The sequence below is a fragment of the Bos grunniens genome, chromosome 10, assembly GCF_055505025.1.
Source record: "Bos grunniens cultivar Pamir isolate PY7600 chromosome 10, Bosgru_T2T1.0, whole genome shotgun sequence".
NCBI classification, from domain to species: domain Eukaryota; kingdom Metazoa; phylum Chordata; class Mammalia; order Artiodactyla; family Bovidae; genus Bos; species Bos grunniens.
This window is the reverse complement of record NC_141174.1, coordinates 60,703,592-60,847,770: the sequence shown is the minus strand read 5'-3', so window position 1 is coordinate 60,847,770 and position 144,179 is coordinate 60,703,592. Positions and strand designations below refer to the sequence as shown.

The 144,179-nt window shown below is 41.5% G+C and overlaps 6 protein-coding genes, 1 non-coding gene and 1 pseudogene across 10 annotated transcripts; 4 read left to right on the top strand and 4 right to left on the bottom strand.

The window, feature by feature from the left end:
- Positions 1-41,078: 41,078 nt before the first annotated feature.
- Positions 41,079-43,066, top strand: LOC147364662 (small ribosomal subunit protein uS19 pseudogene; annotated as a pseudogene).
- Positions 43,067-63,405: 20,339 nt separating this feature from the next.
- On the bottom strand, positions 63,406-65,263 carry RPS29 (ribosomal protein S29). Its single transcript, XM_086321633.1, has 3 exons — positions 65,171-65,263; positions 64,837-64,936; positions 63,406-63,509 (listed from the first exon to the last, which is right to left on the bottom strand). The coding sequence occupies exons 1-3, from the start codon at positions 65,230-65,232 to the stop codon at positions 63,501-63,503; spliced, it is 171 nt and encodes a 56-aa protein (XP_086177759.1). The 5' UTR covers positions 65,233-65,263; the 3' UTR covers positions 63,406-63,500.
- Positions 65,264-65,456: 193 nt separating this feature from the next.
- Positions 65,457-65,756, top strand: LOC147364660 (signal recognition particle RNA). The gene has a single exon (XR_015135615.1).
- A 14,498-nt stretch (positions 65,757-80,254) lies between these two features.
- LRR1 (leucine rich repeat protein 1) lies at positions 80,255-91,036 on the top strand. Of its 2 annotated transcripts, XM_086321627.1 has the most exons (4): positions 80,255-80,734; positions 83,921-84,019; positions 86,583-87,304; positions 90,598-91,036. In XM_086321627.1, exons 1-4 carry the CDS (start codon positions 80,522-80,524, stop codon positions 90,836-90,838), a joined length of 1,275 nt encoding a protein of 424 aa, XP_086177753.1. In that variant the 5' UTR covers positions 80,255-80,521; the 3' UTR covers positions 90,839-91,036. The 2 variants fall into 2 exon arrangements, with proteins under 2 accessions (XP_086177753.1, XP_086177754.1); XM_086321628.1 differs by lacking the exon at positions 86,583-87,304 and having other exon boundaries at positions 80,431-80,734.
- Positions 91,037-93,547: 2,511 nt separating this feature from the next.
- RPL36AL (ribosomal protein L36a like) lies at positions 93,548-95,218 on the bottom strand. The gene is made up of 2 exons (XM_086321632.1): positions 95,164-95,218; positions 93,548-93,998 (listed from the first exon to the last, which is right to left on the bottom strand). The coding sequence occupies exon 2, from the start codon at positions 93,965-93,967 to the stop codon at positions 93,647-93,649; it is 321 nt and encodes a 106-aa protein (XP_086177758.1). The 5' UTR covers positions 93,968-93,998; positions 95,164-95,218; the 3' UTR covers positions 93,548-93,646.
- A 71-nt stretch (positions 95,219-95,289) lies between these two features.
- On the top strand, positions 95,290-97,929 carry MGAT2 (alpha-1,6-mannosyl-glycoprotein 2-beta-N-acetylglucosaminyltransferase). The gene has a single exon (XM_086321626.1). It carries the CDS (start codon positions 95,867-95,869, stop codon positions 97,205-97,207), a length of 1,341 nt encoding a protein of 446 aa, XP_086177752.1. The 5' UTR covers positions 95,290-95,866; the 3' UTR covers positions 97,208-97,929.
- Positions 97,930-100,223: 2,294 nt separating this feature from the next.
- DNAAF2 (dynein axonemal assembly factor 2) lies at positions 100,224-109,714 on the bottom strand. 2 transcript variants are annotated; one of them, XR_015134796.1, is made up of 3 exons: positions 105,687-109,714; positions 102,265-102,408; positions 100,224-101,074 (listed from the first exon to the last, which is right to left on the bottom strand). XR_015134796.1 is itself a non-coding variant. In XM_086321622.1 (3 exons), exons 1-3 carry the CDS (start codon positions 107,324-107,326, stop codon positions 100,568-100,570), a joined length of 2,490 nt encoding a protein of 829 aa, XP_086177748.1. In that variant the 5' UTR covers positions 107,327-109,714; the 3' UTR covers positions 100,224-100,567. The 2 variants fall into 2 exon arrangements, 1 of the variants encoding a protein (XP_086177748.1); XM_086321622.1 differs by having other exon boundaries at positions 105,488-109,714.
- Positions 109,715-109,908: 194 nt separating this feature from the next.
- Positions 109,909-143,141, bottom strand: POLE2 (DNA polymerase epsilon 2, accessory subunit). Of its 2 annotated transcripts, none has more exons than XM_086321623.1 (19): positions 142,533-143,141; positions 139,643-139,743; positions 135,793-135,868; positions 133,473-133,550; positions 133,246-133,339; positions 129,621-129,695; positions 126,210-126,293; positions 125,568-125,624; positions 124,805-124,853; positions 123,123-123,191; positions 120,148-120,324; positions 119,499-119,588; positions 119,271-119,325; positions 118,511-118,570; positions 118,347-118,424; positions 116,819-116,927; positions 115,833-116,009; positions 113,409-113,476; positions 109,909-110,023 (listed from the first exon to the last, which is right to left on the bottom strand). In XM_086321623.1, the coding sequence occupies exons 1-19, from the start codon at positions 142,883-142,885 to the stop codon at positions 110,005-110,007; spliced, it is 1,869 nt and encodes a 622-aa protein (XP_086177749.1). In that variant the 5' UTR covers positions 142,886-143,141; the 3' UTR covers positions 109,909-110,004. The 2 variants fall into 2 exon arrangements, with proteins under 2 accessions (XP_086177749.1, XP_086177750.1); XM_086321624.1 differs by having other exon boundaries at positions 139,643-139,756; positions 142,533-142,630.
- Between the last annotated feature and the right edge of the window lie 1,038 nt (positions 143,142-144,179).

Sequence of the window (144,179 nt, the reverse complement as noted above, 5' to 3'; positions counted from 1 at the left end):
TCTCTCCACCATGACCCGCCTGTCTTGGGTTGCCCCATGGGCATGGCTTAGTTTCATTGAGTTAGACAAGGCTGTGGTCCTAGTGTGATTAGATGGACTAGATTTCTGTGAGTATGGTTTCAGTGTGTTTGCCCTCTGATGCCCTCTTGCAACACCTACCGTCTTAGTTGGGTTTCTCTTACTTGGGCGTGGGGTATCTCTTCACGGCTGCTCCAGCAAAGCGCAGCCATTGCTCCTTACCTTGGACGAGGGGTATCTCCTCACCGCCACCCTTCCTGACCTTCAATGTGGGATAGCTCCTCTAGGCCCTCCTGCGCCCGCACAGCCACAGCTCCTTGGACATGCGGTTGCTCCTCCCCGCCGCCGCCCTTGGCCTCGGGCTTAGGGCACATGGAATTCTGCTCAATGTTACAAGGCAGCCTGTATAGGAGAGGAGTCTGGGGAAAATGGATACATGTATATGTATGGCTTAGTCCCTTCACTATCCACCCGGAACTATCCCAACATTGTTAATCAGCTATACCCCAATACAAAATAAAGGTTTTTTTTTTTTAATAAATTAAAAAATACAAATCTATCTATAAGTGTGGAGCTTAAAATGTTCAAAATAGGATTGAGTGATTACCCACTTCCACCAAAGGGCTTGATGATTTCTTGTGTTCTAGGTCAACTCTACAAAATGTGGTGTCCCATTAAGTCCTATACACATAGCATTTGTAAGATTGCTCCTTGCAATGTCTCTTTTAGAGTATCAGGATAAATCAATTCTTCTCTATTTCTCATGCTTAGCAGGCTGAAAATCTTACTACAAAATGAGGGCATCAACTTAGAGTGACTACACTTTACCAGCAAAACCCAGACTTACTTTTAGTAGAGCCAGGGTTTGCCTTACAAGAGTGCCGCCTAGTGTCTATATGTGGAACTGCACACAATTTGTCTTTACACATTGAGGACCTAGATTATTTGTATTGTGGGACAGAAGAGCCTTGCTTTATGCAATCACAAAGAGTAGGACACAACTTAGTTATCAAACAACAAAGTTTCTGGGGGGCTTCCCTTGTGGCTCAGAGGTAAAGAATCCACCTGTCAATGCAGAAAAACTCAGGCTCAATCCCTCGTTGGGAAGATACCCTGGAGAAGGAAATGGCAAGCCGCTCCAGCATTCTTGCCTGGCAAATCCCAAGGACAGAGGAGCCTGGCATGCTACAGTCCATGGGGTCACAAAAGAGTCAGGCATGACTTAGAGATTAAACAACAACAGAATTTATAGGCAGACATGATTTTGCGACTCAAATTATATTCTAATTGATTTCTGCCTATTTCAACTATGCTTTCACATCGAAAGGGCCCCTGACACATAATAAAGATCACAATTTAAAATATAGCAGGGGACTTCCATGGTGGTTAAGAATTTACCTGCCAATGCATGGGACACCGGTTCAATCCCTAGTCTAGGAAGATTCCACATGCCACCGATCAACTAAGCCTGGATGCCACAACCAGAGAAACCCGTGCACTCTAGAGCTGATGCTCCACAAGAGAAGCCACCAGCATGAGAAGCCCAAGCACCACAACTGGAGAGTGGCCCCTGCTCTCCCCAACTAGAGAGAGCCTTTGCACAGCAATGAAGAGCCAGCGCAGCAAAAACTAAATATTTCACTTAGAAAAGCCACTGTTTAAAAATATATAAATAGAAAAACAATGACACTAATTAACTTGTTCACAAAACAGAAACGGACTGACAGGCAGAAAACAAACTTATGGTTCCAAAGAGGAAAGAAGGGGAGGGATAAATTAGGAGCTTGGGATTAAAAGATACACACTACTTTATATAAAATATATAAACAAGACCCTACTGTATAGCATAAGGAACTATATTCAACATCTTGCAATAACCTATAAAGAATCTAAAAAAGAAAATATATATATATATATATATATATAACTGAATCACTTTGCTGTACAATAGAAACTAACACAATGTAAATCAAATATAACTCAATTTAAAATAATTTAAAATTTTTAAAAGTATAAAAGAGTCAAGCATAGCTTTCAGGCCTCCCAGTCTCCAGGGACAGAGTCAAACTCTTCCAAGAACTTTCTCCCCATATTTTGCTCCAGTCCCTTCAGGCCCTGAGTCCTTGGTTCAACAAGCATCCAGTCACGCGTGAGACACTGGTCTTCAAGCTTAGCCTTTCTGCCCCCTCACTTGGCTCAGAAGGTATGGAAGGAGGTAAACAATCAAGGTATTCTCTACTCCTTATAAAGTAACTCTGACAAATCTTCTACTAAATTCTAGCTTTCTGTTATACAGCCAGTGGGTACAGTCACTGGATCAATTTGGCCATTTTTTTCACAGCTATCATCTTGTTCTTGTCTCATAACCCCATGTTGAGTAGCAGCGGCCACTGGGTGGTTTTCCATGTCCTCTGGTATATTAGTTCTCTACTGTTGCTGTTAACAAATTACCATGAACTTGACCGCTTAAAACAGCACACACTTATTATATTAATATTATGGTTCATAAGATCAGAAGTTCAAATTGGGTCTCCCTGGGCTTAAATCAAGCTGTTGGTTGCAGTGTTGTGTTATTCCAGAGGCTCTATGGCAAAATCTCTTTTTTTTGATTTTCTAGTTTCTAGAACTACATTTCTTGACCTTATGGCCTTCTTCCACCTTCAAAACTAGGAATGGCCGAGCAAGTTTTTCTCTAGTAATATCACCTTGATACTGTTGCCTCTGCTTTCCTCTTTCATCTTAAAGGACCTTGGTAATTGCCTTGGACCCACTTTGATAAATCAGCAGGTAAGAGATAAATTGGGAGTTTGGAATTAACATGTAGTACAAGGAAACATATTCAGTGTCTTAAAATAACCTAAAATGGAAAAGAGTCTAAAACAGATATATAGATATGTGCATAACTGAATCACTTTGCTATAACCCTGAAACTAGCACAATGTTATAAATTAACTACACTTTAGTTTTTTTTAAGTGGTTTTTAAAAAATGCCCTCCCTAGACACAGAGTTTAGAATTCTCAAATAGACGAGTGGCTAAAAATCCCCAAGCCAGAGCTTAAAGGGGTTTTCTTTCTAATTGTAATCATTCAGATTTCACATCTAAAGAATTAAAACAACAACAATAAAAAATACTGCAGTGATCAGTGGTGGCCTCAGGTTAGGACTAGAAGGGAGGGGACAAGCAGTGGGTGCACTTATAAAAAGGCAACCACGTGGGTTTCCATGTGGTCATTCCAACTGAGCAAGACTCAAGTGTTGAGTCCAATCCTGACTGCAGCAGTGATACACAAACCTATCTATGTGCTAAGATGGAACAAGACTAGGGTTAGACAGTGGTGATGGCTGCATGACATGGTGATACACTGAAGACCACTGAAGCATACACATTCAGTGATTACAGTGTTAAGAACTAAATATGTGTGTACACGCTAAGTCACTTAAGTTGTGTCTGACTCTTTGCGACCCCATGGACTGTAGCCCACCAGGCTCCTTTGTTCACAGGATTCTCCAGGAAAAAATACTGAGGTGGGTTACCATGCCCTCCTCTAGGGTATCTTCCTAACCCAGGGACTGAACCTCCATCTCTTGTGTCTTCTGCACTGGCAGGCAGGTTCTTTACCATTAGTGCCATCTGGGAAACACAAGAATTAAATATACACATAGATAAATAATGAACAAAAACAAAGCTAGAAAAAATCTAAATAAGACTGTGGATTCTGAGACTTCCACGATGGCCCAGTGGCTAAAACTCCACACTCTCAGTGCAGGGAACCTGGGTTCAATACCTGGTCAGGGAACTAGATCCCCACATGCCGCAACTAAGACCTGGCACACCCAAATAAATAAATAAATAAATTTTAAATAAAGACTGTGGGTCCCAGCAATGTCAATATCCTGATTATAATACTGTAGATAGTTTTGCAAAATGTTATCACTGGGAAGAACCGGACAAAAGGCCCCCTAGGAGTTCTCTGTATTATTTCTTACACCTGCATGTGAATCTACACTTCCCATAAAAATGTCCATTTTTTAAATGGCTATAGTTTTGCAAGACTGGTTTGTTGTATAATTTTCTAATAGTATCTGAAAATAGTGGAAAAAGAAATGCTTTTGGTTCATTAATCAGAAATTTTTCCCAAATGTGAAATCCATCCTCTAGGGTTCAGAGATTCCACACTACCCCCAAGTGGTCAGTATTCTTTACTAACTACATATTTATATAGTCAGGGGGCTTCCAAGAAGTGATGTATCCTGAGAAGGCCTGAACTACATTTATTTGTTTTCAATCCACATTTCATCCCTAAGATACATTTCTTTTAGAGATCTGGAGATAAAAACAGCATTTATAAAAATTATCCTTCCCATCAGTTTTGCTGTGGGGGCAAAATAAACCATTTCATTCAAGTTCTCCAGCCAATTTTACTAAATTCAAATAAGGACACTGCACACATATGCATATATGGAAGTCCACAGAGACACTGGCAAACCTCAATAACTAGATCTACATATTCTTAATCCTAAAAAGTAACTGTTTTTCTGTCCTGTCTCCCTCTGTGCCCCCCTCCCCCAAAGTCTTAGTTAACGATAACCCAAGATAGTAATTCCACCCAATGAATTTGCTTCCTGGCCTTGACACTTCGTGTTATGACCAAACACATCTTATTGATCTGACATCCATGCAGGGCTCCTCATTCACAATAGAGTTGTGCTTTCTTAGCAAACACAAAATTTTCAAAGTACCCCCCCACCTTAAGTGGCTATACAATTATTCCTACAGTAGTAGATGTTGGTTTATGAAACATTTTGGAAATTCTTTCTTACCGTTACCTTCAAGGCTTGTAGCATTTGTTTTTTTATCTATCCTAACTAGTGGGATTCTTTTTTCCCTTTAAGGAAAGGATTTGTTGACTGGGAACAGCTAACTAGAATTCACAGCTAAAGTTGGTCAATAATGTGGACAATGGAGCGTGTTAAAATTACTTTGTCATCTAAAATGCCCATAAAGCACTAAGAATGAATTTTTAAATATGTATGCTCCCAAGACTAGTTCTGAAGGCAGACTAAGAAGAATGTCTATTATGTTTCAGGCAACAATAGCAGTAGAATAAATGTACTATCAACCTCATGGAGATCTCTTAAGAAGACAACTGCTTGGATAAATAACTTCTAGCAAACACATAACATTAGGGGCATAAAAAGGGACCCAGGGCTCTCAACTTCTACCCCCAGCCCACATACAAGATAATACTCTGTGAGCCCAGAAGGGGTAAAACTTTTAGAACTGTGAGACCTGTGATAGAATTGTTAGAACTACATGAACACAATTCCATAGGTTGTGACATAATTTATAGACTACTATAAAATTTTATTCAACACAGAAAATTAAAACAAAGCCCATGAGCACCTTGAGCACCATCTTGAATAGAAAACTACCATTCACAACCAGTCCAAATTTCTGAGTCAATTTTTTTTTTTTAATCAGGCTTTTTACTATGTAGATGTAAGTCATTTTTAGGAAACATGTAAAGTGCCCGGGCTCAGGAAGGAGTTCAATAAATGGTAGCTATTATGATTATGCTTCCTATCACCCATGAGGGGCTGGGTGGAATTACTACCTCTGTTCTTAGAAGAGAGACTACAGCGGATCCTTGAACAATGTGGGTATCAGGGGTGCCAACCTTCTGCACAATAGAAAATCCTTGTACAACTTATAGTCAGCCCTCCATATACTTGTGTGTGTGGGTGTGTGCTCAGTTGTGTCCAGCTTTTTTCGACTCCATGGACTGCAGCCCACCAGGGTCCTCTGTCCTTGGAGTTTTCCAGGCAAGAATACTGGAGCAGGTTCCCATTTCCTTCTCCAGGGGATATTTCCAACCCAGGGATTGAACCCCAGTCTCCTGAGTCTCCTGCATTGGCAGGTAGATTCTTTACCACTGAACCACCTATCCATGGATTCAACCAACCATGGATCTATAAATATAGTGGCACTGTATCTACTACTGAAAAATATTGCATATAAGCAGACCCGCAGCAGAGCAATAACCTCAGATATGCAGATGACACCATCCTTACGGCAGAAAGCGAAGAGCAACGAAAGAGCCTCTTGATAAACCTAAGAGAGGAGAGTGAAAAAGCTGGCTTAAAACTCAGCATTCAAAAAATGAAGATCATGGCATCCAGTCCCAACACCTCACAGCAAATACAAGGGTAAACAATGGAAACAGTGACGGACTTTATTTTCTTGGCTCCAAAATCACTGCAGATGGTGGCTGCAGCCATGAAATTAAAAGATGCTTGCTCCTTGGAAGAAAAGCTGTGGCAAACCTAGACAGCGTATTAAAAAGCAGAGACATTACTTTGCCAACAAAGGTCCTTATAGTCAAAAGGTCCTTAGTCAAAGCTATGGTTTTTCCAGTAGTATAGTTTTTCATGTATGGATGTGAAAGTTGGGCCATAAAGAAGGCTGAGCACTGAAGAACTGATGCTTTTGAACTGTGGTGCTGGAGAAGACTATTGAGAATCCCTTGGACAGCAAGGAAACCAAACCAGTCCATCCTAAAGGAAGTCAGTACTGAATATTCACTGGAAGAACTGATACTGAAGCTAAAGCTCCAATACTTTGGCCACCTGATGTGAAGACCCAACTCATTGGAAAAGACCCTGATGCTAGGAAAGACTGAAGGCAGGAAGAGAAGGGGTGGACAGAGGATGAGATGGTTGGATGGCATCACTGCCTCAATGGACATGAGTCTGAGAAAGCTCCAGGAGTTGGTGAAAGATAGGGAAGCCTGGTGCGCTGTAGTCCATGGGGTTTTGCAAAGAGTCAGACACAATGGAGTGACTGAACAACAACAGCAGATCAAACCAGTGTTGTTCCAGAGTCAACGGTATTCATGTCTAAGATTACCAAATTACTAAATCCTAACGTTGTTAGCATGGCTGAGTTTCACAAATTGTATATATTCATATAGAACTTGGTCTAATGTGTATTTTGTCACATAACACTTATTTTATATAATATAATGTAATACATAGTACATATTTATATAATATGCATGTAATATACATGCTACAATTTATGTTTATATAATATGCTTATGTTGTATATGTTTATATTTTAAATATACATATTTATATGGTATTTATTTTTCTGTTATATTGTATATTTGTACTATATAATATTTTAAGTATATACTTATATAATTTATATGTACAGATTACTCACAATTTTCTACAAATGGAATTCACTTGAAGTCAATCATTTTTCCTAGTAATTTTTAAAACACTAAAAGAGGAAGAAACGAGAAGCCCAGGAACTCTTTGAAAACTTAACAAGACAAACACGATAAAGGGTGCTCGGCTTCTGCCATGTCTTCTACCTTCGTCTTTATTTCTTTTTTTGACAACCACCTTCCCTGCCCCCTATTTCAACTAGCCAATAAACCACAAGGCTTACAAAAAAGTCCTCAGAAAATACTGCTGGAATGGTCATCTGGACCCCAAACAACAGACATGGAAACAAGAACAAACCTCAGCTGCAGGTTCAATTAACACAGAAAACCACTGCCTAAGTTGGCACCACAGGGCTACCCCGGCGGTGCAGCAGTAAAGAATCTGCCTGTGAATGCAGGAGATGTAAGAGACTCGGGTTTGACCTCTGGGTCAGGAAGATCCCCTGGAAAAGGAAATGGCAACCCACTCCAGTATTCTTGCCTGGAGAATTCTGTGGACAGAGGAGCCTGACGGGCTACAGTCCATGGGGTCACAAGGAGTCATACATGACTGAGCACACACAAGCTCACACCACACGGCCAGAACTCAGCCCCCTACCCTGCCACTCCCTGCTTGATGGAGGGATCACCCAGTCGGCAGGTGCTCTCTGATGTACCTCAGCTAAAGAAAGCCTTTCAGCTCTATTTGAGTCACTAAATCGTTTTCTTCTGACACCATGAAAGTACTTATTCCATCATACAACTGAGAACATTTGTATTAGCAGGGGGAAAAAAATGATCATGTTGATAGCGGGTATTTATGATTTAGCAACATTACAACTATGAGTCCCTGAGTCCACAGGAAAAATAACTCCACCTAAGCCAGATCAGCAGTCTCAGACTCTCCCCATCAACACTCACCTGCTCCTCAGTCAGTCATTTTTGGTGTGCTCAAGTTTGCCCACAATAGTAGATGCCAATGATGTAAGAACTATACAGGAGAGAACTTGATTCTTCTCAATCATTTGGAAAGTGTACTTATGTACAAAGTACTTATGTACTTCAGGTTGCCTTTTGTTAGAGTACCACTAAAGCACCAGCATTCCACAGCCTGGGGGCAGCTCCTTTTCATACACAAAATTCCCATCATCTTCACGGGTTACACTTTGCAAATGGAAACAGCATCCAGAAAGCAGTAAGACAATGACCATAATTAACTCAAAAGGGGTACACTTGGGTAGATGTACCATCTGAGAAAACAATACATCTGTCCTCAGCATAATGAATCAAAGGGTATCAGCACACTGTAATCACAGCCTATGGCAAGGGATTAAGTGACTTTCCTGGAGTGAGACAAGATGGAGAACCTTGGCCCAGAATAGATAGATAGACAGATAGATTAAGAACTAACAAGAGACAAGAAGGTGAATATATTTTATTACTGGTTCTATTTTTGTTACTACACCAATAATCTTCCATGCCAGCGGTTCCTGCTTAGAAAAGGTAAATGAAGGGGAAACTCTTCTAAGAGCCAAGTTGACGGATTCCAATTTAAATGCTAACTGGGCACAGGAATGTTACCTCCTGGGTCCTTAGTGACTGAAAGTTGGGATCTAACTCAGCTCTAGTTCTCATTTTGAATGTCAAAACCCTTGCCTTGCTTGGTGTCAGCAGCTATTTAAAGAATCACCAAACTGTTCTTCATAATGGCTGTACTAGTTTGCATTCCCAAATGAAACAATGTATCCTATAATCAATAAAGATGCAAATACGTTATTTAAAAAATAAAGAATCATCAGGGGAATCAAATTAGTTTTGTTGTTGTTCAGTTGTTCAGTCATGTCTGACTCTGAAACCCCATGGACTGCAGCACATTAGGCTTCCCTGTCCTCTACTATCTTCTGGAGTTTGCTCAAACTCATGTCCATTGAGTCAGTGATGTCATCCAATCATCTCGTCCTCTGATATCCCCTTCTCCTCCTGCCTGCAATCTTTCCCAGCATCAGGGTCTTTTCCAATGAGTTGGACCTTCACATCAGGTGGCCAAAGTATTAGAGCTTCAGCTTCAGCATCAGTCCTTCCAATGAATATTCAGAGTTGATTTCCTTTAGGATTGACTGCTTTGATCTCCCTGCTGTCCAAAGGACTCTCAAGAGTCTTCTTACATCATTTTTCCAAAATCTTATCAATAGCGAACAGCATAGCCAAATCCCAGAGATAATGATGGGGGGAAATGTATCCTCTGAGGCTTTCAACAGGATATTACAACCTCAAGGAAGACTCCACAGCTCAGCCCTGAGTTACCAGTTACTCTACTGAGAGGAAGAATCCTGAGCTGTCTGTGGCTCCCTCTTACCTCCGGCGGCCTTTAGGTAGTAGAGCTCCGGCGATACCAGAACCTTGAGGAAGGATTCTCTTCGTCATTGAGAGGTAGGAAGAAACTCATGGTTAGGATGAGGTTTTGATAAACCTCTTCCCAAATAAATAGTCAAGGCCCCGTGATTCCCAAGTCCAAAGCAAAAGCCAAGTCCCAAAGTCAAAGCAAGAATACACTGCTCTGTAACAGCACAGTGAACACACATACATGTGTGTGCACATGTCAGTGCCCCTCTGTGTGCCAAGGCAATTAACTCAAGTTCCTTGGTCTGCCATTTATTGCTAAGGCTGTGGGCAGAGATCTCGGGTCATACAAAGACTAATGTCCACAGTTCTCTCTGCTAACACACCAGGGGCCAGGGAGCATGCTGAGGCCTTCACAATAACAAAGGGAGGAGTCACCAGCTGGGACAAAGGCCCATCTAAAAGGCAGGTTCCCAGTGTAGAGAAGTCCCTGGCAGACACATGGCTATCACACATAATACCTGTGGTGTGTTGAATAATGGCATCAGAAGGTATCGGATCCTAATCTCTGAAACCTATAAATGTGACCCCATATGGCAAAGACCTTGCTGATGTGACTGAGTTCTGGCTCTGAAAAGCAGAGATGATCCTGAATTATCCAGGTGGACCTAAATGCAATCACGTGCCATGCCATGCTCAGTTGCTTCAGTCATGTCTGACTCTTTTGACCCCATGGACTCTAGCCCTATCCCGCCAGGTGCCTCTATCCATGGGATTCTCCAGGCAAGAACACTGGAGTGGGTTGCCATGTCTTCCACCTAGGGATCTTTCCAACCCAGGAATTGAAACCATGTCTTTTGAGTCTCCTGCATGGCAGGTGGATTCTTTACTGCTGAGCCGCTGGGGAATCCCCAAATACAACCACAAGTACCCTTAAAAAGCAAAGCAGAGGAAGACTTGGCACAGACAGAAGAGGGGAAGGCAATGAGACATGGAGGCCAGAATGGAGTTATGCAGCCACAAGTTAAGGAAGACCGGCAACCCCAGATGCTGGAAGAGAGAGTTCTGAAGGGAGTGGGGCCCTGCCGACACCTAGACTTCTACCAACTGATGTCAACTTCAGACTTCCAGCCTCCAGAACTGACAGAATCAGTTTCTGATATTTGTGGTGATTTGTTATTGTGGCAGTTAAGTAACAATTAGCCAAGTTATCTAACAAGAATTTTCACAACTTAAAACTTCACTAAAGGTTATTTTAGGCTTGGAAATGTAATACTTCTTAATGAGTAATTACATGTGTCTGCATCAGAGACTACCTCCATGACCAAACCCGCTTGCCACTATCATGGCCCATGAAGTATATTGATAGGTCTGCTCAAACAAAACTGGCCCAGAGGATCTGCCTATCACAGGAGGCAAATATCCAACCTAGTTTTAACATGAAATCTCACTTCATCTTCCTCTTTGCTATATTTATATAGAAGTCATTCTGCCCATTCTAGGGGGTAAGGCAATCTTCCCAAGGATGGGCTGCAAGACCTGTGTTCCCTTTTTCTCTGGCTACAGCATTTCTAAGGCTAAGGCCATCTTCCAGAGAAAAGGGATGTGCTTTTTGTGGTCCCAGGGACCAGGCCTAACTGGAAGAAAACTCCAGAGCCCCCTGATGAACCAATAGCCACTCCAAAAGAAATCATTATCAGGAAAGGGATTTTGCTGAACTGGAAAAGAAGGCAGTGGACAAGGAAAGGGATCAATACCCTAGGAAGGGGAGAGGGAATCAGACATTGTGGATAGAAACCAACCACCTTGCTTATGAGGAACTTCCCAGAGATGGCAAGGTCTCATTATGAGAATGGACAGTAAACATCTCAGGGATAACTAGCAAGGACTTAGCCCCATGGAACTACTCCAAGCCAAGTGCAGGGAGGTGACCATGAAAATGACTCCTTGAAACCTAGCACTCTTGAGGGAGAGGGGTCTGGAAAGACCAAGATCTTAGGGGCATCACTAGAAAGAGAGGCCCACGTGGAGCTTGATTAGGACCAGGCAGAGGTTTTAATAGGAGGCAAAATGGAACATGATATCTAGGAGGGGAACTCTCAAGGAGATAAAGTGCTTACAACAAATGACATCAAATTTACGACTCTGCTTCCCTGCTCCAAAATTCAGGTTAATAGTGGATATGTGTGAGAAACTCTTTCCTGATTATTCCAAGTTAGACATGGAAAACTTTTTGTCGTGGGTTGAACTGTATCCCCCCAAAAGAGACACACTGAAGTCCTCACCCCAAGCACCTCATCACCAGACCATTTTAGAAATAGAGTCTTTACAGGGATAGTCAGATCAAACTGAGGTCATTGCAGTGGGCTCCAATCCAATAGGACTGGAGTTTTTTATAAAAGGGAGGATCTGGACACAGAGACTGACATGCCCAGAGGAAAGACAGCATGAAAAGACACAGGAGAACGCTACAAGAAGACGGGAGTGGCGTGACACATGTATAAGAAAGAAATCCCAGAGACTGCTGGCCACCACCACAAGCGAGAAGAGGCCCCTACAGGCTTTACAGGGACCGTGGCCCTACTGACACCTTGGTTTTGGTCTTTAGTTTTTAGAGTCATGAGACAATTCATGTCTATGGTTTTAAGCTGCCCAATCTGTTGGTTACAGCAGCCCTAGGAACCTGATATGCCTTGCTTTTCCAAATGTATAATATATGCCAAAATTTCTCAGACATGTTCAATTCCCACCCCATCCTCCAGCAATTCCCACACCACTCAGACACACTCACAGCCCTCTCTCAGGTGCTCGGGAAGGTCATGGTTCCAGAGGGTTAATCCCTTTAACGCACACTATCAACAGCTTTCAAGCTATTTTTTATTTTTTTAATGAAAACAAGCTCAACCCATCAACAAAGTGAAAAAGATGTTTCTCCCACATGCTTTTACTTTGATACAAAATTTATCTAAAACAATATTACATTATTACTGTTTGACAGCACCCCTTTCAAACCTGGCACCAGGAGAAAATAATCGACTCTATATGCTCTAAAGACAACAACAACAAAAAAGACACCAACCTGACAACAAATGACACTGTCTTCCTCCTGAGTCTCTCAGGAAAAGACACCTCATATATTAGAAGTTTTAATTTCAGTTTCTCATAAAACAGACAGCCAATGCCAAAGACAAAGGACACAAAAAAATATCAACTAAACATACACAAATATCTGTCATGATCCTTGGGATATTTTTAATTTTTTGCATAGTGGCTCAAAAAATAATTACATTAGATATATACAGCTAGAGATATAGTTATATGTAAAGCAATAAATAAGAATACTTCACTAGGAAAAAAAAAAAACCTTAGTCTCTGACACAGAACACACAATTTTGAAGGTCAGAGACAGGAATCTTCAGACAACTCACTCACTTAGGCTGAGTTATGTTTGTTCAGTAACTAAGATAAGGCTCTGTTCAGATTGTGTTAAGCTGTATGCAGCAGGAATCTGACTTGATTGCCTTCACAAATAGGGTTTATTTTTCTTATAGAGGCAGAAATCAGAAGCAGGCCAACCATGGCGGAACCAGATGCTCAAAGAAATCACCAGTGATTCAGGCTTCATCTAATCCCCTGCTCTTCCATCTTCAGCAAGTGGCCTTGTCCTCATGGTCACATGATGACTTCCTTCTAGGCAGCAGGAGAAAGGAGAAGCGTGTGTGTGCTCAGTCGTATCCAACTCTTTGCTACCCCATGGGCTGTAGCCTGCCAGGCTGTTCTGTCCAATGGATTCTCCAGGCAAGAATACTGGAGTGGGTTGCCATTTCCTCCTCTAGAGGATCTTCCCAACCCAGGTATGGAATCCGAGTCTCCTGTGTCTCCTGCATTGGCAGACAGGTTCTTTATGACCAAGCCACCTGGGAAGCCCCCATAGAAAGGAAAGAGGAAAGGCTAGAGGTAAATGATGTGTACCAACTGAATCTGTCCATTTGTCAGGAAAAGAATAGTTTTCCTGGACTTGTGTCTAACTGCCCAGAGGAGTCACTCTTATTTCTAAAAAAGCCTGGAAAATCTAGTTTTACACCGCTCCATTATTGCCCAAACCAGTGCTAGTAGGGAACATGAAGGAGAGTGATATTCAGTTCAGTTCAGTTCAGTTCAGTCACTCAGTCGTGTATGACTCTTTGTGACCCCACGAATTGCAGCACGCCAGGCCTCCCTGTCCATCACCAACTCCTGGAGATCACTCAGACTCACATCCATCGAGTCAGTGATGCCATCCAGCCATCTCATCCTCTGTCGTCCCCTTCTCCTTCTGCCCCCCATCCCTCCCAGCATCAGAGTCTTTTCCAATGAGTCAACTCTTTGCATGAGGTGGCCAAAGTACTGGAGTTTCAGCTTTAGCATCATTCCTTCCAAAGAAATCCCAGGGCTGATCTTCAGAATGGACTGGTTGGATCTCCTTGCAGTCCAAGGGACTCTCAAGAGTCTTCTCCAACACCACAGTTCAAAAGCATCAATTCTTCGGCGCTCAGCTTTCTTCACAGTCCAACTCTCACATCCATACGTGACCACAGGAAAAACCATAGCCTTGACTAGATGGACTTTTGTTGGCAAAGTAATGTCTCTGCTTTTCAATATGCTATCTAGGTTGGTCATAACTTTCCTTCCAAGGAGTAAGCGTCTTTTAATTTCATGGCTGCAGTCACCATCTGCAGTGATTTTGGAGTGCCCAAAAATAAAGTCTGACACTGTTTCCACTGTTTTCTCAGTGGCCACAGGACTGGAAAAGGTCAGTTTTCATTCCAATCCCAAAGAATGATATTAAGGAGAGGGAAATTTAGCAGAATCCGCCATGAAGTATGAGGAAGAAAAACCCAAAATGCTATCTCTCTCTTAAATCATAAAATCTCTCCTAGTTTTAAGATACAGTTAAATTAGTATATACCATCATCTAATCTTATGATGCAAGGTAAAACCACCTAACCTGCAATATAAATGGCTTTAAACAGTTTTTTTTTTTTTTAATTTAACAGTTCCAGGCTGGAAATAAGCAAGAATTTGACAAAATTAGGATGTATGTACAAGAATGTTAAATTCAGCATCACTGTTTATAAAAGTTCAAAGCTTCGAAGTTCAAGCAACTTTTTTTTTGGCTGTGCCATGAAGCATGCAGGATCTCAGTTCCATGACCAGGGATCAAACCTATGTCCCCTGCAGTGGAAGCACAGAATCTTAACCACTGGGGAGTCCCAAAAATTCAAACAACTTTATATAACCATCAATATAGAATTTTTTTAATTTATGGTACGACCATATGCTGAGAAATCTAAGCAGCTGTTTAAAAATGAGGTAGAATTAAATGTTGACATGGACAATGTTCCAATTTTGGACAATGTTCCAATACTGACTGTGAAGTGATAAAGCAAATCAGATTCCATTTACCTGAACACTTGTGTGTGCACATACCTATTGATGTCATTGCATAAAAGAATGAATATAATATACATACCCATTGTTGAGGCCAGGTGAACAAGGGGAAGAACTAGGAATGGTGTTTGCAGGACAAGAGAACTTACATTTTGCTCTTTATATACCTGTATTCTCTGATATTTAAAAAAATAAAAGTGCATTTATCTATTACTTGTGTAACTCTAAAATAATAAAATCAGAAAAGATTAATTTATACTGTTTTGTGCAACATAAAACTTCAGTGCTCTGGACAAGAAGATCTAGTCCCACTTTTGTTACAATATTTTTTTTTTGACCACTGGGCTTGTGGGGTCTTAGGTCCCAATGGCACCCCACTCCAGTACTCTTGCCTGGAAAATCCCATGAATGGAGGAGCCTGGTGGGCTGCAGTCCATGGGGTCGCTAAGAGTCGGACACAACTGAGCGACTTCACTTTCACTTTTCACTTTGATGCATTGGAGAAGGCAATGGCAACCCACTCCAGTGTTCTTGCCTGGAGAATCCCAGGGACAGGGGAGCCTGCTGGGCTGCCATCTATGGGATCACACAGAGTCGGACACGACTGAAGCGACTTAGCAGCAGCAGCAGCAGCAGTTCCCTGACCAAAGATTGAACCTGGGGGCTTAGCCGTGAAAGCACAGGCTCCTAACCACTGGGCCACCAGGGAATTCCCTGGCACAATGTTCTAAGTGCAATTCTTTCATTTGTAGAAATAGGAGAGATTGTGTATCGATTTATAGGACTTTTTTGAGAAACAAATGAGATGAAGAATATATAAGTTCTTTGAAAAAAATGGAACATCCCCTAGAAAGACAGATGTAAGATGTCATTATTACACCCTAAAACTTTCCAGAATTCATTTATTCATTCAATAAGTCTTTTTTCTTTAAGGGAATGCCACTGTTCTACACACTAGGGTAAGATATCAACACCAGTGGAGATGGATGGAAAAAAGATGGAAATTTTGATAAGAAAAGACATACCATCAAGTATGTGTGTCAAGACAAAATTAAGTTTGTCTCTGATTGCCATAAAATGATTACCCAAAGATAGCTTTGTGATGATTTATTAGTTCTCTCCCAAGTGACATTTATTACTCTTGAGCTACCATCAGATCCACACTCTCTGCGTGAGTAGTAGTGGATTAGACACCATCATTATCATAAAATTATTTTTTAAGTTATTGATATGGTAATAAAGCAAAACAACAGAACAAGATATCAAACTGTGGGGAGGCGATGTCTATTTTTTACTAGACATATATTTGCATACCCTAATTTTTATGAGCACTGAATTAAATGAAATGACAACAAAGTAACAATGAGCTAAAATCAAGAAAATATAGGTGACTTTTCCTAATTAACCTAAATCCCTAAACCTCAGCCCAAAGTCAAAACATTTTCTCTCTAGACTTACAGTCAACAACTTGCTCATAGCTAAGAAAAACAAATGACTAAGACAATATTGGTTAAAGTTTCCTTTTAAGACAGCTGTCCTTTTAAGTCAACCTGTCTTCCGAACATCACAGAGTCAGTCCCAGAAATGGAGTTAAAGATAAACAGGCCCCCAGAGTGAGGTACAGAGGAGTAAGTTTGACCTCTACCATCAGATGCCTGAACCTGATGCGGCCAACCAGATCAGAGGAGGGCTTAAGGTGCAGACCCTTGTCCACAACAATCATGGACTGTGGGAAGGAGCAGAGAAAAGCCAGGCAGGGGACAGGAGAGTAGGGGCAGGTCCCGCCCTCCATTCACTCCCGCCACCACCAGCATCACCAGAGGATGAAGGGGTGTATGATATTGTTTCGTCCTTGCAATGGTCCCACATTGTCCCCCTAGATGAGACGAATAATGGTTTAACAGCAAATTGGGAAGGAACAGGAAAAGTCTGATAGAATCCAGGTTCTCTCCCCACTCTGTTTCATCTCTAGCCCCAACTACTAGGTGAGTGCTGGGGAGTTATGGGCACCCCTGTCCACACCTATTCTCAGCTGCTACCCCAGTGGCATCTCCGGCTGGGGATAACCTAAATCACCTAGTTTCTTTCTTCTCACTCTTCGTCTATTCCACACTTTTCTGATTTGCTCCCCTCATTTTTCTCCCATAAATGTCCTTGCACTTTGAAGAAGTGTTGAAGAACTTATGGTTGCCAAAGGGGAGAGTGGGGGAAGGGAGGGTATAAATTAGGAGTACCATACGTACTACTATATATAAAATAAACAGCAAGACCTACTGTATAGCACAGGGAACTATATCCCTTATCTTGTAATAACCTGTAACAGAAAAAAAAAAAAGAAAAAAATTTGAATCACTTTTTTGTTCACCTAAAACTAACACAACATTGTAAAGTAACTACTTCAATTTTTAAATGGTTTAAGAAGAAGAAGGAGAAATGTTGAAGAGGAGAAAAGACGACTTTGAGGAAAGGATGGTGATGAGCAGGGTCATGAGATTTACAGGGTTGAGGTTAGCCTTTTCCTATTTTCTGGTTTATTTTCCTATTTCAACAGACTTTACCTTGAGTAAGTATACCGTTACACCCAATGTGAGGCTCATGGAATGCAATGGGAAGGCGAGGAGGGCTGGCGAGGACATCTAGAATCTGCCTTCGAAGCCACTTTCCTGGCAAGCGTGTGCCCGCTTGCCCCAGATGGGCTCACTCTCTATCTTCCCAACAAGTTCATTGCTTCAACAGTGGGACTCGGACAGAGCATTTTTTTACACTAGATGTGTGCACATGTTTTGGAAGAGAGGGTGTTGAGTGTAACCCTGGAAAACCTGGGCCCTCATCTGATTCAGAAACAGATAGTGCTCATTAAGACCACCACAACAAATTGGCACACCCAGAAAGAAAGGGAGCATCACAAGTCGCTCTCAGCCTTGGGACTGTGATCAGAATGATGGAACCATAGATGAGAGAGCCAAAGAGGGCCTTGAGGTCACCATCCAGTGCCCACCCTTCCCCGTCCCCCTCTGCACAGGCGAGGCTTCCCACTGAGGCCTCCAGACTCCTGAAGCGTTCATCTTCACCGAAGCCAAAGAAGCACATAATTGCGTCCATCCATCAAAGGGTCAATGATCCTTTACAGGTAACAATAAAGTTTCCAAATCTAGTCCCTGGGAACCTTCAGTACAGTGAATAAAACCATGAGGCACTGCATCACTTTGTTTATTGCTTTTTTCATAGCTCATACTGGCATCTGTTCAGCCCAGGATTATTTAAGGCCTAATGTTCATGGCGCTGGAGTGTACAGTGAAATAAATGGGGTTTCAGCTAATTAAATGCTGGCGCAGCTGAGGTGTTTGAAAAATCTCAAAATCCATCTATTACCAGTGGGTCCCAGAGCCAAGAGCTGCTGCTTCTACATGACACAATAAAAGAGATGCTGTGTAAATTTTAAATATTTTATTGAACATAAATAATTAGAATATTTAGTTATTTTCTAAGGCAGAACTATCTAGCAGCTAATGTGCAGAAAGCACTGCAGATGTTCACAAATGGCAGAAATGCCAATTTGCTTTTAAGTTCCTTTTAAGCAATTTTTTACTCTAAAGAAGTAAACATTTATAACTGTGAATAAATCGTTTGTGGTTTGGGCAAATGTTTAGGAATATTCAATAAAGCATCCATATAAATATTCAGTTATGGAGATAATTTGATTTAAATAGATGATACTTTCAATAAATAAACATTGTTCAACATGAATAAACATTTTAAACAACCAGCAAGCATCAAAACCCAGCTGATGTTTCATGCAAATCTTCAGAAAACATTTTATTTAGCAGTTCTCCTTATATACACCACACATTGTCAATGATTCTTTCAGATGCCTCATTATAAGGAACATTTGCATGAAAGCTGCACCTTCTTTCAAGAGAATTCATCTTTTACAGCACCATCCTTTTCTTACACTCTTCTCTTTGCAAAATCACCGTGTCACACAGTTCAGTTCAGTTCAGTCGCTCAGTCGTGTCCGACTCTTTGTGACCGCATGAACCGCAGCACGCCAGGCCTCCCTGTCCATCACCAACTCCCAGAGTCCACCCAAACCCATGTCCACTGTGTCGGTGATGCCATCCAACCATCTCATCCTCTGTCGTCCCCTTCTCCTCCTGCCCCCAATCTTTCCCAGCATCAGCCGTGTCACACAGCTGGAGTGTTATGTGGCACAACCACAGGAACCAGACTGCTTGGACTACAGACTTTCTCTGCCATTTATGACTCTGTGACCCTGGGCAATTTAATCTTGCTTATCCTCTGTATCATCATATTTTAAATGGAAACCATAATACCCTCCTCAGAGGAATGAGGGTTAAATAAGATCATATTAAGTAAAATGCCCAACAAACACTCTATAAACTTATGTGCTATCACTTTATACGATATTGTAGAAATCGAACGTTCTCTCTGAATCATTTAAAACAGACTGTGTGCCCAGCGTTTGAACCTGCAACTACGTTCCTATGCTGCTGTTGAGAATGCAGATCGGTACAACATTCTTGGAGAGCAATTTGGCAATAGCTATCAAAATTTGAAATGCACATTTTCTTTGAGCCGTTAACTCTGCTCCTAGAAATTTACTTATCACTAGTTAGCAAATGTATCACCAGAGGTCCCAGGATGTTCACTGCTGCATTTTTGTAAGAACGAAACAAAGGAGCAACTGTAATGTCCACCAATAGATAATTAAGTTATCAGGAATGTCCACTTATGAGGTTTGCCACAATGCAAATTTTACCTTTGTACATTTGATTAGTATTGTATTTCTTCCAGTGAGGAGAGAAGAAGTTTCCTTCCAGGGACTTCCCTGGCACTCCAGTCGTTAAAGACTCTGCACTTTCACTGCAGGGGTCACAGGTTTGATCCCCAGTCAGGGAACGAAGATCCCATATGTATGACACTGTATGATGCAGGCAAACAAAGTTTCCTTCCATAGGAGAGAGTCCCGTGTGTGATACACTGCTGACCTCTCTCTGTCCAAAGATGCATTCAACCCAAGGAGGTAGAGTAACTCATGCGACTGGGAAGTCTGAGAAGAGTAACTGGGCATGCTGTGCTCAGCATCCCCTTTTTATCACAGCGGACAAACAAGAGCTCTCTCCTGATCCCCCACCCCACCAGTGTCCTACCAGGGACGCCTACTCCAGCATAGCCCTTCCTGTCACTGGCTGGGTACAGCTGGGTTTAAACATGGATTCTGCCAACCTCTATAATTTCTATGACAGTGTAAGTGCTATGAGGGCAGGAACCTGGCCTGTCTGGTTCATGGCTGCATCTGAGATTAGAATTGGACCTGGTAGAGGGATGTCCCTCAACATGTCTGCAATGTGATCGGCCTGGCTCTTCTTCACAGACTTCATGCACACTGTACTTTCTAATCAGGATGCCTTTCTGCTTCACCTGTCACCAACTTTGCCATGTGACTCTGGATGGATCACATAACTACCTGGAGCTTCAGTCTTCATACGTAGAAAATGACCATTAGATGATCTTTCAGGTCCCTTTCAGGTACAAAAATCATATCTCTCTGCCTTATCCCACTCATTTGATGACTTCCAACAATGAAGCCAAAATGCACCAGCTCAGAGGAAGGCACTGACACAGTGCCCTCGGGTTCTTACCTTACAACGGAGCCGCTTAAGGCACAGCCTCTGGAAACACATTGAATACAAAAGTAAAGCCTCCCACACTCAATAAATCCTTGTTGAATTTCAGCATGAGACCAGAGAGAGAGGTATTGATGCTGGAGCTGTAAAGTACTTCAAAAAAAGACAGTCCTAGCCCATTCTTTGCCCTCTTGGGTGTTCACATCCTTTCTTAGCTGTCACCCAGCCCAGTCAGATAAATATATCTCTTTTTATCTTTCCACATACATCAACCCCTTTCTTTCCTGAATCATTTTTGTTGCTTTTCTCAGAATCTTCCCCACTCTGTCTCTGACTTTCCAATATTTAATGTCAGGGCCATTCACAGGGTAGGAGTAGGGGGACCACAGAACCAGTAGAAGGGGTGGAGCCACACAGACAAGTAACAGTGAGGCAGCCACACTCCCTGAGCATCTGCTGTGCCCTGAAGGCTGCAGGACACTCAGGACACCCATCTGAAGGCTGCCAGATGTGCACAGCCGGCCACTGCCAATGACGTGGATTTGAGGGCCTGAAGTACAGTCTCCTACTCACAAACGGCTAGCCGTGGCTCAAACCCCAGCTTCATCACTAAGTGTGTGTGACCTTGCATGACTGTTCCACTCCTCAGTTTCCTTGTTTAGAAATAAGGATGACCTAAGTGAAGTAGGTCAGAGAAAAATGTCACATGACATTGCTTATATGCAGAACTTCAAAAGATGATGAACTTATTCACAAAACAGAATTTATTTACAATGAACTTATTTACAAAACAAACAAACTCACAGACTGAGAGAATGAATTGATGGTTGGAGGGGAATGGTGGGGAGGGGTAGATTGGGAGTTTGGGATGGACATGTATACAGAGATATATTTAAAATAGATATCCAACAAGGACCTACTGTATAGCACAGGGAACTCTGCTCAATATTCTGTAATAACCTAAATGGGAAAAGAATCTTTAAAAGAATTGTCAGAGGAGTGTGTAATTTCCTCAGTTCTGTGTCATTGAGACAAAAATTTGAAGGGTAGGATGGACCAGTGTTACAGCTCAGTTTTATTTAGAAAGTAAAGGAAAACACATTCTGGAGGCGTGCGGGCATGCCGACCCAAAAGACGCAAAGAGGAGAGAGGTCCACGGCCCAATTTTGGCTCCTCTTTTTATATGTTTTTTCTCCTCCCCCTGGGCCTGCCCTGTGTAAACTGGGCTAGCCAGGAGTGCTGTCTGTTTTACCTGAGGTCCTCACTCTGGTCCTAGAACCTTCGTTTGTTCTATTTTCACGGGTTGTTCCCTTCCTTGTCTTTTAGCCACAGCCATTCTGGACTTCTTTTTTGTATTCTAACTACCTAACATTCCCCTCTCAAGAGATAGCAGGCCCAATTCTTTGGGAATAGGGACATCAAGGTACTCTTTGGCTACTTCCTGCTGAACTGGGTTGGCGAGGGGCACTGGGCCTTCCCTCTTGCTAGTCTCAAGCCTCAGAATTCTTATAGTGGTGTCCATCCAAGGGTGAGTGATATTTTCTGTGGTCAGCTGTAGTTTTATATATCCTTGTTGAACCTGCACTGCATTTTGTAGCTTGTTGACCTGAGCAGAGACAAAACAGGTCAGACAATTGATAATACATGGGACAATCATAAACAGCATCAATATGGTGATGACAGGGTCTAGTAGGGGCATTAGCCAACTCCAAATTTCCCATCACCAGGAGGATCCCCCAAAGAGAGGCTGTGGCCACCTCGAGAACTCTCCAGCTTGTTTTTTGAGATCCCATAGGGTCTGAATGTTTTTCTAGAGGACTGTGAGGCTTTCTTTAACTTCAGTTCAGTTCAGTCGTTCAGTCGTGTCCGACTCTTTGCGACCCCGTGAATCACAGCACGCCAGGCCTCCCTGTCCATCACCAATTCCCGGAGTCCACTCAGACTCACGTCCATCAAGTCAGTGATGCCATCCAGCCATCTCATCCACTGTCATCCCCTTTTCCTCCTGCCCCCAATCCCTCCCAGCATCAGGGTCTTTTCCAATGAGTCAACTCTTCGCATGAGGTGGCCAAAGTACTGGAGTTTCAGCTTTAGCATCATTCCTTCCAAAGAAATCCCAGGGCTGATCTCCTTTAGAATGGACTGGCTGGATCTCCTTGCAGTCCAAGGGACTCTCAAGAGTCTTCTCCAATACCACAGTTCAAAAGCATCAATTCTTCAGCACTCAGCTTTCTTCACAGTCCAACTCTCACATCCATACGTGACCACTGGAAAAACCATAGCCTTGACTAGCCAGACCTTTGTTGGCAAAGTAATGTCTCTGCTTTTCAATATGCTATCTAGGTTGGTCATAACTTTTCTTCCAAGGAGTAAGCGTCTTTTAATTTCATGGCTGCAGTCACCATCTGCAGTGAATTTGGAGCCCAAAAAAATAAAGTCAGCACTGTTTCCACTGTTTCCCCATCTATTTGCCATGAAGTGATGGGACCAGATGCCATGATCTTCGTTTTCTGAATGTTGAGCTTTAAGCCAACTTTTTCACTCTCCTCTTTCACTTTCATCAAGAGGCTTTTTAGTTCCTCTTCACTTTCTGCCACAAGGGTGGTGTCATCTGCATATCTGAGGTTATTGATATTTCTCCTGGAAATCTTGATTCCAGCTTGTGCTTCTTCCAGCCCAGCGTTTCTCATGATGTACTCTGCATATAAGTTAAATAAGCAGGGTGACAATATACAGCCTTGACGTACTCCTTTTCCTATTTGGAACCGGTCTGTTGTTCCATGTCCAGTTCTAACTGCTGCTTCCTAACCTGCATATAGGTTTCTCAAGAGGCAGGTCAGGTGGTCTGGTATTCCCATCTCTTTCAGAATTTTCCACAGTTTATTGTGATCCACACAGTCAAAGGCTTTGGCATAGTCAATAAAGCAGAAATAGATGTTTTTCTGGAACTCTCTTGCTTTTTTGATGATCCAGTGGATCTTGGCAATTTGGTCTCTGGTTCCTCTGCCTTTTCTAAAACCAGCTTGACTATCTGGAAGTTCACGGTTCACATATTGCTGAAGCCTGGCTTGGAGAATTGTGAGCATTGCTTTACTAGCGTGTGAGATGAGTACAATTGTGCAGTAGTTTGAGCATTCTTTGGCATTGCCTTTCTTTGGGGTTGGAATGAAAACTGACCTTTTCCAGTCCTGTGGCCACTGTTGAGTTTTCCAAATTTGCTGGCATATTGAGTGCAGCACTTTCACAGCATCATCTTTCAGGATTTGAAATAGCTCCACTGGAATTCCATCACCTCCACTAGCTTTGTTCATAGTGATGCTTCCTAAGGCCCACTTGACTTCACATTCCAGGATGTCTGGCTCTAGGTGAGTGATCATACCATCGTGATTATCTTGGTCATGAAGATCTTTTTTGTACTTAACTGGATGTATTTACCCAGAAACAACATGTCTCACTCAAGATGGCTCAAGTCCCTCCTTGTTCAGGGATCAGGAGATCTATCTCCTATCTGTTTTGGAGTACAACCCCTACCAAGGCTCTTTAGAGCTCTCCTGAGAAATTTTATCCCCAGAAACTTAATTTTGGGGATGTCCATTAGAACAGCACTCATTTGTAGTCCTGAATGGGTATCTGAGATCTCCCAGGGGCTCACAGGTGTATTGAGTGTCCTCTTCTGTTTTCTTTCATGGCTTGACTCATGAGTAGTGAATCCAGGAGTCATGTCCTGATACCTTGACTGTGGTGGGGATAGAAAGTATTACAGGGTAGGGGCCCTTCCATGTAGGCCAGAGTTGAGCCTTTGGGGACCCATCTTTCCAGACTTTAATTAGAACTTGAGTCCCTGGAGCATATAGTGGTGACTCTTCAGAATCTTTTGGGTCCTGGTTGACTCCCCACAAGCATATATCCTATTGGAATTGCCCAATGGCCACAGTATAAGACTGGAGGGTCTGAGCCTCTGGATCTAGGAAGAGGTCATTGACATAAACAAAAGGTCTCCCATATAGCATCTCATAAGGACTAAGACCAACCTGTTCCTTGGGGACAATACAGGTGCAGAGGAGAGCTATTGGTAAAGCCTCCTTCATCCCAGGAGGTCTCCTGGGTTATCTTTTTATTGCTGATTTTAAGAATTGGTTGGTTCTTTCCACTTTTCCTGAAGACTGAGGCTTCCAGGCACAATGGAGATAATAAGCAATGACCAATGCTTTAGAGACCCCTTGGGTGACCTTAGAAGGAAATGATGTCCCATTGTCACTTTGTAATGACCTGCGCAGACCAAATCTCAGAATGATTTCATGGAGCAGTTTTTTTATCACCTTCTCAGGTTTCTCAGTCCAAGTGGAAAAGCCTTCAATCCATCCTGTAAATGTATCTATCATGACTAATAGGTATTTATACCCTTGAGAAACTGGCTTCTGGGTGAAGTCCATCTGCCAGTCCTCTTCTGGGTAGGTCCCACATCGTTGCACAGGCTAGGCCAGCTGGGATCTTCGAGCTCCTTGGGGGTTGTTTAATTGGCAAGTGGGACATGAGGAAACCACTTGCCTTATAGTCGTTTGGAGGCCTTTTCCTCTGAAGGATCTTTCTAGTAACCTTTGGAGGGCCTTTTCCCCTAAATGAGTCGTGGCATGTAAGGAATTAACCAACTTCCATTGGAGGTTCCCAGGCAAAAAAAGGAGTCCCTCCTTTTGGAACCACCCCATATGATTTTCTTGAAAGCCCCTCACTCTTAGCTTTAAGAGTCTCACCTTCAGTATAGAAGGAGTTTCTGGCAAATTAGTCTGTGGAACTAAGGTGACAACCCCTATATTAGATCATTGCTCTGTAATGCTGCTCCCTTAGCTGCCTGATTGTCTGCTTGGTTCCCTCATGCAACTTCCGTGCTCCCTTTTTGGTGTCCTTTACAGTGGGAGACTGAAACCTCAGCAGGCAGATGGACTGCTTCCAAGAGCCTAAGGATTTGATCACCATATTTGATTAGGGACCCTCGGGTGGATAAGTGGCCTCTTTCTTTCCAAATAGCAGCATGTGCATGTAGCACCAGAAAAGCATACTTGGAGTCAGTGTAAATGGCTACTCTTTTTCCTTTTCCCAGCTCTAAATCTCAAGTCAGGGCTATGAGCTCAGCAAATTGGGCTGAAGTACCTGGTAGCAAAGGTTTAGCCTCTATGGTCTCAAAATTGGAGACTCCTGCATATCTGGCTCTTCTTTTTCCATCCAAAACAAAGCTGCTTCCATCAGTGTACCAGATTTCCTCAGGACTGGTCAGAGGATCTTCTGACAATCCCTCTCGGGGTTTTGTCCAGTGGTCCAAGGTTTCTAGGCAAGAGTGAAAGGGGAGAGAGCCCTCCGGGGTAGGCAGGAGGGTGGTTGGGTTAAGAACCTCACAAGGGGATATACTGAAGCCTGGATTTTCCATCAGCACTACTTGATATCTGAGGATTCTTTGATCAGACATCCAAAAATGACCCTCCCATTTAGGAGTTCTTTCACTTGGTGGCTGGTAAAAATAGTTAGTTTGCCCCCCAAATAGAATTTTAAAGGATTCTATTCTGTCAGGATTGCAATAGCTGCAAGATTTCGAAGGCAGGGAGGCCAGCCTCAGGCAGTTGGGTCAAGCCTCTTGGATAAGTAAACTACAGGCTGGGGCTCAGGTCCCAACCTTCGAGTTAACACTCCCAAGGCTATTCCTTCTTTTTTGTGGACATGGCAAATAGATGGGGAAACAGTGGAAACAGTGGCTGACTTTATTTTTCTGGGCTGCAAAATCACTGCGGATGGTGATTGCAGCAATGAAATTAAAAGACGCTTACTCCTTGGAAGGAAACTTATGGCCAACCTAGACAGCATATTAAAAAGCAGAGACATTACTTTGCCAGCTAAGGTCCTCCTAGTCAAGGCTATGATTTTTCCAGTAGTCATGTATGTATGTGAGAGCTGGACTATAAAGAAAGCTGAGTGCTGAAGAATTGATGGTTTTGAACTGTGGTGTTGGAGAAGACTCTTGAGAGCCCCTTGGACTGCAAGGAGATCCAACCAGTCCATCCTACAGGAGATCAGTCCTGGATGTTCATTTGAAACTCCAATACTTTGGCCACCTGATGTGGAGAGCTGACTCATTTGAAAAGACCCTGATGCTGGGAAAGATTGAAGGCAGGAGGAGAAAGGGATGACAGAGGATGAGATGCCTGGATGGCATCACCGACTCAATGGACATGGGTTTGGGTGGACTCTGGGAGTTGGTGATGGACAGGGAGGCCTGGTGTGCTGCGGTTCATGGGGTCTCAAAGAGTTGGACACGACTGAGCGACTGAACTGAACTGAACTGAAAGTTGGAATGCTTTTTCTGGGTCTGGGCAACCTCAAGGCAGGTGCTTGAGTTAAGGCTTGTTTTAGTGTAGCCTATGCCTTCTTTGGAGGAGTTCCCCATATCAGTGGGATTGAATCATCACCTCCCTTCAAGCTTTCATATACGGGCAGGCCAATTAGACCATAGTTGGGTATCCACATTGTACGATACCCAGTTAGCCCCAGGAAAGCTCACAATTGTTTTCCAGTCGTTGGGGAGGGCAACTGGAGGATTCCTTGTACTCGATCAGAGGACAGCCTCCTGGATCGTGTGTAGTCTGAACTCCCAAATAAGTGATCTTTGTCTCGACCATCTGTGCCTTAGCATGGGAGACTTTATATCCTCTCTCTGCCAAAAAGTTTAGAACCTGAATTGCGTGTTGTTGGGCATTTTTCTCATCTGGAGAACAGGTTAGTAGGTCATCTATGTATTGTAATATCTTCCCATTTGGCCCCAGGTCCAGATCTAAGAGATTCGGGCTAAGAGCCTGCCCAAACAGGTTGGGGCTATCTCTGAATCCCTGAGGTTATACTGTCCAAGTCATCCGTTGGTGTTTTTCTCCTGGAGCCTCCCACTCAAAAGCAAAAAGATATTGGGATTCTTTAGCCAGTGGTGTGCAAAAGAATGCATCTTTGAGATCCAAGACTGTAAACCACTTGGCAATGGATGGGATTTCTCCCAAGATTACATAGGGATTGGGTACTATGAGATGGAGGGGGACTACAGCTTCATTTATGATCCAGAGATCTTGAACCATTAGCCAGATTCCATCCTTTTTCTTTACAGGGGAGGATCAGGGTGTTACATGGCAAATTGGTGGGGACCAATAGCCCACAGGCAAGGAATTTATTTATTAGAGGCTGTAGTCCTTCCTGAGTTTCTCTTCTGAGGGAATATTGTTTCTAGTTAAGAAACCGAGTGGGATCTCAGAGGACAATGATGACTGGTTCAGCTTGGTGGGCTCGTCCAGGAGTCCCCTGGTCCCACATCTGGGGGTTAATTTTGTCCTCCCATAGATTTTGGTCCCTCTCTATTGGAGAGGGTGTAATGGGTTCCTCAGTAGTAACCAGAAGCTCTAGGGCTCTAGGGGCTGAAAAGTTTCCCATCACAAGGGTGGTCCCCAGTTTAGTCTATCTGTTCCCAATAAGGGAGTAGGATACTTAGGGACCACCAGAAACTGGTGGGAAAATATCTGTCCATCCCAGCAACAAAGAAGTGCTTGGGTGAATCTTTTAGTAATTGTTTTTCTTGCAGCACCCAAAAATGGTACAGGTTTGGGAGGAGAAGGCTCTGGAGTAGGAGGTCAGGACAGAGTAGATAGCCCCTGTGTCAACCAAGAAATTCTCAGACTCACCTGCCACATCCAGTTGCACCCTTGGCTCTAGCCCCATGATGGTTATCTGTGACAGGTGGGCTGGCTGGAGTGGGCTGATTCAGTCCTGTTGAACCGCTTGACCTTGAGGCTCTTGGATCCCAAGAGCAGAGTGCAGCCCAATGTCCCAATTGATGGCATTTGTAGCAAGCCGTTTTAGGAGACTTATCACGGTTTGGACACTCTGGCCCAATGCCCCGCCTGCCTACAGATTAGGCATTTGCCTGGTGCCTTGTCCTTCAACAACTCGGGGTTTGCCATAGGGCTTCCCTGGAAGGCGGCCAGCATCTGGGCATGCCTTATCTCTTTTCTCCCTTTCCTGGGCCTTGGCTTCCCTCTTCTGTTCTCTGTTATAAAAGGTATTGGTAGCTGTCTGGACCATCTCATCTAAAGAGGCAGCAGGGTCCTGCTGCTGTAGCTGTTGTAACTTTATCCTGATGTCTGATGCACATTGGGACAGGAATTTGTCCTTTAAAATCACCTGTCCCTCGTAAGAGTCTAAGTCCCAATTGGTAAACTTTTGGAGGGCCTCTTTTAGCCTTTCCAGAAAGGCAATGGTGTTCCCGTTGGGCTCCTGAGTTACGGCTAAGACCCGGGCATAGCTGATTACTCTTTGCTGGGCTGCTTTCAGTTCTGCTTTCACACAAATCAGAAAATGATCCCTTTCCCAGATGTGCTCAGGGTCAGTTTAATTTCAGTTAGGATCTGAGGAGGGGACTACAGTTTCCCCTACTGGGTATTTATTGCTTGACATGTGAAGCCCCATAGCATAGCTTCAGGCTTCCTTTAAGACCCTAGCATGCTCAGGGTCAGATAAAGTTTGACTAAATATGACCATGATGTCCTTCCATGTCAAGTCAAAGGCCAAGGTAATGTGTTGGAATGTGTCTATATATTTGCCTGAGTCATCTGTATAGCTTCCCAGGTCTTGTTTGATCTGTCTTAGTTCTATGAGAAAGAAGGGCTTATGGACCTGGGTTGGTCCGAATTCTCCTCCAGTTTCAACTAAGAGACATACTGGAGTTGGCTTTTGTGGAGGGGGTGCTCCCAGATATGGGGGCATGTTTGGATACAGGAAGGAGCATCAGGCAACTCGGGGGCTGTGGGAGGTGAGCCTTCATGGGGGTGGGTTCCTTCTCTTGGTTGTCTGTGCCTAACACTATGTGCCTAGTAGGCTCACTTTTAGGGCATATAACAAACCCGTACTTAAGACAGAGTTCCTTCATATCTCTTAGTTGGAAGAAAATTTGGACATAGGGGATCTCTGTCCATTTCCCTTGTCTTTTGCAGAATAAGTCTAGCTGAAGAATGGTATTGTTATTTAAACTCCCACCCTCAGGCCAGTGTTCCTTGTCCCCCAGAGGATACTGTGGCCACGCAGTGGCACAAAAGAATTTTAGAGACTTCTTAGAGTTAGAGGATGGAACAGCTTCCAATTATCAAGGATGCATCTCAGGGGCATCTGTCGGGAAATGGATTGGTTATTTCCCATCTGAAAGACAGTGATGACAGGGAGGAAAAGAAAAAAGAAAAAACTAACAGGCCTCCTTCAGTTTCCATGGGTGGACTTCCTTAGGGGTGAGTCTTTTTGAAGCTTATCCTACCCAGTACTGTTGCAACCTGACAGCCAGGTGTCCCTGGGTCAGGGTGCCAATCCCCAGGCAAGCTGAGGCATGACAGCCTCCTGGAGATCGAATCCCCAGGCAGGTCGAGGCACGTTGGTCTCCTGAGAATTGGGTCCCTGGGCAGGTCAAGGCATGTCGATCTCCTGGGACCCCTGGACTGGTGGGTCCCTGAGCAGTGTGAGGTGTGACAACTTTTCAAGGACCAGATTCCTAGGCAAGTCGAGGCAGGTCGACCTCATGGGATCCACAGACTGGAGTTGGGCATCCCCAAGGTCTCCAGTGTGACCAGTCCTGGGTAGGTTGGAATCTTAACTCATTGCCAGTTTGTTCACCACAGATGGGAATAGATATCATGATGTAAAGCAATCCAAGCCTGTGCCCTGAGACTGGGAACCTGATGAAGCGGCCATAAACCTTATTCTCTTATTGCTCTAAGGGAATGTAAGTCACTGATTTCCTCCCCTAGCCCTCCATAAGAGCAGGTTAGGGTGTCTCCCATGATAAACATTTCATTGTCACAGACCCACTTTAGGTAATAACAGAAGTAATGACAAAGGAGTGAGTTATCTGGCCCTGGTAGGGGCATTAAGAGTATCTTAGTAATAAACAGGGTGGAATAATGTTGCCCACAAGGGGGCAGGGTCCTGGTTGCAGGAGTTAGTAAGAAGCTTAAGAACAAATTGATAAGCGGCAATAGACCAGATGTTCCATAAAAGTGGAGTGGAGATTTGATCCAGGGGTATGTTTGTAACTTTAGGAGAGGGGTACTTTCATGCATGGAGAAGGAAATGGCAACCCACTCCAGTGTTCTTGCCTGGAGAATCCCAGGGACGGGGGAGCCTGGTGGGCTGCCGTCTCTGGGGTCGCATGGAGTCGGACACGACTGAAGCGATTTAGCAGCAGCAGCAGTAAGGGTCTGGGCCCAAATGGCCTATAGGGCTAACTCCCAAAGTGGCAAACATTATCCCCAGAAGCCCAATTGCCCTTGAAGGGATGCCAACAGATGGACTTTTAGTAGGCATTGAGTGCCTGTCACCAACCCTAGTGGGTTCACTGAGAGATGCTGTTGTTGCACATGTTGTAGGAAACATGGAGGATGAAGGCCTGAATATTTAGAGGGATTGGATATTATACAGTATTTCCCTCCCAAGGGCCAGCTATTTTCTGGTTGTCCCTTCAGAAAATTGTAGAGGCAACATTGTGGGCCCAGACTGGGTTCAGGAAAAGAGCATGAAACAGGAGGGAAGGGGGCAGGACACAACTTTTGAAAGAATGACATAGCCCAAGGGCATAACAATAACTGATTAAAATTAAAGGGGTCCAAGATGACAAGCCAAATTCAACTAAACCTTGATCCCCAATCTGCAAGCTAAATGACATTACCAGAGGTGGCAGAACAGTTCCAAGACACTGTCAAAAGACAGAGGAGTAGGTGGTTCCCCATGACTGGGATGATCCTCCCACTCATTAGCATATGAATTCACTAGCTGGCAAAAACTAGCCGCACCACATTCCATGGCCGAAGCACTTGCCCTCTGCAATGGCCCACACCCTGCGGAGTGTGCTTCTCTCTATATCAGAACAAATCCACCTCTTAACTATTGCTGTGTCTCTAACTGAATTTTTGCAATGAGATGTCAGATCCTGGGATTCATTAGGTCCTGAAGCCAAGCACCATAAGTTTTGGCCAGGCTCAAGTCCCAGAAGAGAGGAGCTGAAGGACATGAGGAAAAAGCAGTGGAAAAACATGCTGAGGAATCCCCTTCATAACCTGCTGGAAAATCTGCTAAATACCTGACCTGTGCTCACAGTTTTCATTGGCCTGATTCTTGGCACAAAGAAGATTAAGGACAGAAGAACCCCCACCGGCTTGGGTAACAGCTACTAGAGCGCAGAGGATAGTGGAGCCTTCACAACACACTGAGGAGTAGTCTCTCCAGAGTCCCTCAGTTGCACTCACTGCCCCTCGCCTGTTCGCTGGGGGTTTGAGGAAACAAGAAACGAGAGGTTGTAAAGGAATTAAGACTCTGTTAAGCATATGTCCTTCCAGCCATAGGAGCAAGGACCTCCTACCTTAACCGGAGGTCTTCTGGAATTTGAGACTGAGCCGTGTGAGCTTTCTGCTGAGCTCGTTTGGGCTTCTTGTCACTTCCCCTGCTCTGGGTTTTCTTCGCATTCACCTTCCACCGTGGGAGCTTTTCACTGAGTTGGGCTCCTGCTGTGCTTGGCCTCCTCCTTGTGGGACCATGCCGAGATTGTTTCAGCCAGGTTAAATCCAAGAAACGGGCACCATAGATGTCAGGGGTGTGTGTAATTTCCTCAGTTCTGTCTCACCAAGACAAAAATTTGAAGCGATGGATGGGCCAGTGTTACAGCTCAGTTTTATTTAAAAAGGAAAGGAAAAAAAGAAAAAAAAGAAAGGAAAGGAAAATACATAATTGAGGTGTGAGGGCATGCTGACCCAAAAGACTCGAAGAGAAGAGAGGCACCTGGCCCAATTTTGGCTCCTCCTTTTATACGTTTTTCCTCCTCCCCCTGGGCCTGCTCTATGTAAATTGGGCTAGCCAGGAGTGCTGTTTGTTTTACCTGAGGTCCTCACTCCAGTCCTCATACCTTCCTTTGCTCTATTTTCGCAAGTTTTTCCCTTCCTTGTCTTTTAGTCACCACCATTCTGGATTCCTTTTTCCTATTCTAACTGCCTAACAGAATGCTGCTAAGCTGCTGCAGAGTCGCATCAGTCGTGTCCGACTCTGTGCGACCCCATAGATGGAAGCCCACCAGGCTCGTCTGTCCCTGGGATTCTCCAGGCAAGAACACTGGAGTGGGTTGCCATTTCTTTCTCCAATGCATGCATGCATATCAAGTTCACTTGTGTCAAAAACCATATCTTATTTAGGATTACTCGAATAGATCCATGTATATGTATAATTGAATCACTTTGCTGTACACCTGAAACCAACACAACACTGTTAATCAACTATACCCCAATATAAAATTTTTTTAATTTTTGTGGTAAGGGACTTCCCTGGTGGTCCAGTGGCTAAGAATCTGCCTTCTAATGCAGGGGACACAGGATTTATACCTGTTCAGGGAACTAAGATACCACAGGCATTGAGGCAACTAAGCCCATGAACTGCAACTACGAGCTCACAAACCACAACTAGAGAGAAGCCCATGCGCTTCAACAAAGACTCCAGGTACCGCTACTGAGACCTGACGCAGCCAAAAATAGATAAATAATTTTTTTGTTTAAATAAATGAAAGTTATTGGTTACCTTCTTTAAAAAAGAAGGATAACACATCCTACTGCACAGGTTGTTGTGAAGCTTAAATGAAATAATACACATGAAATGCTTTGAACAGTACCTAGCACATAGAAAGTGCTCAATAATTGCGAGCTGTTATCTATTATCTTCCACGATGTCTGAAATTCTACTACTAAAGACTAACTCCTTGGGGTTAAGGAGGGACTCTGGCCTGGCTGCTAGTCCTATGCTTTTCATAGTCTCAGGTTAAGAAGTCCAATGACACTCCTACCGTATTCTGTGAGGAGTGAGACCCCTGCCTGGGGCCCTTGTCATTGCATCCCTGCCTTGGTAACCTACCCAAAGTCCAATTCCTCTACCATCAACACCATATCTTTAGTCACCTTCTTGTGGCTAAACTCCAGCTGCTGAAATGCAGACCCATGAATAGAGTTCTCCCAGGTATGAAGTAGCTGTTCAATTAATAGTTGATTGACCAGCTACATTTCACTGGGCTCCTTGAAACTGACCTCGAATAGTACCCTGTGTGTTTTCTCCATTTGCCCTCAGTGGCCACATGCTCACTGCCCACACTGGGGCACTCCTGCCATCCTCCATGAGCAGATATGTCCAAAACATCAGCCAACAACTACCCTTTTTCCATCTTCTTGACAGATTAAACCACATCATTAAATCTCTGAGGGCTCTCCTCCAGAACACATGTTCCATGATTCAGTTCATTTCAGTTCAGTCGCTCAGTCATATCCAACTCTTTGCAACTCCATGAACCACACCACACCAGGCCTCCCTGTCCATCACCAACTCCCAGAGTCCACCCAAACTCATGTCCATTGAGTCAGTGATGCCACCCAACCATCTCATCCTCTGTCGTCCCCTTCTCCTTCTGCCCTCAATCTTTCCCAGCATCAGCATCTTTTCAAATAAGTCAGCTCTTCGCATGAGGTGACCAAAGTATTGGAGTTTCAGCCTCTACATCAGTCCTTCCACCCAGGAACACCCAGGACTGATCTCCTTTAGGATGGACTGGTTGGATCTCCTTGCAGTCCAAGGGACTCTCAAGAGTCTTCTCCAACACCACAGTTCAAAAGCATCAATTCTTCGGGGCTCAGCTTTCTTTATAGTCCAACTCTCACATCCATACATGACTACTGGAAAAACCATAGCCTTGACTAGACAGAACTTTGTTGACAAAGTAATGTCTCTGCTTTTTAATATGCTGTCTAGGTTGGCCATAACTTTCCTTCCAAGGAGTAAGCATCTTTTAATTTCATGGCTTCAGTCACCATCTGCAGTGATTTTGGAGCACAAAAAAATAAAGTTAGCCACTGTTTCCACTGTTTCCCCATCTATTTCCCATGAAGTGATGGGACCAGATGACATGATCTTCGTTTTCTGAATGTTGAGCTTTAAGCCAACTTTTTCACTCTCCTCTTTCACTTTCATCAAGAGGCTTTTTAGTTCTTCTTCACTTTCTGCCACAAGGGTGGTGTCATCTGCATATCTGAGGTTATTGATATTTCTCCTGGCAATCTTGATTCCAGCTTGTGCTTCTTCCAGCCCAGCATTTCTCATGATGTACTCTGCATATAAGTTAAATAAGCAGGGTAACAATATACAGCCTTGACGTACTCCTTTTCCTATTTGGACCAGTCTGTTGTTCCATGTCCAGTTCTAACTGCTGCTTCCTGAGGTGCATATAGGTTTCTCAAGAGGCAGGTCAGGTGGTCTGATATTCCCATCTTTTTCAGAATTTTCCACAGTTTATTGTGATCCACACAGTCAAAGGCTTTGGCATAGTCAATAAAGCAGAAATAGATGTTTTTCTGGAACTCTTGCTTTTTCGATGATCCAGCAGATGTTGGCAATTTGATCTCTGGTTCCTCTGCCTTTTCTAAAACCAGCTTGAACATCTGGAAGTTCACAGTTCACATATTGCTGAAGCCTGGCTTGGAGAATTTTGAGCATTGCTTTACTAGTGTGTGAGATGAGTGCAATTGTGTGGTAGTTTGAGCATTCTTTGGCATTGCCTTTCTTTGGGATTGGAATGAAAACTGACCTTTTCCAGTCATGTGGCCACTGCTGAGTTTTCCAAATTGCTGACATATTGAGTGCAGCGCTTTCACAGCATCATTTTTTAGGATTTGAAATAGCTCAACTGGAATTCCATCACCTCTACTAGCTTTGTTCTAGTGATGCTTCCTAAGGCCCACTTGATTTCACATTTCAGGATGTCTGGCTCTAGGTGAGTGATCGCACCATCGTGATTATCTGGGTTGTGAAGATCTTTTTTGTACAGTTCTTCTGCGTATTCTTGCCACCTCTTTAATATCTTCTGCTTCTGTTAGGTCCATGCCATTTCTGTCCTTTATTGAGCCCATCTTTGCATGAAATGTTCCCTTGGTATCTCTAATTTTCTTGAAGAGTTCTCTGTCTTTCCCATTCTATTGTTTTCCTCTAGTTCTTTGCACTGATCACTGAAGAAGGCTTTCTTATCTCTCCTTGCTATTCTTTGGAACTCTGCATTCAAATGGGTATATCTTTCCTTTTCTCCTTTGCTTTTCGCTTCTCTTCTTTTCACAGCTATTTGTAAGGCCTCTTCAGACAGCCATTTTGCTTTATTGCATTTCTTTTTCTTGGGGATGGCCTTGATCCCTGTCTCCTGTACAATGTCACGAACCTCTGTCCATAGTTCATCAGCCATAAAAAGGAACACATTTGAGTTAGTTCTAACGTGGTGGATGAACCTAGAGCCTATTATACAGAGTGAAGTAAGTCAGAAAGAGAAAGATAAATATCATATACTAACATATATATATATATGGAATCTAGAAAGATGATACTGGTGAATTTATTTGCAAGGCAGCAATGGAGAAATAGACATAGAGAACAGACATGGGGAGAAGGGAGGAGAGGATGAGATGTATGTAGAGAATAACATGGAAAATGACATTACCATATGTAAAATAGATAGCCAATCAAATTTGCTGTACCTCTCAGGGAACTCAAACAGGGGCTCTGTATCAACCTAGAGGGAAGGGAAGGGGAGGGAGATGGGAGAATGGTTCAAGAGGGAGGGGACATATGTATACCTATGGCTGATTTATGTTGATGTTTGGCAAAAAACAACAAAATCCTATAAAGCAATTATCCTTCAATTTAAAAATAAATTAAAAAAAAAAGAGTTTGCATGCCATAACTAAAAATCCAGCATGCCGAAACAAAGATTGAGATACACATGCCACAACTAAGACTTGGCACAGCCAAATAAATAAATAAAAATAAATAAATATTTTTTAAAAAGACCTCTGACAGAAGTTGCAACTCTGTTAAGACTTGTCAAGGACCATGGCTACTGAGGTGCAGATCTAGCTTTTTTGGGTAGCAGGTTGAAATATTACTCAACTCATAATTTCCTCAGTTTAGCCAAAGTCATATTTCAAGAGGGATGACCTTCACTGCCCAGCCGTGCATATAATCTACTTTGAGACCTTGATCCCCTCCCTTTCTCCCCTCTGCCCCCATGCCTCTTATTGGCCAAAAGCAGCAGGAAACCAAGTAGAAAGGCTATGGATGCAAGACACCCACACAGGTTAGCTTCCCAGGACAGGGATAATGAAGGAGAGGTGTATGGGACTTCTTTGGTGGTACAGCAGATAAGAATCCGCCTGCCAATGGAGAGGCTTAAATTCCACATCAGAGCCACCAATGTCATTCTCAGAGTCTGATATGACCCTTCGTTTTTTTTATTTGGCAGCTACTTCACCTGGATCTTTGCACCTTTGGCCTCACTTCCTCTTCACTCTCAATTTCATTTTCCTCTTCACTCTTATCTGATGTATAAGTGGCACCTGCCTCCATCTCTTCTTCCTCCTTTGGCTCTGAGGGCTCATCACATACTGCCAACTCAAGCCTCTTAATCTTGTCTTTATTCAAGGCTTAATTTGCATGTTGCATTGCTCTGAGTATTTCAGGCTTTGCACTGTAAAAATGACCTCCTTTCTGGGCTTCCTTTGAATGTGAACCTGTATACGGCTTTAACAGCCTTCTGCTAATCCAGCCCCTTGTTGGGCTATTATCAAAAAACTGTACGTGAATTCAGGCAGACTTTCCTTTCTCACAAATGAATGTTCCATCAAAAGAGTGGTTATAAACCAGGCAAGGCCACCAAGGGTAACCCTCCATCTTGGTCCAAACCAAATCACCTGGTGAGAAGTCACAAGAACTGCTGGTGGGGACCGCAGGGGATGCCGACTTCCGCAGCCCTCCGTTGAGGTTCCTGGCCTCGGCCCCCGACATGGTAACCACTGGGGGCTCTGGCCCTGCCTCGCTCCAGGCCACATCCCCGCCTGGGGGAAGGGAGGCCCCGGTGCTAGTGGCAGTGGCTCTGCTTTCACTTGAGGCCCTGACAGGGGCTTTGTTGGCATTATTCGCGCCTGGAAACTTAGGGAAGAAGCTATGCAGTGTGTTCTGTCGCGACATAGCCACCGTTTCTGAGGCTCAACCACTCGGTCGTAGCGAGCCACTAGAGGCAAGGCATCTACCGCTCAGGGCCTGCTGGCAGGAAATCTCTTTCTTTCTTTTTAAATTTGCAATATTTTTTCTTCCAGTTTTAGTGAAATATACGTTATGACATATAACACACACAAAAAAAATAAAACTTAAGAAGAGATATAACTGACAAAGAGCACTGTGTAAGTTCAAGGTAAACAGGGGTATTTACTTATAATAGAAAAGTACTTTTCTGGATCCACAGGTATCCCTTGCTTTTCAAAAGTTCGCTTTTCATCACTTTACTTTTATAAAAGAGGTACATTAGTACCTGTTTTCACCAACCAGAAGAAATCAGAGAAGGATTTTTGCTTTTACCATAGAAAGATGAAAATCAAAAATAGTGTTCCACATTCGTTTTGCAGTGAGCCCTTAAACACTTAAGAGAATCTAGCTTGCACCCTGAGAAGCCAGAGTGGCCCCACTAAGCTCCCTCCTCGGAAATGATACACAGCATCTCAGCATCAGGCCGCCGTAACATTGATCTGTCTCTGTGAGCATCTATGTGTTCTCTCAATTTATCTTGTGCCTCCATTAGCAAGATGTGTCTTAAGGCAATTGCTTCTTTGCCTTATATCTTTCAGCTTAAAGAAGATTTCCTAGGAATGCTCTACTTTTGAATAGCAGGAGAAACCTGTAAGTCTCTACCAAAGTGGAAAACCAAAAGAGGGCTGAATTTTTCCTGAGAAATGGAAGAGAACATTTTCATTATGGAAGGGAAGAGCATTCCCACAGTGTTATAATATGCACACAAAGTGTTTCTGTGTCAAAAGGATATAAATCAAGAGACCATTTTTCTTTCACCCAGCCCACTTCACTCAATTATGTTACCTGCCTGGAACCCTGTAAGCAATGCAGCTTGAGGTTCTGGACTAGAGCCATGCAGGTGGAAAGCAGAAAAATCATCTAAGTTTCATGTCACTTACCCACAATATTCTTTATACTTATTGCTATTCCCTACCACTATTGCTCAATCTCCAAATATCTCTGAGCCAAAGAGCTCCCCGCCCCCACCATCACCTCTGTCTTCTAAATAACTTGGGGGCATCTGGATCTCAAAGGTTCTGCAGCATTGTCAGGTGGGGACATCCTCTAGGCAGGTAGAAAAATGGTACTAGAGGCAAATACCAGTGGCAGAGGTAATGGTAAGTTCACTGAGTCAAAGCAGTGCGGAAAGAAAACTGTAGAGATCAAGAACAGAGCTATAAGTGGCACAAATAATTAAAAACTGAGGAGAGGCAATTCAAGTAAAGGAAACTCAATAAAAGTAATTAGTTACCCAAGTGATGGAAGAGCTGAGACACTAAAGGGACAATGAGGCAATCCAGAGATTAGCAATACCATGAAGTTTTTGCCACCCCTGGGCCTAACAGAACAAAAGAAGGAGACAATGATGCCAGAAACCAGAATCAGGACTTTTGGTGGAAAGGACAGGACCCGAGGCTGCCTACCATGAGCTGGGGCTACAGGGAAGAAAGGGTGCCGTCTACTGAGCTGAAAATGACAGAGACTGAAGCGCTGCCTGAGAAACCATCCTAGTGTCCTGCCTGCTCCTTTCATGGGCCATGGCTGACTCATGTTGATATTTGACAGAAAAACAACAGAATTCTGTAAAGTAATTATTCTTTAATCAAAAAAAAAAGAGTTTGCATGCCATAACTAAAAATCCAGCATGCCAAAACAAAGACCAAGATACATGTGCGACAGAAAGGCTTTGTAGGCTTGATACAAACAACAGGGAAAGAGTAGAGAATGAATCTGGGAGCAACTGCAAATAACTAGGTAGAAATCAGACTTTGGAGGATTCACAAGGAATTGAGGAATAAGAAACAGAAGCAGCAAATGCAAACCACACATTTGTCCTTTGTGCTATTTCAGTGCAAACTTGGTCCTGTTTGCATTCTTATATTCCTGAGATTCAGTTCAGTTCAGTTCAGTTGCTCAGTCATTTCAGACTCTTGCGACCCCATAAACCACACCATGCCAGGCCTCCCTGTCCATCACCAACTCCCAGAGTCCACCCAAACCCATGTCCATCGAGTCAGTGATGCCATCCAACCATCTCATCCTCTGTTGTCCCCTTCTCCTCCTGCCCTCAATCTTTCCCAGCATCAGCATCTTTTCAAATGAGTCAGCTCTTCGCATGAGGTGGCCAAAGTATTGGAGTTTCAGCTTCAACATCAGTCCCTCCAATGAATACCCAGGACTGATCTCCTTTAGGATGGACTGGTTGGATCTTCTTGCAGTCCAAGGGACTCTCAAGAGTCTTCTCCAACACCACAGTTCAAAAGCATCAATTCTTCAGCTTTCTTTCTAGTCCAACCCTCACATCCATACATGACTACTGGAAAAACCATAGCCTTGACTAGACGGACCTTTGTTGGCAAAGTAATGTCTCTGGTTTTTAATATGCTGTCTAGGTTGGTCATAACTTTCCTTCCAAGGAGTAAGCATCTTTTAATTTCATTGCTGCAATCACCATCTGCAGTGATTTTGGAGCCCAGAAAAATAAAGTCAGCCACTGTTTCCACTGTTTCCCCATCTATTTGCCATGAAGTGATGGGACCGGATGCCATGATCTTAGTTTTCTGAATGTTGATTGGGGGGAAGCTAATACCTAAACGCTGATTTTAGAAGCTCCATTTCAAGTTACTATTCCCTAAATGGAATAGCTTTTCCCCGAGTTTCTCCTTCCTCATTTTCTGCTGAAATTTACCTCTTTGTTACTTTATAATTTCTTTTCTTCAATGAAGATAATAAATAATTGTATGATTCTCCCCAAATACATCCTGAGTTGTTTCCATGAATAAGTTCTTTTTACACAATTTTTAACTCTTCTGCAATCAGGAATTCAGCAATGGGATGCTGTTCTTGTTATTACTTTGCAATTACAAAGCAGTAAATCCATTCATTTGAGAGCTAGTCAGCCTGTGATTTAAAACAACATCTAAGTAGAAGCTAGGACCCCTCCTCTATTGGAGAGAAGAAGTTTTCCATTTCAATAATAGGAACAGCGAACAGCACACAATATAGATACTCTGTATCCATTAAGTGATGTGCTCCTAAATCAGGTGATTACCATTGTAATCATACACTCAGTGCAACAACCGGGGGTTGATTTAAGAGAGCAAGACATTACCCGGAGACAGAACAAGACCAAGACCTGGAGTATTTTAAAAACCTAGCTCTAACTTTCAATTTTCTCATTTGAAATTTTATAATAATGATCGATGCCCCAACTACCTCACAGAGCTTTTGGAAGGTCAAATGAGACAAGCGCCTGAGTATGCCTTTTTGAAATGCAGCACAGATCCTTTCCAAGGAGCCGACAAGACGGCGGAAGTGGAACAGAATTAGAAGCGGACCATCCGCAAGTTCACCTACCGTGGCGTGGATCTCGACCGTGTTCTACGACCTGGACATGTCCTACGTACAAGCAGCCGTAAGGCGAGTGGCGGCGGTGGCTGCTGAACCGCGGCCTCCGGTGGAAGCGAGACTGGTTGCTGAAGTGGCTGCGCAAGGCCAGGAAGGATGCGCTGCCCCCGGAGAAGCCCGAGGTGGTGAAGACGCACCTGCGCAAACGGATCTTCCTGCCTCAGATGCTGGACAGCATGATGAGCGTCTACAACCGCAAGACCTTCAGTTCAGTTCAGTTCAGTTCATTTCAGTCGCTCAATCGTGTCCGACTCTTTGCGACCCCGTGAATCGCAGCACGCCAGGCCTCCCTGTCCCTCACCAACTCCCGGAGTTCATTCAGACTCACGTCCATCGAGTCAGTGATGCCATCCAGCCATCTCATCCTCTGTCGTCCCCTTCTCCTCCGGCCCCCAATCCCTCCCAACATCAGAGTCTTTTCCAATGAGTCAGTTCTTCGCATGAGGTGGCCAAAGTACTGGAGTTTCAGCTTTAGCATCATTCCTTCCAAAGAACACCGAGGACTGATCTCCTTCAGAATGGACTGGTTGGATCTCCTTGCAGTCCAAGGGACTCTCAAGAGTCTTCTCCAGCACCACAGTTCAAAAGCATCAATTCTTCGGCCCTCAGCTTTCTTCACAGTCCAACTCTCACATCCATATATGACTACTGGAAAAACCATAGCCTTGACTAGACAGACCTTTGTTGGCAAAGTAATGTCTCTGCTTTTCAATATGCTATCTGCTGCTGCTAAGTCGCTTCAGTCGTATCAGACTCTGTGCAACCCCATAGACAGCAGCCCACCAGGCTCCCCGTTCCTGGGATTCTCCAGGCAAGAACACTGGAGTGGGTTGCCATTTCCTTCTCCAATGCATGCAAGTGAAAAGTGAAAGTGAAGTCGCTCAGTCGTGTCCAACTCCTAGTGACCCCATGGACTGCAGCCTACGGGGCTCCTCCATCCATGGGATTTTCCAGGCAACAGTACTGGAGTGGGGTGCCATTGCCTTCTCCAAATATGCTATCTAGGTTGGTCATAACTTTTCTTCCAAGGAGTAAGCATCTTTTAATTTCATGGCTGCAATCACCATCTGCAGTGATTTTGGAGCTCAAAAAAATAAAGTCTGACACTGTTTCCACTGTTTCCCCATCTATTTCCCATGAAGTGATGGGACCAGATGCCATGATCTTCATTTTCTGAATGTTGAGCTTTAAGCCAACTTTTTCACTCTCCTCTTTCACCTTCATCAAGAGGCTTTTTAGTTCCTCTTCACTTTCTGCCATAAGGGTGGTGTCATCTGCATATCTGAGGTTATTGATATTTCTCCCGGCAATCTTGATTCCAGCTTGTGCTTCTTCCAGCCCAGCGTTTCTCATGATGTACTCTGCATATAAGTTAAATAAGCAGGGTGACAATATACAGTCTTGATGAACTCCTTTTCCTATTTGGAACCAGTCTGTTGTTCTATGTCCAGTTCTAACTGTTGCTTCCTGACCTGCATACAAATTTCTCAAGAGGCAGGTCAGGTGGTCTGGTATTCCCATCTCTTTCAGGATTTTCCACAGTTTATTGTGATCCACACAGTCAAAGGCTTTGGCATAGTCAATAAAGCAGAAATAGATGTTTTTCTGGAACTCTCTTGCTTTTTCAATGATCCAGCGGATGTTGGCAATTTGGTCTCTGGTTCCTCTGCCTTTTCTAAAACCAGCTTCAACCTGGTGGAAATCAAGCCTGAGATGATTGGCCACTACCTAGGCGAGTTCTCCATCACTTCCAAGCCCATGAAGCACGGCGGGCCAGGCAAGGGGCCAGACACTCCTCCCGATTCCTCCCTCTCAAGTAGCCTGCTGGCCAACGGAGGCAGAGACTTCTAAAAATAGATAATTTTTTTAAACACAGTATAAAATATATCCACAGTGCCAGAATGCCTAGGGTCCAAATACAATCCCACCAGTTTTTGGCCATGTGAACTGGAGTAAATTATTCAACTTCTCTGTGCCTAAAGTTTCTCATCTGTAAAGTGGAAAGAGTAGGGGGGCCCTCATCATGGCTTTTAACTAATGACTAGCTGAGGTGAGGGTACAAAAGCCCTCCTCCATTCCTAGCAATGAGGCAAGGTTCCATTTACACTCCAGAGCCCCCAGACATCACACTGAGACCATACTTCACCTGAAATCCCATCCTTGTGTAGTACCTTCTCTTTTCTTACTCTGCTTCCCTCTCTCCCTTACCAGTTTTCCTTAAGAACATTCTCTTAATAAACCTCATGCACACAAATCACTTTTGCAGACTCTGTTTTTATAGAGCCCAAACTAAGTTCAGTACTATTCACACGGAGTTGCTGATTATACAAGTAGAGCACTTGAAACAGGGCCTGGCATGTAGTAATTTCTCAGTAACACTGAGTAGAAAATGGGCCAGAAAACACAGTCACATGGTAATCACAATAATGATGTTACAAAACCCCTGGCTTACCGGGGAGGCTCAGGAGGCACGGGATATGTGTACTCATAGCTGACTCACATTGTTATACAGTGGAGACTGGCATAGCATTGTGGAGCAATTATACTCTAATAAAAAATACATTAAAAAAATGTTTAAAGAAAAAACCTGGCTTGCAGTTAACATGTATGGAGATTAAAAGTCCTCTCTCTTGAAGTAATACCATTTGCAGCAACATGGATGGACCTAGAGAGTGTCAAACTAAGTGAAGTAAGTCAGAAAGACAAAGACAAATCCCATATGATAGACACAGCAAACAGCCTGTGGTTGCAGGCAGGGAGTGGGGAGGATGGATTGGGAGTTTGGAAATTATGTGAAAAATAATATATATGTGTATGACTGAATCACTCTGCTGTACAGCAGAAGTTAAGACAGCACTGTAAACAATTATACTTCAATAATTTTTTTTTAAAAAAAGACATCCCTCTATCCTAACAAGTAAAAAGCTGAACAGACTGAAAAATCAGCAGCTCGACTTAGATCTGGCAGAATTGAGGTTACAAGGTAACACCCCTAAAACTGGAGAGACAGACAGGGGGATACTGAGAATTACAACTTATTAGAGCAGAAATCCACAGGCAGAAGGCTCCACAGAAACAGTTGCTGGGGTACGAAAACCTGAACTGTAATTGACAAATTGCTGGAAGCTCAGGGTGGATATGGAGAAGGCAATGGCACCCCACTCCAGTACTCTTGCCTGGAAAATCCCATGGACAGAGGAGCCTGGTAGGCTGCGGTCCATGGGTCGCTAAGAGTCAGGCATGACTGAGCAACTTCACTTTCACTTTTCACTTTCATACATTGGAGAAGGAAATGGCAACCCACTCCAGTGTTCCTGCCTGGAGAATCCCAGGGACAGAGGAGCCTGATGGGCTGCCGTCTATGGGGTCGCACAGAGTCAGACACGACTGAAGCGACTTAGCAGTAGCAGCAGCAGGGTGGATAAATCTGAGAGATGAAAATCCCAGGTGGACCCAATCATTGGATGCAGGGGTGGGGAATAATGGGGGGGTGGGGATTCTATGAGTTTCACCTCCAGGAGCTCTTCCAGGTTCTTACAGTGAAGAAATGAAAAAAAAAAAAAAAAAATCCCCTGGTGCTTCCTGCATGGGGAGGGGGAAAGTAACCATTTTTAAATAATCAGAGTATCCTGTTTAACAGAGCTTGCCCTCAAGAGAAATTATTTTACCAGATCCTAAATTATTGGGGTTTTATCAGAGCCTATTTAACCCAGCAGAAGGGAAATGCCCAACTCTAATCCCTCTAGCCATCCTGTCCCTCCTAAGACGGTGGGGACACTTGTGAAGTTCACAGTCCTGAGGCACAGGCTCGCTAAGAGACTGATACTTAATCATAGGACTGTAGAACATTTCCTCTACCCCCACAAAAAAAAACTTACCACCACATCCCTGAAGGACTATTTCCTGGAGTTCCTTTTAACCAATACATCACATCCCACTTTGAACAAAAAATCACAAGACATAATAAAACGCAAAAAAAAAAAACAGTTTGAAGAGAGAAAGCAAGCATCGGAACCAAACTCAGATATGACAAAGATGTTGAAATGATCAAATGGGAATTTAAAACAACCATGATTGGGAATTCCCTGGCTGTCCGGTGGTTAGGACTTGGCACTTTCAGGGCCAGGGCCTGGGTTCCATCCCTGATGGGGCAACTAAGGTGGTGCAGCCCTCCCCACCCCCACCGCACCCCCACAAAAACAACTCTCTCAATATATTAAGGACTGTAATAGAGGTTGAGTTTAATTTCTCTCTGATTGAGTATGGACTGGACTTACTGGATCACATCTATTGAATAGATTAAAGCAGAAGTGATAGGATGTCTCTTCCAATAGTAGGTTATAGAAAGACTGGAGTTTCCATCTGGGGTGCTCTCACCGCCTCCTTCTTTGTCCTAGATCCTGTACTGTTGAGGAAGCCCTACAAAAATGTTCACGTGACAAGGAGCTGTAGCTGCTGCCAACAACCCCCATGAGACATCTTGAAAATGGACCCTCCGGCTCTTCGCATGTTGGCAGCCCTGGCCGGCCAGTTAACTGCAACCTCACAAGAGATCAGGAACCAGTGTCTGGATTCTTGACCCACAGAAACTGTGACCCTAGAAATGTTTGTTGCTTTAAGCTGCCAAATCTAGGGCAATCTGTTACACAGCAATCAATAGCTGACCACATGGAAAGATAGTAAAATTCCAGATAGCAATGGTTTGATAGAAGAATAAGGGAGAAACACCAAGACCATGGACAGAATGAGATGGACTGAAAATGGAGTTACCTATGTGTATGAAGAGCATCAGAAAATGAAACTGGAGAACACAAATCTCACCATGTTGGTACTGGAAAAGTCAAAATAAATATAATCTACAGGAAACTCAGTGGTGAAACCGGATCCCTAAGCTCAGTGAGGTGGCTCTGCTATTAAAGGGAGCACTGCCAGTAGAAGCCCAGTGTCTTTAAAGCAAATGCAAAGTGTCATTATGAAGGAGAGAACGAAAACAGAAAAGCCTTTCCTTGGGGAAAGAGAGCAAAGGCAAATAATCAGTCTTTAAAAAAAAAAAATCCAGAATGAATGCTTTACTCTTCTCCTGCTAGAACAAGGGTATCAGATAATTCAAATTCTTTGTATTGAAGGTTGCTTTTTCTGGTCACCTGAATATAAATTAATAAGATGTTCCTATATAATTCAGTCTTAACTGAAAGGATTTCAAAGAAACTTTCCAAAGTCATTAGACACGAATACAGTCCCCAGGACTCTCAACTTTTCCAAGGTGTCTCGATAGCTTCTTTCCCAAAGTTTCCTTTACTCTCGGATGACCCTGCTCGTCCTCCTGACAGAAGAGGGTGTTGAAGGCTAACAGGGCTGATCCAAGTTCTGCTCTCAGCTCCGTCTAAGCAGCCACAGGAACTCAGATAAGACCTTTCTCTTTTGCAGCTTCTTTCCTTATTTGTCACAGTGTTGACAATGCCATGCTTCACAGCACTGATGTCAAACAGATTACAGAGAGAAAAAGCACTTGGCCAACTGTAAAGTGCGGCACAAAGAGAAAATGGGGATTCCTTTCAGCTGCCACGTCTCCCAAAGAACCCTGTCTCTCAGCCACTGTCAACTCCTCAGTCATTGCAGACCTTTTATCAGCAGGAAATGCTTCTCTCCGACATTTGCTGTCTCTTTGATTAGAACCATAACAATATCCCTGCGCTTTCAGCACGCCAGCCCACCTCCCTTACTCGCCTGTGGCTGGTGTTATTATTTCTGCCTTCCCTCCGGCTGCTCTCAGAGTTTCCTTTTACTCCCTCTCTGCCTCCTTTCACCTGGCAGATAGTTCCCCCCAGAAACCGCTTCAGCAGTGTTTTGAGGAAACCACTGTGGAGTCGTTCTGTTTTCATTTTCCCAAGAATAGCTGCCTACTGAGTGAGAACTCGTTCTCCACTGTGCTGCTGCCCTAAAAATCGTCTCTGAATTGTCTGGCCAGCGCAGTCTGGAACTACTGTGGACCAGGGATACTGAAATTCTGAACAACATCTTCTCACTTTCCTAAGACACCGAATTCCCCAGTATTCTAAATCCAGGATGCTTCATCTCCCGCCAACCTGGCCTGCACCCCCTTTTCCATGGAGGGACTGTTGGTGGTTCAGAACATGGACTTCCGAACCTTTCCGTGCTTCATTTCTCAGGAGGATCGTGTTAACTGCCTGCCAAGGTCACAGGTCAGCACAAAGTAAGACAGTATATAGGGGCTTCGTGGTGGCTCAGTGGTAAAGAATCCACCTGCCAATGCAGGAGACGTGGGTTCAAGCCCGGATTCAGGAAGATCCCACGTGCTGTACAGTAGCTAAGCCCCTGCGCCACAACTAGTGAGCCTGTGCTCTAGAGCCTGGGAGCTGTAGCTACTGAGCCCACATGCTTAGAGCCGGAGCTCTAAGACAAAAGAAGCCACTGCACCAAGAAGCCCACACACCACAAAGAAAAGTAGCCTCTGAAGTAGCAACTGAAGAAAAGCCTGCAGAGCAACAGAGACCCAGCCCAGCCAAAAGAAATAAATAAAACTTAAATACATGTATATATATATATATATATTTTAAAAGACAATATACAGTATGTTTACAGGTGTGCCAGGCACAGATATGGCTTCCAGTAAGGCACTGTTACAATAGAATTACTGTTCACAGGGTTTCAGTTCCTCTTCCAAGCTACCCTAGCTTCTTCGCTCCGCAGCCCTTTCTCCCTGCCACCCCTACCCCACCACTTCCTTCCTTGCCTCAGATCCCAGAAGGCCCCAGCAGGGCCTCCCTCCTCTGCAGAGTGCCACTGCGCCAGCCTACAACACTGTCTCCCTCACTGAATGCCCACAGCTCTGTCTCTGCCACTCATGGGGAAGTAGTCCCCTTCTTCCTTCTGCTGTTCATTATCTTTCTTTGTATGCTGTTATTTAACCCAAGCAGGCTTTATTTGCTGACACTGTGGATTGTTATCAATATTTTATCAGACTTCCACCCAGGCCCAGTAATGAAGATGCTGAATTTTAAAACAATGTAAATAAATACCAATGAATAACACTACAAAGAGGAATGTTGGCTAAATTTAGGGTCCAAAAGTGAGTCTCATTTTCCTCAGGGCTCCCTTTATACCTTCTAGAGCTGTTCTTATTAATAAAGAAGATTCAGTTCCCACACAGATTTATCAGTAAAATTATCAGAAATGGAAATAACATAAAATATGTAGACGTGTTCTGAAAAGGTGGCAAGAGGATTCTACAGTTTAAAAAAAAATGTAAGTAGATAAAAGTCATTAGATTCTAAGTAAGGTAAGGTCAACTGGCTGGAAATTACAAAATAAACACCTGGGAGGCTCAATTTTTAAAACCAGAAAAATACTGAGGTAAAGTTAGTAAAGTTGTTGAAAAAGAGAGCTGGCTATAAACATCAAGGAGGAGTAACCAGGAGAGAGAGAAGTTCCACCATGTAATCTGTGCCCAAGACCCAGGAGTGGGTTTCTATCAGTCCTCACAAACTAGGGATGCGTTCTAGAGTGGAGACACATTCCTTTGCCCCTCTTCCTGGCCCTTCCTGGCCCTGACCAACGAGACAAATAAGGGGTATTTTCAAAGTCAGTATTAAAAAGAGACCAAGGGTGATTTCAAGGGTCACCCAGGGAAATCTCTCCCCACTTACTTGCTGATTCCTGAAAAGTCCTTTCTGCTCTAAGTAGAGACTGAGGCTGAATATGTGAACACAGTTCCACACACTGATGAACAATCTACAAATGCACACAGGGCTAAGCCATGTTTTCTGGGTTTTATTGGGAAAAGTGAAAATGTTAGCTGCTCAGTCATGTCTGAATCTTTGCAACCCCATGGACTGTAGCCCTCCAGGCTCCTCTGTCCATGGGATTCTCCAGGCAAGAATATTGGAGAGGACTGCCATTTCCTTCTCCAGAGGATCTTCCCAACCCAGGGCCTGAACCCGGGTCTCCCTTTATTGGGAAGAAAGGAATCAAAAAGACCAGTATGGAATGAGACCCCAGAAGTGATCAACTAGCCTTGAACTTCAAACAAAATAAAGAGAATTTGTGTTCCAGGATTGCCTCCACTAGGTTTGCTGGTATGTTTGCAGGGAGCTCTGCTAGTTAAGTTACTTTGTGACTCTCGTAAAGTTGTGGATTCACTTGGGCCAGCCCTGGAACTGTGCCATGATCAAACAAGCACAGCGTTTAGTAGTAAGAATAATTTTAAAGGTATTTCCTCCAATTCCTCAAAGAGTGTTGAAGAGGGTTGTCATGGACCAAATCGCATGCCACCTGCACAAAATTCCTAGGTTGAAGCTCTGGCCACCAATGGGACTGTATTTGGAGATAGGACATTGAAGGAGGTATTTAAGATTAAAAGAGGTCATAAGGGTGGGGCTCCAATCCAACAAGAAGAGAACACCAGGAGTGCAGGCAATGCAGAGGGAAGAACATGTGAGCATGCAATGAGGAGGCATGGTCTGCAAGCCAGGAAGAGAAACCTCACTAGAAGCCAACCCTGCTGGCTCCTTGATCTAGGGACTCCAGCCTCCAGAAATGTGAAAAAGCAAATTTTTCTTATTGAAGCCACCCAGTTTGAGGTATTCTGTTATGGCAATCCAAGCATATGAATATAAATGCCTACTTTATAACCAACACACACACACAAACACACACATACACATCTCCCCATAGGGAGATAAAGAACCCAAGTTGACCCTTGCAGAGTCCTCTTGATGGACTCCAGGGTGCAGGATGGAAAGTCCACAGATTCTCTCATATTAATACTTTTTATCCCATCTCAACACAGTCATTAAAATAGAAAGAATATCTCTTCCTGGGGCATTCATACACTCAGGTCAACACACACTTATTATGCCCCTGCAATGACACACACTAGGACCTGGGATACAAAGATGAAGATGTCTGCTTTCAAGGCTCTCATAGCAGACTCACCAGTCACTGGGTCTGAGGCCACTGGAACTGGCTGCTCCTTCCTGGTTACCCTCTGCCCACCTCGGCAGGGGGGTGCAGAACATGCCTCTGAGCCTTAAGTCCTATAGTCTCCAACTCTGTGGATGGATTGGGCTTGGGCAACTTTCCTATCTTGTCTGCTTCTAAGATGTTTTTACCTCTGTGATATGGGTACCATTGTAAGCTCCATTTTTACTAATAAGAAAAATGAGACAACGAAACGCTATGACTGGGCTGAGGTCATAAGCCTGAGGATTGGAAGCTTGGTGACTCCACAGTTCCAGGCGCCTATTACCCTATTATATTCTTCCTTGGTTGCATAATCTGTAATCAATTGTCTTAAGTATTTAAGTCATTTGCATTTGTTACTTAGCATCATAATTTAAGGGCTTCGCCTGGTGGTAAAGAATCTGCCTGCAATGTAAGAGACCCGGGTTCAATCTGGGTCAGGAAGATACCTGAAGAAGGAATGGCTACCCACTCTGGTATTCTTGCCTGGAGAATTCCATGGACAGAGGAACCTGGCAGGCTACATTCCATGGGGTTGCAAAGAGTTGGACATGATTGAGCAACTAAACCTATTTAATCATAAAGGACTTGATGTATACTTTACAGGTGAGACCATAAGGAGGAGAAGCCTAAATAACAGGGTAATCATTAAAAGGGCTTGGAAGACACTCTTCATCCAGGCTCATGCCAACTCCATGCTTCTAATACACCCCCTACCCCACTGACAACCACACAAAAGGGTTAAAGAACACTTTTGCATGAAGTTGGTTATGATAATCAAATTCCTGTCATAGTGGACAATTTTCCTGATTTTTTCTAACCTTGAAAATTGTTCCTCTTACAAACTAGGGGTTAAGGCATGTTTCTGTAGTGTAGTGGTTATTACGTTCGCCTGACAAACTAGGGGTTATCAGTGGGGAGAGAGTGGGGCAGGGGCAAAATAGGGGTAGGGTATTAAGAACTACAAACTATTAGGTATAAAATAAGCTACAAGGATATATTGTACAACACAGGGACTATAACCAATATTTTATAATAACTATAAATGAAGTATAACCTTCAAAAAGTGAATCACTATATGTACACTTGTAACATACAATATTGTACAGCAACTCTACTTCAATAAAAGAAAAAAAAAATTGTTCCTCTTAAAAACAAAGTAGACTGGTAGTTACCAGGGAGTCAGGGTGGGAGAAATGGGGAGACCATGGCCAGAGGGTACAAACTGTCATAATATTAACAAGTTCTAGGAATCTAATGTACAGCATGGTGACTACAGCTAATAATACTGTATCATACACTGAATGTTGCTAAGAGACTAATCTTAAATGATCTTACCACCAAACAAGCGGGTAATTACCTGATAGGGTGTTTCTGTGATGGAGGTGTTAGCTAATGCTGTGGTGAGTAGTAATCATTTTGCAATATGTAAATATATTGTATCAAACACTGCAAACTTTACAAATACACAATGTTATATGTCAATTATATCTCAGTAACCTGGAAAAAATTGTTCCTCCTAAACCTCCTAAACGTCACATTCAACTGCCTCTTTTCTATCATTCAGACAGGTAAACAGGAATTTCATTTTTTTTTTTTAATGAAGACAGGGTTTATCTTCTCTCCAACCCCACATAAAGCCTTTAACTGTGTGATTACTCTGCCATCTAGCTTCCTAAGCCTATATGGCTGTTCATGAGACTATCCTGGGGCATATTAGGGCTAAGCACTGCTTTGACTTAAAATGCATTATTTTAGATTACTTAACAACTGCTCAGTGATCATACACACACATACACACAGCAGGAACAAGAAGCATGCTGTCTCTTCAACAGGAAGACATCCTTGTCAGAAAGGTCAGTCTACAAGGTGGTGAGAGAGAGCTGAGCCCGTTGAGATTTCTGCTTGGAAAAAAAAAAAGAACAAAGGAATAGCATTCCTTCTTTTCAAGAATCTGGAATGCAGATTTTAAGACTTAAAGTGAGTGAAGTTAACATGAAAAGCCACCATACAAAACACCAAGCATCCACGTGTTGACTAAATCTTCTAAATTTCGTTGAAAAGAGAAACTGCTTTGTAATAGCCTGTGTGTGTTCTACAACAGTTTCTTTAAACTTGCTACACCTCAGCTACTCTCAGCTCAGTTCAGTTCAGTCGCTCAGTTGTGTCTGACTCTTTGCAACCCCATGGACTACAGCACACCAGGCTTGGCGTTGGTCCATCACCAACTCCCGGAGCTTGCTCAAACTCAGGTCCATTGAGTCGGTGATGCCATCCAACCATCTCATCCTCTGCATGCCCTTCTCCTCCTGCCTTCAATGGGGAACAGAATTTGCCACCCTGGTTATTTTGTAAGAGACAGCAGACTCTTTGAAAACAAAACGTTTCTTTTGTAAGAAACATTTACATTTGCAAGGAAAATCCCCAGTGGTAAGGACAGCTCCCTCTCCAGATACCCAGTAGAGCAGCAGTGTTGGGCTGCAACCCACAGGCCCACAAGCCTTCTAGTTGCCCAGCCACAAGACCAAAGAAGGAGCCCAAAGGCAGCAACAGAGACATCAGTGATTTAGTGGAGAGGGCATCTTACAAGTCCAAAGCTAAAGGTCCTGGAGGAACACTACTGCAGACAGAAGATAGGACACACAGCCTCCTCCTCTGCTCCCTTCTCAACACTACACTTCTCAGGAGAACTCTGCCTCTGTCATTCTCCACATAGACTTACTAGCTCTATCTTATCCAGTAGACTCTAAGCATCATGACAGCAAGAACTGTGAACATTTTTTTTTTTTTTTTTGCCATCACTTTATCCCTGGTACTTAACATAGTTGCTTGCACTAATGAGACAGTTCATATATATTTGTGAAATGAATGAATGAATGCATGCATGAGCATATCTTTCTTCACTGGATTGACTATAGAGTTATAGAATTCAAGCCAGGACTTTCTAATCCTAACACTCATCCTCACCTCTATCTCCACCCCACCATCACTGGGTTCCTTGAGGGGTAGCAGCAGTGGAATTTCTGGCATCCATTTCTGAGCATCAGTGGTAACAGATGTTTTCACTAAAGAAGTTCCCTACCCCACAGTAATGTAAGACATCTTCTTGTCTGTGGCTTCAGACCCTCTGACCTTATATATTAATTAACTTTTAAGTTAAAAGAAAGAGAAAGAAGTACAAAGGTCATTATATAAATTTTAATTTTTTTTATATTTTAGGCTGTACCACACAGCATGCAAGATCTTAGTTCCCCAACCAGGGACCCAGCCCATGCCCCCTGCACTGGGAGCACAATGTCTTAACCACTGTACTGCCAGGGAAATCCCAACAGGTCATTATATGATCAAGGAGTCAATTCATTAAGAACATATAATAATGTTAAATATATTCTCACCTAACATTGAAGCATCTAAATATATTAAGCCAATACTAACAGATCTGAAAGGAGAAATAGACAACAACATAATAATAGTGGGGGACTTCAATACCTCTCTTTCAATAATGGATAGATAGATAATCCAGACAGAAAATCAATAAGGAAACATTGGACTTGAACCATATTGCAGACCAAATGAACCTAACAGATATACATAGAACATGCTATTCAACAGCAGCAAAATACTCATTATTCTCAAATACATAGAACAATGAAAACAAGGTACTGATCTCCAGAAAGAGTGTGACCTGTTTGGATACACAAGGCACTCATTCCATAATGCTTTGATATTCTAACCCCTGGAACAGCAGAGCTCAAGTAGTCAATACACTCTTCTGGGAGCCACGACCATTCCAACTCTTGGTGACTATTCAATGGGCCAACGAAAGTGAGATGTGTGCTCCTAGCGCATTCAGTCATCTCCTCGAGGGTCCTCAGATGCCTCAAGTATTGCATCAAGTATCCAGTCTTTAAGGCCCTGTACCACCCAAAACCATCCACAGTCAACAGTCTGTGCACTTTTACACATTAACTCACTAGATACTTGCAACAGTTCCATAAGGTAAATCTGGTTATTATGCTTATTTTATAGATGAGGTTGCTGTCCTCTAGAAGGACCCACATTTCATTCACATTTTATTATGAAAATAACTAACCAATTACTGTGTTTAAATGTAAGAATGGAGGGCTTCCCTCGTGGCTCAGTGGTAAAGAATCTACCTGACAATGCAGGAAACTCCGATTTGATCCCAGGTTTGGAAGATCCCACATGCAGTGGAGCGACTAAGCCCACGTGCCACAATTACTGAGCCTGTGCTCTAGAGCACGGGAGCAGCAACTACTGAGATCACGAGCTGCAATGACTGAAGCTCAAGCTTTCTAAATCCTATGCTCCGCAACGGGAGAAGCCACCACGATGAGAAGCCAGCGCACCACAACTAGAGTAGCCTGTGCTCAAGGCAACTAGAGAAAAGTCCATGCAGCAACAGAGACCCAGCACAGTCAAAAATAAAATAAAATTAAAAAGATAAGAGTGGGAATTTTCACTCAGACAGTAAGGGTTATTTTGGGTGATTAGGCAACACTGTAAACCAGCTATTTTCCACATAAATATAAAATCAAAGAAAGAGAAGTTGAACTTGCAAGGAGAGATTCTGAGGCATACGCTTGGATGGAGGTTGCCACAGCTGTATTAGATGCTGATCTATCCTACTTTACAGGCTCTCAAGAAATGAGCCTCGCAAATTGTACCTCCCAACTCCTCCGTCTCCACTTCTCTCCATCTCTGCCTCTCTCTCCCTCACTTCCTGGGAGGGCTTAGCTTTCACCTGGCCCATCGGTGGAGGAATTGTATGACCTAGTAGTTCCAGGCAGACACAAGGATACTTCTCTTGACTCAGGCATCCACATGGCACAATTAGGTCTCAGAATCTAGTACCCTGTGCAGAGGCTATGCACTTAAGCTCCAATTTCTATCAAGAAGTTTGACAGACTTTTGTCTCATTTTCCCACAAAGCATTGCACTAGAAATATCCTGCAGGTAGCCTGGGGACTTGCCCAGTGTGGCTAGCATCGGAAGTGGGGGCAGTCTGGCTGTGGACCTATGACCTTTAACTTGTGAGGTGTGTGCTAACTCTAATTAGTTTAGTTCAGTTCAGTCGCTCAGTGGTGTCCGACACTTTGCGACCCCATGGACTGCAGCACGCCAGGCTTCCCTGTCCATCACCAGCTCCTGGAGCTTGCTCAAACTCATGTCCATCGAGTCGGTGATGCCATTCAACCATCTCATCCTCTGTCATCCCCTTCTCCTCCTGCCTTCAATCTTAGTTAATACCAGAATTAAATTTCAGTATACTGGTTGGTATCAGAACACTTTCCAATTATTATTACTTTTATAAGCTTTTTTATTTCCCCACTACTTAATTGGTATATTTTGTGTTTTGGTAAATTTTGTATTTGTGACAATTACTTGAGGATCTTGTGGGGCAGTGGAACACACCATATTTTTTTTCTAATAAAACTAATGAAAAATTATTTTTATTTAACAGCTTTTAACCTAGTGGCAGTGTTTTCAGGAACAAATTAAAGTCATTAACAAGAGATAAGGTTATTTAGAAAACCTATAATGAAGGCTCCAAATGAGGAGCAGTCATCTCCATGAGGTGCTTCCTTGGTAATAAAGAAGCTAGGATACTCAAGAATCAGGTAATGAAGACTCCTGATCACGGAGAAAACTTTAAAGGAAATTGTGTTTAAGATTACTTACCCAAAAAGTTCCAAATATGAATACATTTGTGAAAACGTATTCTTTTCATGATGGACTGAATGTATCATCTGTGCTAGCCATCCCTACTTAATCTGAGGGAATGGAAGTAGGAGTTAATTAGCATCAAAGGACAAACAGATGCACCACTATCATCTTAAAATGGGATTTGTGGGTATGTGAAAAGAGACCACAAGATAAACCAGACTCAGTCTATGAAATGCAACTAACTGGATTGCCAAGAAACAGGTTCCATTTTTTCTTACTTGATGCTTTTATTGATTTGCCGTTGCTGCCATGAATGAATGTTTATCACTTTGTCAACTAGTCCTTTATTATGTAATCTTTTTATTATTTAGGAAATAAAACAAAACCTCCTTTAGCATTAACATAATGGGATATTACTCTTTATGGGCAACTATTAACAGTTTTAGTAACCTACATATCTTTGGTTCCCTGGGTAAAGGCTTATTGATTTTTCTAGCTCCTGCTGTTAATTCTTGATGTTTGGCAGTGGAGGCTCAGCTAGTCTACACAGGGAAGCTGTTTACACCATCAGCATAATTATTATTGGGTTGTATAATGTGCATGAGGCTACTGGTACTTAACACTCTTTACAACTTTATTAAGCAAGGCTGTTTCTTCCTTTCATTGCTGCAACATCTAAAACCATAAACATACCTATGCTCCGCAACAGTGATCCTGTTCTGAAACCTGGATTATACACAGTAAGAAGTTACACAGTAGCTACTGAATATGTACCTGTCTTAAAATGTGTTTGAAGAGGCCAATGAGATCCTGAATTACTGGCCCCAGAATCACTGTTACATATAAGCCGAAAAAAAGGCTGATGTTTCTCTTAACACTAATCTGTCTCCTCATCTCTCCAGGTATTTCTTCAGTCACCCCCCTTTCACTGGGACGTCATCAACTCTAGTCACAGTCCCTGTTGACAGAAATTCATTCCTCCCTTTCCTTTTGTTAAAGCTGTTAAGTTCTAAGGTTATCTAAATTGTTGCAGGAAGGAGGACCCAAGAGTGGGCTCTTGTCTAACACTCAGAAATGAATTGTCCAAGGAGACACATATACTGACAAAGCAAGAGGCTTTATTGGGAAGGGGCACCTGGGTGGAGAGCAGGAGGGAGAACCCAGGACTGCAATGTTGTGTGGCTGGCAATCTCGGGTTTTACAGTAATGGGGTTAGTTTCTGGGTTGTCTCTGGCCAATCACTCTAATCTCAGGGTCCTTCCCGGTGGCACACACATTGCTCAGCCAAGGATGCCAGTGAAAAGGATTCTGGGAGGTTGGTAAAACATATGGGCTGGTGTTTCTTCTCTCCTTTTGACCTTTCCCCAGTACTTCCAGGTGGTGGCAGCTTCTTAGTTTCACATTCCTTACCAGGACTCCTGTTGTTCCGGAGCTTGCCTGACTAAGAAGATGGCAGATGAATGTCTCAAAACAACCATTTTATTGGGGTCTTGGATGCCAGGTTCTTTTATAGATCAAGATGCAGGCAGGTAAGGAAACAAAGGAAAAAAGTCATTAATCTTGCAAATATTTCCTAGAATGGCAAGCCTCGGGCAGAGGATGTATTAATTTCTTCCTTCCTGCCATCTACAGGTGGACAGGGTTCTGAACAAAGGCACTTTAGTTTCACAGTCGGGCCAAGGGGCAGGATTCTCTGAGGCAGGCCAGTATGTTATTATTATAATTTTAAAAAGCAAAGGAAAGCTGTTTCCAGTTCCAAATGGGAGTCAGAACTGGCTTTTCCCTGCAACACCATTGTAAGCTAACACATACAAGAGGTTACTATTCTGCTGGGTGAGGGCGGGTGGTTTCAGTCAGTGGTTCCCCTAATAGAATTAATAAAGGTTTTACAGGCTTCACTGGTGGCTCAGTGGTTTAAAAAAAAAAAAAAAAATCACCTGTCAGTGCAGAAGACATGTGTTTGATCCCTGGGTCGGCAAGATCCCCTGGAGATGGAAATAGCAACCCACTCCAGTATTCTTGCCTGGTAAAGTCCCATAGACAGAGAAACCTTGAGGGCTACAGTCTACGGGGTTAGTCACACATGACTGAGAGACTAAATGACAACAATAACATTACAGTGAAACAGCTGAATGGCAGTCTGCTGAGCAACTAAGTGAGCTGACCAAGGACATCAAAGTACTGGTCAGGAGTCACCCAGAAAACGTCAGCAGCAGCATCCCTTAGATTCCAGCTGAATCTGGTAGCTGGCACCCAAGGGGGGATTTAAATTCTGCAAAGTAGCTCCAGACAGTGCGTTAGTCTTTACCATTGAAATAGAACTGGGAGTCTTTACAACTGACTTGTTATCTTTGTTATCTCTTGCCTGGAAGTTTGTCCTTTTGTTCTCCTAAGATTATTATTACTAAGACTGTTAAGGACAAGGACTGTTCAAGGACAAGCATTGTGGCCAGGCTTAGATCACAAAATGGCTTAGCCAAAAAATGGCTTCTCTTCTCAAGAAAGCCATGACTGGTTCTCTTTCTCTGATGATCTCCTACCGATCTGCTGACAAAACAAGTCCAGGAAAGTGACCAACAGCAGACATTCCAAGGTAAAGGGAATGTTGGCCATTTTGGCCAGGAAGGAGGACAGCTTCCTAAAATGTATCCTTTGAACTCTTAGGATGGTGTCCAGTTGAGGACCCCAGCAGCCACTCTCAGAACCAGAGACATTTTAGTCCTTGCCCCATGATCAATGGTTCTGAAACAATTTAGGTAGGTTAGGGATTTCTTTGCAAGCAGATAAGATGTTTAGGGGATAAGGGGACCAATAGGAACAATGTGAGGGGTTGGGAGAACAGAAGGAGGGGGTGGGGCATTGTGGGTCTAAAGGCTTTCAATTCTTCTGTTGGGGAATCCAGCATTTGTTTATAGAACTCAGAAGGTCAAGTCTGGAATTAGCTCAAGGGAATGGTCACCATTGATGAACATAGTAGTCTGAATTTAAAACGATTTTCAGTAAAAACAAAGCCAGCCCTGCTTTCTTTGAATTATTTTCTCATTAACCAAATGACTTTAAATTGAGACATTATATGATAATTAGCCCATCTAGATAAATTTGTCAATTTCAATCCCAATTCTTTTAAAGCTCTTACAGACAGAGGACACCAGGAGCAAGCACAGCCAATAATCTAACCTTTGGCCCCAATACATCTTTGATTGCTACCCATGTAAATACGCAGTGATATCAACAAACTGAGCCTCTAATTTCTAGATTAACCCTCAAGAAATATCTAGTAGCTCAGCCTTCTCTTTTTTCCCTTTTTCAATTTTTGTGGATATTGAGGAAATTCAAAACACCTTGTTTTACCCTTAGTCATTTCACTAGAACAGCTTTGTTCTGCCTACCCAAAAGCCCAATTCTCTAAGGTACCAATTTTTAAAGATAGTTTTCAACAAGAACTATGTCTCAGACAGAGGTTATGCAGAGCAAGCTAATTTAAAATTATCAGGGGCATTACCCATGTAGATAACTGTTGAAGGCCAGGGTCTCTGATCTTTCTGAAATGGTAAAAAGGGTCCATAAAAAGTGAAAAAATAATGATGGCCAACCAAATTAAAGTCATTACCAAATCTGCTCATTCATTCATTGTATTTTTTTCTGCATGCCTGCCCTATGAAACATGCTATGCTGGGCACTGTTAGGATCTAGCTGGAGTGGAAATCAGAGAACACCAAAGATGGCCCTTAAATCAGATCCTAGAAGGAACAGTTCAAATAACAGGAATGGTTTCGCCTGAAATAAGGTTTCAGAAGATGATAATCCTCATGACTAAATAATTAACCAGTTTTCTTGCAGAAGAAAGATTAGATTTGTTTTATATAGGACCACATAGAATCAATATCAATGGGTAGAAATCAATGGAAGAAAGTAACAAGAACTTGCTCTCAGAGCAATCTAAAGGTACAATCAGATGTGTGGGGAGGAGCAGAAGCCTAATTAGCAAAGTTGTTACCTGGGACATTCTAAACTGCACCACTGGATACCCCACCTCTAAAACAAATCTTAATCTGATGCTTCAGAGCAAATCGCCTCTAACTCTATGACCCAAAGGCAATCACTGATAACATACTAGCAGGTTTTTTTCTATGCATTTTAACATAGTGAATTTATACCATATATACAATTTCCCACTTTTTATTGAAAATTTTCTGTGCTATTTTGTAGACTACCAATATTTACCAAAGTTTTCTCTGATTGTTGGACATTTAGAATTTAACAGTAAGAGCAAGAGTTCTCAAGACATCCTACTTGTGGTTTGAATCTTATTGTGCTTTCTTGGAAAAGGTCTTCTTTGTGCCTCACTTGCCTCATCTGTAAATGGGGATTATGCCTCACAGAGTTGTTTTATTAAAGGAGTTAATTTAAGTAAAGCATTAAGAACAGTGCCTGACACAGCATTCACTTTTTGTTTTATCAATTTTAGGTAAAAGCATTAAGTCTATGGAGAACTACTGTGAAAGACTTCAAAATGGACCAAAAGATTACTAGCTGTATTCCATGGAACTTAAATCTTTGCCTACACACTTTTCAGGTAAAGAACCCCGAGCTTTTGTGTTAAGAGCTATTTTATAACTTTCCAAGTTATACATAAGTGATACAGACATACACATTGTCCACACACATTTACCCATAAACACGCACATTCATCTGGTGGATAACTGACTTCCCTTCTCTGTTAAAAAAAAAATCCAGTTTTGCATTTATTTATAAATTCATTATAAAAATCCTTGATTCACCTATTGTGATGCTTTCAATTCTCCTTTGAACCGATAGAAAAATCTTACTGGTTTCATTAATGAGTTATGTAAAATCTTCAACAGGTCCTTTAACAGGTCCCATTCAGCCCAAACTCAGTAATGCAACCTAAGACTATATACTCTTTAATGGTAGTTTAAACCTCTCCTGTACAATCTATTGTGCTTTGCCATCAACATTATTGAGCTTGGACTTACCTGGTGGTCCAGTCATTAGGACTCCAAACTCTCACTGCCAAGGGCCCAGGCTCAATCCCTGGTTAGGGAATTAACATCCCACTTGCAAGGTGTGGTCAATAAAAATTATCAATCTTTTACTAGCAAATTTAATTCAACTCTTCCAACAATTCAGTATCTACTATTAATACACAATGTATAATGCTACATGCTGTGGTAAATATGAAGATAACTTATTATCATGTAAATTCATCCTTTGGGGACAAGGTAGTCTTCCAACCTTTAAAATAGTACTTCCTGTCATGTAAATTCATCTTTGGGGACCAGAGGTACAGTCTTTCAACCTTAAAATAAGTGTGCTGTGGGTATTAAGAACATTAACACTGATGTCAGTCTCAAGTTTAGTCTTGACGCCATTCTAACTTAGGCAGACTTTGCTTAATCTCTAGCTTATCTTCTGCTTAATCTCTAGCTTTGTAACGATATCCACAATGTGGATGTGGATATCCACAATGTGGATATATCTCAAAAGACTCAAAAAAGATAATACACATAAAAGCACTTAGCATAATGTCTCGCACATACATTTTTATTTTTTTGTTATCAGTTGATATACAATGTTGGGGCATATACATTTTAAAATAATCTTTCAGTTCAGTTCAGTCGCTCAGTCAAGTCCTAAGCGATCCCATGAACTGCAGCACACCAGGTCTCCCTGTCCATCACCAACTCCCGTTCACTCAAACTCACATCTGAGTCAGTGATGCCATCCAGCCATCTCATCCTCTGTCGTCCCCTTTTCCTCCTGCCCCCAATCCCTCCCAGCATCAGTCTTTTCCAATGAGTCAACTCTTCGCATGAGGTGGCCAAAGTACTGGTTTCAGCTTTAGGATCATTCCTTCCAATCTTTAGCAGTAAGTTATTCAACTCTGAATAGAGATCATCTGCCCACACCAGCCTTCCTACCCACCACACCACAGGGCCAGGACTGGCTACAGAAGGTTCCCTTCCACACAATTCTCAACACACACACAATTCTTACAGGACCACTTACCCAGGACTATCCCACTAGACCAGTTGTTCATCTTTCCCCCAGCTCTCATACCCAAATATATCAACTTCATTTACTTAAATCACTGTTTAGGCCTCTCCTCTTCACCTAAAATTTTTTACACTTGCTCAGCTGGTAATGCTTCTCACCCAGCCACTCTAACATAGAAAACTTTCCTGTTTCATCTCCTCTCCCAAAATTCTATCCACTTCCTTATCCTGTTTGAAACCTGTTCCCTAGAAGTCCACCACAGAATTACCATGTACTCCTGTGACTTAGGGCTAGTAAGAGCTGAATTTACCATGAAGCTCTTGAGACCTAAGCTTCAGGGTCCCTAACCTCTGTGAGCTCAAGTCTTACACTGTGTTCAACTATTTTTGGTTTTCTAACACTTTTTTGCTTTCCCTTCTACTCTATCATCTTACCTGCTCTTGGGAATAACCCAGAACAGCCTTCTGAATGTTTGTTTATCATTTAATCTCTAGACTTTAGGGCTAAGATCTCACCCAGAGAATGAGATCCCCAAACAGCAGATACTATTCATAACCTGAGAAAAGCCAGTCAAGCCTATCTTGTCATAGTTCAGTTCAGGGTTAGTCACTCAGTCTTGTTTCTTTGTGACCCCACACCAGGCTCCTGTCTATGGAATTCTCCAAGCAAGAATACTGGAGTGGGTTGCCATTTTTCTCCAGGTTATTCAGTGACAATTCCACACCACCCACTGCAAGATCCCCACACAATAGCAACCCCCAGAGGGAGCCCAGGATAGGCTGTCAATTCCAGATGAACGCCTACTTCAGAGCTTAACACAAATGTCTAACAAGCATTTTAAATTCAATATGCCTGAAACTCAACACTTTTTCTTCCCTAAACCAAGCTAACTTTCAGTCCTAGCTCAAGAGTAACCCTTCCAGTTGCTCAGGCCAAAACCCATAGAATCTCTCGGTTCTCTCCCACACCTAATCCTTCAACAAATCCTGTCTTCCTCTTCAGAAGTCATTTTGACTTGTGTGCTAGTTGACTAGCTCAACTTTTATGCAGCCTGTTCTGATAGACCTTGCCCAACTAAAAGCTACTTTTGTTCTTAAGACCCATTTCACTTTTAATCATCTCACCCAAACACACTGAGAAATTCACAAGCTTTCTTGTAAACTGGTGAATTATCCCAAAAGCCAGGACTACTAAACACTAGGTAAACGCTCAGAGCAGGTCTTTTTTTTTCCCCCCAGAGCAGATCTTAATGACAGCAACCACTCAAGAGTCCAATTTGTCTCCGGTTATATGCTGGATGCTATATGCAGTGGGCACCTTAACTAAAAAAAAATGGCTTTTTTGAAGTATAAAGCTAAAACTGACACTACAAGAGTTCAGCATTAATACTTTAGCATAAGTCAGGGAAAACTAAAAAAAATACTTATAAGCTGAATCCAGAGAAGTAAGTTTTTAAAAGATTTCACTCATATTTGAAGTTTTGAAAACTTTTATTTTATATACAAAGAGCTAGTATTGTTTCCGCCTAAGGTTGATGTGCTGGATGAGCCATCTAAGGAAGTTTGGTTAGTCCAACTGGAAAAAAAAAAAAAAGGAAATTAATTAATTCAAAATGCCTTAAATATCACCATTTTATTCTCAGAAAGAAATGATTCATTGTAGAATGAGGTTTAAACTGGAAACCTGACCCACCCAAACTAGTAATCCATGTCTAAATACCTAAAATATTTACTGAACACCTATTACAAGCTGCTCCATGAATCTCAGCTTGATTTGTTAACTGAATTTTAGTATTGGGAAACCCACTTCTACCTTCAAAGAAATTTCCCAGTAGAAAAACATGCTTCAGAAAATGATCCTTACCAAAAGCTCAGGACGTCATTAAGTAGTAACTAATTACACAGCTAATATTTTGTTACTCATAGTGTGCCAGACACTATTCTATGAGACATTCATAAATCAATCCATTTATTCTTAATCTCTGAGAAATGCGACACAAAACTGGCAGACTTTTGGCAGAATGGATGGGAGTCCATTCTCCCATCTGTGATACAGAGTTATTTCAACTTCCATAATTAACACTAAACATGTATTTCTTAACTATTTGGTCAAAATCAAAAGTTTAAGCTTAAGATACTTTGTCACAGAAATCGCACATTAACAATTCATCTCTGCTATTACATTAACAAATTGTACCCACGGTAACACTTCAACATAAGAACTTCTAATTTAAACAAATACGTTCTACTCAACATCGTTGCATTCTAATTACTAATAAAAAGGTAGTAACAGAATTTTATATCTCAAAGAGCCAGTTAGAAATTAATCTTCAACTTAAAAAAAAAACACTAACATTTAAGTGACTTTTAGGAGCCAAGAAACCGTCACATATAACTTTTTCAACAACCCTACTATTCATTTTTCACAGGAAAAAACTTAACTTTGAGCGACTTGACCAAAGTCATAAGACTATTAAATGACAGACCTCTGAATCCTAAAAAGGTCTATGTGGCCCCAAACCTCAAGCTCACTACATGACCCTATTCAGTTATTTCAGGGCAGCGGTCAAGGCATGTATTTTCCCGAAAATTAACAAGATATGATTAGTGATTTAATGTTTCATTTTAGCGACTTCTGAAAAGTAATGTTTATCCAACATTACATATAGCACCTAAAACTAACAGAAATGGGTAAAAAGGTATTAGAAAAACTACTTTTCCATGCCTTCACATCCCCCTCAATCCTATTAAGATGACTGCCGAGCCTCTCAACTGTGTTGTCCGCTACAAAGGAAGGGCCCTGCTAGCTGAAAGAGAAAAATGGCATTCATCAAACGCCGACACCGAACTACCGGCTTGTCGCCCCTCCCTGAAACAGGAGACCATGGCGTCCGCCAGCGTACCTTAATGAAGCCGATGTCCTTCGCATACTGGCGGAAACACTGGCGGCACATATTGAGGCCGTATTTCCGGATCAGACCGTGCCGGTTGGAGCAGACCCGGCTGCAAAAAGAAACAGCGTTATAGCTAGTCACAGAAAGTGAATTATCGGCACTCTGGGGGGCCACCACTCGCCCTGCAGGTCTCCACGGACCCATCGGAGGCCTGCAAATGGCGGCAGCCACCTCTCCGATTCCGTCTCCCCCCACGCGCCGCCCGTGGGCTCCTCTACACTATATTTCAAGCAGTGTCGCGCCCCAAAGCAACCCTTCCAAACAACCACATTCTGTTTCTCACCAAGAGCGAGAACCCTGGCCGAATTTTCTCGGATGGCTCCAGTAGAGCTGCTGGTGACCCATGTTGCCTTCTCGGCTGCAACGAGGTAAAAGGAACGAGGGAGCGTACGCATGCGCTCTTCAAAATTTTAGGACAGTTTACCCAGAAGGCAGTGCTAAGTGACGCATGCGCAATGTGTCCACGGAGTTTCAGGGGCCGAGAGAGGCTTGCAAATATTCTAGGCGGGCACAACTGATGACGTCACCACACCTCAGCCTCAAGTGTTGTCTTGCGCAGGTTTGCGATCGCCGGGCGCGGTGGCGCGCGCCTGTAGTCCCAGCTACTCGGGAGGCTGAGGCTGGAGGATCGCTTGAGCTCAGGAGTTCTGGGCTGCAGTGCGCTATGCCGATCGGGTGTCCGCACTAAGTTCGGCATCAATATGGTGACCTCCCGGGAGCGGGGGGCCACCAGGTTGCCTAAGGAGGGGTGAACCGGCCCAGGTCGGAAACGGAGCAGGTCAAAACTCCCGTGCTGATCAGTAGTGGGATCGCGCCTGTGAATAGCCACTGTACTCCAGCCTGGGCAATATAGCGAGACCCTGTCTCTTTTGAGCCTCCAGGAAAGAATTTTGAACTTTTAAGAAATAAACGATGTAACTATTCTGTTTTCTTGCTCGTCGTCTGAACCTTTATACATTCTTCTAATTAAAATTTTGCACTTGGAAAAAGGATTTTTTTACTGAACTCAGCACTGACACCTAGTGGAATAAAATTGCAAAATAACTTAAACTCAACTGTAATAATTAGGAGTGGACGGTAGGAGATGCTGTTTTGCTAGACAACTTCGTTTTAACTGGCACACAACTTCTAGGGAAACCTACACTATTCCAGAAGAATGACAAGAGACAATGTCTTTAATATTTAAGTGTAGCTAGTTGAGTTTAAAGTAAGAAAAAGCAAATAGCCAATGTGTGCTGCTTTGACTAGATGACTCGGTAATAAAACAACTTGTGAAAACCAAATGCCATCCAATAAACTAGCGAAAACTGTCCCTAAAATACACGTAGTCATTTATAATGCCTCTAAATAAACCTAAAATTATACATGGCTCTGATATCAAAGCTTTAACCAGATCTATGAAATGTACCACAAGGTGCAATAATGCAGAAAACTTTTACACATGAACTCTTATACTAGAATTGAAATACCATACCTCTTGAAGATATATTGTTTCAGGTCTAGTGCCCCTCCCAACCTAAATTAGGCACTTTGTTACCTGGTAAAGGTAAGGAGCAATGGCTGCGCTTTGCTGGAGCAGCCATGAAGAGATACCCCACGCCCAAGGTAAGAGAAAACCAAGTAAGACGGTAGGTGTTGCAAGAAGGCATCAGAGGGCAGACACACTGAAACCATAATCACAGAAAACTTGTCAATCTAATCACACTAGGACCATAGCCTTGTCTAACTCAATGAAAGTAAGCCATGCCCGTGGGGCAACCCAAGATGGGCGGGTCATGGTGGAGGGATCTGACAGAATGTGGTCCGCTGGAGAAGGGAGTGACAAACCACTTCAGTATTCTTGCCTTGAGAACCCCATGAACAGTATGAAAAGGCAAAATGATAGGATACTGAAAGAGGAACTCCCCAGGTCCGTAGGTGCCCAATATGCTACTGGAGATCAGTGGAGAGATAACTCCAGAAAGAATGAAGGGATGGAGCCAAAGCAAAAACAATAACCAGCTGTGGCTGTGACTGGTGATAGAAGCAAGGTCCAATGCTGTAAAGAGCAATATTGCATAGGAACCTGGAATGTCAGGTCCATGAATCAAGGCAAATTGGAAGTGGTCAAACAGGAGATGGCAAGAGTGAATGTCCACATTCTAGGAATCATCGAACTGAAATGGACTGGAATGGGTGAATTTAACTCAGATGCCCATTATATCTACTACTGCGGGCAGGAATCCCTTAGAAGAAATGGAGTAGCCATCATGGTTAACGAAAGAGTCCAAAATGCAGTACTTGGATGCAATCTCAAAAACGACAGAATCATCTCTGTTCGTTTCCAAGGCAAACCATTCAATATCACAGTAATCCAAGTCTATGCCCCAACCAGTAACCGCTGAAGAAGCTGAAGTTGAACGGTTCTATGAAGACCTACAAGACCTTTTAGAACTAACATCCAAAAAAGACGTCCTTTTCATTATAGGGGACTGGAATGCAAAAGTAGGAAGTCAAGAAACACCTGGAGTAACAGGCAAATTTGGCCTTGGAATACGCAATGAAGCAGGGCAAAGACTAATAGAGTTTTGCCAAGAAAATGCACTGGTCATAACAAACACCCTCTTCCAACAACACAACAGAAGACTCTATACATGGACATCACCAGATGGTCAACACCGAAATCAGATTGCTTATATTCTTTGCAGCCAAAGATGGAGAAGCTCTATACAGTCAGCAAAAACAAGACCAGGAGCTGACTGTGGCTCAGACCATGAACTCCTTATTGCCAAATTCAGACTTAAATTGAAGAAAGTAGGGGAAACCACTAGACCGTTCAGGTATGACCTAAATCAAATCCCTTATGATTATACAGTGGAAGTGAGAAATAGATTTAAGGGCCTATATCTGATAGATAGAGTGCCTGATGAACTATGGAATGAGGTTCGTGACATTGTACAGGAGACAGGGATCAAGACCATCCTCATGGAAAAGAAATGCAAAAAAGCAAAATGGCTGTCTGGGGAAGCCTTACAAATAGCTGTGAAAAGGAGAAAAGCGAAAAGCAAAGGAAAAAAGGAAACATATAAACATCTGAATGCAGAGTTCCAAAGAATAGCAAGAAGAGATAAGAAAGCCTTCTTCAGTGATCAATGCAAAGAAATAGAGGAAAACAACAGAATGGGAAAGACTAGAGATCTCTTCAAGAAAATCAGAGATACCAAAGGAACATTTCATGCAAAGATGGGCTCGATAAAGGACAGAAATGGTATGGACCTAACAGAAGCAGAAGATATTAAGAAGAGATGGCAAGAATACACAGAAGAACTGTACAAAAAGGATCTTCACGACCCAGATAATCATGATGGTGTGATCACTGACCTAGAGCCAGACATCCTGGAATGTGAAGTCAAGTGGGCCTTAGAAAGCATCACTACGAACAAAGCTAGTGGAGGTGATAGAATTCCAGTTGAGCTATTCCAAATCCTGAAAGATGATGCTGTGAAAGTGCTGCACTCAATATGCCAGCAAATTTGCAAAACTCAGCAGTGGCCACAGGACTGGAAAAGGTCAATTTCCACTCCAATCCCAAAGAAAGGCAATGCCAAAGAATGCTCAAACTACCGCACAATTGCACTCATCTCACACACTAGTAAAGTAATGCTCAAAATTCTCCAAGCCAGGCTTCCCAATATGTGAACCGTGAACTTCCAAATGTTCAAGCTGGTTTTAGAAAAGGCAGAGGAACCAGAGATCAAATTGCCAAGATCTGCTGGATCATCAAAAAAGCAAGAGAGTTCCAGAAAAACATCTATTTCTGCTTTATTGACTATGCCAAAGCCTTTGACTGTGTGGATCACAACAAATTGTGGAAAATTCTTAAAGAGATGAGAATACCAGACCACCTGATCTGCCTCTTAAGAAATCTGTATGCAGGTCAGGAAACAACAGTTAGAACTGGACATGGAACAACAGACTGGTTCCAAACAGGAAAAGGAGTTCGTCAAGGCTGTATATTGTCACCCTGTTTATTTAACTTATATGCAGAATATATCATGAGAAACCCTGGACTGGAAGAAGCACAAGCTGGAATCAAGATTGCCAGGAGAAATATCAATAAACCTCAGATATGCAGATGACACCACCCTTATGGCAGAAAGTGAAGAGGAACTCAAAAGCCTCTTGATTAAAGTACAAGTGGAGTGTGAATAAGCTGACTTAAAGCTCAACATTCAGAAAACGAAGATCATGGCATCTGGTCCCATCACTTCATGGGAAATAGATGGGCAAACAGTGGAAACACTGTCACACTTTATTTTTTTGGGCTCCAAAATCACTGCAGATGGGACTGCAGCCATGAAATTAAAAGACGCTTACTCCTTGTAAGGAAAGTTATGACCAACCTAGATAGCATATTCAAAAGCAGAGACGTTACTTTGCCAGCAAAGGTTCATCTAGTCAAGGCTATGGTTTTTCCTGTGGTCATGTATGGATGTGAGAGTTGGACTGTGAAGAAGGCTGAGCACCATAGAATTGATGCTTTTGAACTGTGGTGTTGGAGAAGACTCTTGAGAGTCCCTTGGACTGCAAGGAGATCCAACCAGTCCATTCTGAAGGAGATCAGCCCTGGGATTTCTCTGGAGGGAATGATACTAAAGCTGAAACTCCAGTACATTGGCCACCTCATGCAAAGAGTTGACTCATTGGAAAAGACTCTGATGCTGGGAGGGATGGGGGGCAAGAGGAGAAGGGGATGACAGAGGATGAGATGGCTGGATGGCATCACTGACTCGATGGACGTGAGTCTGAGTGAACTCCGGGAGTTGGTGATGGATAGGGAGGCCTGGCATGCTGCGATTCATGGGGTCGCAAAGAGTCGGACATGACTGAGCGACTGATATGATCTGATCTGAAAGGAAGTAGTCAAGCCAGAGATTTAAAAACTGATATGACCTGATCCTGCTCTCAAAACGAACGTATTGAGAAAAATAGAACTATCTCAGAGCCCTTCCTTCCAGTTTCAGCTTCTTTGTTTTGTTTTCAGTTTCAACTTTCATGACTCTAAGTAGGTAGGACAATTATATTCTATGATAGATGTGCTCATAGAGCACAAGAAGAGCAAAGAAGAAAGAGATTAATTCCAGGGTGAGTTTCATTTGAGGGGCCTTTGAAGTAGACCTTAAGTGAAGAGTGAGGTTTACACAGGCAGCAGGGAACATAGTGAGAGGACGCCTTTGAGCCCAGAACTGTTGTTGGGAAAAGCTTAGGGAGGATAACAACCTAGTGTAACTAGAGAGGAGGGTGCACATAAGATCTAGTGACAGATGATTAATTAAAATTTAAAGCCTGACTGTAGAAGGTCCAATGTCAAGCTTCTACAGTTTGCCTGGAATTTGTATCAGTCATAGATGTGTAGTTTACAAAATCCATATGCTTCTCAGAAGCTAATCAAACATTTGCCCGCCTATAGTCTCTCAGGCCTTTCCTAGTTGTTCTCCATCATTGTTAAAAGATGACAATGGTACTGAGATCAATTTCATAAATACTTTCAATACTCTGCTATAAAATCCTCAAGGGAGCAGGGGAAAGATAAACAAGAAACAATTAATTATACTTGAACAATAACAATCTCTTATAGCTTAAACTATCTTGAACTATGGTGATATTCAAGTAGTTCTTAATGTTTATTCTGGTCTTGAAAATTATTCTCCTTGGTGGAGATATTACAGAACTGCAGTTGAAAAGTTGTACTTCCCACTCAGTCTTCAGATGATGTAGCACCATCTATCTCCATCAATGGAATTATCAATTTCTTTTTCAATAAGAAAGCTGAGAATACCATTTTAAAAGTCCATTTTAACCCAGTATTTGTAAAGAGCTTTTAGCTTAATTCTATACTATTTTTACAAAATCCTATTACTCATTTGTATTTGGCTTTTAAATACTCCTTTTAGATTACATTTTCCCTGAATATAATACATACCAAGTACTCTAAGTTATGACCAACCTAGATAGCATATTAAAAGGCAGAGACATTACTTTGCCAACAAAGGTCCATCTAGTCAAGGCTATGGTTTTTCCAGTGGTCAGGTATGGATGTGAGAGTTAGACCATAAAGAAAGCTGAGCGATGAAGAATTGATGCTTTTGAACTGTGGTGTTGGAGAAGACTCTTGAGAGTCCCTTGGACTGCAAGGAGATCCAACCAGTCCATCCTAAAGGAGATCAGTCCTGGGTGTTCATTGGAAGGACTGATGTTGAAGCTGAAACTCCAATACTTTGGCCACCTCATGCGAAGAGTTGACTCATTGGAAAAGACCCTGATGCTGGGAGGGATTGGGGGCAGGAAGGAAAGGGGACGACAGAGGATGAGATGGCTGGATGGCATCACCGACTTGATGGACATGAGTGTGAATGAACTCCGGGAGTTGGTGATGGACAGGGAAGCCTGGTGTGCTGTGATTCATGGGGTCGCAAAGAGTCGGACACGACTGAGCAACTGAACTGAACTGACTGACTCTTTCTTTCTTTCTTAAATACAATGAAATTCAAAGAAAAGAAAAAATGTGCCACTAATCTCCTAGCCCAGATAACCCCTATTAATATTTTGTTTCACCTGAGTATAGATATTATTTTTTAATTTAAGAACATTGGAATGATCTGCATGTTCGGTTCAGTTCAGTTCAGTTCAGTCATTCAGTCGTGTCCGACTCTTTGCGACCCCATGAATCACAGCACACCAGGCTTCCCTGTCCATCACCAACTCCCGGAGTTCATTCACACTCATGTCCATCAAGTCGGTGATGCCATCCAGCCATCTCATCCTCTGTCGTCCCCTTTTCTTCCTGCCCCCAATCCCTCCCAGCATCAGGGTCTTTTCCAATGAGTCAACTCTTCACATGAGGTGGCCAAAGTACTGGAGTTTCAGCTTCAGCATCATTCCCTCCAGAGAAATCCCAGGGCTGATCTCCTTCAGAATGGACTGGTTGGATCTCCTTGCAGTCCAAGGGACTCTCAAGAGTCTTCTCCAACAACACAGTTCAAAAGCATCAATTCTTTGGCGCTCAGCCTTCTTCACAGTCCAACTCTCACATCTATACATGACCATAGGAAAAACCATAGCCTTGACTAGACAGACCTATGTTGGCAAAGTAACGTCTCTGCTTTTGAATATGCTATCTAGGTTGGTCATAACTTTCCTTCCAAGGAATAAGCGTCTTTTAATTTCATGGCTGCAGTCACCATCTGTAGTGATTTTGGAGCCCAGAAAAATAAAGTGTGACAGTGTTTCCACTGTTTCCCCATCTATTTCCCATGAAGTGATGGGACCAGATGCCATGATCTTCATCTTCTGAATGTTGAGCTTTAAGCCAACTTTTTCACTCTCCTCTTTCACTTTCATCAAGAGGCTTTTGAGTTCCTCTTCACTTTCTGCCATAAGGGTGGTGTCATCTGCATATCTGAGGTTATTGATATTTCTCCCGGCAATCTTGATTCCAGCTTGTGTGTCTTCCAGTCCAGCGTTTCTCATGATGTATTCTGCATATAAGTTAAATAAGCAGGGTGACGTACAGCCTTGAAGTACTCCTTTTCCTATTTGGAACCAGTCTGTTGTTTCATGTCCAGTTCTAACTGTTGCTTCCTGACCTGCATACAGATTTCTCAAGAGGCAGGTCAGGTGGTCTGGTATTCCCATCTCTTTCAGAATTTTCCACAGTTTGTTGTGATCCACACAGTCAAAGGCTTTGGCATAGTCAATAAAGCAGAAATAGGTGTTTTTCTGGAACTCTCTTGCTTTTTTGATGATCCAGCAGATCTTGGCAATTTGATCTCTGGTTCCTCTGCTTTTTCTGAAACCAGCTTGAACATTTGGAAGTTCATGGTTCACGTATTGCTGAAGCCTGGCTTGGAGAATTTTGAGCATTACTTTACTAGTGTGTGAGATGAGTGCAATTGTGCGGTAGTTTGAGCATTCTTTGGCATTGCCTTTCTTTGGGATTGGAGTGGAAACTGACCTTTTCCAGTCCTGTGGCCACTGCTGAGTTTTGCAAATTTGCTGGCATATTGAGTGCAGCACTTTTACAGCATCATCTTTCAGGATTTGGAATAGCTCAACTGGAATTCTATCACCTCCACTAGCTTTGTTCGTAGTGATGCTTTCTAAGGCCCACTTGACTTCACATTCCAGGATGTCTGGCTCTAGGTCAGTGATCACACCATCATGATTATCTGGGTCGTGAAGATCTTTTTTGTACAGTTATTAAGACATCATTATTCAAGATATCACCTATTTTCCTCCTTAACTTAGTCTCACAATTATTTGTGATTCTACATCCATAATACATCCATAATTAAAGACTTACATCTCTACTGAGCTGTCTTCAATTTCAGTATATATATTGAATATATATATTGAAATGGGTATATATATATATATAAACATATATAGTTTATGTTTATGATGCATTAAGCTCTGCATCATCAAAATTCAAATAGAAACAAGAGTTGCCATTTTTAGGCTTACGGAAGCACAAGTACAAAAAAAAAAATGTTTGCTACTGTTAAGGAATGTGGAAAAACAGATACTTTCTATGAGTATGAGTTGAATTGTTACAGTTTCCATAGAAGGCAAATTGGTAATCTCCATCAAAAATTTAGCAGATTTTTCTTTTAGAAAATATTTCAACAGATACTGATATTTTAATTAATTGTATAGTGTAAAGCGGGCTTTGTGGTGGCTCAGACCATAAAGAATCCACTTGCATTGCAGGAGACCTAGGTTTGATCCCTGGGTTGGGAAGATCCTCTGAAGGAGGGCATGGCAACCCACTCCAGTATTCTTGACTGGAGAATCCCCATGGACAGAGGAGCCTGGCAGGCTACAGTCCATGGGGTGGCAAAGAGTTGGACACGACTGAGCGACTAAGCACAGCACAGCACATACTGTAAAGCAAAACACAGATACATAAAGTATATTTTTAAAAGTAAGTATTTATTCAACCCAGATCCCTGTTTCTCTAGTCTCTCTGTCCAAACTCACCTGTTACCAGTTTTGGAGAGGATCTTTAAAACAGTGTTATCTCCAGTCTCTCTGTCCAAACTCACCTGTTACCAGTTTTGGAGAGGATCTTTAAAAAACAGTGTTATCTGTCTACCTATGTATTCATCCACTCAGAGGTGTATGTGTGATATACCTATGTATATGTATAAATGTGTCCATATACACATTTGTACTTATCTTTTTTTTTCCTTTTTTTTTAAATTTTATTTTATTTTTAAACTTTACATAATTGTATTAGTTTTGCCAAACATCAAAATGAATCCATCACAGGTATACATGTGCTCCCCTCCTGAACCCTCCTCCCTCCTCCCTCTCCATACCATCCCTCAAGGTCGTCCCAGTGCACCAGCCCCAAGCATCCAGTATCGTGCATTGAACCTGGACTGGCATCTCGTTTCATACATGATATTTTACATGTTTCAATGCCATTCTCCCAAATCTTCCCACCCTCTCCCTCTCCCACAGAGTCCATAAGACTGTTCCATACATCAGTGTCACTTTTGCTGTCTCGTACACAGGGTTATTGTTATCATCTTTCTAAATTCCATATATATGCGTTAGTATACTGTATTGGTGTTTTTCCTTCTGGCTTACTTCACTCTGTATAATAGGCTCCAGTTTCATCCACCTCATTAGAACTGATTCAAATGTATTCTTTTTAATGGCTGAGTAATACTCCATTGTGTATATGTACCACAGCTTTCTTATCCATTCATCTGCTGATGGGCATCTAGGTTGCTTCCATGTCCTGGCTATTATAAACAGTGCTGCGATGAACATTGGGGTACACGTGTCTCTTTCCCTTCTGGTTTCCTCAGTGTGTATGCCCAGCAGTGGGATTGCTGGATCATAAGGCAGTTCTATTTGTACTTATCTTTATATATGTTTACTACTTCTCTTTTCATGTACACAAACAGAATACCATACCCAGTATTTTCACAAATAGATCATAAAGCATCTTAGAAGAGTATAAAAGCTATAAAGAAATAAGTAGCAAAAGTAGAAGATGAAATTAAATGGAAACATCTTTGAACATTCTTTTGCACACTTAAAGTGTAGTCATATCTATATAGTATATCCATATTATAAAGTAGGTCTATAAAATAAAATTCTGGATATGGGACTCAGAGACCAAAGAATATGAACTTTTAAATTTTTGATAGAGATTACCAGTTTGCCTTCTATGGATATTATAACAATTCAGCCTCATACCCATAGAATGTATCTGTTTTTCCACACTCCCCCAACAGTGTGAAGTAACAAACTCTTTTTTTTTTTTAAACTCTTTTTTTTTAACAAACTTTTTTTATATTTGGCCTTCTAATAGCCTAAAGATGACAACTGTTCTTTCTATTTGAATTTTGATGATGCAGAGCATGTTTTCCTATGTTTATAAGCCAGCCATGTATCTTTATCTGATAATTTCTCCTTCCAGTCTACAGTCCACTTTCTTAATGTTTTACTGGGCTGTAGTTTGTGTATTTGTAAATGATTACATGAAAGAAAATTAGCCCTTTGATCATCATATTGGTTGCAAATAGTTTTAAAGTTTTTGTATCAAAATTTATAATTGATAGGTTTAAAATTTTTTCCAGTGTTTTCTTGTAGTACTGTTATAATTTTGGTTTTCATTTTAAATCCTGAATCCACCCAAAAGTTATGTCTCTGTCCCCCACAAGTACGGGAGAAATCCAGTTTCTTTCCCTACCAAATGGCTAGCTACTTATTCTAACAGAAGAAGGATTAACCAAATGCATACTAATCAGTAATCTTACTCTATTCTAGCACAATACAGGCTTTCATACATATTTGTTAAGTGATATTCATTTACTCATTAATTTATTCTGTAAATATGCATTGAGTACCTACAATATGTGAATATTATGCTTGATCTTAAATATGACAGTAGTGTCCAGGAAGCTTGTAGTCTATTGGTGAAGACAGGCATTAAATAAGTAATCATATAGCAATTATTTTAGACAAGATACCCTAAGATTCCTCTGGCTGTGAACATCCAGACTTGCTAGAAGAAACATGGTACACTTTAAAATGCAGAGTTGAGCTCCATGGACTCTCAAAGATCACATGCTAAGAACTAACTGAAAACCACAAAGGCTGCTCTGGAGAGATTTGTCCAGCTAGTTTATAGGACCTGGATTCCGAAGAGAAAAAGAGGCAAGGCTTTGGGTAACTGTATTCAATTAAACTGCAGAGTGGAAATCCATGAAGGTTTCTTGGAAGAATTAAGTACAGCATTTGAGACAAGTTCTAGTACTATTCGTTCTACCAGTGACTACCTGTGAGGTCACAGGCAAATTCCTTTACTCTTTTCGGCCTCCACTACTCTTGTGTCAAGTGAGAGAATTGGATTAAAATACTATAAACTGTGTTTCAAGGTAAGAGAAACCCAAGCAAGATGGTAGGTGTTGCAAGAGGGCATCAGAGGGCAGACACACTGAAACCATAATCACAGAAAACTAGTCAATCTAATCACACTAGGACCACAGCCTTGTCTAACTCAATGAAACTAAGCCATGCCCGTCGGGCCACCTAAGACAGGCCGGTCATGGTGGAGAGGTCTGACAGAATGTGGTCCACTAGAGAAGGGAATGGCAAACCACTTTAGTATTCTTGCCTTGAGAACCCCATGAACAGTATGAAAAGGCAAAAAGATAGAACACTGAAAGATGAACTCCCCAGGCCTGTAGGTGCCCAAAATGCTACTGGAGATCAGTGGGAAAATAACTCCAAAAAGAATGAAGAGATGGAGCCAAAGCAAAAACAACACCCAGTTGTGGATGGGACTGGTGATAGAAGCAAGGTCCGATGCTATAAAGAGCAATATTGCCTAGGGACCTGGAATGTTAGGTCCATGAATCAAGGCAAATTAGAAGTGGTCAAACAGGAGATGGCAAGAGTGAACATCGACATTCTAGGAATCAGCGAACTAAAATGGACTGGAATGGATGAATTTAACTCAGATGACCATTATATCTACTACTGCAGGCAGGAATCCCTCAGAAGAAATGGAGTAGCCATCATGGTCAACAAAAGAGTCCGAAATGCAGTACTTGGATGCAATCTCAAAAACGACAGAATCATCTCTGTTCGTTTCCAAGGCAAACCATTCAATATCACAGTAATCCAAGTCTATGCCCCAACCAGTAATGCTGAAGAAGCTGAAGGTGAACGGTTCTATGAAGACCTACAAGACCTTTTAGAACTAACACCCAAAAAAGATGTCCTTTTCATTATAGGGGACTGGAATGCAAAAGTAGGAAGTCAAGAAACACCTGGAGTAACAGGCAAATTTGGCCTTGGAATATGGAATGAAGCAGGGCAAAGGCTAATAGAGTTTTGCCAAGAGAACGCACTGGTCATAGCATACACCCTCTTCCAACAACACAAGAGAAGACTCTATACATGGACATGACCAGATGGCCAACACCGAAATTAGATTGATTATATTCTTTGCAGCCAAAGATGGAGAAGCTCTATACAGTCAGCAAAAACAAGACCAGGAGCTGACTGTAGCTCAGATCATGAACTCCTTATCACCAAATTCAGATGTAAATTGAAGAAAGTGGGGAAAAGCACAAGACCATTAAGGTATGACCTAAATCAAATCCCTTATGATTATACAGTGGAAGTGAGAAATAGATTTAAGGGACTGGATCTGATAGAGTGCCTGATGAACTATGGACAGAGGTTTGTGACATTGTACAGGAGACAGGGATCAAGACCATCCCCAAGAAAAAGAAATGCAATAAAGCAAATGGCTGTCTGAGGAGGCCTTACAAATAGATGTGAAAAGAGAAGCGAAAAGCAAAGGAGAAAAGGAAAAATATACCCATTTGAATGCAGAGTTTCAAAGAACAGCAAGGAGAGATAAGAAAGCCTTTCTCAGCAATCAATGCAAAGAAATAAAGGAAAACAATAGAATGGGAAACACTAGAGATCTCTTCAAGAAAATTTAAGATACCTAGGGCACATTTCATGCAAAGATGGGCTTGATAAAGGACAGAAATGATATGGACCTAACAGAAGCAGAAGATATTTATTAAGAAGAGGTGGCAAGAATACACAGAAGAACTATATAAAAGATTTTCACAACCCAGATAATCACGATGGTGTGATCACTCACCTAGAGCCAGACATCCTGGAATGTGAAGTCAAGTGGGCCTTAGAAAGCATCACTACGAACAAAGCTAGTGGAGGTGATGGAATTCCAGTTGAGCTATTCCAAATCCTGAAAGATGATGCCATGAAAGTGCTGCACTCCATACGCCAGCAAATTTGGAATACTCAGCAGTGGCCACAGGACTGGAAAAGGTCAGTTTCCACTCCAATCCCAAAGAAAGGCAATGCCAAAGAATGCTCAAACTACCACACGATTGCACTCATCTCACACACTAGTAAAGCAGTGCTCAAAATTCTTCAAGCCAGGCTTCAGCAATACGTGAACCGTGAACTTCCAAATGTTCAAGCTGGTTTTAGAAAAGGCAGAGGAACCACAAATCAAATTGCCAACATCCGCTGGATCATCGAAAAAGCAAAAGAGTTCCAGAAAAGCACCTATTTCTGCTTTATTGACTATGCCAAAGCCTTTGACTGTGTGGATCACAATAAACTGTGGAAAATTCTGAAAGAGATGGGAATACCAGGGCACCTGACCTGCCTCTTGAGAAATCTGTATGCATGTCAGGAAGCAACAGTTAGAACTGAACATGGAGCAACAGACTGGTCCAAATAGGAAAAGGAGTAGGTCAAGGCTGTATATTGTCACTCTGCTTATTTAACTTATATGCAGAGTACATCATGAGAAACACTGGGCTGGAGGAAGCATAAGCTGGAATCAAGATTGCCAGGAGAAATATCAATAACCTAAGATATGCAGATGACACCACCCTTGTGGCAGAAAGTGAAGAAGAACCAAAGAGCCTCTTGATGAAAGAGGAGAGTGAAAAAGTTGGCTTAAAACTCAACATTCAGAAAACTAAGATCAGGGCATCCAGTCCCATCACTTCATGGCAAATAGATGGGAAAACAGTGGAAACAGCAGCTGACTTCATTTTGGGGGGCTCCAAAATCACTGCAGATGGTGATTGCAGCCATGAAATTAAAAGACGCTTACCCCTTGGAGGGAAAGTTATGACCAACCTAGATAGCATATTCAAAAGCAGAGACATTACTTTGTCAACAAAGGTCTATCTAGTCAAGGCTATGGTTTTTCCAGTAGTCATGTATGGATGTGAGAGTTGGACCATAAAGAAAGCTGAGAGATGAAGAATTGATGCTTTTGAACTGTGGTGTTGGAGAAGACTCTTGAGAGTCCCTTGGACTGCAAGGAGATCCAACCAGTCCATCCTAAAGGAGATCAGTCCTGGGTGTTCATTGGAAGGACTGATGCTGAAGCTGAAACTCCAATACTTTGGCCACCTGATGCAAAGAGCTGACTCATTGGAAAAGACCCTGATGCTGGGAAAGATTGAGGGCAGGAGCAGAAGGGGACAACAGAGGATGAGATGGTTGGATGGCATCATTGACTCCTCAATGGACATGAGTTTGGGTAAATTCTGGGAGTTGGTGATGGACAGGGAGGCCTGGCGGGCTTCGGTCACAAAGAGTCAGACAAGGAGTCTGAAAGGTCCAGAAGGTCTTTCCAAGTCTCTGCTGTTCCTAAGTCGCTTCAGTCGTGTCTGACTCTGTGCAACCCCATAGACAGCAGCCCACCAGGCTCCTCTGTCCATGGGATTCTCCAGGCAAGAACACTGGAGTGGGTTGCCATTTCCTCCTCCAATGCATGAAAGTCTCAGATGCAGTCAAATCAGTCACTCCATCCAATCCACTAGAGGTTGTAAACAGGGAATCTGTATAATAGGAGTTGTTGTTTAGTCTCTAAGTCCTGTCGGACTCTTGCGATTCCATGGACTGTAGCCCGCCAGGCTTCTCTGTCCATGGGATTTTTCAGACAAGAATACTGGAGTGGGTTGCCAGTTCCCTCTCCACCATGTATCCAAGAGAAATACTGTAATATTAAGTTCCATTCTGATGTGGCAATTGTCACCTCCAGGGCACCCAAAACAAAACACCAGCCTATCAGCGCCCCAGCTGGCAGTAGGCAACTCGCAAAGCTGGGTAGGCAAAAAGACTCCCCCCAAAACACAGGAACTACGGCCTTTCTTGGGAAACTCAAAGACCCCACGTGTGCGGGCAGCGTGTAAACTGTCAGCAGTGGAAACTAGGATTCGGCCCCAAAGTATTACACTGGGAATGTGAGCGCGCGCTCCCGGGAAAGGACGTGGCGCCCCCGCCGATCGCCGGGTTCGGGAGGCGCGAGCCGGATCCTCCGGCGGTCGGTGTCCGCGGTCCGCAGCCACAGTGCAGACTTGGTCCTGCACGGGAGAGGGGACCCCGTCCGCCCCCGCAGGATTCGTGGAGCCGCTGCCCGAAGAAACGGGGATGTCGCACCGCGAGCCGGCAGGCAGATCCCTGGACAGCCCGCGCTCGAGGGCCCCGGCGGCGGCGCGGCGGGGCGGGAAGGGGGAAGTTTTAAAGCCGAGTTGTGGGAGCCGGTGGCTGGCGTCCCGGCGGGATGAAGCTGCATTGCGAGGTGGAGGTGGTCAGCCGGCATTTGCCGGCCTTGGGGCTGAGGAACCGGGGCAAGGGCGTCCGGGCGGTGTTGAGCCTCTGTCAGCAGGCGCCCAGGACTCCGCCGGGTCCCCGAGCGGGAGGCGAGCGGGGCGGCCGTCACCCCGCCTGTTTGTTCATTTCCACCCTGAAGGACAAGCGCGGGACCCGCTATGAGGTGCGTGGAACCGGCGGGTCAGGGGTGGCAGCCAGGCGTTCTTGCTCTAAACGCCCGACTGTTTCCCCAGCTGGACTCCGTCTTGGGGGTTGCCGAGCGCCCGGCCCCTGAACCCCACCATCACCCGGACCCTGGCGTCTCCCTACCGGCCCGAAGGCGGAAAGATTTTAAGAGTCACTTCTTAATTTTCTTGCCTGTTTCTGCGACTTTATTGACAGCCTTGCTGCTTAGTAGTAGATAGCAACCCTGCCCCTTTAATGCCTTTGAAATTTCGGCCTGCGTGTAGCATCAGTCAAGTTTGGGAGAACCGTAAAATGACTACACTTTGGTTCAGTAGATTATGTTTCTCCCAGTTTCTTCGCTAAATTTGTTTGTTTGTTTTTAAGGCTTTGTGGGATGCATCTAAGGTCGTTAGGCCAGATTGTGCTGTGCTCAGTCGCTTCAGTCGTATCCGACTCATTGCGACCCCAGGGACTGCAGCCCGCCAGGCCCCTCTGTCCATGGGATTTTCCAGGCAAGAATACTGGTGTGGGTTACCATTTCCTACTTGAGGGGATCTTCCCGATTAGTACAGTAGTAAAGCAGTGATGCTTGGGTTGCAACTTGATAATTTTATTAAAATTCTTGGCTACTGCATCTCTCGCTCTTTCTTAACTGTTTAATTTCCTAAGTTTTTATTTGTTAGGTACAAGGCTTTTTTTGTATCTACATACCAGTAGTAAACCCTCTAGAAGAAGTTGGGAATTGAATTTTTAAAGCACAAGTTTTATAAAATCCTTTTACCTTGATTCCCAGGCACGTTCTTTTGTGAAAATGACTGGAATACCCTTGTACCTACTATCATAAAATTGAGGGGTGATTCATCACCCTCTTTGCATCTAACTCTTGACTGGGTTTTATACAATTTCTGGGATTGTTTCCCTTACAGTGTTGTATCCTCAGTAAATACTCTTAGTTGAGGAAGAGTTATTGCTGTTTCATTCAGAGCCACGTAAATGTTTGTGTAAGTAGTTGAAAGTCTAAATAATTCCCCTTTTCCGGTGGAATCAACTCATGTAATGTTTTAAAATGGAAAGGACTTCTGTCACCAAATTTTAAAGATTAGAAAACTGTTAGGTGAGAGAAACAAACTCATAACCAGAATTGGGTCTCCCTTTTTTCCCTGTTGACCTCCCTAAAACCTATCTTTTCATGCCCACCTTAGGTACTGTCTGTTTTAAGAGTCTGTTATGATCTCTCCTTTAAAACTTCCGCTGTGCTAAGGTCAGTAGCTGAAAATCCTAACAAAAATGTTATTGTAAACCACTAGTTGAAAACTTAGTGTGTGTGCAGGGTGCAATGCTGGATAGATACGATGGGAAATAAACCTGATTTAATCTCTGTTTTTCCAAGACTAGAAAGGGAAAAACAGAAATCACCACTTACAAAGGTGGGCTATAATTGCTGTAATAAAGGTAGAAGCAGAGTGGTATTATATAGTATAATATTAAAAATGAAATGAATTCTGATTCAAGTCTTTGAGAAAGTTTTGTGGAAGAGGTGGTGCCACAGGGCTTGGGACATAGTAGGTGTCAAGTAAACATTTATTTGTTAGTTAAGGTGGTTTGGTCTTGGCCTTGAGGAGTAGGAATTAGTGCTGAGTGTGGAAGCACCTTGGGGCTCTTTCTTACAACCTTCTACTTTTCTGTCCCATGACGCTGTCATCCATCTGACTGATTTCCAAATCTGTGTCTTTTGCTAGTCCTCTCCCTTAATTTCCAACTTGAGCCAGCTACCTACTGGAAATCTTCATTTGGTTGTGTCACAGTATTTCAAACTCAGAATACCTCCAGATTAATTTTCCTTGCCACCCCTGTCCCAGCTTTTCTGATAGTGTTCTGCAACTCCTTTAAGTAGTATTCTGTCCCTTTCCAGGAACCTTAAAGGCTTTTCCTTCCCCATATCCAATATATTATTGAATTCTTTCAATTCTGCTTCCTGGGTAACTTTCGTATTTTCATACCCCCTTCCATCCCAGGTATAGCCTAAACCACCATTGTCCCTTGCCTGGCTGGTTTCTTAAAGGATCTCCTTACCTCTACCATTGTCTTTCCTCCATCCCATTCTCCCCTCTCCCAAAGTTCATTATTAAACTTTGTAGTTAACGGGAATTTTCAAAATGTAGATCTAACAGTAATATCCACTGAATATTCATCTAATCTCCGTTTACCTCTCTACACTCATCTGCCTCTTTTCACTGGATCTTCCAGGCATACTGAACGTCTTTCACCTCCTCACAGTTGCCAAACTCTCTTACCTTCAAGGCTTTGCACACTATTCCATTTTATTTATATACTACCTCCCTCTCCTCCCCTCAGTATCTTCACTTGCTTAACATATTAATCCTTCATTTCTTACTCATTTTGGTTCTCTTTTATACCCCCAGACCAGGTAAGAGTCCTTTCCTATATAAGGTCGTATAGTAGCCTGTACTTCCTTGTCTTAATATTTGTTATGCTTATAATTACTTGTTTAATAAACTTTCTGTCGTGAAATTGGCAACTTGATAAGTGTAATTACCATGCTGGTCTTATTTACCACTGTTGTCCCCAGCCCCCTGTCATAGTGCCTGGTTCATAGTGGCTTCTTAATAAATAGTTGTTAAAGCCTTCAGTAGAAGCAACATCAGTTATTAAAAATTATTGAGCAGCTATTATATGTTAGTCACTCTTCTGGCTCTGGGAAAATAATACTGAACAAAGGAGACATGATTTCTGCTTTCATCAAGTTTATATCTTGTGGGAGGCATGCCTACCCCAGGCTAATAGACTAAAGTTAAGAAAGCAGGTAACTACTATTGGCAACTCTTACTACACCCAGAGTTAGAATGGGAGAGAAGCAGCATTCTCCTCAAACAAAGGGGATTCTGTTCTTGAGGAAGGAAGAGTTACTGGACAGGTAGAACAATTGTATTTTACCCAAAGCTGGATAAGGAGTGTAAATACCCCCCAAACCAATCAAACAAAAACGTTTAAATCTTAAAACAACAAAGCACCCAGATGTAAGGTCTAAAAGCCAAACTGAATCCTGGCAAAGTGGCATATTGCAGATGTAATAAATACTGAATAACAGTACCTGGTTTTGTAATTTTCTTCCCCCTCCTCCCCCCCCCCCCCCCCCCCCCCCCGTCCCATTGGTTTTAAGCAGCTAAAGGAGAATATTGAGCAGTTCTTCACCAAATTTGTGGATGAGGGGAAAGCCACTGTTCGCTTAAAGGAGCCTCCTGTGGATATCTGCCTCAGTAAGGTATGGTATTAATGCGTAGGTTGGTTTACTGTAAAGAGAATAGAGGCTGTGTTAGGAGCCTGATCTCCCACAGAGCTGAACAGAGACAGGCACTTGCAGGCATGTTTGAGGAAATGATGGCAGCTTCCCTGGCTTGCTTGTGTGGCCTTGAAAAGAGCAGAGTCAGTCTTAGAGAAGTTGCCCAGAATGAGAAGGAAAACTGATTTTGCTTCTGTGCCCAAGATGGAGCGTCAGGGTGTTCTTAGAACTCTATAAGCAGGTGGCACAGGTCTGCATCTTGCCAGCTGAATCACAGGCAACAAATCTAAATTTGGTGTTAAAAAAAATGGATAAAATACAATTAGAAACACTTTAGGGGATATTTTACTTACTATAATCATTTTTTTAAATACATAAACCATTAAGATAAGAAACTGTTTTCTTCTTTGCCTTATCTCGCTTTTTCCTTTTTTCCCTTCCCAGAGGGTAGGAGCTGTGACCTTACATTTGCCTTTATCCTTGACCCCAAGTCAATGCTCTGTAAACATTTAAAGTTTAATAACTGTTTAAGCTGTTTTATTTAATGGAGGTGCTTTGTTCTACCTCCTCCTGTTCTGGTTTTTCATTTTCTCTTGCTAATCAGCCTGTCCTGCCACTGACTCCTTCTACCTACAAACAAGCTGAGAGTCCTACCAATTAGAATAGAAGAGACAAATTTCTAGAAAGTTGAGGCTAAAGCTGTCCACTTTCTCAGTATCTCTTTTGACCTCTACTTTCACTGGTTTGGGCTTCCCTGGTGGCTCAGAGGGTAAAGCGTCTGCCTGCAATGCAGGAGACCTGGGTTCAATCCCTGGGACAGGAAGATCCCCTGGAGAAGGAAATGGCAACCCACTCCAGTACTCTTGCCTGGAAAATCCCATGGACAGAGAAGCCTGGTAGACTACAGTCCATGGGATCACAAAGAGTCAGACACGACTGAGCGACTTGACTTCACTTTCACTTCACTGGTTTATTCATAAAACACTGTCAAAGGTCAGTGATCTCTTCCTATCTGCTAATCACATTGCCATGATTACTCATCCTTTTTGAGCTCTGTAGAATTTGACACTAATGACCACTCCCTTCATAATAACTTTTCTTTCTTGCCACCTGTGATAGGGCACTGTGCTGGTTTATCTTCAGTTTTCTTCGACGCTCCTTTGTTTCCTGTTTCTTGGCAACCTTTTTTCTATCCTGGGAGTGAAGACTTTATTCCCATCCTCTGCCTGCTCTCTGCCATACATGCTTTCTGTTAACACAGCTCCCTTTAATGTGTGTAACTCCCAAGTAGGTCCCTCTGCTGGACCTACTTAACCCAGGTCACCAGACTTTCCTCACTCCACTTCACCGTGTATATTGCTGCGAGAATAATATGTAGCTCTTGTTACGTAATTCTCAACTCAAAATTCTTCAGTGATCTCCCACAGCTTGATCATTCTGTCCTCCTTACCCTGGCATCAAGGGTACTCATTTATACGCTATAGCCATACAGTATTTCTACTCTTTTACTCCTCTGCAAAGCTCCCACATCCCAACCAAATACTTAGCTTCCCAAACTTGCTGAAAGTTCACTAGTCCTTCAGATAGAAAGGTTTTGAAGTTTCTAAAGTATCCAGGAAGTATTTTTATTGCTGACTTAATTCACATATCACTTTAATAGTGATTTCTGTGTCCAGCTGAAAGCGGTCTCTTGCTTTTGATGTGTTGTTACTTGCTTTTGGCAACAAGTGCTAAGTTACACCTGCCTTTTTTTATTTTTAAGTTTCTTGATATATATATATATAATTTTTACTTATTTTATTTTTGGCTGTGTTGAGAGTTGCAGTGCATGGGCATCTCACTGTAGTGACTTCTCTTGTGGAGCACAGACTCTAGGCGAGTGGGTTTCAGTAGTTGTGACATGTGGGCTCAGTAGTAGCTCTTGGACTTAGTTGCTCTGCAGCATGTGGGATCTTCCCGGTCCAGGGATGGAACCCATGTCCCCAGCATTGGCAGGCAGATTCTTATCCACTGCACCACTAGGGAAGTCCTTGGCCTTGCTTTTGACAGGGCTATTGCTTTTCGCAATTCCTAGTCTTTGTGAACAACCCCCCTGGGTATGTTGTACTGTACAGCACTACTTCAGTCTGTCTCTGAGGCACCAGAGATTTGAGTCAGTTCATCTTTTCATTTTCTTTTGGTTACTAAGGTTAAGTAACTTTTAAAAAAAATTTTGTTGGATTATAGTTGATGGGTCAGTTCATCTTAAATCCAAGTCTTCAGTGGAATCTTTATATTTTCCTGTTTTATTGTATGCTCATATGGTTACCCCTGTGAACAGTTTTATTTAGAGTATGTCAACATAATTTTTTCAAAAACTTAAAAAATTTTTGTATATGTAATTAAATTTAGTGAAAATAGAATACTGAAAAAAATGTAGTAATTTTCAATAAATAATTGCATGATTTACATATACAACTTCACCACGTTTGTTTAGGATGAATTAGCATGCATGTATTACCTAAAATGGAATTTATAATTGTACAACCTACTTTTACATCTTCAGGCCAATTCCAGCAGTCTAAAGGGTTTCCTTTCAGCTGTGCGACTGGCTCATAGAGGCTGTGATGTTGAGGCACCACTTTCAACCCTCACACCAGTGAAGACTTCAGAATTTGAAAAATTTAAAACTAAAATGGTTATCACATCCAAAAAGGACTATCCTCTAAGCAAGAACTTCCCCTATTCTCTGGAACATCTTCAGACTTCTTATTGTGGGCTTGTCCGGGTTGATATGCGTATGCTTTGCTTAAAAAACCTTAGAAAGTTAGACTTGAGTCATAACCATATAAAAAAGCTCCCAGCTACAATTGGAGACCTCATCCACCTTCAAGAACTTAACCTGAATGATAACCACTTGGAATCATTTAGTGTAGCCTTGTGTCAGTCTACACTCCAGAAGTCACTTCAGAGTTTGGATATCAGCAAGAACAAAATTAAGGCACTCCCCGTGCAGTTTTGCCAGCTCCGAGAACTTACATATTTAAAACTTGATGATAATGAATTGATTCGACTTCCTTTCAAGATGGGACAACTGAGGAACCTGCGGTTTTTGTCAGCAGCTCGAAATAAGCTTCCATTTTTGCCTAGTGAATTTAAAAATTTATCCCTTGAGTACTTGGATCTTTTTGGAAATACTTTTGAACAACCGAAAGTCCTTCCAGTTATACACCTGCAAATGCCATTAACTTTACTGGAATCTTCTGCACGAACCATATTATATAATAGGTAAGCCTTTGATAGCATCATGGTATTTTCATCATTCTCAAGAGTTAAGTCTTTAACATGGCTGTTTATACTATGCACAATCTGACCCTTTGCTCCAATGGCCTTCTTTTAAAAAGAAATGACAAAAGTTATGGGTCTAGAAGAATGGGCATATGAATAAACACAGGTAAACTTTGTAATGCTCATAGACACCCACTGAAACCCAAGCCAGTCTTCCCTCTTCATCATCCCTAGCTTAAGTGCTCTTATCCTAAAGCAGTGGTTCTCAGATTTTACTTCACATTAGAATTACCTAAGAAGGTTTAACAGAGAAGGCAATGGCACCCCACTCCAGTACTCTTGCCTGGAAAATCCCATGGGCGGAGGAGCCTGGTAGGCTGCAGTCCATGGGGTCGCTAAGAGTTGGACATGACTGAGCATCTTCACTTTCACTTTTCACTTTCATGCATTGGAGAAGGAAATGGCAACCCACTCCAGTGTTCCTGCCTGGAGAATCCCAGGGACGGGGCAGCCTGGTGGGCTGCCGTCTATAGGGTTGCACAGAGTTGGACACGACTGAAGCGACTTAGCAGCAGCAGCAAGGAGCTTTAAAAAATTCTGGTGGTTAGTCCCCACCCAAGACTTATTAAGTCAGAATGTTTGGGAGTAGGACTGAGTATTTTTTTTCTTTTAACTATCCAGGTGTTTCTAATGTACAGCTAGCTAGGATTAAGAGCCTTGGCTTACTTCTCAAATTTTAATATTCATCACATCCCTGGGAGTCTTGTTTAGCAGATTTTGTTTTAGAGGTCTGAAGTGGAGATCTGCTTTTTAAACTGCATTCAAGGTGAGGCTGCTAGTTCATGATTTATACTTGAATACTAAGGCTCTAAAAGTAACTTGGGCTACCCTTGTAGCTTAGTTGGTAAAGAATCTGCCTGCAATGCAGAAGACCTGGGTTTGATTACTGGATTGGGAAGATTCTCTGGAGAAGGAAATGGCAACCCACTCCAGTATTCTTGCCTGGAGAATCCCATGGACGGAGGAGCCTGGTAGGCTACCGTCCATGGGGTCGAAAGAGTCAGACACGACTTAGTTACTAAACCACCACCACCACCAAAAGTAACTAAGGGCTCATTATTGTTTTAAGGCAGTGATCCTTGAAAGTTGAGGAATGCATCACCAATCATGCTTATTGTAACACAGTACTTAACTAAAGCAGATTGCTGGTCCCAACCCTTGGAGATTCTTATTCAGTAAATTTGTCGTGGGGATGAAGAAACTGCATCTCTAACAAGTTCCAAGGAGATGCTGATAATGCTGGTCAGGGGACCACACTTGAGGACTGCTGGTTTAAGGTATTGACTCTTAACTAGGAGTTTAAAATTATCTCTCAAGTGACAGTACACGTAAGTGCCAAGAACAGTGCCTGGTTCATAATAGGTCTCAATAAATACTCACTGGATTTATAAATACATGTAATTTGCTTATTTGGCAAATTAAAAATCATTAATTGTGTTATCATTAGTTGTAGCTGCTGCTGCTGCTGCTAAGTCGATTCAGTCATGTCCGACTCTTAGCAACCCCATGGACTGCATCGCACCAGGCTCCTCCGTCCATGGGATTTTCCAGGCAAGAGTACTGGAGTGGGGTGCCATTGCCTTCTCCACATTAGTTGTAGAGGAACTTCTAAATAATATAGATGTGAAATACATACCTAGATCTGGTCATATAGGTCCTAGATTCTACCTCAGATCACCTAGTTCAGAATCTCCAGAGATGGGCCCCTACTGTGTGTCATAGATTTTTTAAAGTCTCCAGAAAGTGATACTCATGATTCAGGTTAAAACCGCTGATTTGAGATAACTCTAAATGGTGTCTTTTGGCAATAAACCACTCCCAAGTGTCTTGTTCTTTGCTTTCTCTGAGACTTACATATGAAAAAAAAAACATTTATTCAAATTTGAAAATTATGTCCAAGTGAGAAATACTGTAAATAGTCACTGATAACTTGAAAGGATCATAAATTGGCTAGGATGACTCTGATCTTTACTGAAGTATAATTTTGCAAATTTCCAGCTCCCTTGGTTTAAGAATATAGATCCAAAGCCATGAGAACAATCTCTGCTATTTAGCTGTTGAAGTTATAGTCTTAGAAAAATATGTGGGGACTTACATTGGGTAGAAAATACAGTTTTTAACTGTTTCCTGTTTTTCTTAGTCTATAACCAAAAGCCTGGAATATAAGTAAGTGGTTTTTTTTTGTTTTTGTTTTTGTTTTTAAAGTTACTTACACAAGTTAACAGATTAGTACGTGTGGAAAAAATGAAAAATTGTAAACAAAGTCAATCCCATCCTTTAAGTAAATAAGCCACTATTTTTGATTTGATGTGCACTTTTCTACTAGGGTTTTAAACACTAGTTTAGGAACTTCCTTGGAAGTCCAGTGGTTAAGACTGTACTTCCAGTGCAGTGGGCACAGGTCAGGGTACTAAGATCCCACATGCTGTGTGGCAAAACAAAACAGCACCAGTTTAAATTATAATAGTAGGTTTTACTTGTTGCAAAAGATCTGAACACCTGTTAATGTGCCAGCCCATGTACTAGAGAAAGAATAAAGAAAAGCGTGTGGGAGACACAAAGCGCTTGGGGTATGATTGTGTTTAGGGTGCAGGAGAGATCTGGGCACTGGGCAGGCAATCTCAAGATTGTCTCAGTGTTATGCAGGGTGAGAGCAATTGTATTGGGGGCCACTGAAGTTTTAAGTAAGAGGGTGGATGACTTAATTTAAGCACAGTTAGGACCCTTGCTTGCTTTAGTAAAGTAAAACTAATATCACATTTAAAAAATTTGTTTCACACAGTTTAGGATTCTCTTTTGAACACTTGATGCCTAGGAGTGTATATGTATTTATTTAAATGTTTCTTCACAGATAGAACTGAGAAATTCTCTCATTACCATTTATAGGAATTGTATGAGAGAGCCATACATTTAAATTATGTTACACTGGTCATACAGTATAATTATATAAAGGACTGATGACTCTTTCCTTGTATTCAGTGGGTTATACTATTAAGTGGCAATACTGAAAGATAACTACTTTATGTAGTATAGATCCTCTTAGGCTTATGTCATATGCTGTTATTTAGTATATTTTTCCCATTTGTACCAGTTTGGAAAATAAAAACAATATACTGAATTAATAGAGTAATTTTATTTTCTCATGGTTATAATTCAGTGTCTAATAATTCATGTCCTAATACATGAAGTTTTGAATCATTAAAAAATATCTTTAAAATGTTTTTTTCCAATAGGATTCCATATGGCTCTCATATCATTCCTTTCCATCTTTGTCAAGATTTGGATACTGCAAAAACCTGTGTTTGTGGAAGATACAGTATAAGCAGTTTTATTCAAGGAACTACTACCATGAATCTACACTCTGTTGCTCACACTGTGGTCTTAGTAGATAATATGGGTGGTACTGAAGCACCCATTATTTCTTACTTCTGTTCTCTAGCCTGTTATGTAAATTCTTGTGATATGCTCAAGTAATAGGTGATACCACAAAAAGAAATTCCATTTAGTCTCAGACTAATTTGGGATTCAATTATGGTTTAAATGTCAAATTGGAGAAAGGGCAGCTTTCCACGGATTTTGTATACTTGATTGAGGGGAAGAATGTGTGGTAGTCTAACATTTTCAATCATTTGATTGTAAAATCTTAATTTCATTAAAACCTGGTTAATTTTATTGTGGTGTTAACTTTTATCAGTTTATCACACTTGTGTTGATTTTGGCCTAGTATTTCCGGTTGTGGGGTTATCTTTTAATGTTAAACAGATATTGATCCCAACCACTCTGTTCATAGAATTTTCTTAATTTTTGTCTTGCATTTAAGTTAAATTGAGTTTCTATATATAGAAAATATACTTTGGACTAATAGTCTAAATTGTAGTGAAAATTTGTTCAATATGAAACTACATATGTTTTTAAACACTTGTATTTTCAGGTATATTTTTCTATATACAGAATTTTATATTCACCAAACATAAAGTAGAAGTTGTTTTGGACAAATAGACTTCCGCCTTAAAAGTTTTATATTAATCGCATAATCTTTGTTGTGATTTTTAGGTTTTTCTTTTTTTTTTTTTTCCATTTTTAGGGTTGGAATAAGGTTTTGGTGTTGGATAGGAATAGGAGAAAATTGCCACTTTTTTACTGATTAAGTCTGTATTATATGAGGGTTGTTCTTTTTCTGTTGGTCAGGTTTTTTTAAATTGGAGTATAATTGCTTTACAGTGTTGTTAGTTTCTGCTGTACAACATAGTGAATTAGCTGTTGTTATATTGTGTGAGTTACTCAGTTGTGTCACTCTTTGCAACGTAGCCGGCCAGGCTCCTCTGTCCGTAGGAGTCTCTATGTATACATATATCCCCTCACTCTTGAGCCTCCCACCGCCTTTGAGCTCCTTATGCTATACACCAACTTTTGGTCTTTGAAACTACGAATTTTAAGAATCTTAGTATTTCCTAAACTCATAAATTACTGAGATATTGACCAAAAATATTATAAAATTTTAGTAACTTTCTTTAAAAACATGGTTCTTTAAAAAGTGATGGGGGGGGGACATATTTAAAAGTAATTCAGTGCTTACCTGATTTTTACATGTTCCTGTAGAGAATTATTTCAATAAATGCAGGTGTAATAGCGTATGTTGGGAAGTGCTAAACATGTTATTCCTATACAGCCCTTTGCATTCTTCCTCTCTTCAAGCCATCTCCATGTAAGCATCTTAGCCTACTTAAAATTCATGTACAGAAAGCAGAATTTGTTCTTATAACCCATACCCCTTCCCAATTTATTCAAACTCCTTTTTCTTTCTTGCCTTTATGTGTTTACTAGACTCACTTCTTTGATTCTTACTTTCCGTTTTATTCAAAGTTGTTTACCTCCTCAACCCTCCCCACAGTCAATTTATAACATTTGAGTACCCCCCAGAGTATGCGCAAAAGGGTTCAAACAAGAATTTATGTTGTCATGAACTCATGCTTTTTCCACAAGCTTCAGAACTTTTTGTAGTTAGAAGTCAATTATCAACTCCTACCTTACATTCAAGACTGAGGTCTAAAAAGGTACTGTCCAAAAAACTGATGGAACTGTTGTCTCTTGTTCAATAGGGTGGTCATTAGCCACATGTGGCTATTGAACAATAAATGTAGTAAGTGAGGCATTGCATTAATTTAAGTAGCTATATGTGGCTAGTAGTCCCTGCTGGAGTGTACGTTTGCAGAAAAGTCAGGGGGTTTTTTTGGCAGCCATTGTGGGATATTAATTCCCTAACCAGGGATTAAACCAATGTTATTAGCAATGAAAGCATGGAGTCCAAACCACTGGACCACTAGGGAATTCCCAAAGTCAGCTTTTAATTTTTTCAACTTGGATCCTGTTTCACTCAGTCCACTATACACAGATCTAGCTTATCCCCTTCACTTTTAAAATTTCATATTGGAGCATAGCACAAATAATATTGTGTTAATTTCACATTGGAGCATAACACAAATAATATTGTGTTAGTTTCAGGTGTACAGCAAAGTGATTCAGTTATACGTGGATTTTTCAAATTATTTTCTTAGGTCATTACAGAATATTGAACAGAATTCCTTGTGCTATACAGTAGGTCCTTGTTGGTTGTCTGTTTTAAATTTATCAGTGTGTACATGTCAATCCCCAGTTCCCACTCTATCCCTTCCCATCAGAAATTTGTTCTCAATCTGAGTCTGTTTTGTAACATTTTAAATTCATTTGTATCAGTTTTAGCCATGGCATGTCTTTCTCTGACTTACTTCACATAGTATGATAATCTCCAGGTCCACCCATGTTATTGCAAACGGGGACTATTTCATTCTTTTTAATGGCTGAGCACTCGTCATTTACTTTTTTTCAAAATCTGATTAAGAACTTTCCCAGCAGCTCATCAATCATAATTATGAATTCACCCAACATAAATATATATTTGAAATTGACCTGAAAAAGTAAACCATCAGTTTTCCCCTTCTTTATGATTTAGCTCCATAACCTAGTCAGAAAACTTGAGGTGGGACTCCTATCTTCTTTATATATAAATACAAAATGCCAGTTCTTGTGGAACGGAATTTAAATAATGAATTTGAGAAGACGATGAACTTTAACCCACAAATAATTTACCACTATTTTAACTTAGAACCATATTAGGCATGCAACTAATGTAAAACATACAAAAGATTTTAGTAGGAATATCGCTGTATTTATTCTCATTCAGGCAATTTTTCTGTAACTTCAACATTTTCCTCTCAAAACATAAGAACAAAAGAATCCCAAAGCTTAGAACTGGATCACTTGGCCCTTTCTCTTCTTATCTCCTCCAAGTTCAAAATGCTTGCACCTCTTAATGGCCAGCATCCTCTTAGATCTGCAGTTGGGTTCAACGCATTCAAGTCTCAGCACGATCTTCTTGGTGGTTTTAGCCTTCTTCCGGAAAATTGGCTTGGTTTGCCCACCGTAGCCACTTTGCTTCCGATCATAGCGCCTCTTTCCCTGGGCATACAGGGAATCTTTGCCCTTCTTATACTGGGTCACTTTGTGAGGCTGATGCTTTCCACACTTCTTACAGAAAGTCCTGCGGGTTTTAGGTACGTTGACCATCTTTGCAGTAGAGGTGTCTTCGCGGTGCAAACTATTGTAAAACACGGGAGCAAAAGTTAGAACACTTGAAACAGCAAGTATAAACCCACCAAGTACTCATTTTCCGTATGAGTAAGTGCACAACTTGATGGAATGCTTAGATTTGTTAGGTAGGTAGAATAGGGAAAAGGAGTCCAAAATGGCCGTGGCTAAAAAACAAGGAAGGTCCGAGGACCAGAGTGAAGACTTCAGGCAAAACAGCACTCCTGGCTAAGCCCAATTTGCATAGGGCAGGCCCAGGTGGAGGAAAAAACACATAAAAAGAGGAGCCAAAGCGTTTTCTCACTGACTCACTCACTCTCCCGCGTGCGTGCGCTCTTTCTCTCTCTCCCCACACCGCCCCCACCTCTCCCGCGCTCCTCCACTCTCTTCCAGTCTTTGGGTTGGCATGCCCTCACGCTTTGAGGATGGATTCTCCTGCTATCTCCTAAATAAAATGGAGCTGTAACACTGATTTGCCAAAGAGCTGTAGCACGGTATGTCCAAGACCCAGAGCTGTGACGCGCCGAGGGCTTTAATGTCCGTCGCTCCAAATCTTCGTTGTGACGAGACAAAGAACCGAGGAACATACACTCTCGTGACAGATTTACAGAATGAGACTCACTGAAAAACAGCAAGAGCAGCAGCACAGGGACGCCCAGTACGGTCAGTCCCGCGTACAACAAAGTGGGATCCTTTGGGGCTTAATTTATCGTGGTTGCCCAACAACTAAAGCGTAATGGTGTGATTTTCTCCAGCAGAGAGAGGACCGAAGCTAGAGTTTATTTTCGACTCTCAGCGCACCCTTTCCCTCCAGGTTCTAGTTTCCGTGCATGCCTGGCTCGGAGGGCGGTGTAGAGCCACCGCCACGGACTGCCACGGCCAGCCCAGTCCCTTCGAGGACTGCATCTGCCTAGTTTCACTTTTGCCTTCAGAGCACCGTCACCCGTAAAAGCCCTAAAGGCTGACGTGTCCTTAATGAGTGCCGCCAGGCCCAGCAGCCGCCATGCGAGTGCCCTTTCCGGAAGGGAAAAGTGAATTCTGGAAATCCACTAACCAAGACGGTGGGCCTCACCCTCCCTCTCCTAACAGGGCTCACCAGGCCCGGCCCGGCCCAGCCTCGAATCCTGAGGACTGGAGGCTCCGGCGTAACAGCCACCACCCAGCACCGGGCTTACCGAGAGACCCGACGTCCACGTTCCTGCCTTGCTCGTCTCGCGCCTCACCGGAAAGGGAGGGACGTGGCGGAAGTAGGAACTGAACCTGAGCGGCAGTGCTGCGAACCAATAGGTGGCGCGCAGCGACAGCCGGGCGTCTCCGGACGTGTCCGGGAAGCGCCAACCGACGGCCAGGGGCGGGCCGGAGGGGTGTGGGTCCCCGGGCCGCGGCGCTCGGCGGGCGAGTCGCTGCTTGTCAGGACAGTCGCCGCCGGAGTGAGGCCAAGCGAGGCTGTGTTTCTCGTTCCGGGATGTCCCGGGCCGCATAGAGATGAGAGCGCCGAGGACGCAGGGCCGCTGGAGGCGCAGGTAACGGAGTCGAGGTACAGCGGGGCCGCGTCGGGCTTCTTACCGGACCGGTGCTGGATGGAGAGGACCGAAGCGACGCCGTGCCGCTGCCCCTAGCGGCGGGGCCGCTGCCCGAGCTGCAGTTGCCAGGTGAAGATGTGTGGAGCCCGGGCGGCGCGGGGGAGCTGAAAACCTGCGGGTCCCCGGACCCCCGGGGCCCGGGATGAGTTAGCGAGGGCAGCTGCGGGGGCAAGTTCCGACTGCTGCAGGCCACCGCCACGGTCGCCGCCCGCCCGCCCGCCCCTTCCCCGCCGGAGCCGCTGGCTCCTTTCCGCGCCCGCCCGCCCCCCTGCTCGCGCTCCCGGCCCCGGAGACCATGAGGTTCCGCATCTATAAGCGGAAGGTGCTGATCTTGATGCTCGTGGTGGCCGCCTGCGGCTTCGTCCTCTGGAGCAGCAATGGGCGACAAAGGAAGAACGAGGCCCTCGCCCCGCCGCTGCTGGACGCCGATCCCGTGCGGGGTGCGGGCGCCCGGGCCGGGGACCACCCCGCCGTGTCGGTGGGCATCCGCCGGGGCTCCAACGAGTCGGCGGCTCCACTGGTCGCCGCGGCCCCGCAGCCCGAGGTGGACAATCTGACGCTGCGGTACCGGTCCCTAGTGTACCAGCTGAACTTTGACCAGACGCTGAGGAATGTAGATAAGGCCGCCTCCTGGACCCCCCGAGAGCTGGCGCTGGTGGTCCAGGTGCACAACCGGCCCGAATACCTCAAACTGCTGCTGGACTCACTTCGAAAAGCCCAGGGAATCGACGACGTCCTCGTCATCTTTAGCCATGACTTCTGGTCGACCGAAATCAATCAGCTGATTGCTGGGGTGGATTTCTGTCCAGTTCTGCAGGTGTTCTTTCCTTTCAGCATTCAATTGTACCCTAACGAGTTCCCGGGCACTGACCCCAGAGATTGCCCCAGAGACATGGAGAAGAATGCAGCTTTGCGAATGGGATGCATTAATGCTGAATATCCCGACTCCTTCGGCCATTATAGAGAGGCCAAGTTCTCCCAAACCAAACACCACTGGTGGTGGAAGCTGCATTTTGTATGGGAGAGGGTCAAAGTCCTTCGAGACTATGCTGGCCTCATACTTTTCCTAGAGGAGGATCACTACTTAGCCCCAGACTTTTACCATGTCTTCAAAAAGATGTGGAAATTAAAGCAGCTAGAGTGCCCCGAGTGTGATGTTCTCTCCCTGGGGACCTATACTGCCATTCGAAATTTCTATGACGTGGCTGACAAGGTAGATGTGAAAACGTGGAAATCCACAGAGCACAATATGGGTCTGGCCCTGACCCGGGAAGCCTATCAGAAGCTGATTGAGTGCACAGACACTTTCTGTACTTACGATGATTATAACTGGGACTGGACCCTTCAATATTTGACTGTATCTTGTCTTCCAAAATTCTGGAAAGTGCTGGTTCCTCAAGTTCCTAGAATTTTTCATGCTGGAGACTGTGGTATGCATCACCAAAAAACTTGTAGACCAGCCACCCAGAGTGCCCAACTTGAGTCACTCTTAAATAATAACAAACAGTACCTGTTTCCAGAAACTCTAACTATTAGTGAGAAGTTTATGACATCCCTTTCCCCACCTAGGAAAAATGGAGGGTGGGGCGATATTAGGGACCATGAACTCTGTAAAAGTTATAGAAGGCTGCAGTAAAAAAAAAAAAATCACAATTACAAAAGCAAAAGTAGTGACAGTCTTCTATTTTTGATATTTGTCCAAATAGGATATACAATTGAATAAAAAGGTTTAGGAACTGGTTTCTGCTTTAATACAACAAAATTCTTGTAAAAGTTGTCCAAATATAGTCATCTTTTCCTTTTACGTCTGATTAAGATTTAAAACGCAAGTTTTCATTTTGAGAATTGCGTTTTAAAGTTCAGTGTGTATCTGCTAGAGGTAATCATTGTTAATTGATAGAAGAAGGGAAACTATTTAAATTGCATCTATTAATCTTTTTATCTGGAACTTTGTACACTTTTCCACTTTCAAGACTTACTTTAAGTACAGCAAAATTTATTTAAAATTGTCATATCAGTAAAAAGTATTACAGTGAAATTAATAAGAATATTAATGTAACAAGCCCAGCTTCACTCTTGACACAGTAACTAGGAAGAGGTTGCTTCAGTGGTTTTATAATTCAAAAATTATGTTTGTTAAACACCCTGTCAGAACAGAGTCATTTTCAGTATTAAAGATTCCTGTATTATTGTGTTAAGAATTGCCTGTGCTCTGGAACCTGCATAGAACACACTTTTCTTTTGGAATGTATTTGACTGATAAGAAAGTTTAAACACTTTTCACCTCAATGTAGAAATACAGTGATTTTTTTTTTCTTTTAGTGCTGCCAAAATAAAATACTTGTTTTTGCATAAAAAGGTTCCTAATCATTTTTCAGAATAATTTTACATCAAAGTCCACTAAAGACACTCTTGAAGGTTTAAAATTAGCATTACATCTTATTTGTACAGTGTATAAGTAAGTTTGAAATAAAGAAAACCCAGCTCTTAACAGTGCATTCCCTTTGGAGGAAACTGGCTTTCAAATTAGCCACGCAGAGATAATGAGCAATAAAAAGCTGCTGTGTAAGTGAAATACAGCCAGAAATGAAACAGTTCAGTCCTGCCAAAGTGAAACATGTTCTAGAGCCAGCTTTATTTTACCAGAAATCGTACTTTTTAGAACAACAAAGTAAATAAGAAACAGGCTTAAAATTTATTCCATATTTAACATAAGTTTCCCTTAACATACATAATTGCATTCAACCAAAAGTATACTCATAGACTAATTTCTGTGTTGATACTGCAAAGTCATTTCAACCTAAAGACTGTGTACCTAATGGACAGTCACAAAATTATTACTGAATCAAATAATTCCCATCATGGTTGAAAAATATATATGGTCATCTATAATGGCGCACGGAGAAGGCAATGGCACCCCACTCCAGTACACTTGCCTGGAAAATCCCATGGATGGAGGAGCCTGGTGGGCTGCAGTCCATGGGGTCGCTAGGAGTCGGACACGACTGAGCGACTTCACTTTCTCTTTTCACTTTCATGCATTGGAGAAGGAAATGGCAACCCACTCCAGTGTTCTTGCCTGGAGAATCCCAGGGATGGGGGAGCCTGGTGTGCTGCCATATCTGGGGTCACACAGTCGGACACGACTGAAGTGACTTAGCATAGCATAATGGCGCAAATAGTTCTGTTTTATGAGTTCCTTTATACTGCCTGGAGCCCAGTTGGGTCCAGGTTTTACTGGAGATAAAGTGTATATCAGGATGAACTGCCAGGCGTTGTTCCAGCTTTTGGTGCTCTGACCTGACCTCCCTAGTTCAAAAAGACTAAAGAAATTAGGTAGTTTCCTGGACGAAGGTAAGGCCAGAGATTTGAGTTAGTAGCTGACTTTGGAACAGAAATACATCATCAGCTCATGGTCTTGGGGTCAGCAATTAGATCAACAAATATTTTCCTTTCTATATTGTCTTTCGTGTTGTCCTAAAACTTTTTATGAGAGAAAAAAGAAACTATTGGGATTTTCTCCTGGCCTTATGTAAAATATTCCACAAAACTCGTAATTTAGCAACTATTAGAAACATCTGCTGCCCTCTTTTAGGTATTATAAAAGAAACTGATTAGAAAACACTAGCTTTTGTTGTTGGAGAAGGCAATGGCACCCCACTCCAGTACACTTGCCTGGAAAATCCTATGGACAGAGGGGCCTGGTAGGCTGAAGTCCATGGAGTCGGTAGGAGTTGGACATGACTGAGCGACTTGTTTCACTTTTCACTTTCATGCTTTGGAGAAGGAAATGGCAACCCACTCCAGTGTTCTTGCCTGGAGAATCCCAGGGACTGGGGAGCCTGGTGGGCTGCCGTCTACGGGGTCGCACAGAGTCAGACACGACTGAAGCAACTTAGCAGCAGCAGCAGTAGCAGCAGCTTTTGTTGTTGTCTTCATGTATTACTATAAGGAAGACAATTTTCCTATTGGGGTAAATTCTCAGATTTTCTTAAATTGTCTTGTTCTAAAACTTGTAAACTAATTTTATAAAACCAAGGAATGTTTTACTAATTTCCAAAAAATTATTTTAAATTTTGAGTTTTCAAAGTCATTAATAACCTTTATTTATATATATGTATACACCCACACATATATATGGTGACTTACAAGAAGAGTAAGATACAGAGTTGAAGCAAATATACTAAATTTCAGTGTATTTGTATTGTTTGGATCATTTAATATTGGTTAATAAAGTTCTTTCAGAATCTCTATGACAAGCATAAATACTGAATAAATCCTATTTAGTGAGACTTATTGGAGAAGGCAATGGCACCCCACTCCAGTACTCTTGCCTGGAAAATCCCATGGGTGGAGGAGCCTGGTAGGCTGCAGTCCATGGGGTCACTAAGAGTCAGACACTACCGAGCAACTTCACTTTTCACTTTCATGCATTGGAGAAGGAAATGGCAAGCTACTCCAGTGTTCTTGCCTGGAGAATCCGAGGGACGGGGGAGCCTGGTGGCTGCCGTCTGTGGGATCACAGAGAGTCGGACACGACTGAAGTGACTTAGCAGCAGTAAGACTTATAAACACATAGTTTTGAGATTCTCCTTCCCCCAACACACACACTATTGTGTGTGCTTTTAGTTCATTACATTCTTGAGAATTACTTTTTATGACACAGTATTTTGGAAACTTTATTAAAGAAATGGCAAACAAAAGCCAAAAGACTATAAACAGGTTGTTTTGACACTAAACATTTTACTCTCCATTAGAAAAAATATACAACAGAGGAATCACAAAACTTATTTCCATAATTCAGGAAGCTTTGTATTGACATAAACTCTCTGTGTACACACACACACACACACAAAATACTAGCTTCAGTTTCCCCATAAGAATAAAAATACAAATTTTCATTTTATACTTTTTTGAATACTTTTGGTTTTAAGATAGTAAACAATCTGTTTCACGTCCAAAAGTTTTTACTCAGCCTCTAAAAAATGATACAGAATTAATCCAAGTCATAAAGCAAATTATTCTGAAAACTGAATGAGCAGTGAGTCACATGATCTTTAATGATCTGCACACTACCATCCTGCATATTGGTTTCCTTTATGTGGTCAAAACCAGGTGTATTGCGAACTGCAGTTTTGTTCAGTAACGAAGATGGGTGGTTTCCATCCAGTTCTTTCTCTTCAGTTATTACTGGTTCTTTTAAGTTATCTTTTCTTTCATTTGCATAAACAGCACTTTTGTCTTTTATAAATTCACGTTCCTTTTCTGACTTAGGTTGCTGAGACTCTGCAAACAGCTTCTGAGAAACATCAAGAGCCCCTTGTTGCAAGCACGTGGCTGAACCACAACGGTCTGCTTCTAGGACTGTGACTGCTACAGATGAAGCAGAATCAGTTGTTGAAATGGTAGCATGTTCTGTATTTTCTTTTTCTGTTAAAGGACTTCCTTCATGGACTCTTTCTTCTTTTTCATGAAGCTGCTCAGAGTTACTGCATTCTTGCAACTATGTTAAGAGAAACAGCAAATTAAGAATTCATTGAAACAGAAAAGTAAATTGTACTCTCTGAAAACTTTTCTTTAAGTTGTGAAGGAATAACCCGGTAGACTTGCAAATTCGATTTCTGGCTTCCCCCTCAAAGTCAATCTCCAAATGCTGCCAGTCATTTTTTAACAATCCAAACCTGGCATTGATTCTCTAATTAAATCCTTTCACTGATTCTTCATCTCCTTCAGGATAAAACAATCCTGGCCTACAAATCTTTTAACATGGCCTATAAAGCTCAGTCGGAGAAGGCAATAGCACCCCACTCCAGTACTCTTGCCTGGAAAATCCCATGGACGGAGGAGCCTTGTAGGCTGTAGTCCATGGGGTCACTAAGAGTCAGACACGACTGAGCGACTTCACTTTCACTTTTCACTTTCATGCGTTGGAGAAGGAAATGGCAACCCACTCCAGTGTTCTTGCCTGGAGAATCCCAGGGACGGGGGAGCCTGGTGGGCTGCCGTCTATGGGGTCACACAGAATCGGACACGACTGAAGTGACTTAGCAGCAGCAGCATAAAGCCTAATAACAGTCATTCTTATAAGGGCATTCTTGGTTCACTGGTTAGGACTCCACCCTTTCACTTCCAAGGACCTGGGGTCAATCCCTGATCAAGAAACTAAGATCCTTCAGGCCTTCGGAAGCAGGCAAAAAATTTAAAAAGGGTATTCTTGAATTTTTCTGTATTTCTGTGATTCTTCAGAACCTCTTTCTCACCTAGTTCACATATAAGTCAACTGTGCTAGTTACTAAATTATTTAAGTCTAATATCAAAGACTATAAAGATAACCAAACTTAAACTAGAAAGAATGAACAAACCATATGTAACATATATAGTTCCTGTGGTTTGAGAGTCAAAAAGAGTTGTTAGTCCCTGGACTAATACTCACATTTCCCAAATGTTAGTTTCTCTCTATTCCTCACTGAACAGTTATTTTGGGATTAAATGAGATAACATAAGTGAAAATGAATCACAGATATTTAATAGTAAAATACACATCAAAAAAAGGTCTGTATTCTTCTTAACATCACTCTTCCCAGCCATTATGTGCATTTAAAGTTATGATATAAAAAATCAAGAATTAAGTGATTTGTCAGGCTTCAACCTTGCCCCAAATCACTACTCTATAAAGCCTGCCCAAATCCTTACCTTTGCATGCATTTCAATCTTACTGTCAGTAACCTGAAGAACTTCAATTAATGGTGGAGTCAGGGGTAATGTCTGTCTGAATGGAGGGCTCAGGACCTCTTCAAGAAACTCATTAACATTGTCTTCATTGACAAATAACCTTTCCTAAAATAAAAAGAGAAAAAAATATTCTACTTTATTGGTCATACTTGACAGAATTGTATCTAAAATCAGCTCATAATAATTCTCACACAGTTCAGGTCTTCACTTTTAAAATGTTTATTTCATGTTATTCCTATGCTGTTTTGGCCTAAGAAAACAGTATTGTACAGAGCAAAAAGAATAGCAAGAGTACACACATATATAGGAGATCCTAAAATAAAGTCTTAGGTCCTTTTCTACGTTTGTATAAATCTGAGGTATGCTTTCCCTCCAGATAATCCTATTTACAAATCATATCTTCCTTTTTTCCCCCCTCTCAGTATTTTGTAAGAATAACATCACCTCTAGTTTTCAATGCAGTCCAAACTATAAAATGTAATTCAATTTTAGAACACTTCCTAATGAGTCAGCTAAAGATAAGACAGTATGCATTCAAATTTTGTGTGACCAATTTGCCTTTTAGTTCTTGGTTAGGTAAGAGCCAAGTATAATATTTTACTTAAGAGAATTATATTCTATTTTTAAGCACTGTGATAATCCATTGCAACATTAGCATATAACTATATAAGAATGAGGAAACACTATAAATCAACTAATCTAAAAAAAAAAGAGGAAACACAACATTGTAAATCAACTAAAATAAACTTTTTAAAAATTAAAAAAAGGAAGGCAGTAGGATTACCAAACTACAGGATATACAAAAATCACTTATGCAGGCAATCCCAAAGACAAAGCAATTTGTTCCTATTCGAGTATGTCAAGTGAATATAGGTATATGGTTAGGTCTTTGAAGGAATAACCATATTTTAAATTCTTCAAATCAGTTCACCACTGCCCCAAATAAAAAGTTTTCCTCTGTACTACAATATAAACAAATTAATTACAAATACACACAAATGCATTATTTGGTCCAAATTGGGGGCGTGGTGGGGAGGGGAATCACAAAGTGATGTTTCGAATTCCCTTCTATTAAACAACCTGTGAACACGTACTAAACAAAAGTGAACTTTGGCGAAAGAAAAACTTCACATTTGAAATAATTTGCCTTGTATTATCTGAAGATTTAGGCGACAGAATAATACTGTAGGGTACAAACAACCCTCCCTGCCAAAGCATTTCTAAGGTTCATGTCTCTGCAAAAGACTTACACATTAACTGCAAAAACTACACCAGACAGTTCAGTTACCTCGGAAGAATAACATTTATAATGGAAATAGTTATGATTAAAATAGAAAGGATTTGCATAAACCTGCTTTCTCAGTCTAATGACTAATTTTACTATAAAAGATAATAAATTCAGAGGTCCTAAAGCTCTAGGAAAATTCCCAGTGAGACTTAAGGTTTACAGAAATGTATTTCGTACTTGTATGTAAAGTAACAAATTCTGACCTTGACAGCCACGAATCAGTCTCTTTATAATATTTTCATATAATGCATATAATAATGTAATCATTATATATGTCTACTCACAAAATACTGTTGTGATTTTTTTTTAACTTTTTTACTTTTTTTTTACTTTAATACTTACAGCCTGGTTAGTAAAATTTAAAGGAAAAAAGTTGAACATAATGGTTCCATCAGCCTCAGCTAATGTGATGATTAATGAAGTAATTATAAATCTATTTCAGGCTTCAAAGATATAAAACACAGTTGCCCTAATCCCATTTTGCTCTAGTTTCTTTGCTAAAATAACATTCAGATACTAGAAAATCAGATCAAAATATACTTTAGTATTCTCTCAAATGCTGTCCATTAAAGCTTTCTTCCCACCTTGTGAGTTATTTTCTCATTTACTAAAACAATTACAGGAAAACGACTGCCCTTTCCTAAATTTCCCCCTTCTGATGACATAAACAGATAGTCAATTTCATATTTTATTTTCTCACAAAGTATCTTACCTAGCCCTGCCTATTTATTTTACCATTTTTGGAGGGTTTCAATTAACACTTCTCATACAAGATACACCTCATAAATATAAAAATTTAACTTACTAGTAAATTTCTAGAAAAACACAGGAAGAAGTAAAACTTTCTGGCAGGTTAAATAAAGCCCAAGGCCCAAAGCTTAAATTTTAATATACAATCTGTGCAACTAGTGTTCTGAATTAGGGAATTTAACCCTTGAAGATCTTATAAGAGCAAAAAAAAATTACATGTAACATTGATACAAACCTCAAAATACCAATTAATTGTTGAGTTATGAGTGTAAAATTTCTATAGAACTTCAAATTTTAAGTAGGTTCTCTCCATCCCCGCCCCCCCCAGTACTTGCCAATAGTACTGGAGTACTGAATTGAATCTCAAGACCCTAGTAGTAACTACAAAATTATATCCTACATAAACCCAAGATTCACCCTCAGTTTTTGACTAAAAGAGATGGAGCTGAAGTCAGAGCTAACAAAGGATTATATTACACTTTGTTAAATGCCAGCCATTATGCCAATACTAGTAGGGAAGAGATTAAAACTGATGCCAAAAGAAGTAATTTCAGTGTAATGTAAAGACCACTAGAGGTCAATCCCACTAAAATCAGGGAGTAAAATTAAGCTGCACCGTATGGCAGAGAACGCAAGGTATTTAGATTCAGCCCTGGGTCTGAGTTGGTTTTCCCACAAAAACTCGGCACAGGCACAGGCCGAGTTACTTTTGCTCTCTGGAAGTAAACTATTATTTACTTTCTAAGGTTGGGAAAAGCTATTTAAAACTGAAAATAACGCTATGATAGAATGTCTCTTCCCTATTTGTGTCACAAACCCCTTTGAGAATATGACCAAAGTTATAGTCCTTCTCCCCAGAAGAAAACCCTCAACTTTGTGTATACAATTTTAGAGGTCTACGGATCCCTGAGAAACCATTCATGCATTGAGGGCAACTTTGAAGACTTGAAACTCATCCACCAAAGAGGATGCGTTAAATTTTCGTGTTTTTTTTTTCTCCCAAGTCTTTGATCAAGGGTTATCAACTTCTAGTCGTCAGGAGAGAAGTTATAATGGAAAATCCTTTGTTCAGGATAAACTGTGAGGATGACTGTGATAAGTGGAATAGAATATGTCAAACATTAAGACTCTAGAAAGAACTGTTACCTCCAAACAATAGTTGTTTAAACCGTAATACCACTCTCTCCAGTATCCATGGCATTCTGGAGACTTGGCCAGGTTTATCACTGCATTGTTGGAAGAAATGCTAACCTCTGGTTCTTTGGTACTCAATTTATTCTCTGGAGTAAATTGCAAAAAGAAGGAATAATAAACTAAGTCTTGGGTAGAGAAAGACAATTTGTACCAGAGGGGGTTCACTTCCCCTTGAAGACTTTGAAGCAGGATCCAAGGCACTTGAACGAGCAGTGTCAGGGATTCTTCATCCTGACTACACTGCAAAGGCGGGCACAAAGCTTCGCCGCGGTCGGTCCCTGGACCACCCATCGCTTGATAAGCCGGCTCCCTGCCGGTGCCTTCCCGCGTCTCGCGCGCCTCCACGCCGAGGGTCGGGCGCACGCTCGCGCTCCCTACAGAAAGGCCCGCGTCGAGGTCCCCACAGGAAGTACTAAGAGCGCCTCCGCCACGGTCCCCAGGTGAGTTCCCGGCTCCTGAAGGCGGCTCCTCCCGGGTCCCCGTGGTTGATATCTCTTGCCCGCCGAAATCCCGTTCCTCGGATTTTGCGACGCGCTCCTTCCCGGGGGCGTCCGGAGTTGTGATCCCGGCGTCTGCAGCCCGGGTTCGGCTGGGACCTGAGATTGCGTCCCCAGCACAAACCCCCGCCGGGCCCGCCTCCCCGCGGCAAGCGGAAGCGCACGCTGCGCCGTCAGTTCCTGGCGGGTCGGCTGCCTCTTCCGGGGACGCGGCGGGCTCCGGGCGCGAAGCGGTAGGCGCCACGGGAAGTGTCACCACCAGCTGCCGCCGGGCCTTGTTGAACTGTGCTTTGCCGCGGCTGTCATCCACCGGGTACGGGAGCGAAAGTCGCAGCCGGTAGTCGGGCTTCCTTGAATCAAGGCACAGCAGCTTCCCCGTCACCTCCAGCGCCGCCTGCTCGGCCGATCGCAGCAACGGCAGCTCGATGGTAACCACCAGCTCTTGCGGCACGGTGCCGGGCGCCGAGTCCCGGGAGCAGCGGTAATCCTGGAGGTCCACGTGGTGGCGCTGCACCACGCTGTAGCGAGGCTCGGTGGGGGCGGGCTGCCGGAAGGCCTCCGGAGGGGAGGGCGCCTGAGGCCGGGGGACTGCAGCGCTCGAGCCGGCCGCCGGGTATCGGTAGGGGTAGGGGAAATCGGGGAAAGGGCTCTCCGGCTCCCCCTCGGGCCGGGCCGGCGCGCCTCCGGGCAGGGGCGTGCGCAGTACGGCGGCATCCGGGGTCCCCTTGTACTTGATCTTCAGGGTCTTGGCGTTCCTCCGGTCCAACTTCACGCCGAACTGCTTCTCCACGGCCTCCAGGGCCGTGGCGTCCAGCATCTGGCGAAAGCGCTCGTGGCGCCGGGCCAGCGCGATCGCGTCTGGGTGGAAGACCACGTCGTAGACAGTGTAGCGGGTGCCGCGCCCCCACGCGTACTCGCGGCCGGGGGCCAGGCTGTAGGGCAGGGACCACTGTCTGCCGGACACCGCGCTCCCAGAGCCGGGCTGGCTGCTGGGCGCGCCCACCAGCGCGTTGCTGCACACGTTCACGAAGCAGCGCCGGGTCCCGTCCAGGCTGGTGCGCAATACGTGGCCCGGCTCCGGGTGCACGAACCGCACCTCCACTCCGCGCTCACGCTCCAGCGCCGTGATCTCCTCCTCGTAGCGTCGCCGGTTCTCAGGGTCCGTGAGCTCCTCGGCGTACTCGGAGAACATTCGCCGGAACTCCGGGTCCTGGAAGGCGGAGGTGAGCTGCTGGACCTCCTCTCCACTAAGATCCAAGTCTTCTAGCGGCGAAGAAGCTGCCTCCTTGGCCATGCTGTCCTTCGGCTCCTTGCGCGGAGGCCAAGGGAGATGGATCTGAGACCTAGTGGGTGGGACGCGAGGTGAAATCGCTAGTCTCCGGAGAGTGAGGAGGCGGAGGTCCGTAACGGCTTCAGAATTGAGCCTGGGCGGCGCGTGCTCGTTGCCATAGTGACACCACCAACACCCAGGAGGAGGGGCAGGAACAGTGATGATAGAAATGACAGAAATAGCCTTAGTTTCTTCAGACCAACATCCTACGTTGTTTAGATTCCTGTGCCATGGTGCAGTTACCTGTGCAGAATAAGCATCTTAATAATTGTAATTTCCAGCATTATGTACGTTATTCGTTGTTCAGAACCCTTCAAGGTAGACCTGATCCTCAATTCACAAAGAAGATGAGACCTGAAAAGTTACCTCACCAAAGTCACACAGCTAATGTACCACCCAGCAGTCATAAACTGTGATTCTATCGTAAGTTTTTCTGTTTATTCACTTCGCTAAACCAACATTTCAGTCTAGATATTTCACCAATTTACCCTATTTACAACTCTCATTTGGTGTGAGAGTTATGCGCAGGTTATTCATAAATAACCAATCATCAGCAAACATGACTGTTAATAAAAATGCAAATATAAGATACCACATATCACCTATAAAAATGGAAAAGGCTTTCTTTAAAAACAAAACAATTATTTCCTTGCGGTGGTAGAATTTATATTAAAATTTTTTCTAGAAAGTAGTTTGGTACCTATGTCAAAAGCCTTTAGAATGTGCATACTTTTTTTAATGCAGAAATTCCAATTCTGAGAGCATGCTCAAGGCCCTATTATGATTCTAAAGGTTTGGGAAGAATCTAAGAATTCAACAGTTGGTTGAGCAGATTTGGGTAGAGCCATACAATGGGTTTCTAAGCAGCCATTCAAATTGATATTATAGAATATTTATTGACTGAGGTAGTTATTAATTGGTAGTTAAATTCAGTGATCATTTTTCTGTCCTCATTTTGTTGACAGCCTCAGCAACATTTAACATAATGTTGGCATTACCTCAGTGACAAGACACTATCCAGGTTTTCCTCCTACCTCATCAGATACAGTTCCTGTGCTTTCCCCATACTGAGACCAAGTGTCGGCTTTTTCCATAGCACAGAAATCTCAGCCCACTCCCCTCTTGTGTGATCTACCTGGCCTCTTAAAGCATAATGTCACATGAGGGTGCTTTAGACCCAGATTTCTGAGGTGAGGTCAGCCATGCTGATTAAACACCGAGCAGGTGAGCGCACCACCTCTCTGTTGGTCCTCACTGTATTAGCTCTGGGTGCTCCTGCAGTACTGTTCATCTGCTACCCCATTTTTCAGATCTATGCTTCCTTTTAATTTCCAGTCAATGTCCACCACTAACTGGTTCTCATTTGTCTTACTCTAATAATTATAATTCTGGTAATTTACCTGCTCATAGTTAATTGCCCTGCTTCATCTTTCTTCACCTTGCTAACCCCTAAATGCACCCTGTATTTCTAGGCATTAAATATGTTCCTAAAGAAATCTTTCATGTTTAGCTCTATGGTTCTTGAAACTAGACCAACAATCTGGCAGTGTCTGTTTCAGTACCACTTTCAAGGCCTAGATTGTAAATTTTCCCAAGTAATCTAGTAGCTTTTGGAATTATGCCTTGATTTCACTTTTAATCAAAATTTCCAGGCTGTTCTTGAGATTAAAGCTCAATCTTACTGTTTTAACATCAGGTCTTTTCTAATATTTTGAAAATTTCCATCCTCAAACCATATCTCAAATTGCCACTTCATCCTTAACCGCAATTCACTTATCACAATATTCAGATTAAATTTCTTGAGGAATTTCCTTCAATGTCATTTTAGTTTTTTTATTAGTATCTCTTCCCCCAAAAGCTAAGTTTCTTTGAAAGAAGGGTCTTCCATTTCAACTTGTCTATAATATTAAGATTATTCCTACGTTTGAAACACTCTTTGTACCTTTAACAATGTCGTATCACTCATTCATTTCTGGGCTCTCATTGTAGTTCCCGCCATAAACTAAAAGATAAGGGGATGGCGTTGAGTGGTTATGCCCAAAATAGAAAAACAGGGCTGCTTCAAAGTGAGTATTACTCCTCTTAAAGGTATTACTCCTCTTAAAACTATGGGGACAATGTTTTTAAATTTTCAGTGCCAAAAGGTAATGTAATGAATATCACAGTGATATCCTGAAACAATGGTTTTCACTATCATTAGAATAAATTCTATGACTTGAAATTTAAACAATTTGAAATTATTAAATACACCATTAAGACTCTTATGGTGAACAATTAGCATGTGAATTGTTAAGTGGCTCCCACGCCAGGCTCCCCTCTCCTTCACTATCTCCTGGAGTTTGCTCAAATTCATATCCAAGCATATAACTAGTATAGAAATAATGAAACTTAAATTTTTATATACAAATATATACTTAGATTATGTATTTTTACACATTTTCATATTTTCCTTACAATTATACAGAAAATATTTTTCCTATGAAACTTTGTAAAGTATACCATATTTATAAAAAAATGTTATAAATAGAAATTTAAACAGGACATTCTAAAGTTTACCAAAATTTTATTATAATTTAATAACAAAATTACATAAAATAAGCAGATGATTGATGAATTCTGTTTCTTCAGATGGTCTAAGAATCTCAAAACCCTTGAAGTTTGCTGAAAATAGAAAATATTCATAAAATTAAACATCTTATAAAGCTGTTATACATTTCTTAATATCTAGTTTTAATTTTAAAAATAGGTCAATACATGCACATTGCTCCAAATTCCCAAGGAGACACAATGGAAAATAAGTCTGTCTCACTCTATTTCTGTTCTCTAGAAGCAACAGTTATATCCTTACAAAGACTGTCTAATTACATATAAAGGACTGTCTAATCGCATATACATGTGTAAATGCTTTAAAAACACAAACACAAGTGGTAGAATACATGAACACTATTCTATGCCTTTTTTTCAATTAGTAATAAATACATGATATATTTATAATTTTAACTAATCCTTTATGACTTGAAATTAATGTAAATTAGAAAAGTCAGAATATAACGTTTTTTTTTTTTAACTTTACAATATTGTATTGGTTTTGCCATATATCAACATGAATCTGCCACAGGTATACACGTGTTCCCCATCCTGAACCCTCCTCCCTCCTCCTTCCCCGTACCATCCCTCTGGGTCGTCCCAGTGCACCAGCCCCAAGCATCCAGTATCGTGCCACGAACCTGGACTGGCGACTCGTTTCATATATGATATTATACATGTTTCAATGCCATTTTCCCAAATCAAGAATATAACTTTTAAATGGGTATATATTTAAACTATTTGTTTTGCTGTTATAAAAACTACAGTAAAAACAGCTGTACCTACTTTTATGCATAAACCCAAGTATACCTGTAGGATAAATTCCTAGAAATGAAATAGATGGTATATGCAGTTGAGGTCTTAAGAAATCTTGTTCAATTGCCCTCTGTAGAGGTTTTTTTTTGTTTTTTTTTTTTACCATTTTTATTCTGACCAACTATTGTGTGAGAATGGGAGTTTCTCCTGTACATTACTAACATTGTGTTTTTAAATAAAACAACTATATTTGAAAGCACATGTTGAAACAGGGTTAACCTCAGTCCACTTTGGCTACATTTCTGTGTTAACTCTAAAATATGATTTCACAAATATTCTAAGAAAAAAATTGTTTTTGGGAGAACTAAATGTTATTTATAAATATAAGTTATTTCACTAAATTAGTTATTTCACAAAATTATTTCACTGTATCATAAAAATTTTTCCTCTCAAAACAAAGGAAAAAAGCATACATCAACTTGTTTGATCTAGCACTGAAGAAATTCCTCAAATTATCACTACCAAATTATAGTTTGGAAATTAGATCAAGGGTTTTAGTATCTGACTCCACAGATGATAAATGGACCAACTATGTCAACAATAGTATCAACTGCAAGTCAAGGCCTGTGCTAGAAACTTTAAGAGAGACAGGCACATAAGTGACTTCTCATACAGCATGTTAAGAACTCTCATAGAAGTCTGTATACAGTACTTAAAACACTAAACAATAATGCGTGTCATTCAGGAAACATTATAAGAAATTTAACTGAAGTGTCCTGTGCCATCATAATTAATAAATCAGTTAAATCCTATTGTGGTTTTTCTATCTCTAGAATATTAAATGGTTTGCTAAGATAGATATAATAAAAGGATAAAAGTTAAGGAAAGAAGGAAATTCAGGTAAGAGAAAAATACAAATCAAAGAAGATGAGGCCAGAGCCACAGCCAACATTTATGCTAGTAATTCCTGCTGCTATAGAGGTGGACTGCACATTGGCTGTGCTCCTGGCAGCTAAAGCAAAGGGAGTCTATCAGATTTATAGTCTTCTCAAGATGAAAATGAACAGTTGCTTGGGACAGGCACAGATTTCTTTTGTTCCGAGACCTGTTGAAAGTGCTCACTGTTGGTTTTCATAGCAGAATAAGTTTCGTATGTCTGTTAATTTACAACAAAACTCAGTTCAGTAAAAGTCAATCTAAAGGTGGACAAAACAGAATTCCCTGGTGGTCCAGTGGTAAGGACTCTGCACGTTCACTGACGAGGTCATGGGTTTGATCTCTGGTTTGGGAACTAAGATCCTGAAAGCTGGCATGGTGCAGCCAAAGATTGTTTTGAAAGATGGACAAAATATGCTTCAGAAGTAGCTTAATCCTGGGGTCACAAAATCGCTGTCAACAACAGGGAGTGGTTGAGGGTAAGAATGTTTGCCCTTACCTAAAAGCATTCCAAATTTAAAAAATTTCTTTAAGGATTCATTGTTAACTAAAGTCAAGCATTATGTTCAGTTTATGGAACAGAGGCTAGAATATCAGTGACTTTTATAAGTATCTGCCTGGTTATATTCCAAAAACTAAGCTGTACCTGGAATATAGTAAGAAATACATGTCAAATGAGTGAATCCAATAATAAAATTTAGTATGTCCCAAAGTGAACAGACTTTTTCCTCCGTGAATACTGAGCAGCAAAAATAATGCAAAAAATTTTTTTCAAGAAATATATATAAGAAACTATTAATCATGATTTCAGGGTTAGGAAGTAGAGGTATGTTTTCTTTCTCTATTTTATACTTTTAAGCACTGTTTGAAATTTTTATCATGTATTTGTGCTTTTGTTTAAATAAATTTGTTAATTACAAAAAGTAAAAAAAGGTTGAGTGTCAAGATTATATTCTCTAATGAGAACCTGCGGGTATTTGGTTACTGTTCTTAACCAAAAGAAAGAACATACGATTAATGGAGAAGTCACATGTTAGGATGCCTGCATCTAAGGGGAACTGTTAAAAATGCACATTTCTGGGTGCTACAACTGGAGAGACATTTAATAAGGTTGGGATGGGATCTTGTAATTTAACACTTGTAACATGGACCTCAGAGGATTCTCATGCATGTGGTCTATAGGACACCCTCTGAAAACTACTACCCACCAGGTAATTATTTTTTCCTCAGGACCTCCCCACACCAATTCTTTCCTGCCAATTTAAGGCAGATTACCAGGGTTTTGAGTGGCTCAGCTGGTAAAGAATCCGCCTGCAATACGGAAGACCTGGGATTGATCCCCGGGTTTGGAAGATCCCCTGGAGAAGGGAAAGGCCACACCCTCCAGTATTCTGGCCTGGAGGATTCCATGGACTCTATAGTCCATGGGGTCTCAAAGAGTCAGACATGACTGAGGGACTTTCACATGTGGAAGGCAAGCCTGCCCTTTCGGAATAATAACCTCATCATGAGTCAGCCTGTAAAAGAACTAGCCCAGCCCCACAGCCAATCTGAGGTTTCCCACAGAAAACAGTTCTTGGTGTAGCTCATACAAATGTGCTATCAAGTACATACAATTCGTGTCACACAGCATGAACACAATAAGTTCAGCCTAGAACATTGCCAATGAGCTACTGTAGTCATTTTAAAAAAACTCAGCACACCTTCAGAACATCTGATTTTTAGCAGTATTATGCCAAGAGGCAGCTGTTTCTGAAGGCACACTTACCTATCTTCTACTACCTTATTGGAAGGATAAAAAACTTTGAATGAAAATCCACTTCTTGGAAAAGAGCCCTTTGGAGAGAAAAATGCCCATAAGTACTCAAAATACTCAACTTTTAAAAAAAGAACCCCCATTTTTAAAAATCAAATTCCTCACTCGTGGCTTAAAGATGAAGGTACAAGATGTGACTATAAAGTAATGAGACAAATTTCTGCATGCTCTTTGTAGAGAAAAAATATTATTAAAGTATCTCCAATAGAAGGAAAAAGTAAAGTTGACCAGAACAGTCATGCTAAAAAATGTGGCCAGAAATGCTTAGGAGTGGGTCTACTTAAGTATAAGAAATAAGCAGTACTGAATGATGCTTAGTAAGCACATAAGACACTCAAACATCATGTTCAAGAAATCTTTCCTGCCCTTCTCCCCAGTGAAAATCTGGGATTGATGCCCCACCATGGTCCCCTCAAAGCAACAGAGCAGGGTCACATATACAACTGTCCATTACTAAACTCTAAATAAAGCAGACTCTTGTCTTTTCAATCTTTGTGTCCCTGGCACTAGCTCAATACGTGGCCTATTGCAGGCATTCATTAATGGGAATAAGTATCAAGAAAGGATGCTGCTAAATCACTTCAGTCGTGTCCGACTCTGTGCGACCCCATAGACGGCAGCCCACCAGGTTCCCCCGTCCCTGGGATTCTCCAGGCAAGAACACTGGAGTGGGTTGCCATTTCCTTCTCCAATGCATGCAAGTGAAAGTGAAGTCGCTCAGTAGTGTCCGACTCCTAGCGACCCCATGGACTGCAGCCTACCAGGCTCTTCTGTCCATGGGATTTTCCAGGCAAGAGTACTGGAGTGGGGTGCCATTGCCTTCTCCGCAAGAAAGGATGAAACAATGTCAAAACCAAGTTTTAGGAACTTCTCTGGTGGTCCAATGGTTAAGAATCTGCCTGCTAATGCAGGAGACATGGGTTCGATCCTTGCCCCTGGAAGATCCCACATGCTGCAGGGGAACCATGCACCACAACTACTGAGCCTGTGCTCTAGAGCCTGGTAGCCACAGCTGCTGAAGCCCGCTCACCCTAGAGCCCGTGCTCTGCAACAAGAGAAGCCACCGCAATGAGAAGCCCACGCACTGCAACTAGAGAGTAGCCCCCATTCGCCACAACTAGAGAAAGCCCACATGTAGCACCAAAGAACCAGTGCAGCCAAAAAGAAATAAAATTTTTTAAAAAGTTTTGAGCTTGTCCACAAGGTATAAATAATGTAAAAAAAAAAAAAAAAGATGATGGTGTAGGAAATGGTGGTTTACTCATTTACAAGATGAAAAGAAAAATTCAGAAATAAAGTGTTTTCAAATGCAGCATTAACTATGAGAACACACAAAGAGTTCAGTTTAAGGAAATAGCCTCATTATGACAAGAATATTGAAATATAAATAAAGATTCTGTAAAAATTAGGCCACAAATTACAAAAACAATGAAACCAAATCAATTGTGCACATCCTTATAGCAGTAGTTCCCAACCAGGGTCAGTTCTGTCCCCTAGAGACATTTGGCAGATACCTGAGGACATTGTCGATTGTTAAAACTGGGGGCTGCTACTGGCATCTAGTGGGTGGAAGCCAGGGATGCTGCTAAACACCCTGAGATGAACAGGACAGTGCCCAAAACAGAATTATCTGGTTCAAAATGTCAATAATTCTGTGGTTGAGGAAGCTGGACACAAAATAAATGTGTGAGAAAAGCAGTAAGGGAAGATGTTTCCAAAAGTGACCTAGATTAAAAAAAAAAAAAAAAGCCAAAAAGTTAAAGTCTAAAACTCATAAGAATCAAGGAAACATACATATTAAAAACCACTAGTGAAGATACTTGATATAAATAGCAACATTTATGCAGCATTTAAGCCCCAAGTTCAAAAAGTCAATTATACTTTTACAAAAATTCAGAAGCAACTTCAGGATTCTGAAGCATTTCAAGGTTCCACATAAAAATGAAATATTAAAGTGTGTCCCAGTAAGAAATTCAACATTCATCTGGCTTAGATTTTGGAGACCTGGACAATTTCTTAAAAAAAAAAAATCACCCTCAATGGACAAGTACCATTAATATGTGCACAGAGAACAGGATACATGCTCTGAAAGTAATTTCCAGAAAGGAATCCCAAGGCAAATTACTTTGAAGGGGAAAATACGCATTTGGATTTATAATGGTGCCTTTAAAAAAAAAAAAAAACAACTAAGTCACATTACTTTATAGTCACATGTTCTTCTGAAAGTTTAAGAACTTTCTCTTTATACCAAATTAATTCCGTTATTTCATTGATGGTATGTTTTTACTCCGACAGTAACTGATTAAACATATACTTTAAAGAAGTAACACTCTAATCTTGACAAATTATGATACATAATGTTAACTACATTCTTACAGGGTTTATGCAGAGGCATTCGGTATTGGTCAAAGTAAAAGGATCATATTTGTCTGCGATGACAAGTAGGTCAGGCACAGGGTACACTCTCAGAGCATAGTCATACGCCCAATACACTGGGCAGACATAGAGAGGGAGAGGAGTCAGGTGTCCTTGGGATAAGACAGTCTTTACAAACTACAAAAGAACGACACAAAACAAACTTCAGTGCATTTGTAAAAGCTAAAAGAGCAACAGAGAATTTAAATTAAATACTGATTACCAGACTTAAAATTTGAGAAACATTTGGGAAAACTGAATCACAGAGCTTTGGGAACACTGATATGAAATTATCCTGTATTTTAGGAGAAATTTATGAGTTTTCATTTAATACTATAAAAGCTACTTCCCCAAAGAATCATTTTGGAGCAGTTATATTTTTAGCTGTATAATAAACTCATTTCCTAATTCTGTTCATCTAAAAATAATTCCACAGCTTGGGTAATGGCAAGAATATATACTTGACCTACATACACATTGAAGGTTATAAAATACATACTAGAAATGCTGTGTATGATCTATTTCCATACTTCCAATTGTGGATACATGTAACCAGTGATTGACAGCTGTATGTCAGGGAATCCTGATAAACACCACATCTTCCTAATGTGGGCATATCATAGGAAATATTTAATAAACATGATTAAAAACACATTTTCTTTAAGTATATATAAGTACAATGTAAGATTTGTGAGTTCTAAAGGCAAAATGGGAAGCTCCAAATAAATTTCCTGCTTGTTCTGGGCTTTCTTCTGTCCATTAGGGGATACCTCAATAAGAAAACTGAGAAACACTGATTTAGGGAACAAAAATTACCTTACAGACAAAAGTGTGTTGAAATTATTTTGAACTATAAACAAAAAACAAAAGGGCAAGTGATTAAGTGACTTAAAACTTTATATAAAGTCACATGTAAGATACCTTAATAAAGAAAATCCTTAACTTACATGATTAGGAATATCCAAATTGCTACTGGGAAAACGGACACAGTTTCTGCACATTTTATTCACTAAGTCTTCACGAAAGACAATAATTTCTTGTGTACAATACTGAATTCTGAAATGAAAATGGTAGTTGAATGTGACTTCCACAGAAAAAAAATATAATTTTAAAGGCAAGATGTTTTATAATACATTCCCACTTCAAATTCAACCATAATCTATTCATCCATGCATTTGACAGTAATTTATTGAGCTCTCTATATGTGTCTAGCATTACTTTAGGGATGAGTGAACAAAACAAAAAGACCCCAGCCCTGATGCAGTTCATTCTACTGGGGGTGGGCGTTCAGAGACGATAAACAACAGACATGAAAATTAATAGTATGTTGAGAGATGATTAAGTGTAAAGCAAAAAGAAAAAGACTAACAGGGATCATTTGCAGGAAAGGAAGGTCAAAGGCTGGAATATTTAATAGGAGGACTGGAACAGGTAGGACTCATAATGAAATTTGATCTAAGCACAGAGTTGAAGGAAGTGAGAGAGTCATGCAGACATGCAGAGGCAGGCAGAGGGAACAGGCAGAGCAGAGGAGGCTGGAGGGCTGGAATAAAAGAGAAGAAATCACAGAGGAAACGGGGCCAGCTCACGCAGGGCCATGACTACCATTGCAGAGGATACGGGCTGTTACCAAATAAAACTATGGATCCATCTGACATGGTTGAGAGCAGACTACAGAGGAGCAGGAGAAGCTAGAGACCAGTGAGGAGGCTATTACAGTAGCCAAGGCTAGAGAAGATGGCAGAGAGTCATAGAGGGGGAGCTATAGAGAAATGGCCAGATTCTGGATATAAATGTTTGAAGTCCTCCTTCAGATTTTTGAAGGACTTCCTCAAAGCCTGCATGTAAGGAGAAACCCCGAAGATTGGCCTGAATGAATGGAAGGATAAAGGTGTTCAGAACTACAATGAGGAAAGCTGCAGGACAGGGTGGGGCTGCTGGGGGAAGAAGATTAGAAGTTTGGTTTGAAGTTGTTTATTAGACATCCACGGGGAGATGATGTGTAGGCAACTGAATATGTGCATCTGGAGTCAGGGAGAAGGTTTGAGGTGGAGATATCAACGTGGGAGTTGTCAATACATAGAGGATACTTAAAGCTCATGGACTGGACACTGAAGGAGTGAATGTAGATAGAAAAGAGAGGGAACCAAAGACTGAAAGCATTCTCTCCGTAAGAACCTATGGTCACCGTGGCACATAGAGTAAATGCGTAATCCTTCCATTCTTCCACTGTAACTTTTCTTAAAGGATGTATAATCGGAATATCTATTATAAAACCTCCATCCATTATTAAGTTTCTGAATTCAATGTTAGTGAATTATTTAAATAAAGTATTGTTAAAGTTTTCAGAAACCTAAAATAAAAAGAAATTTTCTTTTTACCCCATGACAACCAAAATCCAGAGACAAATTTTAAGAAAAAGGTTAATTTTTAAATGAAAGGTTAAAAAAAACAATACAAAATGCTAATATTTACCTGCAAGGATTAGTAGTAAAAACTGAAAATGGTACTCTTTGCCTGAATTCATTAGTGATGCTTTCAGCAAATGGTGGCCTATAAATACAATTAAGATGATACAGTATATATTTTTTAGTTTACAAAGTTTTCTTTACTGTTGCAAATATCTGAATAAAACTTACCTTGGTAAGATGGAACCAAATCCAGGATCCTCTGGGCCAGGTACAAACACAAAACGACTACTGTAGCAAAATTCAACATAATTAATTCTAAAAATATTATACCGCTACCCAATAGTCTAAAACCAAGTTATTGCCTTTATTTAAATTATAAAATTTTTAAGTTTTATACATTTTAATAAATGAACTAATAAAAGTCTCTAGACCGATACCATCCAATAGATCTTTTTTGCAATGATGGAAGTGTTCTAGATCTGTATTGCCTAATTACTGAGTACTTGAACTGTGGCTAGTGTGACTGAATTTTTTTTTTTTTAGTTTTTTAATTTTAGGCCACACTGCCAGGTTTATAGGGTTCTTTGAGTTCCCTGACCAGGGATCGAACCTGGACCCCTCCTCAGTGAAAGCACAGAGTCCTAACCACTGGACCACCAGGGAATTCCTTTAAATGATATAGCTTTAAATTTAAAGAGATCCATGTGGCCAGTGACTATCATTTTTGAAGAGTATAGTTCTAGACCCTTAGAGTAATAATGTCATCAAGAAATTTGGATTATGGTTGAAATTATCACTCTTCCAATTAATACTTTTCAATATAAATCTCTATTAGAATATAACATATTATTGTGATAGAAGGATAATTTTATCTCCCAGCTATACTAATTTTCTCAAATTTTTCTTCCACTTATTTCTTAAATTAGGATTTATTTTTGTTTCTCAAATAACCCTTTAAATGAAAAAATACAGCAATAGAAATCATTACCTTTGATGAATATTTGGGTATTCGCATATTATATCTGCCAAAGTTTTTAGGGAATCTAAAATTTTAAAGGGATATTGAATTTAATTTGCATATGATATACATAAATAAAATTTTATTTGATCAGATACAACTCTACATATTATTAATAAATTTAAATTAATATAGATTATTTCTCATCAACTTAGTTTATATAAATGTAGGAACACTTATTAAATAGATCCTCAATACCTTTCAAAGCTTGAACTTGATTTTTTCCATAAGGTGCAGATGAAAAATTACCACACAGAATAAAGCAGGTTGGAGGTGCTGGTGAGTAACCTAAAAAGAAAAGAATAAATGAACATCACTTTTCTGGTCTAGAAATCACATTAAAATCTTTTAGCCATGAGCTTTTTTCTTTTTTTAGCCATGAGTTTTTAATAATAAAACCTTACTGTCTAAAAGCAATACCTTATTTTAATAACAACTTATTATAAAAACAGTAATAATAGTGCCCATTTATTGAGCACTTACTTTGTGGCAGGCCCTGCAACGGCTTGATTCATCCTCACAACATCCCTCTAAACTGAGAGAGAAATTAACCTGCCTAAAGTATTAGGCTGCAGTTTAAACCCAGTTCTGTCAAACTCCGAAGCCTAAGCTGTTATCTACTCTTGTACTGTTTTAGGACTAATTCTTATTTATCATGAACACACACATACAGTTATTTTTCAAATGTAAAAATGTAACTCTTTAAGATGAACTCATTTAAAATATTTCACCTCTGAATCAACTTTTTTAACAAAAACAGACTACTCAAAAAGATACATTTTTTTAAGAGAATTTAGTTTTAAGACATGAGCTCTCATAAAAAAGAATAAAAACAAATGACACCTACCAGAAAACATGATGTGAAGTTTTTCCAATACTTCTACTTGGTCCAACCAAACATCAGATATAAAGACAAACATGGCATCTTTATTCTCATCCTCTAGTTGTTTTAGTTTTGCAGAAGTCTTCACAGATGTATTAGAAGGCCCTCCGAAAAAATTAGTATTTCCATAGTATGCCCTAGGTAATTATAACACAATTATTACCTTCTATCCTATATTCTGTTGAAGATATTTTTCTGCTAATTCTACAAATTAAGCTTCTGTCTATCTAATGAGGTTATTTTCCCATCAATGTAAATTGTACCATGAAAATGTATTATTTGTACCACTTAAAAAGCAAACAAGTTGATTTAAACATTCTAAAATGAGAAAGGAAGCAACACTGAGGCAGTAAACAAAGCAAGATAAGTAAACTATATCTGGACCTTTTAAAACTTACTAAAGCAAACATTAAAATAAATCATAATTTCCTTATATAGTTGAAAGTAGGAGAAATAGGTACTCAATTTGAATAATAACTAATAAAAGTATCCCCAAAAAAGTGCTAGCCATTTGACCAAGCAATTTCACTTCTAGATATCTAAGAATTTAAGGATGTCTACAAAGACTTATCTACATCCCAGAATTGTGAAAATCTGGAAGACACACTAAAGCTTGCCCAAAATGGAAACTGGAGTGATCTTCTGCACTCCCAGCCTCTACTGCTCTTGCCACCTACCCTTCACCGGCTGCCATCCTACCGTCCTCCGTTTAAATGCTGAATACTGTCCCACAGAACTGTCCCTTGAGGATCCCAACAGAAGTCAGATTTCCCCATTACACACACTTGGAGGACCCTGTACTTCTCTTTCATAGAACTTATCAAATTTGTGATCAGCAAATTATTTGGGTGACGTTTAATGTCTATCTCCCTAATCCAACACCTACCAGAGTCTGGCAATATAGTATGTGCTCAAAGTACATTGCTGAATGTCACAAATCATGTAATAAAAAATTTCATGGTAATGGAAAATGTTGACTGAATATTATTAAATGATGAAGCAGGTTACAAAGCATTGTATAGTATGTATTCATTTTCAACATCCAAAAAAGTGAATAGATATAGAACCTGTATATTCTTATTAAGTCACTGTAATTATATCCTATAAAGTCACTGCAAACACTGCATTAGGGAATACTGAACCTTGCTCTTAAGGAAAATGTGTGCTGCTATCAGACAGACTGTAATATTAAATTATAAAAAAAAAACCTCATCTTGGTAGATTCTATTTTCTTCATCTTACAAAAGAGAAAGCAAGGTTCAGGTTTAGAAATGTTAAGTGATGTGCCTGAGGCCATCCCAATAACAGGTGACAGTGTTAGGTTACAATCTTGCAGTTATCAGAGGAATGAAATAAGATGATACAGATGATTTCAGTTATATACCCAAACATAAACCAGAATACTACAAAGAGAAATACCTATTAAGCTGATTCTTGAGAAATTAAAGCTTAAAAAGGCGTCAGTAACATCTTCCATCCTTGATTCATGGAATATAAGGTACAAAGACAAGCAAGAGGAAGGCTATTTTCCCAAGAAATGATCTAGGAATTCTAGGAACTTTAACAAATACATCAGGCCCAGAAAACATAAGTCACGTCTTGTACCAGTGAAAGAGAGCAACATGGCAATGGAATCCTAGCAAATCTGTACTTTAATTTAGAGAAAGTGGGACAATTTAAATAGAAGATTATTTGCGACATTACAAAGATGAATGCTTGGCTAAACTGAAACGAATGGTAACACTCAAGGCCAGCTTCCTTGATTATACCTCTCATTCGGAAGAGTAATTTTGAGGCTTGTATGAAACTATAACACCAAGACAACAGCAATTATGCTTTCAATATAGCCCCAAGAAACCCTACCATGATGTAAACCTAGCCACAAACTAGCACTAAAAGCACTCACTTAAAAGTAAACTGGCTTGATGCGGGCTTGTATTCTCTGTGGCATGACCAGCACTTTACCCTGGATTTACTTCACCAGGAAGCAGATGCACAGCAAAAGCTGCCTGCCAGTGACTCCCCGCCAGCAAATGTGGCCTTGGTGCCTGATTTATAACAGCAGACTGGATCTAAAACCTTAATCATCAGACTTCTTGAAATCATCACCATCATCATGGAATCTCAGAATTAGAATGCAACTACTTTAATTACCCCAGATGCCTACAGGCTCCAGGAAGCTAATACTAAATATCAAAGCAGCAACCACCTGAGGCTGACTAGGTGTGAATAAGGGTACATACATTTATCCTGCCCAAAGTGAGCCATCACTGAAGATGTTCCAGGTGAGAATTTAGGTGTGAAGTACTGCCAGAGCTGATTATTCAAGATAACTCAGATCTCCTAATTTTCAAATATTGGACACTAATTCAAAATATGCTTAAATACCTCCAAGGGGAAACAAGAAATGTCTATAGACTACATTCAACCCACAGGCCACCGGCTACAACTTTCACACCATTATTCAGCCTCTGTCAAATTCCTTGAGTGACAGGGAATTCACTCCTCTCAGACAAAGTCCTTTTGGAACCCCTCTAATATTATAATGATTTTGCATATATTAAGTAACTATATAATTTGCCTCTTATAGCTTTCACTCAGTAAAATACAAAAATAAGAACTTTATATTAACATGGGAATTATATTCTTCTGTTTTCCTATCTCTTGTCTCAGTCCTGTAGATAAAGAAGACCAATGGATTAGAAATCTTTCCCAGTGAAAGTCAAATACAAAGATGCAATTGCAACCAGTCTGGAGTCAACCCACTAGTTTTCAGTTTTATATAAAGTCCAGTCTTTTAACTCTCATTTTCCATTGCTCTTCACCTTCTAACACAAAGTCTGAGGACTTGTAATAATTGACATGTGATATACTATCTTAGATTACTGCCAGTATTCTAAAATTTCTATAGAGTTTAAGTCAAACATTTTTATACCTAGTAGTACTAGAGGGTTCAGTGGGTGGAAATCCAAAGGCATTGACATGAAACACCTGATCTTCAAACCAACCTGAAAAACATATAAGTAACAAATCACTTTCATTTGTCCAATTTTCTTGTTTGAAAAGACAAAACTGTGGAACACAAAGCAGTAATGCTAGGCCATCATTTAATCCCCGGTCAACTAACTACAGAATTCACCAGTCCCACTGAGCTACAAAACAGTTTCAGGTTCAGAGACAGTCTCAGTTCTTTTTTTGTTTTTTATTTTTGGCCACACCATGTGACTTGCAAGATCTTAGTTCCCTGACCAGGGATGGAACCTGGGACCATGGAAGTGAACATGCCGAATGCTAACCACTGGACCACCAGAGAATTCCTGATAGTCCCAGATCTATTTAAAAAAAAGTCATGAAATTGTAATAGATTTAGAAGTAAAATTTTTCCCTTTCTTATTTCACAGTACATGTTAGAGTACAGACAGATAAGGTACACAGATAAAAATGTGTTTTTTTAACATTTATTTTTTATTGGAGTATAATTATATAACAAAGTGTACAACAGAGTAAATCAGCTAAATGTATGCATATATCCACTCTCTCTTAAGCCTCCTTCCCCCTCCATCCCACCTCTCTAGGTCATCACAGAGCTTCAAGCTGAGCTCCCTGTGCTGTACAGGAGCTTCTTACAGCTATCTATGTTACACATGGTGAAGTGAAGTGAAGTGAAGTCGCTCAGTCGTGTCCGACTCTTTGCGACCCCATGGACTATAGCCTACCAGGCTCCCCCCTCCATGGGAATCTCCAGGCAAGAGTACTGGAGTGGGGTGCCATTTCCTTCTCCAGGGGATCTTCCCGACCCAGGGATCGAACCGAAGTCTCCTGCATTCCAGGCAGACGCTTTACCCTCTGAGCCACCAGGGATCTATTTCAATCCTGCTCTCCCAATCGGTCCCACCCTCCCCTTTCCCCCTGTAGCCACAAGTCCATTCTCTACATCTACATAAAAATGTCTCATTTTATGACTCTATGTGCAATCTTTGTTTCTTTTAACCTCATTGAGATATAATTCACACGTAATACAACCCTTTAAAAGTGTATACCTCAGAACTTCCCTGGTGGCCCAGTGGTTACAAAGCCACCTTGCAATGCAGGGAACACAGGTTTGATCCCTGGTCTGGCAAGATTCCCACATGCTGCAGGACAACTAAGCTCCTTTGCCATAACTACTGAGCCTGCTCTCTAGAGCCTGGAAGCCGCAACTACTGAAGCCCGCACACCCTAGAGCCCATGCTCTGCAACAGGAGAAGCCACTGCAATGAGAAGCCCATGATTCACAACTAAAGAGTATCCCCCACTTGCCACAACTAGAGAAAGCCCACGCATAGCAACAAAGACCCAGCGCAGCCAAAAATAAGTAAATCAATAAAGATAAAAGTACATACCTCAGTAGTTTTTAGTCTATTCACAAGTTGTACAACCATCAGTACTAATTTCAGAATATTTTCATCATCCCAGAAAGAAACCCTGTGCCCATTAGAAGTCTGAGAGTTAAATAATCTCAAAAGTATGCTCTGATAATCAATATTCCCCTGAGTTACACTGTTAATGTATTTTAACCAGTGTAGAAAGGGTTTTACTGTAGAATGATAAGGAGGACAGGGAAAAAAAAATACTAACTTACCCTCTGCTAAGACAAAGCATGATTCTGTGTATAAACCACTATGAAACTGGTATACAGTAATTAAGGAAAATAATTCTATTTCTATGCTTGAGGTGGTGATAAAGTCGATATACATTTTGGGTTCAACAGGACTTTCAAATAATACATTCAAAGACTGCTGCTGCTGCTGCTGCTGCTGCTAAGTCGCTCCAGTCATGTCTGACTCTGCAATCCCATAGATGGCAGCCTACCAGGCTCCCCCATCCCTGGGATTCTCCAGGCAAGAACACTGGAGTGGGTTGCCATTTCCTTCTCCAAAGCATGAAAGTGAAAAGTGAAAGTGAAGTCCCTCAGTCGTGTCTGACTCATAACGACCCATGGACTGCAGCCCACCAGGCTCCTCCATCCATGGGATTTTCCAGGCAAGAGTACTGGAGTGGGTTGCCATTGCCTTCTCCGACATTCAAAGACTACACATTTAAAACTCTGAATAGATTATAGCTTAAAAAATGTTAGGTTTAAATATCCTCATATCTGATTCTAAGATGTAATACTGAAAATATAGATCATTTTTAGCATGTTATAAACTTTTTCAGTGATTTGTCTGGATACAGCAAATAAGGAGGAATTAAACATTTTTGTCTCTAGGATTATGTCTCTAGATTCCTACATCACCATATGGAAGTTACACTAAGTACCCAATTAGGTAAATTTGAAAATGATATATAATCAATTTCCCCAATTCATTTAACACAGATTAAAAAAAAATAAAAGTGAAGGATATAGCTTTACTAAGATCCAGTTGTATTGTTCCTGTAGGGTCTTCCAGAAAAAATTTTCCCTAAAAAAAATTAAAAGAAATATGTCCACATTTATGTAAAAATGAATACTATGGCAAAACAATTAAGATACTGACAATTTTGACAATAGACTATAGTAGAGAGTACCATGGATTTTTTTAAAAATCAGTAATTCCAAGTCTAGGCTTTTCCATCATTTAATTGAGACTCAGAGTCCTCAGAGGTATCAAACAATGACTACTGCCGATCAAGAGATGGCAGCAGGGACATTTGCTGGCTGCCACAAGAGGGACCTCACCAGGTGCCTTCACCTAAGAGAGCCAACAGCATCTCCCAGGGAGCAGGATGTGGTCTGCATCTTTGAATGCTTAGAAACTGAGAAGTCAACCAGAGATTACTGGGGAACTAATTTTAGGCTATGCAAACTGGTGGCTTGTCTAAGACACTCCTTTCTGATGTCTACTCAGGAAACCAAATGCAAATGAAAAAGTTATTTGGTAACTGAAGTAGATGCTTTCAATGAAGAATACATTCTGGTGCCCTCTGTAAAAATGCTGTATTTAACTGACATTTCATCAGTTTGAAGGCTGAAAATAAAGGATGGATACTTATCAAGTTTCACTTACCTCTTTTAACTGGGTTATCATCCCAAGAACAATCACATCTCCAATTTTGCTTGTACTGCCCAATAGGGTTTCTATTGTCTTAAGCTAAAATAAACAAAATAAACTCTTAAGGACTGAAAATATGTTCCTTTAAAAAACTAATCTTTTTTTTATAAAAATAAGTAAATAAAAAATAAGTAAAATAAGTAAAACCCCTACATATGTTGTCTACAAGAGACCCACCTCAAAACAGGGGACATATACAGACTGAAAGTGAAGGGCTGGAAAAAGATTTTCCATGCAAATTGGGACCAAAAGAAAGCAGGAGTCACAATACTCGTATCAGATAAATTAGACTTTAAAACAAAGGCTGTGAAAAGAGACAAAGAAGGTCACTACATAATGATCAAAGGATCAATCCAAGAAGAAGATATAACAATTATAAATATATATCCACCCAACATGGGAGCACCGCAGTATGTAAGACAAATCCTAACAAGTATGAAAGGAGAAATTAACAATAACACAATAATAGTGGGAGACTTTAATACCCCACTCACACTTATGGATAAATCAACTAAACAGAAAATTAACAAGGAAAAAAAAAAAAAAAACATGTATCTATAAAGTTCACTAAAGCAAAGCACAGTAAAATGAGGTATGGCAATAAAAGGCGTTAAATTTATCAAATAAAAAATAAATAAATAAAGTGCTGAAAAATTAAAGCTGTCAATTCTGTAATAGATATTCATTGAAAGTATCTTTTGAAATGGGGGTGAAAACACCTTCAGAGAAATGAAAGCTAAGGAAGCATGCACGAGCTATAAAAAATGATAAAGTCCTTTATGAATGATGATAATATCAAAACAAAACTTGGAAATACAGGAAGGAGTAAAGAGCACTATGAACAGTCAATACATGGATAAACATTAGAAACTATTCTCTTTTCTTAATTTCTTCATGGTAAACTATCAACATTATATTGTGAAATTTTTCAGGAAAAAAAAAAAAAAGAATATGGATGACATAGTTCTGTCTTAGATATTATGCAAGTGGAAAAAAAAAATAAGTAAATTTTGAGTGCACACTGCAGTATTTACACCTATTTTACAGTAGAAAATCAAATAAAACTTAGAAAATATAATTTTATCCTACAAAAAGCTAAAATAGCAACTGATGATGTCTTGGAAGAATTACGCCTAAGAAACACCATGTCAACATAGGCCCTTACCAATGACTGAAGTTTCATACCATATTATTTTGAATAATGATAGGTATATTTATCTTTAAAGTATAGAAGAATATGAATTTTATTTGTCAGTCTCTTCAGCACCTGCAAATTAGCGGGCTATTTAAAAGGTTACATTCTACTGTAACTTTATTTAGTATTTTGAAAGTATGTCATTATTACTTATATTCTCAATTTGATCATTATATTTTTATCAGAAAGTTAAAGGTAGTAATAATTGGGGCACTATTTTAAAGAGATCTTTTCTGACCCTTTTCTATACATATAATCCTAACAATATATTAATACAAACATACATAATTTATAAACACATACCCATACAGTTTGTTTTATTTGCAAAGATGAAATCATATTATTTGTATTATTCTTCAACTTAACTTATCCTGGACATTATTGCATTTAACTATATTTAGATATACTTCATTCTTCTTAATGGATAGAAATATCTATAGTATATATACAACAATTTACCAAACAACTTAAAGGCCATAATCACAATATCCCATAATAATGTTAACATATGACACTAAAGTTCCCTTTAATAACATGAACCTCAAGCGACACAAGAATAGAATGTTCATTTTAAACAATTTTTTTAAAATGAAATACTTGGGAATAAATCTGAAGAAAAGACATGTATCCTAAAAACTGGATTAGGTAAAGATTTCTTAGAAACAATACTAAAAATATGAGCCATAAAAAAAAACTTATAAGCTAGACTTCAACATAATTAAGAACTTAAGTATTTCAAAAAGACCGTTGAGAGAATAAAAAGACAGCTTACAGAATGGGAAAAATATTGCAATTCACAATCAGTAAATAAAGCAACACAGGAGTACAAAACTATAACAGTGAGGATGCCATATTTGTAATTTGCAAAGGTAAAATGCCATACAGGGACTATAAATGGGGATTTTAATAATATACCAACAGGGATACAAAACTAAACAGCCTGGAAAGATAAGAAGAATAATAAATTATTTAGCTAAGCCTTTGAAGGAAATGGCAACCCACTCCAGTATTCTTGCCTGGAAAATTCCATGGACAGAGGAGCCTGGTAGGCTACAGTCCATGGGGTCGCAAAGAGTCGGACACGACTGAGCGACTTCACTTCACTTCACTTCACTTCACTTTAACATTACTTTGGCAAAGAGGAAAGGTGAAATAATGCTTCTGGGCTGTAGGTGTCTGAGTTGCTATAGGAAATCTAATATATATGAGAAAACACATAGATAATCATTGGTAGAGAAATATAAATAATGTCAATTTCCAAAACTTAATATTTTTTTCTGATAGCAGAAACTATCAAACACTATAAATGTTTTCTCCTCATGGTGCTGCCATCAAATGCTTAATTTAAGCATTATCTAGTATTACTGTTTTAGTATCTATCAGACTGCTCATCATTATGAATTCTGATCTAACATGGTAGAGAACTGAATGAACCTGAGCAGAGCCTGGGCTCTTCAGAAGTTATGTGGAAACTCATAGAAACGGTGGGGCCTAGCCAGAAGGAGCTAAGGACTGTCCCCCAGCAGGGTTCCATGTGCTGAAGCAGGGAACAAAGCCACTGATAGACTGACAGGAACCAGGTATGTGGCTGGAACAAAAGTGACGGTGCTGTTTGGTAACCGCTTCATTTCAGGAGCACATGTGGCAGGAAACATTCCCCCTCTCCCTGGACGACACTGTGGCCTGTCTGCGCTCTCTCGTACATTCTATAAATGTGGTTTCCTTAGTGCCTTCAGTAAAGTTTTCACTCCAACTGATATAACACGTCTTGGCTGAACAAGTGTGTGGTGGTCACTAGATGGCTGGACTGGGCAAAGAGCAGGATTTCAGAGAGGGAGTGAGGATGAGATGGGTAATGTTGAGTGAGGGTTGGTCAGAAAGTTAGCAAATGGACCAGGAGGACTAGGGTTCTGTCCTGGTGGTGAGAGACTCTCTGGGGGCTACCAGCGTCTCAGGGCCTGACCCAAAGAAGGAAGTAGATGATTCTGTTAGAGATTTGTAGCACCCAGGACACAAGGCACGGACTTTCCCAAGAGGGGGTACACGAAGGTCAGTTAGCTAGACAGTTATCAGTGGTTCATTTGCATTTAAAATTCAATAAATTAGAAATAAGCAACAAATATTAAACTTGTATACTTACACCCCCTGAATAATAATGATAACGTTCTAACCTGGAATTTGCTTCCACTTTCATCAGGGTGAGAACCAATCACTGGAGGAGTAAATAATTCATGTCTGTGGGTTCTCTAGAAAAAAGAAAAATTCACATGAATTACTGAAGTGAAAGTGAAGTCGCTCAGTCGTGTCCGACCCTCAGCAACCCCATGGACTGCAGACTTCCAGGCTCCTCCGTCCATGGGATTTTCTAGGCAAGAGTACTGGAGTGGGGTGCCATTGCCTTCTCTGTGAATTACTGAGGCAAACCTTTAAAACAGAGCGCTATTCATTAAAATAGCACCCTGACAAACCATTGTTCTTAAATTAACATTACTATTACTTATTCTCAACAAATTTGAAACCCCACATACTTTAATGTACAAATATCTAGAAATGCAATTTTAAAAAAAATTAAGGCTTTTTAAAAAAGGTCTATTGTGTACCTGGCAGTAATGCACTCTGGGCTGATATGAAATAACAAACTAAAGCTGTCATCCTCAGAGGCAGGGGCCAGTGAGAAAGAAGTGTCAACAGGTCATAAGACAACCAAGGACCCTGAGAAGAAGGGGCCATTCAATGAGATCCTAAATGATAAAAAAGATGCTGCTAGTAAGAAACAACAGGAGACTGAGACAAGATATTTTAGGCAGAGGAAGGGATGTGTCACAGAAGGAGTTAAGAGTCAAGGAGTGTTAGGGACGTGATATGAAGTTCAGTACAGTTGGATCACAAGGTGCACAAGTCAGACAATGCTTGAGATTGGCTGGAGTCTCTATTTGGGAAACTATGCCCCCCATATGCACTGTGGTACACAAAGTTTAGGTAGGGCAGGTGCCCTTCCCCCTCCACTGACATAGCACCAAGACCTAGCAAATCAAAGTACTGCATCCCCTTGGCCATTGATTGGTTCAGGGTTGAATAAGTGCCTAAAGCCGCGCAATAAGTGACAGTCACTAGAACTTTTGAAAAAGAACAACTCTCTAAGAGTTACTAAGGCCACTAGTGGCCACCTCTGTCACCTCATAGGGAGAATTTGTTTGAAAGTAAGATGAATTTTTTAAAGTTGCTAGGAGATGGAAAGAGCTAGATGCCTCAGGACATCGTGTGATCACCTGGCTCCAGTTGTGCTTGACACAGCTGGACTTTCTCCACAACCCAAGAAATTGCTTTGTCTGTTTTTGCCAATTTGAGTTTCCATTACCTCTAATAGAAAAGCCCTAACAATACAGACTCTGCATGCCAAACCAAGAAGTTAGGCTTACACACAATTGCAAACAACAATTTTGAAGTAGAATGGTAAAAGCAGATATGTGTTCAGGAAGATAACTTCAATAAAAATATGCATGGACTAAAATTCAACCCTTTTAAAAAATATATGTATTTATTTATTTGGCTGTGCTGCATCTTAGCTGTCGCACAGGGGACCTTGGATCTTCACTGAGGCATGCAGGATCTTCAGCTGCAGCATGCAAACTTAGTTGCAGCATGTAGGATCTAGTTCCTTGATCAGAGATCGAACCCACCCCCCTGCATTGGGAGTGTGGAGTCTTAGCCACTGGACGACCAGATTCAACCCTTTTAATGAGGCTCGGGAGGGTTTAGTGACACCCCCAAATAATATCATAGGCTCTAACACATAATTTTTAAAAAGAAAGAAAAAAGAAAGTGGTATTTACTGAGCATCTTCTCTGTGAAAAGCACTATGCCAAATGTGGAGGAAATAAACAAGGAGTGTGCAGTCTGACAACAGGGCTACGCACCCCGAATGCCCAGCAGGACCAACTCTAGTAACTGACACAGGAGACACACTGAGTCGTCAGCGGGTTGAAAGCAGAAAGAGACTGCATCCAACTGGAGATCACAGAGGGCTTCGGAAAACAGGAGGAATCTGAGCGGGCCCTTCCAGAATGAGGAGGGTTTCAACAGTAGAGATAAGACAGAAGAGCAGCGAGAGAGTGAATAGTTTACACAAAGTCACAGAAGACGTGAAGAAACAGAAAAATTCCACGTTTCAGTTTTGGCTCCTCTACTTTTCTAAGGGAAAAGTAGAGATTAGGCCAAAAATGTGTGACTGGAAGACTTGTATTTAATTCAACAAGAAGTAAACTTCCTTGAAAGACTTGTGAGCAAAATCATTACAGGATCGGTGCTGAACTTTGGGAAGAGCAATCTGGTAGCACTGTGTAGAGGATGGAGGCAGGAGAGAATAATGTCTTCAGGGCTCACTCTCTTCAAGCTCTGTTCAGTGCTTACTCCTGCCAACCACTCTCTCCTCCTTGAAACCTCCCTGTGCTTCTGCCGTATAGCACCACCCCCTAACCTAGCCCCCAAACTTATCCTCTTCCCTTTTCCGTCATCTCTCAGGAGCTCAGCCTCACCTGTGACTCGAGGCAGATGCCCCCTCAATCTCTCCCTACCCAGATCTCTTTCTTTCCCTGCAGACATGCATCTCACCTGATATCCTGCTGGTGACCTGAACTCAACTGTTTGAAATAGAACCTGCCATCACCTTCCCCCTTCTCCTTTTCCTAGTTGTTAACTTATTATCATTACGCTACCCGTGTACTCTCTCAGGCTCAAAACCTTAATCATCTTTGAGTTTTCACTCTCCCCGTTCTTGTCCAGTCACCATGAAACTATGGCTTCCATGTTCCTGGACTGCCCCCTCTTTCTGCTCCCCTTGCCTGCCTTCATTCAGGCTATCATTTATGCCACGACTAATATCACAGACACCTGTAAGTCTTCTCTCATGCTCTAATTCATTCTAAAATCTACTGAGAGAGGAAGTGTTCAAGGAACCTGATGTAATGAATCGCTGTGGTATTTTAAAGCTCCTTGTACCAAGAGAACAGAGTCCAACTCCCAAGAATGGCATCCAAGGCACATCCATGATTTAGCTGCCACTTGACTTTACAGCCTTATCCCATGCTACTCCTCTTCACGAGCCTTCCTCTCCACACGAAGGACTGAGTGCTCATCATTTCCTGCAGAGTCCACTTTACCTTTTGCTCTTTGTTCACACTGTTCACCACCTTTCCCCCATTTCCACAAGATCAAAGCAATTAAGGTCCCTGTCAAATGCCATCGTTTCCCTGAAGCCGTCTGATTCTTCTATGGAATGCATCTTCTTTGTATTTCTTCTAAGGCATGTATAAAATTCTACTCTATATTTTATTTGTGCACATGTCTTCAACTTCATAGACTACAGTGTAGGAGGCAAATGTTGGGCTCAAGTCAGACTGACTAGATTCAAATCCTCATTCTACTTACTAGATATAGCCTCTGGGCTAGTGACTAAACTTCTCTATGTCTCAGTTTCCCCATCTGTAAAATGGGAAAAATAGCATTTATACATACTGAATGTTGATATTATGGTGATCAAATGATAAGCAATGTCTGTAAAGTAATAAACAATGCCTGGCATATCAAAAGCATGTGAAAAATGTTAGCTACTATTTTTACCATCATCATGATTGTTAAAGTGTTTTTTTCATATCTGTATCCTCTAGATGGTCTCAAACACAGAGAGCCCAACAACAGTCTACTGAATGACAAACTTCAGAGTACAAAAGCCCATCCTTTAGTTATTCCTGAGTCTCACCTAAGTTGAAACAGCCTCTTTCTCCCCCTCCAACTTACCTGGTGCAAAATTGTGTATCGTTCACGAAACAGCTCTGCTTTATCTCTTGCTGTCCCAAATAAATTTGGTGCAGGGTGGTTGGTCATTAATAAACTAGAAAAAAAAGAATATGTCTATTTATGACTATCATAATACACAAAGATAGATCAAAAATGAAAGACTATATACCTTCTGAAAAAAAATATACATCTGAAATTAGCTTAACCTCAATGGATGGCATACTTACGGAAGAAATTTTTTTCTTTCTGAATTGTACACAAAGCGTGGGATATCAAATGCTCCTATGATATTGAAGATATGATCTCTGAAAAACAACCCATAGGAACAAACCTGATTTACTAAAAAATAAGTATTCCAAGTGAACATGAAAACTTGCATTATAATCTTATGTCATACACATATACTTTCCACAGATCATGTACACAATTTTTTGTAGTGTCAAAATAATACAAAATGTCAAAGGTCCCTGTCAAATGCCATCGTTTCAAAATAATACAGTGTTTGTAGCCTGTATATTTTCCTCTCAGAGAAAAGAAAGCACTGCCAATACTCTCAAACAAACAAAAAATTTAATCTACTTCTAATTAATAATGTCATCTGTTGGAAAAGAACATTTATAATAAAATAGTGACATCTTAAAGAAATCTCTCCTAATATATACTACTTTTATAAGCTACAATATTATTTAAGGGTGTAATTCATTTCCAACTATTTTTTAATCCAAAATATCATGCAAAAGTGATCCAGGAAAAGAGGTAAACAGAAAAAAGAATTGCCCCCCAAATTCTGACTATATCAGAATATTGACACATATAGTGTCAGAGAAGGGCAATTCACAAAATAATTTACCTTCAGACACTTGTAATATAACCATGTTTCAATGAGGTTAAATAGCACTATTCTCAGCACTACTGCATAAATATTCCAATCTAAAAAAAAACTTCCCTAAAATTATATCTATTTCCCAAAATGAAAATGGTCAAAAAAACTTCATGCTCACCTGTTGGTAGCACCTAGTATAGAGAAGCAGAAAACCAGTGAACTTGAAGCAAGCCTTGATTCTAGGCACAGCACCATGGTTTTCTAGTGGATCAGTCTCAGCAAGTTATTTAACTTACCCATGCTCCTTATGCATCTATAATAATGAGAGCCTCTTCCTTCTGCTATAATATAATGACTTTCTGACAATTGGAGTTGCAAAGATCATTTATAATTCAGTCCCCACTCAAACTCTATATTGGCTGACAGTAGCATGGCAGCCCACTCCAGTATTCTTGTTTGGAGAATCCCCATGGACAGAGGAGCCTAGAGGGCTGCAGTCTGTGGAGTTGCAAAGAGTCAGACACAACTGAGCGACTGAGCACAGCACAGCAGCATATGAACAGCTTGACAGAAACAATGGGTAACTTTAACGCCTACTTTAGGATGATAGTCCTTATACTTTGATACAATCGTTTTGAATTTCTAATGAGGGATTTAGGAGCAAGTACTCTAGTATCTTAAACAATGAGTTGGCAAGGATAAAATTTAAATACCTTAATTTCTCTATTTTTGCAGCTCTAATAAGTTCTAATAGGAAAAAGATTAAAACTTTGGGATAGACATGTACATACTGCTATATTTTAAATAGATAACCAACAAAAACCTATCGTATAGCAAAAAAAAAAAAAAGATTAAAACTACTGACCAAAAGGAGTAATGACTCCTTTCAATCATCTCCATTGCCCCAGTAGGAAAAAAAAATGTTAAAACTGTTTCTTTTCATTTTTCCCAGATGTTTTTGTTTCAGTTAAACCCTGTGAATTTGGAAAGAAGTATTACATTCAAAGGAGGAAAGGAAAGCGGTACACTTGGGAATAAAACCCAGAAAAATTACTGCCATATAAATTCCTAAGCTCTAACAGTATGAGACAGGGTAACAAGTCATAAAGCTAAGGTTCTACCCTCCTTGGCCATTCAGCATGTTACCTAAGTTAAGTCCCTGAACTTTTGGGACTCAGCCCTTTCCTAAGATAAAAAGTAAATTATACCTCTGAATAATCAATTCAATTCACCTGTAGCATATAAAATATTAAATCAGTTGGGTAAGTGGAAAAAGTCTGTCATGGTACAAACACATCAAAATCTCAAATCCTGAGATAAAAATAGTAAAGATGAGTCATGTAATATTGAGGTTTATAATGTAGTGAAGTGAAAGTCACTCAGTCGTGTGACTCTGTGACCCCACAGACTATAGCCTGCTAGGCTCCTCTGTCCATGGAATTCTCCAGGCCAGACTACTAGAGTGGGTAGCTATTCCCTTCTCCAGGCAATCTTTCCAACCCAGGGATCAAACCCAGGTCTCCCGCATTGCAGGCAGATTCTTTACCATCTGAGCCACCAGGGAAGCCCAATGATAGCTTATAATGTAGCTATCAACAAAAAGAAACACAAAGCAAGAACCACTGTAGAAATGGTGACCACTGGTTATTTTCCCAAGAAAATAATTTAAAATAAGCACTCAATAACACTTCTGTACAGGGAAAAAGTGAAATTTGTCCACATACATAGTTTCATCTACTGACTGACTGCATTCCTGGACTGCTGCTTCCACTACTGATCGTTCAATCATGTTTGATGACACTGAAAAGAGAAGTTCAAAGTCAAATTTTAAAAACAGGCATACAATTTAGTTCTCTCCACACATGGCTGTTTTTCCTTAAAATAATCTGTAAACACTAAACCCAAGATTCTCATTACATAGGTTTTAAGAGGAAAAAGCATGTTAGGTTAGAACAGTAACTAACAAAAGTCTTATCTCAAATATCTTAATTTTCTTCTCTCAAATACACTTATAATACCTTGATACACAGTCAAATGCCTCAGCTTTCTAAATATTGTTTAGCAATATACATTCAGGTATACAAATGCTTCTGTAAGCTCCTACGTTAATATGGTTACATTAATATAGCTTTTCATCACAACTGCTATGTTTCTTCCTTTTTGTGTGTGTGTGGCTGTGCTCCCACGGTATGCAGGATCCTAGTTCCCCATCAGGGATAGAACCTACGTCCCCTGCCCTAGAAGGCAGATTCTTAATCACTTGACCACCAGAGAAGTCCCCACAACTGTTATGTTTCAACAGGGATGAGAGTAACAGTAATAACAATAACTGCCACCATTTATTAAGCCCTTAGTAAACAAGTGACACTATACTCAGTACTTAACAAGCATTACTGGATAGATGTCTTATAAGACTGATGTTCAAGCCATGTCTTACAGGTGAGGAAAGCGCAACTCCAAGAGGTCAAATAACCTGCTGATGAACATAACTGGAAGGAGTAGAAAGCAACACAAACAAGAGCCTCTTTCCAGATTGGGTGCCCTTAACCACTGTGGTATGTTCTCAGGCAAAATGCCATCATGTGCCATTAATGTATACTAATTTTATAAAATTAATCATTTCTAAATTTTCAACTGTAAGGAAAATTTTAAAACAAAGATATATTTAAAATTCTGCCCTTAGAAAAAAAATAAAATAAAATTCTGTCCTTAGAAGTAAAAATGAGATATAATAGCAATTTCTCCTCTATCACAGAAAGTTTCCACCCATTTAACTGAAGAAACCGGCATCTGTACAACCTATGAGAGCAAGCCACACCCACCTCCCTTCTTCAGTGCTCTAGAAACTGGACATTTTTTCTAGGAGAAGAGCATTTCTCTTTTGTAGGTCCATGCTTATGGCAAAAGATTGAATATTTAACAAAAAGATCCCTCAAGAAAGGCTGAAGCAGGAAGGGAAAGTTATTCTCGCTCACTCTTTTTTTCCCTCAAACATTTAAAAATAACTAACTTGAGAAACCTGTATGCAGCTCAGGAAGCAACAGTTAGAACTGGACATGGAACAACAGACTGGTTCCAAATAGGAAAAGGAGTACATCAAGGCTGTATATTTTCACCCTGCTTATTTAACTTATATGCAGAGTACACCATGAGAAACACTGGGCTGGAAGAAGCACAAGCTGGAATCAAGATTGCCAGGAAAAATATCAATAACCTCAGATATGCAGATGACACCACTCTTACGGCAGGAAGTGAAGAACAACTAAACAGCCTCTTGATGAAAGTGAAAGAGGAGTGAAAAAGTTGGCTTAAAGGTCAACATTCAGAAGACTAAGATCATGGCATCTGGCCCCATCACTTCATGGCAAATAGATAGGGAAACAGTAGAAACTAGCTGACTTTATTTTGGGGGGCTCCAAAATCACTGCAGATGGTGACTGCAGCCATGAAATTAAAAGACGCTTACTCCTTGGAAGGAAAGTTATGACCAATCTAGACAGCATATTAAAAAGCAGAGACATTACTTTGCCAACAAAGGTCCATCTAGTCAAAGCTATGTTTTTTCCAGTAGTCATGTATGGATGTGAGAGTTGGACTATAAAGAAATCTGAGCACCAAAAAATTGATGCTTTTGAACTATGGTGTTGGAGAAGATTCTTAAGAGTCCCTTGGACTGCAAGGAGATCCAACCAATCCATCCTAAAGGAGATCAGTCCTGAGTGTTCATTGGAAGGACTAATGTTGAAGCTGAAACTCCAATACTTTGGCCACCTGATGCAAAGAGCTACACATTTGAAAAGACCCTGATGCTAGGAAAGATTGAAGGCAGAAGGAGAACGGGACAACAGAGGATGAGATGGATGGCATCACTGACTCAATGGAGATGAGAGGGAGGGACAGGGAGGCCTGGAGTGCTGTGGTCCATGGCGTCTCGAAGAGTTGGATGCAGGGAGCCAGTGTGAGGAACTCTGCCCGTGGCAAAGGTCATGAGGAAGGAGGCTCGGCATACGCAAAGGCGGAATCGAGCCTCAGGAGTCCCCCTGGAAATTCTCGAGCATCTACCCCCAAAACCAGAGGCTGCCTACTTTATTGCTTTGTGCTCTCACCTACACCTCTGACTTTATGGGGGGCTGTCCCCCACCACCTCTTTTGGAGAAGGAGTTAACTTAGAGCTCCAGTTAATAATAATTTCTGGGAGTAACAGGAGTGTTTCAACCTACAAACTCCTCTGAAGGTTCTCTAGCCTACCTGACAGGTTTGTCCGGCCACATGTGATTGTTCACAGCCTCCCACCCGTGAGAGGCACAAGATGCTCTAAACTTTCTAAAAACAGATTCTTTTGAGAAGTTAGAAAATTATTAGTATAGTATTAGTGGGCTAGTTAGGAATTATACCGGTGGAGGGTTTCATTGTTGAGCCAATATTTGCTGCTACATCTCCATATCCCTTGCCGCTTATACACATTAATGAATATAACTAACATATGAGAGAAATAAGTATTAACCTTGATATTAATCACATTGGACCTTAGGCTAAGTAAATTCTTTTCTTGATTATAGCCCACTGCACCTTTGCCCTGTAGGAATGCAAATTTATCTGGTGCCTTCGGAGGGTGGTGCCTGACTTAAGAAAAGTCACCTTTGGAGAAAGTAAGTTTTCTGGTTGACTAATCATAATCAGAAAGGGTCATAAAATGTTAGCAGGCCTCTTGGCCAGAAGATGATGTAAATCACCTGAGAACTTTGTATATCGGAAGGAATGCAGAAAAAAAGCGTGGTTTCAATAAGAGTCAGGACTGCTGACCCCACGTGACTACTTTTGTATTACATCTCTGTGTATAAAAGCAGACCCTGGAAAATAAAGAATGGGATCAGTTCCTAGAAAGACTGGTCTCCTCATGTCGTTCTTTCTCTCACTTTCTGGCTGAATTCCCATCTGGAGCGTGGAGGCTCATGAAGCCTACTAATTTTGCCTGGGCTTCTAAGATCTGACCGGGGAGGCCTTAGTGTCTCCTCTCCTTTGGGAGAACGGAAGGATGCCTGCGGCCTATGTAGGTGACGCAAACTCCTTGTCTTGGAGTTTTATTGGTTTTCCACGTAAACCAAGTTATTCAGCCTCTTTTCTCCATTGAATTTTCCTACTGAGCTATCCTTACTTAACCACTCTATATCTTTAATTCTATCGTATCCTGATCGCCGAAGCTGTCTCCCCTTCGAATTCTCTGGATCCACCGGGGCTGGACCCCGGCAGTCAGACACGACTGAGCAACTGAACTGAACTGAAGCAACACAAAGAAACAGGCAAACAGAGAAAAGAAAGTAACCATAAAGGAATCAGAGGGAAATTCATAAAAGGGCAGAACTGTAAAAGAGTCTCTGGGAATGCCCCAAGGTTCCAACAGAATTAAGAGGCTCCCCCTTAGCAATAAGGGCTACCAGGGGTAGTGCTACCAGGGGTATGTCTCATGCCACCGGGACATTCAATACTGAGTCCTCAACTTCTCCTTAAACTTTTTAAGATAACTGAGGATGTAGAACGATATGAACAATATACGTTACAGAGAATGTTACTTACAGGGTTGCTTTTCAACTGCATCGATGATCTTTTCCAGTGCATCTTCAAGCTCTATTTCATTGATAGACTGAAGAGCTTCTGTGAGGTACTTAACAGCTTCGCTGATAAGAGAGACTGGTAATTAAGGCTACACGTTTTATGCCAAAATCTGGCAAAGATTCGTCAATCCAGCATTGAAATTATGACCTACTCACTCACTCCTCCCTGCAAGCAATACTCCCCCTTCTTGTGCTTTCTGAACAAAGTCTTTCTCTTACCCACTGCCAATAGAACCATTCTTAAAATCCCAAATCACATCCTTCTTCTAGGAAGACTTCCTAAACCAGCTCTACCAGCTACAATCTCCCTTTCCTTCTGAAATTGTTAATCTCACTTATAGGTACCTTACATCTGCTATATCAAGTAGCCTTGTACTATGTATTACTTGACATTAATAAACTCAGTCTGCTTCAATGTTCTGAATATAACAGACAATTAAATAAATATTTATTAACTTGATAATGCATTTGCTTAAGTTCCAGTAATTTCATCATCGTTTTCAACTGTAAAATAAGAAAAAAAAAATGGGCTAGAAAAAACTTTGACATTTGAATATCGTCGTAGAGGTAATAACATTCACTAAAATCACATGACTCTCTCCCGGCCCCCCCATAATCAATAAAACTGAAATTTTGAATAAATCACATGAATTCTTGATTTAAATAATGATAATTCTCAGAGTGAACACTGTCTCCTTAAACAATTAGCTAATTCCATGCCATTCTATATTTGTGGACCACAACTTTACACTTTATATCAATATTAATTGTTATATATCTTAGGTTGCTTATTGTTTCATGTGTGGGTGTCACATCCCTTTAGTTTATTATAGAACATGATTGATTCCCTAAAATCACACATGTATTGGGTGACTCTTGGGAAAGCTACTAGGATAGACCAAAGTCATACAGGATCTGGTCCCTGTCAAATCTCACTGGTCTTATCCAGTGTCTCTGGACTTCCTGATGCTCTCCTGCTTCAAGATCTTGATATGGTCACTTCTCCCCTACTCTTTACCTACTCAAGTCCTGCTCATACTCAGTTCAAACCATTCTTTTTTTTCTTCCCCCCCCCCAAATCATTCTTTAATGAAGCCTTTCTTGACTCTAGAACTCTTTATACACCTGGTTATACACTATCACAGCACTTCTTTCCTTGGATCCTTTTCACAATTGAAAGTAAATAATTGTGAATTATTTAATATCCATGCTAGACAGACTTCTAAGATGACGCCTAATAATCCACACCTCCTGGTAATCGCATCTTTGTTTAATAACCTCCCCTTGAGTGTGGGTTGGACCTAATGACTTGCTTCTAATAATAGAATATGGCACAAGTGATCAAATATTTTACTGTACTGTACTTTTTTTTGGTATTGTACTTTTAAAAATAAACATTTTTAAGTGACAAGATGTCACTTTCTTGCCTTAAGTTACAAAAAACTGGCTTTCATTTACTAGCAGACTCTCTTGCTAATTTTGATAAAGTAAGCTGCCATGTTGGGGAGCCTCAAGAGCCAGCAAGGACTAAAGCCCTCAGTCGGACAATCCTGGATGAACTGAATCCTGCCAATCACTGAATGAACTGAATCCTGCCAATCACTGAATGAACTTGGAAGCAAACCCTGCCCAACTGACCGTGAGATGACTGCATCTTGACTGCAACCTTTTGAGAGACGGTGAAGCTAAGGACCCAGCTAAGCCTACCTGAATTCCTGGCCCATGGAAAATGTGAGAATCTAAGTGCCTGCTGTTTTAAACGTCTGAATTGGGGGTAATGAGTTATGCAGCAATAAATAATTAATACACTATCTGACCCCCAACCTCCGCAGTGTTGTACTCTCCTACTCCCTTGCTCCATAAGTATTTTGCAGCTAATATATTTCAGTGTATTTCTGACTGAATTAATGAATGACAGCTCGGTGTTAAGTCAAATCCTAAGTGAAAAGAAAAATACCAACTGATTTATTGCTTGTATTTTTTAAATGTCGGGGATCAATAGATAATCAAATAATCAGAATTTATTATTTTCTCCTACAGAATATCCACTCTTGCCCCTGTTCACTAACCCCAAAACATGGTAAAAGTCCCATAAAACTCATCTTCACAAAAACAAACCAAAAACCTCTACACACACAAGACCAATCAAAACCTGGTAGAGACGTGTGTCCCGTCCGGCAGGTGTTTACATATGTAAATACCGTATTCTTTTTTTTTTTTTAAGGCAGATTTAATGAGAAAAATCTTGTATAGGATCATTCTACAAATCGTAGAAAACACAGATATGGCAAGAGACGTTCTAAAGGAAATCTTTAAAAAAAAAAAAAAAAAGACATGCTTCAAACCTACCCACTTTTTAACCCTTCAGGAATTCTCTCTCAAGAATAGGACCTGACCTAAAATTGGGAGGGCTGGCAGGGCCCACAATTTGTACTAATCTGACAGCTACTGGCAAGCACTGGGCTTTCCCAGGTCTCTCATTCGCTGTCTCCGTAACCACGTGATCAGCGACGCTGGGATTCCCACGCCGCAGAGGAAAAGATTAAGCGGGCAGAGAGCGCCCAAGCACCGTGCTAATATACGGATGCTGCGGAACCTATCGCCGCTTCTCCGGCTGTTTGGCAAGTGCAGGAGAGCCTCATCCCTTCCGGGAGAAACTTTACGAGTCCGCGTCGGGGAATCTAGGAAGGCATCGCCAGATCCTCTTCGCTTCTTAGAACTCTCTCAGGGTCTCTGTCATTTTAAGGCCAGAGACCAGGTTCCGTCTCGGAGTGCGGTTCATCCCGCTGCCCCGCACGGCAGTCTGGCCCTGGCTCTCCCCTCCTATCCCGCCAGCTATACGGCCGACTCACCCCCGGAGCATCAATCCGCGAAGCTTGAAGGCGGAGAGCGCCCGGCTCCTTAACCGCTCAGGCGCCATGTTTGCGTTTTGGCGCCACGGCCCCGGCTCCGCCCCTTCCCGGGAGAGCCCCGTCCTGGCCCCGCCCCAGAAACGCCAGTTCTCTATAATTAAATAGCGCCAGAGGCCACTACTCCTCTCAGTGCGTGGAAATATCTGCGGTTCCGCGGGCCAGGCAGGCTGCCTCCCTGCACTCTCTAAGTTGCAGGAGAAAACGAGCCTACACTGCTCTGATATTGCGATACTGACCAGCGAGTGCCCTGCTGTCGGGTTGGGAACGCGCTTGCCTATCTCAAGTGCTTTCATGGAACCCACTTTGCGCTCTCATCGCTCCCCTCCACCTTCCGTGACTCCCGTCGGGCTCATCCGGACCTTGGGGCCCTTCAGTACTTATGTTTTCTGCTTCACACAAGCCCTGGAAATGCTCTGTGTCACCACAGGGTTTTCCCTGACATTCACTCGCAGCTATTATACGTCACCATAGTTCTCACCCACTCCACTTTATATTTAAGTTGCGGGCTGCCTTTAAGCGCTTTAAATGTATTAATATATTGCTTGTAAAGCCAAATGAGTTGTGTGCTGTTTTTTCAACATCTTCCTTTTACTGATGAGAAAAGTGAGACACAGATATGGTAGGTAGATGGCTCACTCAAGATGAAACATTCAGTGAGTGATGGATGGAGCCAGGATTACTCAGTCTTATTCCAGCAAGTGAGCTGTTAATTTGCCACGCGTCAAAACGCTTGCTCCAATGAGTTACAATAAAACCTTGGAGTGCTTATAAGTGAACGTGCAGTCTTATGAAATGTGAGGATGATTCCTAAGAACTGCTATACAGTGACTTCCAGTGTATTCGACTTGTTGCTTATGTACGACTCTGCGACCCGTTGGACTGGAGCCCGACAGGTTCCACTGTCCAACGGATTTCCCAGGCAAGAATATTAGAGTGGGTTGCCATTTCCTTCTCCTGGGAATCTTCCCGACCCAGGGATTGAACCCAGGTCTCCTGCACTGGCAGGCAGATTCTTTACTGCTGAGCCACCAGTGAAGGTCAGTACCTACATATTTAGAATTTATTTAGTATCTATTACTACAAGACTCTAAGGAGTCAATAATACTTGATTATTTCAGCGTTTGTGTCTAACGGGGCCTCAGTACCAACTAGCTACAGCAAGCAGGCACTTAATAAACATATGCTGAATAAATTAACGTTCTGAGGGGTGAGCGGCCACATTCTCTTAAAGGACAGGGGCATTTATAGACACTGGCATGATTATTGTCTTCCCTCTTGGCACTAGTTTCACTTCAGTAACATCATTTTATAGCAAGGGTTAGGCAGCTTTCTCTGGAAGGGGCCAGACAGTAAACATTTTCCACAGTGAGACCTATCTGGTCTTTGTTGCAGGTACTCAGCTGGGCCTACTCAACTCTGTGGCTTACATCAGCAGCCACAGACAATCCTTAAACGAATTAGAGTGGCTGTGTGCCAATAAACTATGTACAGATGCTGAAATTTGGATTCGTATTTTTTATGAGTAATATAATTTAAATTTTTTTTCAACTATTAAAAAATGTATAATTATTTTTAACTTGTGGGCGC

What these genes read in the sequence shown, in the direction of transcription:
- MGAT2 (XM_086321626.1), top strand. Translation starts at nt 95,867, where the DNA reads ATGAGGTTCCGCATCTATAAGCGGAAGGTGCTGATCTTGATGCTCGTG.
- RPL36AL (XM_086321632.1), bottom strand. Translation starts at nt 93,967, where the DNA reads ATGGTCAACGTACCTAAAACCCGCAGGACTTTCTGTAAGAAGTGTGGA.
- RPS29 (XM_086321633.1), bottom strand. Translation starts at nt 65,232, where the DNA reads ATGGGTCACCAGCAGCTCTACTGGAGCCATCCGAGAAAATTCGGCCAG. An exon ending in GGCCAGGGTTCTCGCTCTTG is followed by an intron (nt 64,937 to 65,170) that starts GTGAGAAACAGA and finishes TTCTTTTTGCAG; the next exon opens with CCGGGTCTGCTCCAACCGGC.
- DNAAF2 (XM_086321622.1), bottom strand. Translation starts at nt 107,326, where the DNA reads ATGGCCAAGGAGGCAGCTTCTTCGCCGCTAGAAGACTTGGATCTTAGT. An exon ending in TAAACAACTATTGTTTGGAG is followed by an intron (nt 102,409 to 105,487) that starts GTAACAGTTCTT and finishes TTTTTATTTTAG; the next exon opens with GAAAGGTTATTTGTCAATGA. An exon ending in AGATTGAAATGCATGCAAAG is followed by an intron (nt 101,075 to 102,264) that starts GTAAGGATTTGG and finishes CTCTTAACATAG; the next exon opens with TTGCAAGAATGCAGTAACTC.
- LRR1 (XM_086321627.1), top strand. Translation starts at nt 80,522, where the DNA reads ATGAAGCTGCATTGCGAGGTGGAGGTGGTCAGCCGGCATTTGCCGGCC. An exon ending in TGGATATCTGCCTCAGTAAG is followed by an intron (nt 84,020 to 86,582) that starts GTATGGTATTAA and finishes TTACATCTTCAG; the next exon opens with GCCAATTCCAGCAGTCTAAA. An exon ending in CGAACCATATTATATAATAG is followed by an intron (nt 87,305 to 90,597) that starts GTAAGCCTTTGA and finishes TTTTTCCAATAG; the next exon opens with GATTCCATATGGCTCTCATA.
- POLE2 (XM_086321623.1), bottom strand. Translation starts at nt 142,885, where the DNA reads ATGAAAGCACTTGAGATAGGCAAGCGCGTTCCCAACCCGACAGCAGGG. An exon ending in AAAGTGGAAGCAAATTCCAG is followed by an intron (nt 126,294 to 129,620) that starts GTTAGAACGTTA and finishes TGTTTATTTTAG; the next exon opens with CTTAAGACAATAGAAACCCT. An exon ending in TACCCAAATATTCATCAAAG is followed by an intron (nt 118,571 to 119,270) that starts GTAATGATTTCT and finishes ATTTTGCTACAG; the next exon opens with TAGTCGTTTTGTGTTTGTAC.